General features: G+C 41.2%; 12 protein-coding genes across 33 annotated transcripts in view; 7 read left to right on the forward strand and 5 right to left on the reverse strand.

The window, feature by feature from the left end:
• Nucleotides 1–14,352, forward strand: part of ptprq (protein tyrosine phosphatase receptor type Q) — a 23,165-nt gene extending 8,813 nt beyond the window's left edge. Inside the window, exons 21-46 of the mRNA XM_077597539.1 lie at nt 1,130–1,450; nt 1,616–1,891; nt 2,717–2,868; nt 3,094–3,235; nt 3,644–3,907; nt 4,003–4,347; nt 5,468–5,577; nt 5,648–5,834; nt 6,382–6,620; nt 6,765–6,834; nt 6,906–7,064; nt 7,151–7,394; nt 7,468–7,541; nt 8,249–8,348; nt 8,830–8,958; nt 9,528–9,572; nt 10,404–10,430; nt 10,908–10,989; nt 11,063–11,153; nt 11,248–11,324; nt 11,398–11,532; nt 11,601–11,726; nt 12,217–12,362; nt 12,546–12,681; nt 13,732–13,855; nt 14,085–14,352. Coding sequence (XP_077453665.1) covers nt 1,130–1,450; nt 1,616–1,891; nt 2,717–2,868; nt 3,094–3,235; nt 3,644–3,907; nt 4,003–4,347; nt 5,468–5,577; nt 5,648–5,834; nt 6,382–6,620; nt 6,765–6,834; nt 6,906–7,064; nt 7,151–7,394; nt 7,468–7,541; nt 8,249–8,348; nt 8,830–8,958; nt 9,528–9,572; nt 10,404–10,430; nt 10,908–10,989; nt 11,063–11,153; nt 11,248–11,324; nt 11,398–11,532; nt 11,601–11,726; nt 12,217–12,362; nt 12,546–12,681; nt 13,732–13,855; nt 14,085–14,122 — 3,839 coding nt within the window. The 3' untranslated portion in view covers nt 14,123–14,352. The remainder of the gene's footprint in view (nt 1–1,129; nt 1,451–1,615; nt 1,892–2,716; nt 2,869–3,093; nt 3,236–3,643; nt 3,908–4,002; nt 4,348–5,467; nt 5,578–5,647; nt 5,835–6,381; nt 6,621–6,764; nt 6,835–6,905; nt 7,065–7,150; nt 7,395–7,467; nt 7,542–8,248; nt 8,349–8,829; nt 8,959–9,527; nt 9,573–10,403; nt 10,431–10,907; nt 10,990–11,062; nt 11,154–11,247; nt 11,325–11,397; nt 11,533–11,600; nt 11,727–12,216; nt 12,363–12,545; nt 12,682–13,731; nt 13,856–14,084) is intronic.
• Nucleotides 14,353–15,758: 1,406 nt separating this feature from the next.
• On the reverse strand, nt 15,759–52,578 carry iqsec3b (IQ motif and Sec7 domain ArfGEF 3b). Of its 2 annotated transcripts, none has more exons than XM_077597275.1 (15): nt 51,782–52,578; nt 46,141–46,215; nt 40,739–40,859; nt 38,252–38,653; nt 35,979–36,691; nt 34,832–34,993; nt 32,001–32,123; nt 26,392–26,558; nt 25,548–25,687; nt 25,323–25,454; nt 25,123–25,222; nt 24,569–24,727; nt 24,010–24,102; nt 21,879–21,925; nt 15,759–19,964 (listed from the first exon to the last, which is right to left on the reverse strand). In XM_077597275.1, exons 1-15 carry the CDS (start codon nt 52,339–52,341, stop codon nt 19,545–19,547), a joined length of 3,414 nt encoding a protein of 1,137 aa, XP_077453401.1. In that variant the 5' UTR covers nt 52,342–52,578; the 3' UTR covers nt 15,759–19,544. The 2 variants fall into 2 exon arrangements, with proteins under 2 accessions (XP_077453401.1, XP_077453400.1); XM_077597274.1 differs by having other exon boundaries at nt 15,759–19,947; nt 21,847–21,925.
• Nucleotides 52,579–53,006: 428 nt separating this feature from the next.
• On the forward strand, nt 53,007–58,608 carry wash1 (WAS protein family homolog 1). Of its 2 annotated transcripts, none has more exons than XM_077597277.1 (11): nt 53,007–53,530; nt 54,040–54,180; nt 54,281–54,392; nt 54,557–54,703; nt 55,443–55,579; nt 56,248–56,383; nt 56,499–56,688; nt 56,799–56,969; nt 57,504–57,662; nt 57,737–57,805; nt 57,865–58,608. In XM_077597277.1, exons 1-11 carry the CDS (start codon nt 53,523–53,525, stop codon nt 58,005–58,007), a joined length of 1,413 nt encoding a protein of 470 aa, XP_077453403.1. In that variant the 5' UTR covers nt 53,007–53,522; the 3' UTR covers nt 58,008–58,608. The 2 variants fall into 2 exon arrangements, with proteins under 2 accessions (XP_077453403.1, XP_077453404.1); XM_077597278.1 differs by having other exon boundaries at nt 53,388–53,436.
• Nucleotides 58,216–67,524, reverse strand: ddx11 (DEAD/H (Asp-Glu-Ala-Asp/His) box helicase 11). Its single transcript, XM_077597276.1, has 28 exons — nt 67,265–67,524; nt 66,828–66,975; nt 66,502–66,717; nt 66,326–66,412; nt 66,097–66,236; nt 65,978–66,035; nt 65,602–65,709; nt 65,340–65,427; nt 64,965–65,167; nt 64,803–64,877; nt 64,508–64,585; nt 64,377–64,423; nt 64,186–64,265; nt 64,075–64,116; nt 63,924–63,991; nt 63,419–63,457; nt 63,178–63,316; nt 62,939–63,073; nt 62,748–62,860; nt 62,016–62,088; nt 61,261–61,364; nt 60,924–61,073; nt 60,665–60,733; nt 60,039–60,142; nt 59,814–59,898; nt 59,522–59,597; nt 59,300–59,454; nt 58,216–59,136 (listed from the first exon to the last, which is right to left on the reverse strand). The coding sequence occupies exons 2-28, from the start codon at nt 66,954–66,956 to the stop codon at nt 59,080–59,082; spliced, it is 2,718 nt and encodes a 905-aa protein (XP_077453402.1). The 5' UTR covers nt 66,957–66,975; nt 67,265–67,524; the 3' UTR covers nt 58,216–59,079.
• A 1-nt stretch (nt 67,525) lies between these two features.
• fkbp4 (FKBP prolyl isomerase 4) lies at nt 67,526–72,600 on the forward strand. The gene is made up of 10 exons (XM_077597279.1): nt 67,526–68,070; nt 68,794–68,938; nt 69,026–69,168; nt 69,258–69,378; nt 69,541–69,697; nt 69,963–70,137; nt 70,212–70,397; nt 70,684–70,827; nt 71,103–71,195; nt 71,410–72,600. The coding sequence occupies exons 1-10, from the start codon at nt 67,978–67,980 to the stop codon at nt 71,506–71,508; spliced, it is 1,356 nt and encodes a 451-aa protein (XP_077453405.1). The 5' UTR covers nt 67,526–67,977; the 3' UTR covers nt 71,509–72,600.
• A 2,489-nt stretch (nt 72,601–75,089) lies between these two features.
• On the forward strand, nt 75,090–87,342 carry b4galnt3b (beta-1,4-N-acetyl-galactosaminyl transferase 3b). The gene is made up of 20 exons (XM_077595381.1): nt 75,090–75,593; nt 79,387–79,439; nt 79,579–79,638; nt 80,772–80,867; nt 81,090–81,180; nt 81,255–81,355; nt 81,431–81,498; nt 81,659–81,737; nt 81,802–81,868; nt 82,144–82,281; nt 82,349–82,458; nt 82,800–82,900; nt 83,466–83,533; nt 83,630–84,698; nt 84,852–85,114; nt 85,240–85,393; nt 85,614–85,686; nt 85,765–85,918; nt 86,004–86,130; nt 86,307–87,342. Exons 1-20 carry the CDS (start codon nt 75,458–75,460, stop codon nt 86,416–86,418), a joined length of 3,120 nt encoding a protein of 1,039 aa, XP_077451507.1. The 5' UTR covers nt 75,090–75,457; the 3' UTR covers nt 86,419–87,342.
• A 499-nt stretch (nt 87,343–87,841) lies between these two features.
• Nucleotides 87,842–109,275, forward strand: c2cd5 (C2 calcium dependent domain containing 5). 15 transcript variants are annotated; one of them, XM_077595368.1, is made up of 32 exons: nt 87,842–88,193; nt 88,763–88,871; nt 89,333–89,419; nt 89,579–89,750; nt 89,827–89,922; nt 90,063–90,218; nt 90,287–90,533; nt 91,766–91,881; nt 95,555–95,643; nt 96,259–96,294; nt 97,457–97,565; nt 98,841–98,894; nt 101,567–101,681; nt 101,786–101,884; nt 102,206–102,317; nt 102,409–102,488; nt 102,567–102,753; nt 103,247–103,411; nt 103,635–103,679; nt 104,301–104,441; nt 104,616–104,679; nt 104,754–104,815; nt 104,981–105,079; nt 105,160–105,249; nt 105,346–105,424; nt 105,553–105,645; nt 105,718–105,786; nt 105,956–105,988; nt 106,246–106,317; nt 107,413–107,609; nt 107,676–107,822; nt 108,250–109,275. In XM_077595368.1, the coding sequence occupies exons 2-32, from the start codon at nt 88,782–88,784 to the stop codon at nt 108,373–108,375; spliced, it is 3,327 nt and encodes a 1,108-aa protein (XP_077451494.1). In that variant the 5' UTR covers nt 87,842–88,193; nt 88,763–88,781; the 3' UTR covers nt 108,376–109,275. The 15 variants fall into 15 exon arrangements, with proteins under 15 accessions (XP_077451494.1, XP_077451491.1, XP_077451498.1 ...); XM_077595365.1 differs by lacking the exon at nt 91,766–91,881 and adding an exon at nt 93,328–93,485; XM_077595372.1 differs by lacking the exons at nt 91,766–91,881; nt 106,246–106,317 and adding an exon at nt 93,328–93,485.
• A 266-nt stretch (nt 109,276–109,541) lies between these two features.
• On the forward strand, nt 109,542–116,741 carry lmf2a (lipase maturation factor 2a). The gene is made up of 14 exons (XM_077595311.1): nt 109,542–109,746; nt 110,209–110,462; nt 110,529–110,557; nt 110,692–110,885; nt 110,999–111,177; nt 111,270–111,408; nt 111,496–111,624; nt 111,853–111,958; nt 112,048–112,144; nt 113,293–113,475; nt 113,597–113,765; nt 114,376–114,487; nt 114,593–114,701; nt 114,952–116,741. The coding sequence occupies exons 1-14, from the start codon at nt 109,653–109,655 to the stop codon at nt 115,312–115,314; spliced, it is 2,157 nt and encodes a 718-aa protein (XP_077451437.1). The 5' UTR covers nt 109,542–109,652; the 3' UTR covers nt 115,315–116,741.
• Nucleotides 115,461–118,790, reverse strand: miox (myo-inositol oxygenase). Its single transcript, XM_077595312.1, has 10 exons — nt 118,698–118,790; nt 118,539–118,613; nt 117,906–117,986; nt 117,634–117,796; nt 117,303–117,370; nt 116,961–117,070; nt 116,721–116,788; nt 116,389–116,438; nt 116,197–116,309; nt 115,461–115,833 (listed from the first exon to the last, which is right to left on the reverse strand). The coding sequence occupies exons 1-10, from the start codon at nt 118,713–118,715 to the stop codon at nt 115,725–115,727; spliced, it is 855 nt and encodes a 284-aa protein (XP_077451438.1). The 5' UTR covers nt 118,716–118,790; the 3' UTR covers nt 115,461–115,724.
• Nucleotides 118,791–123,029: 4,239 nt separating this feature from the next.
• On the forward strand, nt 123,030–127,651 carry LOC144070852 (uncharacterized). 5 transcript variants are annotated; one of them, XR_013299470.1, is made up of 7 exons: nt 123,030–123,226; nt 123,347–124,812; nt 126,109–126,282; nt 126,474–126,551; nt 127,115–127,180; nt 127,261–127,352; nt 127,530–127,651. XR_013299470.1 is itself a non-coding variant. In XM_077595318.1 (7 exons), the coding sequence occupies exons 1-4, from the start codon at nt 123,197–123,199 to the stop codon at nt 126,520–126,522; spliced, it is 330 nt and encodes a 109-aa protein (XP_077451444.1). In that variant the 5' UTR covers nt 123,042–123,196; the 3' UTR covers nt 126,523–126,551; nt 127,115–127,180; nt 127,261–127,408; nt 127,530–127,651. The 5 variants fall into 5 exon arrangements, 3 of the variants coding, with proteins under 3 accessions (XP_077451444.1, XP_077451445.1, XP_077451443.1); XM_077595318.1 differs by having other exon boundaries at nt 123,042–123,226; nt 124,736–124,812; nt 127,261–127,408; XM_077595319.1 differs by having other exon boundaries at nt 123,042–123,226; nt 124,736–124,812; nt 127,261–127,404.
• A 48-nt stretch (nt 127,652–127,699) lies between these two features.
• Nucleotides 127,700–130,859, reverse strand: LOC144070851 (uncharacterized). The gene is made up of 6 exons (XM_077595316.1): nt 130,714–130,859; nt 130,446–130,648; nt 129,021–129,218; nt 128,369–128,455; nt 128,189–128,268; nt 127,700–128,105 (listed from the first exon to the last, which is right to left on the reverse strand). Exons 1-3 carry the CDS (start codon nt 130,841–130,843, stop codon nt 129,162–129,164), a joined length of 390 nt encoding a protein of 129 aa, XP_077451442.1. The 5' UTR covers nt 130,844–130,859; the 3' UTR covers nt 127,700–128,105; nt 128,189–128,268; nt 128,369–128,455; nt 129,021–129,161.
• Nucleotides 130,860–131,497: 638 nt separating this feature from the next.
• Nucleotides 131,498–136,321, reverse strand: LOC144070850 (MOB kinase activator 2). 2 transcript variants are annotated; one of them, XM_077595314.1, is made up of 5 exons: nt 135,928–136,321; nt 133,588–133,727; nt 133,412–133,508; nt 132,262–132,386; nt 131,498–132,128 (listed from the first exon to the last, which is right to left on the reverse strand). In XM_077595314.1, exons 1-5 carry the CDS (start codon nt 136,002–136,004, stop codon nt 131,920–131,922), a joined length of 648 nt encoding a protein of 215 aa, XP_077451440.1. In that variant the 5' UTR covers nt 136,005–136,321; the 3' UTR covers nt 131,498–131,919. The 2 variants fall into 2 exon arrangements, with proteins under 2 accessions (XP_077451440.1, XP_077451439.1); XM_077595313.1 differs by having other exon boundaries at nt 131,498–132,189; nt 135,928–136,319.
• Between the last annotated feature and the right edge of the window lie 2,031 nt (nt 136,322–138,352).

Here is a 138,352-nt window from a genome sequence, read left to right on the forward strand (position 1 = left end):
CTCCAAGAAAAAAAAATGACATAAAAACCCTGCTACGGATGCTCGGTAAAAGGAGATAAACTCTCCGTCTGGCAAACTGGCTCTTGTTTTTTGTCCGGAGGACAACCAGTTTGTATTTCCTCTCACTGAGCATGATGAAAGTTGTGAGGGATTAGAAGGGGAAAAGAACTAAGCACGGGTGCAAAAGCACTTGATGGAAGAGAAAAAAACATAGGTTGACAGGTCTCGTGAGCGGGATTCGCATGCCGCTCTCGTGCCGCGGTTGCCTTGTTGCCATGGATACAGGCATTCTCCCTCACGCATGTAATATTCACTTGAACTTCACTTTGATGTTGTGTATTCCAACTTGACGTCACAAGGCTTTGTTTTTATGTGATTTTGTGAAAAAGGGTGCAGACAGCTTCCAGTGACTTAGCTCTAATTCAATGGTCATGTACTGGCAAAGAATAATCATGAAGTGAAGACGCCTGGTAACTGACTGTGTATCTCTGCCCGTGATTTAGCCGCTCCACTCTCAGCCGAACAGCGGACCACTACGCCACCTTGTCTCTGCCGCTCAGCCAAGCCCAGCGGGGGGTTCGCTCCCCCCTTTGGCACTGACCCCACACATACCTGGCCTGCTTGAATCCACTCATTCACCTTAAATATTACATTTACCGTTTCCGTGCTTCTCAGGTTAAACATTCAGGATGAGTATTACCTCCCCAACCTCTTTTCCCCTCAACCCTAAAGGCATATTTCCCTTCTTAATGCCACTTTTTGTTCTCTGTCTCTGTCTCTTCACATTTTCATGTTTCTCTTGAGCACAGCATTGCTGGTATTATGACAGTTTGTGACAAATGTTGACTGACTCATTCACATTAAAGGAGACATATTAGGCACCAGTGTTGTCCAGCCACCATGAAAATGATCTGGCTGGCATTTTAGCAAAAAATGGTCTCTATTTAAGTTGTGTATGTCAGAGACATTGAATCATGTTATCATGTTGTGTAAATTGTAATTGTATTGTGAGAGGGGAAAAAATCAGCATGTGCAAAAAGTAAATATCCCAAAATATGTCCCCTTTAAAACAAATAAATCTTTTATCATAAGACTGCAAAGTGACACTATTCCAACTTCTTTCGTGCAGTGCCATCTGACTCGGTCCACAACCTCACAGCACAAATCTTCAGCTCCACTGCCATCATCGTGAGCTGGGACCCTCCCCTGGAACCAAATGGCCGTCCCCACTACATCCTTACTCTACAAGAGGCTGGGATCATACCCTTTTTACCCAACCAAGTCCCTCAGTTGGTCAACAAAACCATCAAGCGCACTACCACGGACACCGTCTTCCTCTTCACCAAACTTAGAAAATATTTCCCTTACGTACTAACTGTTACCCCGGCAACTGGGGCCGGTGCAGCCCATAACCACACCAGCACCATGTACCTGAGGACAGACGACGATGGTTAGTGAACTCAATGGTAGCCATTGACGGTGATAGACACTCAAACCATTTGAACCCTCCTAGTTCAAATGGATTGGATATCTATTCATGACCAACTCATTTAAATTCACAGTCAAATGGAAGTTAAGGGACTGTGTGACGTGTCTCCATCTGTTTTGCCGTCAGTCCCCAGTTCTGCCCCAATGCTGGTCTCTGCGGTCAATCTGTCGTCTTCCTCCATCGCTGTGGCGTGGCAGCGTCCCTTAGAGTCCAACGGGGAGATTACAGAATACACCCTCATGCTGTCCGGCCCGGGGGGCTCAACCACCACTCATACACCCAACATTTCCTTCACGCTCACCAATCTGCAGCCGTACACATCTTATAACCTGAGCATCAGCGCGGCAACACGGAAAGGCTCAGGACCACCCCTGGTGGTGATGCTGCACTCTGATGAAGGGGGTACGTGTACATGTGTGGAACATATACATGATGCTGTCTGTTGGTGTAATATCAACATTATGAAGGTCTCTCGTTTTATAGATGTTTCAGCTGTGCACCACCGTAAAAAACAGCGCATCTTGATTTTCATGTAACTCATGTTTCATGAAACAACCAGCTCATAATGAAGGCCCACTTTTGATGAGAGATTTTTCTTGTCAGGCCATTCGGACGTCTGGCGCCTTCAATGGCAGCCAATGATATAAAAGGGATGACACGATTGGTATTGATTGGCGGCGAATGCAATCGGCATACTGACGCTCGAGGCAAACGGCTCTCTTTAAGCGTGCATGCCATTCTGTCTCATTGTGCAGCGCAACAGTGTGTCAGACTACATCTAGTCAGGAAAATATTGTCTTATACTGTTTGTTTCATACTAGAACTCGTGGCTCGCAACAAAGAATTTGTGCATATTTTGGAAACCCCAAAATGGAAAAGATTTTTTTTTTAAACCCTAAAATACCTTCACCAGGTTTAGGTCAAAGATACAAAATGGAAAAATAAACCACCCCAATCAACTCATTGCCAAATTTCAGGGTCACATCAATATAGTTCAGATTCAGTCTTTCTTTTCTATTTTCTGGATCTGTTTCTAAAAGTAAAGAATGAAAACAAAACAAATGTTTCATATAGTTTATGAATGTGGAGAAATTAGGACCAGGTAGTGGTCTGCATAAATTGTTAAGGGAGTAAACCATTCACACTACATAAGATTGTACATAGTATATTGACAAGAGAAATGTAACAAATAGGCGTCCTTTTAATTCAGAGATTTTTGTGTTTTAGGCCCAGTGTCTCCTCCCCGGAACCTAACCATTTTCAACCACACAGCCGTGTCCGTTTGGCTGAGCTGGGAGCCCCCCATGGAGCCCAACGGGGTGGTCCTGCAGTATGGCTTCCTCATCCAAGAGCTCATCACACACACCGTCACACACCGGGTACCGTCAATTTCACACGCCGTAATAATGAAAACATGAAAGTGCACTCGGGAGAAGTGCCCGGTAAAAAAATTACATCTGTCACACGGATAAGCAGCTCTAATTTCACACTCCAGATGTCACTCGGAGTTAACATTATATTTACCCACACGTCCGCATATAATAAGATATAATCAGCGAGTAATCCAGATTGCATTTTTAAACGTGCGAATGTGTGTGTTACAGAATTCATCTGGTGCATCCACCACTGAGTACATCTCAGGCTTCAGACCTCATAGATCCTATGAGATTAGTGTTTACAGTTACACACGGGTGGGCCATGGGAACCAGTTTAGCAGCCCTGTGACCTTCACCACCAATGAATCAGGTAAGATAACAAAATGGCAATTCAATGAATGATTGACAGACAATCATATGGAAACAAAAAATGGATCTTTTTTTTATGATAGAGCAAATCTGTCTATTTTATCACACATATCCCAGTGGAAAAATATTGTTTAATACATTAAAAAATACCAATAATTTGTATTTTATGATATTTAATAGTGAAGAAAAACAGAAATACAAGCCCACTTGAGGGCAGCCCTTTTAAAAATACAAGTAATATTTTAACCACTAAAATGTGAGTATCCCAGATTGACCACCCTTTGTCATGACATCACTAATACCCTTTGCGTGCACACCCGTGGTACACACCCGACTGTATGTACGTGGTTACGGTCCTCAGTCAGAATCATTTACATGAGCTAATATTGAAAGATTTTTGTGTTTGCAGTGTCAGAAGCTGTGGGCAACCTTTCGTGTTTCGGAGTCAGCTGGGATTCTATTTATTTATCTTGGGACCCTCCAGTCAACCCGAACGGGGAGATCCTCTTTTATGAGATTGCACTGGAGGTGGATTCGTACCGGGTGCACACAGTAGAATACACAGTGAGTCGACTGCCACCAGAGCGGTACTATCTACTCACTGTGGCCGCGGTCAATTCTGTGGGACCGGGAGAGCAAATCAACTGCACCGCTTCCACACTTTCAGAGTCAGGTACTTATACCATCAATGTAATCCTTTCACAGAATTGAAAAGCAGCAGAATAGTAGATGTTGAATGTAATCCTTAATCCTGATCTTTCTGCCTAGCTCCATCTGCGCCTCGATTCCTCACCGTGTCTCAGGTCACAGCCGTCAACGTGACACTGGAGTGGACTCCCCCCCTCTCCGTCCCGGGCCTGCTCAAAGAGTACCAGCTGGTCATGGAATTGCTCGGCACTCAATGTGAGCCCGACATTCTAAACCTTGAAGAACTGGCCTTGAACTGCGTGGATACAAGCCTCACGGTTTCGGTCAACACTACGGAAGGGGCGCCGGGTATCACGATTCATCCTCTGGCAAAGTACCGACACTACCGCTTCAGAGTGGCAGCGGTGACCAACGCAGGGGTTGGGGAATACACTCTGTGGATTTATACACACACCCTGGCTGGGAGTAAGTACAATCACAAAGATGCAATGTTATATTAACTCAATGTAAGAAGGAGAAAATGATTGAAGTGATGTTATCATCCAACTTGGTAAAAATAGTTTTTACAGTGAGTTGCAGTAAAACAACTGTGAAATCTAGTTCGTTTTTTTAAATGCTACACTTCTAATCTAGTTCGTTTTTTTTAAATGTTACACTTCTGACAAACACAGGTGTCAATTTTGTACCATATTTTTTTAGGGTGTGCGACAAAATTCCATCTTTCTATTCAGCGCTTTTCTAAATGTTGTCATGGGAATTTTGAGTGGAGTTTGTATTCCTTGCACTAGTACGTGAACTTTTTCAAAACAGCAACAGATAAGGTACATGGTCGATTGGTCGCCAATCTTTTGGTCGCCGGTCTTTTGGTCGCCCGGAAGGTAAGTGACAATTACCATTTAAATCGTTGCTCAAATTCCCTAAATACAAACTGCGAATTACTATTTAGTCATACTTAATGCCCTATTAATTATTAGGCTAAAGCTCCAAATTTCCCGGACTTTTATTGTTTTTTGTTGGAGAACTTGTTAAGACCCTGACTGACGTACCTTCTTAAAGGGACAACGCATGTACATACAAACTCTTATACAAACACACGTCGGCTCAGTGAAACTGCTCATGGCCATTGTTGGCTTTTATTGATGCGTAGACCGTGTTGTTTTACCTTGTTTTGTCGCCGGTCTTTTGGTCGTCGGTCTTTTGGTCGCCGGTCTTTTGGTCGCCCGTTGTCGCGGTCGGGGCGACCAAAAGACCGCGACCAAAAGACCGCGACCAAAAGACCGCGACCAAAAGACCGGCGACCAATCGACCGCACACGACAGATAAAGAACAGATAAATCATCGATGATGCAGCTGTATTGGTTGCGCATTCAATAATGACTTGTTTTCACATTTTCCTTTTAAGCCACGGTCTGAAACAGTGTTGCAGTGCGGTGATTAATCATTTAAAAATGCTCCCATTGATGCAACGAAACAGTAATCAGCTGTAATACTTCTCCATAATCTTTGAAATTAGCAGCTCCTGAGGGAATGGAACAAATGAGTTAAGCAGGGAAAAGGAAAAAAATAATGTGTGTCTATCTCTCAGATCCAGATGCCCCTCCACGTGACATCAGAGTGCTGCCCACTGCCAGCAGTCTTCGTATAGACTGGGACCCTCCGGACATTATTTCAGGACCAACGTCCTACCTCGTGCAGGTCATTCTTTCACTTACGCAAAGTAAATACCAATGAGGTGGCTGAGTTTTCCCAATATCTGTAACTCTAGGTGGACAGTCCCAGTTTTAATTACTCCTTCATCAGAATACCGGGAGAGTTGACCACAGTGGTCGTGACAAACTTGACGGCATTCTCGCTTTATTCCGTGACGGTCACAGCCTTCACTGGCCCTGTGGAATTTGCTGCAGAAGATGGGAAGGCTATCGGGCCCTTCATGTTTCAAACATTGGAAGAAGGTATGGAGAGAAAATGTGAAAATTGGGTTGGGCGAGAGACTTTTTCTTGAATGTTGACATTACTTCTCCTCCGCAAATAATTTGTGGTGTTGAAAACACAATTTGAAGGTCTTGTCTTAAACTAATCTATGGTTAGTCTTGATTATTGTGGTCTTGAGCAATAAACTTGTTTTTTCGAATTGAATATATTATTGAAGGTTTACTTTGAAAGATTAGGATGTTTCTAATCCCTAGTGAACTATTTTGGAATAATGAGAAAACAAACAGGATACATGTTAATACTGTGTATGCATAATGGATAATGAAAAAAAAATCTAAGTGAGTTGGTAAAAACATATCTTGTACCATTGGTTGTATTCTATAACAAAAAAACTAATAACTCAATAACTGAGTTTTTATATCATCGATTTGGAGTAATAACAAAAGAATATCTAAAAATCTGACTTTGTAAATATGTAGTAAATTTATCATGTAATAGTATAACTCCAAACTCATAATACTATAATAATGAAAACATATTTTTCTGTGATTTTCTGTGTATCCGCAGAGCCTAAAGACCCACCAAAGAATGTAGTTGTGTCCATCATCCCAGAAGAGGTGAACCGGGTCAAGGTGACCTTCACGCCGCCAGAAGAGCCAAACGGTCAAATCACGTCTTATTTTGTGTACATCTACGAGAAAGAGATCCTTGTGAGGAACATCAGCCTAAATACCACACATAAAGAAAACCACACACTGAGTGCAGTCATCGACGGCCTAAAAGGTGGTCACGACTACAGTATTCAGGTGAGGGGCTTGATTATTGCTTTTTGTATTTATTGCATAACCTTTTTGAACTTTTCAGCTCATAAGAACAAAACAAAAGTGTTCATATTTTTCTTCAATAAATGGATAAATGTGTCGTCCCCCCGACTTAATGTCTTTGTCCAGATTTTAGCAAAAAACGGCGCTGGACGAAGTCCACCAAGCCCACACGTCCAAATAACAACTGGAATCAAAGGTACAGTACTTTGTGGCTTTTTTAGCTTGCTCTCATGTGGCTCAAAGTTGATCATTTTTGTGTTTTTGCAGCTCCAGCCAAGCCCACCCAAAGACCCCAGGCAGCCCTCGGCCACAGAGGGGTTGCCATGGTTACCCACAGGAGTATCACCATCCGCACGCCAGCTTGTTTTTACAGCGACGACAACGGGCCAATCACAAAAATTCAGGTCATCGTCGCTGAATCAGGGGGTACGACTCTTTGCAAATGTCGCTTTGAGTCTGTCAGAGTTATCCAAACGCATTAAAAAATATTTTGGCTTCACGTTACATCACAGTGAAGGATGTCACAAACCTAACCACCTGGAGCAACGCCTTCTTTGATCGGCCCGGCCCGTACATAACCGATGATGGCTTCCCCAACCCGCATTGTCCGCGAGACATCCGCAAAGTATCTAGAGACCACCGACGCAATCACGCCCCGACGGAGACGTACGTGATAGGAGATCAAGACAAGTGTATGCGAAAGAACCGCACTGACACTTTGTGTAATGGACCTCTGAAGGCCAACACTGTTTATGTGTGAGTGGTGTGCATTCCGTCACGTGTTTTATTGAGTTAACACAAAAAAAACTAAACTTTGTATATTCAACAGGTTTAAGTTCCGAGCAACTAACGTCATCGGCCAATACACTGACTCGGAGTACTCTGACCATGTCAAAACTGCAGGTATATATATCTACACCATTCATTCAAGTTGAAATAGGGGTTAACAGTTAAATTATTTCAGTAGTTTGAATCAATGGTGATTCTACGTATTAATCCATGCAATTTAATCTACATCATTTTTAGCATATGCCATTGAAATATCTGGATGGATCGCAAAAGATCTTGAAATCTATTGTATCAAAAAAAAATATCCAAATACATTTCTTTGTAGTAGTACAGGGAGAAATACTCTAAAATAAAGACAATATACATGCATTTATGTATATATATATATATATATATATATATATATATATATATATATATATATATATATATATATATATATATATATATATATATATATACTGGCATCAATAAAGAGCTTTCCATGGAACAAAGGTTAGATTTACAGTTGTAAAATGTAACTCATTGCGTCAGATAGTTGTTAAGATTCCATTCATTCAGAGTGAAAGCCTGTCTTTCTTGGCTAAAGTATTTAACAGTATTGAGGATTTTAACTTACATTATTACAACGTACAATCCTCTGAACCCATCATCCTGGGAAATGATAAGAAACCTTAAAAATGATTGTTAAACTTATGAGTTAGATGGAAATTGGTCTTGTGAGACCTATTTTGCTACGCACTGATTCATTCTATTGAACATTTTAAATTAAAGTACCGAAATAAATGACATTGTCCACTATATTCCAATGTATCTCACAGTGTCCGGCCTGTTAAGCAGAGATGAGCAGATAATCCTTGGTGTACTGCTTTCTGTCTTCTTGGCAGTGCTGCTGATTGTCATTATCTGCGTTTCTGTCAAGTAAGGAGACGCGAACACTCACTGATGTTGTCACCTCAAACACACCAAACTAATCAAAGCATTCAGTTGCCAGGCAAACAAATAGAAGAGGACTCCCATTGTACGTAATATGGCGCTGAAATGCCAAACGAATAATGAGCCCGAGGAGCACATTCAAACATTCTGCGGCCCAAATGTCAAATTCATGACATCTTTTACTTTTGCCCTCGTATCCTGAAATGTCATCATTATCTCTTCTCATATCACCTGTCTAAAAGACGCTAATCCAAAAATTTCTGACCTCTATGACCTTTGACGTTTCAAATTACAAACATACTGCGAGTTTGATCAGACTCCCTTTATCCTTTCTTGAGTTATCTTGAACACAACCAAACAGGCAGATATACCGAATATATCACTGCATTTTTTGAGAGCATCTGAGGCTAGCAGTAGCACTATTACTTAAGAAAAGGTTTAATTAACGTGTGTAAAATGATGCCAGAGTTCACCAGCGGAAGAAGGAGGGCGGCACGTATTCCCCCCGGCAAGCGGAGATCATCGAAACCAAGTGTAAACTGGATCAACTGATTGCCGTGGCAGACTTGGAGATGAAGCAAGCAAAAGTCCACCGGTTGGTATAATAACAAACTCATTCCTGCCATTCATGGTGTTAGATGTCCAATCCACTTTGAGTGGGAGAAAAACGGATCAGACGTCCATGGTCATCAATGGCAGCAAATTTACTCAAATAAAATGACAGAGAACAAATATTGGCAATTTGAAGCCACTCCACAGTTTAAATGGAAATTCAACATGACCAAAGTGTCTCTGCTGCTGCTGCCAACATGGTGTACGTTTCTGTCAGGGCTAAATCATTTTGTTGTTGCTGAGCCTGAGCAAAAATAGAAGCCGTTCGGTGGAATCGTGGCTTCATGTTGACTCCTTTCTTTTTAGGAGACATTCTTTTTTGCCACTCAACAACCTTTGTCTTTATTTTTGCTTCCAACGCTCCTAGTCACAATAAACTGGACGTGCCTGCCAATCAATGAAATGGTAATTTTCTAAAAAATATAAATATCTGAAAAACACCAAACAGTACAGAAGAATTTGGCCTTTGGAAGGGTGGACGAATGTTCAAACTAGGGATATTTGTGTACACTGCTTAAAGACCGCTCTCACCCAGCTTGTTCCTTCCAGCAGATATTCATCCTTCTTCTTTAGACGGAAGGAGATATACGTCATCCAGTAAGTTTTACAACATGCTGTTTTCCACCTTTTGTTTGTCCTCTGGCTTTATCTATACTAGTTTGGCCTCACTCCAAGGTTTCTTCTTTAGTGTTATTTGTTTACTCTTCGGCGAGTGGTTAGCGCGTCGGCCTCACAGATCTGGGCTCCTGGGTTCAAATCCAGGTCATGTCCATCTGTGTGGAGTTTGCATGTTCTCTCTGGGCCTGCGTGGGTTTCCTCCGGGTACTCCGGTTTCCTCCTACATTCTAAAAACATGCATGGTAGGCTGATTGGACACTCTAAATTGCCCCTAGGTATGAGTGTGAGAGTGAATGGTTGTTCGTCTCCCTGTGCCCTGCGATTGGCTGGTCACCAGTTCAGGGTGTCCCCTGCCTTGGGCCCGGTGTCAGCTGGGATAGGCTCCAGCACCCCCTAATGAGGATAAAGCGGTTCAGAAAGTAAGATGAGATGTTTCCTAAAATTGTGCTCTAAATTTGTTTGCCAAACGGTTTGGAAATAAAGGAACTTAATGGAAACTTCATGGGGTCCGAAAGTGGAAACTATTACCAGCTTGAATCAAAGGACGTTTTTTTCTTTCTCTCTTCTCCCTGCGTAGGCTAGCCTTCCTTCAATTATCCTAATTTCGTGACATCCATCTATTCTACAATGTCATCCTTCCTTTTTCTGTTTCCGTCCTACTCTCACGTCCTTCTTTTCTTTCTCATCACTTCTTTTTTTTCATTCCAGCCTCACTTGTTTACTTCCTACCATTTCACCTTTGTTCAATAGTGAGTGAGCTTGTTTTTTTCTGCATTTTTGATTTTAACCCTGCTTCCTATTTTCATCCAGACTTCTCAGCTACCGGAAATCACTCAAGTAAGTCATCCTGCATAAATAATGTATAAATGTGTATAAATAATACGCTGACAGTAGCTGTGGCATCCCAAAACAAAGACATATTGTCTGCTCGCTGTAACGGTAGTGTTACGCACATGCTCAAACGACACTTGGCAGATAGCATCCACTGCTGTGAAAAAAAAGATTAATCAAAATGTAATAATAATAATAATAATCTTTTGCTTTAAGTACCTATTATGAGTGGGGGCAAACATGTGCATGTGCTGTGGTCTTGTCTATTGTGAAAGTACTCCCTTTACAGTCTAGTAAAATAAAACTTTTACTGAAGTAAGAGTGCAAATGTTCTATTATACCCACACACCCAATTTTGATGACTTGGCACAAAGCAAAAAAAATCTGCACACTAAACTATTTCTTTTGATATTCTGTACCCTGCATTGTATAGTATGTTCTGAAAATGTTGCTAGATATTCTGACAAGGCTCATCTTTTTAAGGCCTGTCAACAAGAAATCTTTCCTCCAGCATGTTGAGGATCTGTGCTCCAATGACAACACCAAATTCCAGGAGGAGTTTTCCGTACGGAAATATCAAATCAGACAGAACTTGATTTCTAACCTCCATAATAAACACCGTTTTTCTCCTCCTTTAGGAGCTCCCCAAACTGCTGCAGGATCTAGCCACCACAGACGCAGACCTGCCCTGGAACAAATCCAAGAACCGTTTCCCCAACATAAAACCCTGTGAGAAACATTGACACGTTATTTCTTAGTAGTCCCCCATACGTCATATCAGTTCCATATCGGTTTTAATATCAGTATCCGTTGTTTTGCTCAGACAACAACAATCGAGTGAAACTTCTGTCAGAACCAGGAACTGCAGGCTCAGACTATATCAACGCCAGCTTTGTGTCAGTGAGTATCTCTTGCTAAAATGTGAGCAAATGTATCTTTTTTATATTAAGTGTCAAATGTGTGTGTCCCAAAGGGCTACTTGTGTCCCAATGAGTTCATCGCCACCCAGGGTCCTTTGCCTAACACTGTGGCTGACTTTTGGAAACTGATCTGGGAAACAGGAACTCGCACCATCGCTATGCTCACGCAGTGTCACGAAAAAGGCCGAGTGCGTCACTACTTGCATTTTCAAGTATTTATTGCAAATCCAAAACTGTCTTGTGTGACCCATTCTAGATTCGTTGTCACAAGTACTGGCCCGAAGACAACAAGCCCATGTCGGTCTTTGGTGACATCCTTATTTCAAAAATATCCGAAGAAATCCTTCCTGATTGGACTGTCAGAACACTTAAAGTGGAAAAGGTAACATTAAAACAGCACTCAGTTCAGGGAGATTCAAGGATTTTTTAAATTTATTTGTCCTTTCCTCCCACTTATGAGTTGTTTTTTAGTGACTTATTAATTACATACTTCATTATTTTTATTTTAATGAACATGCATTGTGTTCTGTGTTCCAATTTAACTTCGAGTGTGTTCAAACAAAGAATGTGAAAGAATATAAATGCCTGCTTAAGCAAAAGATGATTTTTTTTTCAAATGAATAAGATTTTTGGTCAGTTTTGAGAAATTGTCCTTTTGCCTCCACAGATGATATTTGTAACATGAAAAAAAGCTTGTAAAAAAGTTTTTTTTTTAAATTGCAAATGTGTAAACACAATTTTCAAATGTAAACCTTAATGTGAAAGCTTATGATTTGAGAGTTTATTCAGAGAACGTATCAAAAATGGAGGATAGAATGGAAAATAAAGCAAAGTGTTGTTCAAATTAAAGGTTCTTCTCATTTTCTCCGCAGCATGGACACTACATTTTGGTCCGTCATTTCAACTACACATCGTGGCCTGAGCACGGGGTCCCGGATTGCTGCGGCACCCTCATTAAGTTTGTGCGGGTGGTCCGAGCTCACCGACACGACAACACCACCATAGCAGTCCATTGCAGGTATCTGCAGAGGGATAAATGTCAATGACAGCCATTCAATCTTTTTCAGCTGAGGTCTGAATGATCACATTTCAGTGCCATTAACGGCGATGGACATCCAATCCTAAATAGTCCACTTGTTAGGCAGGGGGAGGTTAGTCCTGCAACAAAATTAGCGTCAACTTTGCGTGTCTGTGCTCACAGCGCCGGCGTGGGCCGCACAGGCGTGTTCATCGCTCTGGACCATCTCATCCAGCACATCAGAGATCACGACTTTGTAGACATTTACGGCCTGGTGGCTGAGCTCCGCAGCGAGAGGATGTGCATGGTGCAAAATCTGGTAAGTACACACAATCGTGACAAACTAGTACCTCCAGACGAGCGGCAGGCACAAAAATAATGCTGCGTACAGAATATCCTCTTAAATTGTGTTCCATTGCTTTGGAGCATCAGAAATGTCTGTGTAGTTGTCCTACTTTACCCTTCATGTCCTCATGGGAGCTCGTTCCCTCCGAGGCATTATTAGAAAATTCCTTTTTTTTCATACTATGACGATCAGGCATTGTATTAAATGTGTATTGTGAGCAGGATTTCCCCATCCTGAAAAAGCATTGCGCTATCCTAAAATGACCCAGCTCGTTCATTACTTAGGGAGCATGTGATGACGTCTGATGTCGCTGCCGCATCACATTTTTTTTATAGTCGACGAATCATTTATTATTTTTTGTGATCAGTCGCCAGATTGGTAAAAATCACAATTTCTTCCTCTGGTTTTCCATGTATTTATTTTTTTACCTTTAATACATTTTAGTTGTAAATGTGCACTGGAACCAAAATCTAAAATCTATCCAACTCTAACAATGTCATTATTTTATAAAGTAAAAATCATCTCATTTTTATTCATTATGAAGGTGATCAAACATTCTGCTTTAATCGAGGTCTACAAAAGTCAAGGAATATTTACCGATTTCTTTTAACTTATAAAATATGGGTGAGTATTTTTTTTTATTATTAGATGATTGGCCTTTTTTATTCAGTGTTTTTAAACAGGGTTATATAATATTTGTTCTTATGAGAATACAATTTAAAAAGGTGAAAAAATTGAGAATATTAACTTTTTTGTTTTTCAATTTAACAAGAAATATTTCAAGGATACAGTAAGAATAAGGGAAAAGAACTACAGAAATATATTCTTCATATTTCTGTAGTTCATACTGCTTTTTATAAAGTGTGGAGAGCAACTAGGGTCTCATTAGGGGAAGACAGATTGAGAATGCATTACTCATTACTTTTGTTGCATTTGTTCTCCATTTTGGGCTGATCAGCAAGTTTTTCTGGTGTCACTTGCTATTTTCAGGCATCTGTGTGTGCTCGTGTGTGTGTGTGTCAGGCCCAGTACATCTTTTTGCACCAGAGCACGTTGGAACTGCTAAACAACAAAGGCAATAGTCAATCCATCTGGTTTGTCAGCTACTCGGCTCTAGAGAAGATGGACTCTTTGGATGCCATGGAAGGTAGAAAATCAATTTTTCATAAATTTGAAGAAATTTCTCAAAACTATTAGCTGACTTTGTACCCATTGAAAACATTAGGTACATATCTAACCCATATTGACTCGTAGGGGTTGGCAGCAAGTGATAACTGCTCTCAACCTCAATGGCAAATAATGATTTTTTTTAAATTAAAAATTGAAGTGTCATTTTGGGAACAATTAATAAAATCTCACTGTACACACGTGTTCAGGTGACGTTGAACTGGAATGGGAGGAGACTACGATGTAGATGACACTTTTACCAGAAGATGGGTGTGTTCATTTTTTTGGAGTATTAAAGAGAGAAAAAGAAGATGGAGGATGAGAACAAGAACAATGCTCCCTTCAAGGACCATGTTTTTTTTTTCAGTGTAATGAAAGAAATGGGAGCACTCTATCGCATTCTATCATGGTTTTGCACACACAGCGTATTGTCATGACTGTATCATATTGGAAGGTGTTGTGTTTTTGTAAGGTCATTTGTTGAGATATATATAAATGTCTTTCATTTTCTACGTCTTAGTAAATTCCGGTACTTGCTTGAATGGTTGATTGCATTCCAATTTTGTTTTTGATCCTTTTCTCAAGAGGTATTTGCACTAGTTTTTTCCAGTGCTGTTTTTTTATTCTTATTTATAGCCTTTATACATGCATTAGCAGCACCCTTGACGACTACTTGGTGGAAACCAGCCATGTTGACATTAAAAAAGTAAACAGAGCCGCTTTAATGAATCCAGGCGCTTATTGCTTAATATCTGAATGAGATATGAAGCCCCAGTAATTCGATGGCTGCATTTTGTCCAAAAATATTTTCCAAATGATTTACAAATAAACTCCTCTTTGAAATGTTCACTTGAAGATTTGAACTATAAATTATGTTTGAACATGCTGAACCGTTATAATTTCACGTTTAAAAAAAAGTGATTACTACTTTAGCGTGTGCGGCCGATTGGTCGCCGGTCTTTTGGTCGCTGTCTTTTGGTTGCCGGTCTTTTGGTCGCGGTCTTTTGGTCGCCCCGACCGCGACAACGGGCGACCAAAAGACCGGCGACAAAACAAGGTAAAACAACACGGTCTACGCATCAATAAAAGCCAACAATGGCCATGAGTAGTTTCACTGAGCCGACGTGTGAGTGTATAAGAGTTTGTATGTACATGCGTTGTCCCTTTAAGAAGCTACGTCTGTCAGGGTCTTAACAAGTTCTCCAACAAAAAACAATAAAAGTCCGGGAAATTTTGAGCTTTTCTTTAGCCTAATAATTAATAGGGCATTAAGTATGACTAAATAGTTATTCACAGTTTGTATTTAGGGAATTTGAGCAACGATTTAAATGGTAATTATCAATAACCTTCCGGGCGACCAAAAGACCGGCGACCAAAAGATCGGCGACCAAAAGATCGGCCACCAAAAAACCGGCGACCAATCGACCGTGTACCCTACTTTAGCAATTCTGATTTCCAATATCTTTCAAGTTTCGGAAATTTCATCAAGCGCAGAACAAGGACAAGTGATGCGATCGGTTATAAAAATGGATTTTCTTCCCCCCTAAAAATGGAGGTAGTCTCATTACATTTCTGCTAGTCCTCAATGATGAACTGCATGTATTTCCCTTCCTATAAACCTTTTTGGTGTGTGTTGTTTAAACCAAATCGTCTCTTAAGACCTGTGCAGGTGAGTGTGTCTCTTTCCTCACGCCCATTGGCGCAAGTGCTGTCACACTCAATATTTGACATCCCTGTAACGTAATGAATAAGTTCACAGGAAAACCATTGAGGCTGATTTTCCCATAAGCTGCCCGCCCTTCATCCAGCTGCTGCAAAATCTTTCATTAGAGCAGCTCCACACGTCGAAATCAATATTGACAATACACCAACACACCACGATGCACAGAGAATAAAAACTACTTTATTCTTTCATTCTCTCCAAACAAACGAAGAAAAAAATAGAAATACCCTTTTTTTATAATAAACATCTTGATCTTTAAGAAATCTCCTCTTATTCTCTTTTATAAATAGCGTGAGGGTGCAAATATTCATGACAGTGCTTCGACAGTGAGGAAGGATGCATGAGGCAGCCGCATCCCCATGACAACACGAAAAAAAGGAGGGAGGACAATAAAATGTATAAAATGAAATTTCCCAAGTCGTGTGTGAATGCTGAAGAGAACAGAAACACTCTAAAACTTTAGAAATTTGAGGTTATAACATTTAAAAAATGATTAGTTGATGATCAAATGGTTAAGGAAAAGTGGTGAAAATTAGCACTCACGATGCACTGACTCAGTTAAACATTTTGAAGGTTAAAAGGGAAGAATTAAATACATTTGTCAAATGTATTCCGTTGTCTGAGAAGATTATAACTGGAATTAAGGGAGTCTGGTTAAAATTGAGAATCTTTGGAATGGCCCGAAAGTTGCTGAGATGGCATGAATGGTTTTGACAATATATAAATAGAGAAATGTGGATAGTTTTATTCTTATATGTCAATGAGGATCATTCCTCACAGAAAATAGAGCAACAAAGAAAAAAAAGTTGTCCTGAATGGTAGAAACAGTTTGCCATTGGACAAGTTCATAAATGTTCAAAAATGTATCTTTGCATGGAGCGACCTGGTGGCGCGAGTGGTTAGCATGTCGACCTCACAGCTTAGGGGTCCTGGGTTCAAATCCAGGTCACGTCCCGCCTGTGTGGAGTTTGCATGTTCTCCCTGGGCCTGTGTGGGTTTCCTCCAGGTCGTCCAGTTTCCTTCCACATTCCAAAAACATGCATGGTAGGCTGATTGGACACTCTAAATTGCCCCTAAGTATGGGTGTGAGTGTGCATGGTTGTCCGTCTCTTTGTGCCCTGTGATCGGCTGGCTACCGATTCAGGGTGTCTGGCCCGGAGTCAGCTGAGATAGGCTGCAGCACCCCCCGTGACCCTAATGAGGATAAAGCGGTTCAGAAAATGAGATGAGATTAATATTAATGCAAGTTGATGCAAAGGATAAATTAATCTTGGCCATAAAGTGGGACATTTTTAGGGTAAACCCGTAGTAAATCAACTGTCCAAAAATGTAGTTCAATAAAAATATGTGTCAACCGGTTTGACAGTTTAGCCAATGACAACGACAATGTCAAATACCAATGAGCACTCTAGATAGAAGGAAAAAAACATATGAATAACAATTTATGTACTCTTTAGCATTCACACCACAAATAAATATACTAGTGTGGAAAAATATACGATTTGACACGACAACGGTGACTTGATCAAAGAGTGGAGCTGCTCAGAATTTAAAGTCCAACATGCGAAATGGTTCTCATCAAGTCCCTGGGAGATGACGCAACTAAACACAACCTCCCCCCTCACAAAAAAATGGAAAGTAGAAGTGTCTGTGTTCATATGGCTGGGGTGTTTTTGCATGTGCGTGTGTGAGTGAATGTGTATGTGAGGGTGATCACGCCAACAGCATAGCCCTTTGCACATCTCCTCTTAATAATACAATACTACTGTAATGATGATCCTAATATTTGTGTTGCCGGGGTATTTGCTCTAAAGCCTATAAAAGCTTGTCTTAATTAATAACTATAACTCTGTATCTTTCTTTTAAACTAAACTCTTCTCTGTACAAATCGAGCAGTTGTAGACACGCACGCACGCACACACACACGGACGCGAGACCACCCTTTCAGAATAGAATCTCTATATTTACAATATTTCATATATTCTGTGGTGCAAAAAGGTAAAAGACGTGCTCGGTGCGTCTCTGCCGTACAAAGCGGTTCCGACCATTCAACTTCGTAATCATTTCGCTGCTTATACGTATAGGTATTTCATAATTTTATTCTTTTTTCCTCACTGTGCCAGAAGGTAAAGTGCTAAAAGCGTTAGCGCCTTAGTCCAAAACCCCTTGTGTGTGTGGAGTCATTTTTTTTTCCTCAACTAATGCTGTAAGTGAGTTTCCTGGCTGATAAATGGCCTTCTACAACAACAATATTCACAGTGGAGAAAGCCATTAGAAGGGAATGTACAAGAGGGGAAGCATGATGAATTATCAGCGCGATCCCAGTGTGAGGAAGGAAAATTCAAGTCAGATAGGCGCACACCATTCCTGCTACTTTGTATCAGCTTAATGCATTCGGGCCAAACTGGAAGGAAAAAAAGGGGACAAAGGTCAAAGTGAGATTATGAAAATCTGTGCCAATGGAGTTTGGATTTGAGTTTCTAACACAGATTTTTTTCAGTGTTGAAATTTAGCTGCAAAAATTTCAGTTGTTGTTAGTGAGTGTGAATGGTCTGTCTCTCTGTGTGCCCTACGAATGACACACTGGCGACCAGGTGGAGTCTGCCTTTCGCCCAAAGTCATCTGGGATAGGCTCCGGCATCCCCCGCATGCGCGGTACGGAAGATGAGTGAATAAATAATGATGAAGTCATTTGAATTCACGGAAGGGTGAAAAGAGCCACGAATGGACGTCAATGATTGTCAATGGCAGGAGGTTATGCGAATAAAAAAAGGTGGATTTTATGACTGTTGCAAAATGTAGATAACTTTTTTTTCATTAGATTCCAGGTTTTATAGTGAAGAAAATTCCAGTTTGGCCCTAAAACTGCATGCTAAAACAACACTAAGACTCAATTTAGTTTTTGTGTCGTGTTTTTGTGATCGGAAAAAAACGCATACGTCACGTGCTACCTTACATGCAGGGTAGACATCTCTTTTTGTGTGTACCTTTCGTGTATTATCTTATCCTTAAAACAAGAATTGTTCCAATAAGCAGCTTTCTTCTTTTTCCACAGTAGATAAGAACAAATAATTGCAGTGCTCAGAAGCTGGACTTTAAGAGATTAACACCTTTTTTTCCACAATGTCCAGTGTTAAAATCACAACCTTGTGTTAGAGGCAGGGGTGGGCAAAGTATGGCTGGTGGGTCACATGCAGGCCACTCCGCTCTAAAATTTGGAATAATCATCATTTACTCATTATGAATAGAATAATGATTTTTTTGTTTGTTTGTTTGTATCATGACATTTTTAAGTTGTTTAAATTAATAATAAACAATTGTTATTTATATAAGCATTTAAAAATGACCATGAAATATATTCTTAAATTCAACAATTTTACAAAAATATTGGCAAATATTTGTATTCAATTAAATAGTGGGAAGAATGATTTTAGAATTTAAAGGAACAACTTGACAACAATGTCAATATAAAAGACAATGATGACTAAATATTCAAAATGAGTAAGGTATTTTTTATATAAATCATAAAGAAAGAATAAATCAAAATATTTGAATTATTTACAAATAAAAGTAATTAATCATTAATGAAAAAACTTAACTTTATTTTATTGTAAAATATTTTAACAAATAATACAACGGTAAATTAATTATACTGAGATGTGTACAATTCTACTTTTTGTGATTAAAATGAAATTTATTTATTTTTTGGTCTGCCCTCCAAATGAGTTGGCCTGTCAGGAATGTGACCCTCACGCCCAAATGTTTGCCCATCCGTGCTTGCAGGGATCTTAGCCGCTTGTGTCGGGAGGCTGTAGTACTAGAAAGCTGGGACGGACATCTTCAGCGAGCGGGTCATCTGTTGGTTGTCTTTATAAAATGGCGTCCCAACAACTTGGCCACGGGGGAGTCAGAGTGGCTGTTCTCTGGGAGGGAATTTTGGGTGGGGTCAGACGATGCTACGAGAGCCGCTGGAGTTGCGTCTGCGAATGAGCGGGATGGTGTGGTGGAGCGGCATGGGCGAGTCCGGCGGGCAGAATTGGTGCGGGTGGTTGTAAGGGGGCGGGGGCGGCGGCAGAGGCGGCTGGGGCCCATCGCCCTGCACGTGGACGGGCGTGGTCATGGCCGAGCGCAGCAGCTGGTGGGCGGCCGGCCCCTGGCTGAGGAAGGCCTCCATGCGGCCTCGCCCGCTCTGGTCCACCACGATGACCTTGACGATCTGCTGGCACTGAATGAGCGTCTCGGGGCGGAGCTCCCCGGCCGGGGCGGAGCCCAGCAAGGCGGGCGGGGCGGTCAGGGCCAGAGGGGGCGTGGACTCAACGCTGGGCGGGCTCAGTTGGTAGGTCTGCAGCCTGTTGTGAATTGACACCTAGTTTAGGAACAGCCAGAGAACGCACGGGGAGTTACCAGCCTGAACGCAGCCTTACGCAGCCCTCTGGTGTGACACGCACGGGGGCATGCAGGCATGCACGGAGGTGGCGTGCACAGGCAGCGCGTGCAACACAGACACACACTACACCTGCTTATCATTAACCACACCTGTTTAATTCATTCATCTTACGTAGGGTTGCGGGGGTTGCCGGAGCCTACCCCGGCGGACTTCGGGCCAAAGGTAGACTACACCCAAGACTGGTCGCCAGTCAGCCGTAGGGCACACAGAGAGACAGACGACCATTCACACTCACAATCTTAGCACCACAAGCGGGACTCAAACCCACGCCTGTTCGCATTGAAGTCAGGCGGGTGAACCTCTATACACCATCACGCGGCTCCACCTGTTAAATATTATTCACTAAAAGCGTTATTTATCAATACATAATGGGACAACATCAGACATTTTATTATAAGAGTCAGTTATATACTATTATAATAAATGTTTCTTTTGATTTCATTTCTTACTGTTACATTTCTTACTACCACAATTTTTTCTTATTTGATCTCTTATGATGTGTCATAGTGTTCTAACAATAGTAAGGTTGTATGCATTTTTTCTTTACATTTGATGATTATTTATTACATTGTTTCCATAATTCATTTTGATTGCAATATTTTTGGACGCTTCATTTTAAAACATTGAGAAGTATAAAATGCACATTTTTTCCAAAATAGAAAGTCAAATTTCTAAAATAAATTTATAAATGTTAAAAATATTAGTCAATTGTACAGAATCGTGTCACCAGATTGTAGTGTTTTGCCCCTTGACTCGAGAGCAGGCAGCGTGGGTTCGATTTCAACTCTGTGGTGGTGTGATTGTGAATGCAAATGGTTGTCTGTCTTTACGTGTGCTCTACGACCAGGCTAGGGTGTAGTCAGCTGGGATAATCTCCAGCACCCTGCGACCCTAACATGTACTATAAGCGGTGTCCAAAATGAACAAATGAAAAAGTAGAGAATCAGCCAGATAAAGTAGCAGTTTCTTCATCATTTGCTCAATCGGGATCAATAGTGCTGCTTGCTATGAAGTCAGTTGAATGCATTTCATTATGCCACCATCCCATTGGTTTACCAATGTGTGCGTGAAAGTATTCACATATAAAGCACTACGCTATCTATAAAAGACACAAATTCAGTTGATTCTACTTGTGCTTGCTTGCTTACAGATCTCAAATGTGCCACTGCACGTCAAACCGGCCTACCGAAACTTGTAATTTTGCCCGCAGACACCGCAGAGTCAATAATTGGCCATTTAGCACTCAGGCTCAGGACTTAAGAGCTATTGTAACCCAGGGAGACACATTTCACACAGCATTCAAACTCTCACTACTGTCCTAGGAAGAGAGCAGAGGTGGACGGGGGTTTGTTTTGCTGGCGGGTGAAGGTGAGGGTGGGCATTTGGTAGAGGTTTAGGGGGAGAAAATGACACCGAGGGCGTGGTGCCTCCCTAACACACTGAATGACAGGTCTCAAGAGGACTGGCCGAGGCGGGAGAGAGACACGATGCAAGGGAGAAAAGACAAACGGTGGACACCAACGCACGCACAGACTGGCTTATGTTGGCCTCGTCGAGGCTTAGCAACAGCTGACGGAGAAAAGATGTTTTCTCCTGAGCAAGAGTGGCAGCTGATCCACTTGCGGGCCTCTAGGCAGCTTTTGTATCCTTGGTGATGAGCCTCCGGTGGAGCTTTTCGCTTTTTTTTATTATCATTGTTGTTAAAAGCGAAGCGTGACTTTCTTCTTTGGAAGGCGCACACATACAGGCACGCACGTGCATTCACAGAGAAGCTGACGACGCTGACCAAGCACACACTTACCTGAGGCTGACAAGAGTGGTTTTGGCACTCACCTCCACTGCATTGTTGTTGCCACTTTTATCGTACACGTCCTGTTGACCTGCCGAAACACGCAAGAACATCCACGGGAAATTTTTAGAATGCAAGTGTCCAACTCGAGGCTCGGGGTCCATAACCATACCGACATTTCACTTTGTGGGCCCATGAAAGGTAAAATGGCAGATTTTCAGATTAGTGTCACTTTAAAAAATGTTGATATGGCTTATATATTTTTTTGTTGTTGTTGTTGCTTCCCTTTAAGTTATTCAGTGGCATTGACGACAATCGTGACCGGACGTTTGGTCGCAGGACGTTTGGTCGCCGGACGTTTGGTCGCCGGACGTTTGGTCGCCGGACGTTTGGTCGCCGGACGTTTGGTCGCCGGACGTTTGGTCGCCGGACGTTTGGTCGCCGGACGTTTGGTCGCCGGACGTTTGGTCGCCCGGACGTTTGGTCGCCCGGACGTTTGGTCGCCCAGACGTTTGGTCGCCCGGACGTTTGGTCGCCTGGGTGAATATAATTTTGAGAGCTGGTTTCAACAGTAGATATTTAGATATTAAACTCTCTCTCTCATGAATATAATTTTGAGAGCTGGTTTCAACAGTAAACTCTCTGTCATGTTGTCAAACGTCCGGCGACCAAACGTCCGGCGACCAAACGTCCGAGTACCGACGACAATATATGTCCAGGGAGGGATCACGTTTCACTGCCTGTGACAGCAATGCACGTCCAATTCATTTAAAAATTGTAAGTCAGCAGCAAGCAGAGGTTGCTGCATAATTTGGGATTGTGTTCCAACCTGTACTGACATTATTCATAACCTTGACAGCTAACATCTACAAATACTGTCGACATCTACTGTAATTAAATTTGAATACCATCTTTCTGGGCTTCTAATCAGCACTAAGTAGGGGAGCTGTCATTTTGAGTGATTTTTTGTGTGTGAGGCAGCCCGGCGAGCAAGTGATTAGCCCGTCGGCCTCACATTTCTGGGACCCCGGGTTCGATCCCAGGTCGGTCCTCACCAATGTTCCCTCTAATTTTTTGTTTGTCTGGGCAGAAAGACAACCTCCCTGAGCACACCGAGTACCGGTGTGAGCAACATCATCATTGCTCGCTGTGGGCACACACCAGTATCACACCTGCCATAAGCAGGTGCATGTCTACTACACATAAATAATGATTAATATCTATGAATGGGCGGCCCGGCGGATGAGTGGTTCGCGCGTCGTCCTCGCAGCTAAAAAAAGGGATTTTATTTTGTGCGCTCCATATAATTTGCTGTGCGCAGAGAAGACGAGAGTAGTGTGCAATTGCGCACGCGCGCAGCTTAGAGGGAACATTGGTCCTCACTGTGTGAAGTTTGCATGTTCTCCCCAGGGTTGCGTAGGTTTTTTCCGGGTGCTCCCGTCTCCTCCCAAAAACATGCAGCATAGGCTGGTTGAACACTCTAAATTCCCCCTAGGTATGAGTGTGAGCGTGAATGGTTGTGCGTCTCCTTGTTCCCTACGATTGGCTGGCCACCGATTCATAGTTATCTGGGATAGGCTTCAGCACCAACCGTAATCCTTGTGAGGATAAGCGGTTCAGAAAATGAATGAATGTATGTGTCTGAAAGGAAACACTTCAGCAGTCAGTCTGGAGATTTAAAAAATGCTTCTTTGCTCTTCTCTAGTGAGGAAGATAAAAGAGATTTAGCGCAATATATGTGAAAGCTTAGCTTATTTTGTAGAAAGAAAGAAATTCACTTTCAGATTGATCCTCTGTAAATACAAAGCAACTTGTAGCCAGTGGCAATCTTAGGGGTAAAACACCAAACTGTCAATTTAGAAAAACTGAACTCAGGACTGGAAACCACAGTGTGTTTTAGTTTCTTATTTTGCAAAAATAAATACATTCACCTTTGGGATTAGTTCCCTCTAAATAAAAAGGAACTTTTAGCAAGTGGTAAAATTTGAGGTAGCGCATGACTTGCCTTAAATGCAACTCGGTACAGCTTGAATAAACTGTCAGTTCATTATGAAAAACTCAAATTTAACTCGTGAAAGGAAACAAAATGAGTCGGCTACAATTGGCACTAGTTTGTTGGCCACGACATTGCGGACAAATGTTACCGAAAATGGGGGAGAGGATTTTAGTTCACACCTAAGGGGGACCCGTGTCCCGTGTGCGCATCCACTTGGCCGCCGTTTGTATGGATGCTGTGAGGCTGGATGCCCTGTTGTCGCTCCAATTCCCCTTGAAATAAAAGAAAACAAACACAGATATTAATTATGTATATAATGTGTACACTAGTGTCCAGCTGTCACACATTTACAGTGGCGGAAAGCAGTTTGGTCTTTTTTTTTTCTTCAAAATTGCAGTTACACTGAATACCACAGGTGTCAAAGTGGCGGCCCGGGGGCCAAACCTGGCCCGCCGCATCATTTTGTGTGGCCCGAGAACGTAAATAATGAGTGCCGACTTTCTGTTTTAGGATCAAATTCAAATGAAGATTACAGATGAATAGGGAATATTTCCTGTGTTTGCTCATGTTGAGTTTTAGCCGATAATTTGCTTTTTGGGTTGACCTTCAAAAATACAATTCAAACAGATCTAACTCCACAAATTATGGATTGGCTTGTTTGATGGGTCATTCTGTATAGTATATATGCTTTAGTAAGTAAGTGAAAGTGTAGGTCACTGCCACCTCCTCAAGCCTTACACTGGATGTGTATGTGCTCCATCTCGTTGACTTCGGAAATAGCTTCTCGGAGTTCCTCGGCGAATTTCCGCAGCTCCTCCCCACTTGGCGAGCAAAAGCTGACCAGCTGCTTCTTCTCAGAGGTGAACGGGCTCAGCATTGTCACACCATGGGCGTAGTCTAATAGGAAAACACACGGTGTAATTATTCATAGGTTGGGATATTGGGAGTGAATGAGTTCATTTTGGATATGTTTATTTTGCTGTTTCAAATTTTGGCTTGAAAAATTGCTAAGGCCGGACGTAAATAATTTAGCCCTGCGACAACAACAAAAAATCAATAATCAGACTCCAAGGATCAATAAATAATGGCCCATGCTTTAAATTTACCAAGTTTCAAGACAATCAGTACACGAATGACGGAGGAATAGGATTTCAAAGTTACAATCCACAAGAAGAACAGCAACAACTACTTGAGGGATGATTTGACAGGCATTCAGCTTGTAAAACTTTGTAAGTTGGGAAATTCGGCAGATAGCGTATTGCAGAGTTTGTAGATGTGTGAGTGGATCATACATTCATTGCTGAAGAGGTGGAACTGCATTCCCAGTAGACCCATAGCTTTGCAGAAGTTATAAGAAGCCGAGCTTTTCTTCTTAGGGCACAACTTCAGGATCTGGAGATACACGTAAACATGTTGAAAATGCATCCCCCCCAAAAAGTTATATGCTAAATAAAACAACTTCAAACTGATACACAGTTTGGAGCTTGCTTACCAGGAGCAGGTCATTGAACAGGAAGACCTCTCTCTGGAGCTGCGACAGCTTCTGTTTATGAGGTTTGTTGGCATCGGGAACCTCGAACAGACGACAGCAGCAGACAAGGCGCCTGTGAGGTACGGCCAAAATCTGTGCAGGGAAGGAAATGGGCCGAGATAAGTTAGGGAAAGCAAGTCAGTCCGAAAGGTTGGGAAATTTGTCATCGGTGTGACTAATTCTTACCGTCTTCAGGCCCAAGATGGACTGCTCTACGCGGCTAACATAGGTGACGTGGTCCTCGTTGGATCGCAGTTCTCTTTGTTGAATCCTTTCGTAAATGCCAGCCACCATTTCTCTGGGGATGTCTGCTCCATCGTCCACGCCTGATCGAGAAGCCATTGAGACATTGAGATCGTGAGAGCGTTAGCCACAAGTTGAAAAACACTATCATTTTAATGTGTTTTACAAGAAGGCTGTTACTTTCAAGGAGTTTAATAAATTAAGAAGTCTCTGGAAAAATAAAACACAAGCAGAAGAATTCTTATGTTGTAAGGTGAAAGATTTCATTTCTGTTGTTTCTGCAAACCGCATAACATTAAAGCTATGTTGGCAAATGTTCTAGTTTTCAGCACTGGAAATTATGCGTACCTCTGCACAGGTATGCATAATTTTTTCGTTTGACTGTAAATGCCCAAGCAGCACTTGAAATGCTGCCTAGTCACATTCACACAAAGGAGAAGTACTTCACTTAATCATGAAGGATTTTTTTTCATGGTTTCCATGACGATGAAGGGGCTGTCAGAAGCTGCTGTTGACTGAAGAAAGAGTGCGGGTGACAAAAGGTAAATAGAAGTCAAAGTGCTGCCGGGAAAAAGCAGGTGATGAGATGAATGTGGAAAATAAAAGCTGGTATCGTTAAATCGCAATGAGGCGCAATTAATTGGGAGGCTCTCTGGGCCAGAAACCGAGGAGCCGAAGATATCCGACATGGAACAGCAAGAGAGCGAGGAATGGTCACTTCAGGTCAACGGCATACAAATTTGTGCCTGTGATACACGACGCTCACCCTGTGATACACGACGCTCACCTCTGAGGTTGCGTATGAAGTCATCGAGGCCCATTTTTCGCTGCGGTTTGATGTTGGGTGAGTACATATCCGTGTTGAGGAGGACTACGGCAAACGCCAGGATGAAGATGGTGTCCGGGTTGTGGAACTGCTGCACCACGTCGGGATTGCACATGCAGTAGCGCTGGCTGTGTGGACACCCAAAAAAAAATACATGATCAGGGAAGGAGAGTAATGCTGAACTGAAATATTAACAAGCAAAAAGATGTAATATAGAAAGAAATAGGTGCTTCAAATTTAGAAAATATTTTTGTGGAATTGCTAAGATTTTTGGTAGTGATTCTGTGTTTGTATATATTTGGCCAACATCTTTTTAATCAATTTGTTTTAAATCTCTCTTAAGGATTATCTGGATTTTGACAAAGAGGAATTCGACTATAACGGAGAATGTTTGCAAAGGATAGGTTATGGATGAAGGATTAATCGGCAATTTGGAGCATGAACCAAAATATGTTATTTTAAGAACAGCTAAAAATATATGGAGCATTATTCCATTCCATACCATCGCATTGGCATCGATATCAAAGCATTAAGCACCCCCTGCAGATTGATGAGAGACTTTTGCTGTTCAATTTTGCCGTGAAACGAAACCTGCCGAACTTTTCATTCATTTGTTCAAAAATGCTTGCTTCAGTACTGTATGAAATGTTGCTGAAAGATCTGTTAATATTCAAGCCAGCTCTCTTGAGTTCCACCTGCAGGCTTCAGCTGAATATTAGAAACGCCTCTGAAAGCCTTCTTTGTGGCTCCTGAAGCGCAGGCTAACTTAATGAAGCAGACCCTCCAACTTCATGGCTCCTGGCTTTATTGTTATTATGGTGCACTATTTCTATTCTTTTTAAGATATGGATTGAGAGCTGGTTACGATAGGAGGAAAGAAACAACAGCCTCATTTCGATGAGCCTGCTTTAGGGAAGCTTGTGCAATTAATTAAAAGGTGGAAATGCACTTTTGAATAGCTTTTTTTCCAGAAAGAAGTATTTCAGAAGGGGCCTGTTCTCCCATAAAGTGTGAAATTAGACAAGTAATAGGCTTTGCCTCTTTTCCACTCTGTCTGAATATGAGAAAAATACTTTCTTGAATGTTCACATCATGTTTTCTATGTCCACAGCCTGAAAGGTTGGATCCATCTTAAAACATTTTCTGATGGTAACAGACTAGAAATCAAGTATCTTCAAATTTGAGAGTTTAGTGTACTTCCATTTTGCAAATGCGTGCGCAAATATTGTTAGTAAGTGTAGTGGGTAACCCAGTATTAGGACAAATCATTTGTCAGTATTAATCAGTTGAAATCCAAAGTACTAATATAATTGCAGTTTACAGTTATTGACAGTAGAGCATTTTTTATTACAAATATTGTAATAAAAGTAAAGTAGTTCATAGTATTGCTAGAGAAGTAGGGGATAGTTTTAGTGGATTAAGTAGTATTCAAGTCATAGTAATAAGTAGTTTAGTTTAAACTTCATTTAGATAGGACACAAAGAAAACAACAAATAAAAAACATAAAAACAACATTACTCGATAAAAAATAAACGACAACGGCAATGGATGGATGCACTAATGTGCTATATAATGCGGTGGAACTTATATCGGAAAATAAACAAATTCATTGACGGTATACATTATAATCACGTGTGCTTTATAGTGCGAAAGATTGCCTCTTTTTATCATATATAAATAAAAAAGTTAATGTTATCTAGTTTTAAATTCAGCATTCAGTTTGTATTCTTTCATTCATTTTCTGTACTGCTTATCCTCACAAGGTTCGCGGAGGGTGCTGGTTAAGAAGCGGACGCCATTAATGATGCCGAAAGGACAAGTTTGACAGCGTAAAGCGTTTTGCGCCCTTGGTGGTGAAGTAACACTAGGCTCGTCACGCTGGCTCGCACGAGCGTGATAGAATGCTGCACTTTGTGCACTCCGTCGCCGGCCGCAGGCTTCAAAATGTCGCGCTAGCACCTCCCCAGCTCCTTGACTGTCACTTGTGCTTACAAACTGCGGTATTCTGATCGTCAGAGAAGAGTTTTTATCACAGCGACTGAGACGAGACCACAACGTGGCACCGTAGGATATAAAATATGACACATTTCTTGTATTTGAATTTTACTTTGCACTTGACAGCACAAGTCTGTCTTATTGCTCATAGTGTCAATAATGAAATCAAGAATGACATTCAGTAAGTAGCTGCCAAGAAAGGCCGTTTGCGTGGGCCGAATGTAGGCGGGGTCAACTCATGATGATTTTGATTTGAACCAGAAGTAAAAAGTTGGGATAAATGGGTGATGCTGAAATGCAAAACTTTTTAGAGTTTTTTTTCCAGCATGATTATAATGATTTTTTTTATTATTATATAGATTTTTTTTTTTTTAATTGGCTGCCATTTACAGCAAACCCAGTTACACAATAACGTTCAATGCCACCTATCACATTTGAAGTCTATCTCTGTCAATGGGAGTGAATAAATTAAACCAAGGCGTACCCTTAGACATTAAAAGCTGTGTATTTTCACTTTTTTTCATCCAAATTCATCCTGAAAACATGTTTATTTTTTTGTCCCATACCATTCCTTTACTATTGACCATTGTAAGTATATATGATGTGAAAAAGGGGGTTTCCAACTTTCCCCTTCATCCATCTTTAATTATTAACACATTTTTTCATGTTTATTTGATTTTTGCTTCCTGCTGTGATACAGCAGCCTCCTAACTGGTCTACTTGATGTAATATGCAGCAAATACTGAGGCGAGGCGAGTTTTACTACTGAATGCTTCCACAGAAACAAATGCACACACACGGACTTGTTTATGCATGTTTATGCACCACTGCGTGAATAAACAGCAATAACGTGTGTGTGTGTATTTGTGAGTGTGTCACTCTTGGCTCCACATCTTATGTCAGCAGTCTGTTCCAACAGCAGCCTGGCATCTTTATATCATGAAGCTTGACACGCCAGCTGGCACAACGAAGCCCTCGACGCGATGACGCCACAACACACACGCACACACAAACGCGTGGAGAGATGACATAACAAGTGTTGCATAACGCACAGGCCACATCGCGATAAGGACCACTCACTTGTGACCTATGCTCATAGAGCGTGCTCTGTGATTGCCGGTGACAGATGTGTAATGTGCACCACCCAAAGGGTTGGGGTCCCAATGATTCGCTGAGTGGTGATGAAGTGTAATGATGGGCCTTCAAATGGGAGAACTGAGATGAAATGTGAGATTTGCTTTTCCCCCGCATCAACTCCCAGCTTCCAACACAACCTATAAAGGTTGTTTAATACACGCGTCATTCCAGAATCGGAAGGCGTTTTACGTGCCACTCTCTGAATTTGCGGTACTCGGACGTTTGGTCGCCGGACGTTTGGTCGCCGGACGTTTGGTCGCCGGACGTTTGGTCGCCGGACGTTTGGTCACCGGACGTTTGGTCGCCGGACGTTTGGTCGCCGGGCGTTTGGTCGCCGGACGTTTGGTCGCCGGACGTTTGGTCGCCGGACGTTTGGTCGCCGGACGTTTGGTCACTGGACGTTTGGTCGCCGGACGTTTGGTCGCCGGGCGTTTGGTCGCCGGACGTTTGGTCGCCGGACGTTTGACAACATGACAGAGAGTTTACTGTTGAAACCAGCTCTCAAAATTATATTCATGAGAGAGTTTAATATCTAAATATCTACTGTTGAAACCAGCTCTCAAAATTACATTCACCCGGGCGACCAAACGTCCGGGCGACCAAACGTCCGGGCGACCAAACGTCCGGGCGACCAAACGTCCGGCGACCAAACGTCCGGCGACCAAACGTCCGGTCACGGAATTTGCACCCTCAAGAGACCCAACTATTTCACATCTTCTCTAAGATGACCTAATCAAGTTTTTTCTGTCCTAATCATATCATGCTAATTAATGCAATAGCTGGAGAAAAGGACATCCTCAAGCTCCGTGAGGTGACACTCCATAAAACAACATGAATCACTGCTATTGATGTTTTGATATATGTTGATGTCATAAAAGAAAGAATACGAAAGACCTTATCTTCTTGCACAAAGGACGCACGTCGTGTATTTCATTGACTATGGCACATCCATAACATTAAATCACAGCAGCAATGTTTCTCAAATTTGTCCCTGCATGCAATCTGTGGACACAACCAGGACGCTTCAAGGGCAGCACTGCACGGAAAATGTGTTTGTTCAATCCCTTCCCTTTTTACCTTCAAACATGGGGACGAAAGGAGCATCATAAATGCATAGAGGGTCATTGTAGTTGGGGTCCTATTTGCATTCATTCATCTTGTGTACTACAATCAACAATCCACGCACACACTCATATCTACGTACAATTTGGGGTGTTCAGCAGTCTAGTGTGGATGTGTTTGCCAAGTGAGAGGAATCCCAGAGAAAATCCACCCAAATAGAACATGCAAACTCCACATGGGAAGTCCCAAGCCCGTTATTGAATACGAGATCTCAGACTGTGAGGCAGGCGTGCGAGCCACTCTTCCACTGTACAGACCTGCTATTTTCATATATTTGTGTAATTACGTGCCCAGGAGTTTAACCCCAGTTTTTGGTCATCTGGTAGAAAGGCAAAAGATGTCATGGAAAAGTGACCTTTTGAATTATTCCCTGCCAGCTTTTTGAGTAAATATGGATAACCGGCATCGACAGCCATTAATGGAATGAATACTAGATTCAGTATAAAGTATTAATAGACTATACATCCATAAAAATCTGCAATACTCAGGGAGCATATTAATTTGTGAGGATGAAACTCGCCCACAAACGCGCATTAACTCTCTAAAAACAATGTGCTCAGAAAGTGTCGCCAGGAGGTTGTTGGGAGGTAGAGAGAGTCTATTTTTGTACACTCACTGATTCCCTGCATCATTTTTGGGTTCAGTAATTGGCAAGTTCATCCACAGTTGCTGGCAATCAGTATAATTTCTTAATGATACCAAAGATTTGCTCTGATCACAACCTGTCACCATGAGCTCTCGCAAGCACTTAAAGGCTATTAAAATGACTCTCTGGATGTGAATGTCTGCTTGCCCCAAGGCTGATACATGACATCTAAGATTCTTCTACTATCCTTGTCTTTTCCTTTCCTTTTTTTCAAGATGCACTGCAGAATATGTAAGTACTGGCGGCATGAAAAAAAAGGTGCCCTTTCGTTTTGAGTTAATGATGTTGCTATGTTTTTGAGAGCAAAGCTAAACTCAAAGGTCCTGGATGTGCATCCATCCATTATCTGTAATGTTTATCCTCACAGACCCTCCGGGACCGCTGGAGCCAATCCCAGATGATTATGGGTGGAGGCAGGTTACCCCCAAAACAATTTGCCGGAAAATCTCAGAAAGAGAAGTCAAATATCAAAGGAAATCGAGCCATGCAATCGTGTGAAAACCTGCAAAGAACAGAAAAATAAACAGCGATAGATATCCAATCATTCCTTGCCAACCCTTCCCGTTCAATGGGATTGGACGACTGCCAGTGACAAACATTTAAATTAACGGCAGAAGGATGAAAGGAGGCTGGGCGTCTATCACCGACAGAGTGAAGATTTGTTGCTAACCTAAAGGCCTCGATGAGTCTCTCCACCTTCTGCGCTTCTCCTTGCACCCGCACATGAGCCTGGAATTTCCTCAGTGCCTCGTCCAGCTCCATGCCGGAGAAATCCATCTCGTCCACCACGCAGCTGTGAGAAAATACACAGAAAGAAGTATAGCAAATGAAAAGCCACTATTTAACACGGCCTTTGCGTCTGAGCCGATGCACATAAACACACACGCTGAAGGCAAAACCTTCCTCTTACACTCATACTTCCATTAATGAGCTACTGACCTGGAAGACACACACACACACACACACACACAAGCGGAAGATGAAAAGTGATTACAGTGGCAGATAAGAGGCATGAGAGTCACATATTCACAATCAAAGGAGTACATGAAAGGCTCAGAATGTGCCAATGGCCTGACCACATACAGTATGTGTGTAGAGGCATTAACTTACTTGGACAATGTGTGTGACAGCCTAAGCAAAAAGCTTTTGCCTTCCTCCATCGAGGATGGGTACGAAAACATGGGCATTTTGAATGAAAGCGTGTTGCATTTATGCATGCCAGCGTGTTATCGCGTACACTTAACTACGATGAAGGGGCCACCAAAGACAAAAATAGTAACTTGTGACCCAGTATTTGACTTGTTGTTAATCTCTCAAAAATATTGAAGGCTTAATAAGTAAAGGTACAGGAAAGAACAAGTCACTAATAGTAATAGTGTTACACTTATACCAATACTTGTACTGATATCAGTACCAATATGGGATTATAAAGACTTTGTTAGTATCAGGGAGGATTAAGAAATATAGGTACAGTTTTGAGTTTCCAACTGCCTGTCAGCACATCCAAGATAGCTGCCAGAAACGCACACAGCCGTAAAAAAAAAAAGCAACGCTTGTCATCTATCCCAAGATGCCCACCGATTATGAACGCAGCCAAGAAGATGAAAAGGAAGACAGAAAAGGAGTTGTTTTATTTTTTAAATAGAATGGGTGCAACACTAACTAGGAATAATAATGTTGAAATACGAGCGTTAAAAGTCATTTCATGGCAAATTAGTATATTTTTCTGATACATGAAAAATACCTCTTCAAAAAACAAAAAAGTCAAGCCTAAACTTTATGTAAGGTGAAACTAATTAGAATCACTTAACCGCTTAACATTGATGTGGATTCTTAGCATACCAAATATATGTTTTAACTTTATGCTCTTTATGGGTTAAATTACTATTTAAAAAAGACATTTACAAATGGGAGAAAGCATTTTGTGGTCTCATCTTCAGCTGCCCATGTGAATCCTGTGATAGGATCTATTTCCATTTCTTTTTTACTGCTTTGGTCGTAATGCAGCAGACAAGTCACAGCACATTTTCAACCTTGGAAAGCATTTGACAAAAAGCTTCTAAGATCTTAGCTTTTTTATTTTTTTCCTTTTTAATCCAATTTTATATGGCTCTCAACGTGCAATTCGCAACTTCTAAAGTTGTTGCTTTGGTAACTATTCTGCAACTTTGAAATATGACAACGAGTCCTGGAGGTGCTCGAAACGGAGGCCGACCAATTTAAATCTTAAGATAAAGTTTGGAAGCTGCCACTAACGCAACTATTAGGTGTAAAGTAGCTCACGCTATGGCAATATTTCACCATGAATGTGCTTGTGACTGTGCTTATTACTTGCAGCCAGCCATAATAGTATCACCCTAGCTGTCAATGCACAAGTCAATAAAAGTGGGAAGTACTAAACCTGCAAAGTTCTTGTATAATTCATGGCTGCGGCAGCCTAGCATCAACGTGAATGATATCACTTATAAAATGTGGAAAGCAGAATTTGCTGTTGAATGATGGGAAACGTAGGCACTGTTGCCAAAGACTGCGACAACTACAGTAAAGCACTATTCTGGATAGGACAAGAATGGGAGCAAATGATGAACATTTTATCTTCGCCTGTGGTCGGCAAATGAGTTCAATTGCGGTGCTCGGAAAAAGTAATCAAATTGTAATAATAATGTAGCCAACAAAAGGTGATGTCCACGTTTAGGGATGAAAAATAGTCACTTCCCTGAGAAATGGTCAACTGTGTTGCATTTTAGAGCCATGATGCAGAGCACAGTAATGAATGTGTTACCATGGATAATTTGACATGTAACAAGACAAAACAATGCACAATTAGATGATTAAAGACATTATGAGGAAAGATTTGTATTTTCTCAAAGAAAAAAAAAATTTAATATCTACGTGTACAAAAGCTGGAATGTTTTTAAAAATGTGGTTAGAATTTATATGTGTAGTTTTTTTCTTTCTTTTTGTTTAAAAGAAAACCAGTGAAAATATTCTTACTTAAACTTCTTTTCTTTTAAACCAAAATCCAGGAGCATAACATTATAAAGTGGTACTGCTAAAAACTAGGAATTGTTAACCGAAGGGAAATGGAGGCCATTTTAGACACAATTCAAACATTCTAAGTCTGACTTTGAACAGGCGCTCGTTTTGTTTGTCTTCCTTTCTTTTTTTCTTTTTTTATCAATCCCCACTGAAACATTTGAAAGATGGCCAAGGTTCAATTGCTCGAAAAAAAGACTAATGGCTTACAAAGCCTCTAGACAGCAACAGTGAATTATTTATATTGAACCTAAAGTCGTCTCTGTTGGGGCAACCGAACCAACTCTACGGACTAGGATACGTATTCTATTTAAAGCTTTGTGTCAATAATAGACAGCATCCCTAAGAATAAAGGGCAGAAAAGCTCTTTATCTTGTATACATGTGTTGAATGTTCCAGTTAATACAGACAAATAAAAAAATGAACAAATTAAAGTGCACGGTGTACAAAAGAACGGTGACTCACTCCAGGACGTCTCGGTTAAACTGCAACTTGCTGTTACCCAGGAACTCTCCAATCATCTGCCTGCTCAGGCCTTTCCTCTGAAGAAGGAAATGGGCCACGCCAATGGCCGTGTCGGGCACAAAGCCCCGCGTGATCAGGAAGTGGATCCCTTTCTCCGGGTTCCTGCCGACACAAGGGAACCCCAGCATTACTTTCGAGTGAGGGCCGGAAAATGTCTGCTATTGCTGCTATCAATCCCAATTCCCAATTGATACTCATTCATTAAGTAGCCTTTTAGTAGTTTAGCAAAAGAAAACACTAACCACTTTGGAAATACAAATACAAGTACAAATACGATAGAGAAAAAAGGAATGCCGGTACATCGATGCAATGAAGCATAAATATCAATAGGATTCAAAATGGATTGGACATCTGGTGCTGTCAATGGCATTTGCTGCATGTGAATGTTCATCTTTCAATGCCATTGACGGCACAAGACGTTTTATCCATTTTGACTGTGAGGGAGGGGCCAATGAACGAAGGGCTCATGAGTTAAAAGAATGTCCTATGAAGGGTTAAATATTACAGTCGATGACAAAGTAGTAAAACTAAATGTGGGAGGAATAGTCATCAAGAGGGAGCTCAATCTTTCTGTTCTTAATGAATGCTTTATGAAACATTAATAACCCATTTATAAAGCAGTTATTAACGCCTCATTAGAGGAGCCAGTCGGGGAGCTTTGTTACATGACGACTTTTTTTTTGCATCATCTCTTAACTTAACTTTTTGACTTTATTCCAAAGAGTACCGTGTGTAAGGGTGCGTGTGTGTGTGTGTGTGTGTGTGTGTGTGTGTGTGTGTGTGTGTGTGTGTGCGTCTGTGTGTTTGACTTAATCAAGTTTAATTCGCAATAACTAACAATAATGATAAGATGTAAAGGCCAGCCGTGCTCACTATTTATGGCTCCTTTCAAATTGTTAATGCACTCTGCCTCTGTCTTTTACATCTCCTCCATCTCCTTGATGCCTTTGCCTTTATTTTATTCTAGTGGAGAAGCCTATGCCACAAAAGAAGCTCTCTGGGCAAAACGTCTACTTTGAAGAGCGACTAGCGGTTGCGTGTACGGTGTGTACAGTAGTGGTGTGTTTGTGTGTGCCATGCCACTCACACATTGAAGAGGTTTAGTCCAATGCGATAAAGCCGTTTGCGGTGCGTGTCCGTGGACAGGGTGGGCGAGCGGCAGGACGCCGGATCCTGGCATCGGTCCCTGGGCAGGGAGACCACCAGAGCCTGCAGGGCGTCTGGGACGGTGCCCGGAGGAAGCTGCTGAGGGTGGGTGTAGTGGTACTGCTGGTACTGCGTGTAAATCTGGGCCGGCTGCTGGTCGGACGGGGCCGAGGTCATGACGGCGGTGGAGGTAGACGTGGAGGTGGACTCTGCCCTGTCCGAGAAGACGTCCCCTTCTAGAGGGGTGCCGAGGAAGGGCGCGGCAGAGCCTCTCCGTGACCCCGGATCCACCATTTCCAGCTCCTCGCTGGGAGGAGGGGCGGGGAATTCCGGTTCTTCGGCGGACTGTCCTCCGATGAGGCCCATCCCGCTAAGTGAGGTCTTCCTGCTGGCCGTCTCGCCTCCGGTGTTGCCCAGGGAGGTGGTGGTGGTTGTAGTAGTGGCGGAGGAGATGGTGTAAGAACTATTGCTGTCTATGTGAACGGTCACGTCGCGGAAGGCCATGAGAAGGGAGCTGGCGCTGCGGGGGAGGCAGGCGCTCTCGGCGGCAGCGCGGAGGGCCCCGGGGTCCATCAGGAGGCTCTGGCCTTCCGTACCCTCCGATACGCTCCAACCGCGGAGGGCGTCGTCTATCGACTGGGCCAGTGAGTGAAGCTGAGAAATGGGGGAAAAAAACATTTTCACATAATCAGCATATGCATGGTCAAATCTCAGTAGGAACATCCCAAAATACACATAATTGAAGAGTTTGAATAGTTGGTTATTAAATGCAGTGATCCTCAAAAGGTGCCTTGGGATTTAAAAGTGGGTCAAGGAGGCGTTATGGGTTGGTTGCGGACAGGAAATGCAATATAACGGCATCCTCTGTTACAATCATCCTTTTTTCTATACAAATAGTTACGGTGATCATTACAACTCTGAGTGTAATTTGGTGTTCTGATTTATGTATGAATTTAGGTAGGCTATGCTGCTAAATTTTATTTCAATGGGTATTTTAAACCTAATCTTAATGAGATTGAGGGCTTTGGCAATTTTTTTTCTCTAACCTTGGGACTTTAAAACTTTTAAAGAGAAGAGTAACCTTAGTGTCTAATCATAATAAAGTACATCTTTGCAGAATGAAGGACAAAAATGAATCTCTACACTGAGCAGGTTAGCTCATTATCTGCCCTTTGTAAGACCAATGGGTTGAGATGAATAGTGATAGTGTCCCAGTAATTAGATCATGCGGTAAAACTGCACAAAGAAGCATTTTATTCTGTGGTTAATGTAGGAGTTTAAGCTTATATGAGAGGAAGGAAAGGTATTACACAATTCTAGGGTTTAGTAGCATTTATTATCGGTGCTATGATAATAATCAGTATATCCAGGATTTGTAGAGAAACTGAAATTTCATTTTTCATTTTCCATCTCCGTACTAAAAAATAAGTAGAAAATAACAAATGTTGCTCGGATAGGAAGTAACACGGACATTTGGTACACTAAAATCACACATCATCAAACCTTGGTTCTCTGGGGAGACTGTCAAAATCACCAAAGAGAAACATTTTCTTTTTAATATATACTCTACTCTACACCATGGGAGATAGTTTTTTTAAGGTGCTTATTTTGCTTGGTCTACTGTTATGCACATTAAAAAATAAGTCGTCTTTAGGCTGCACTAAATCTACTTAAATGTATCGTTTCATTTAAATGATAAACTGCCCCAATCATTTCTTGATTTGTCTTAAAGGTACTGTTCATAAATTACTTGCTGAAGAGCAAGATTTTTTTAAATGTTAAAAAAAAGGCCTGGTCACAGAAGAAGTAGTAAACCGAACATTGAATTTTGCATATCGCATAGCTTTGGATTTTTTGCCTTAGTTTGAGCAAGCAAAATACATATTTGGTGACTATTAAGACATGGACACTTCTGTTATTGTTAAATTAAAATAAATGAACCCTTTATTTTCCATGGCAATTGTCCTCATTATGGCTCAGATCAATTGAGATGTAGTATTTTCAGTTTAGAAGTGACCCTGAAGGGGATCTCTAGATTGCCTTTGTACTGGAATGTGAATGTTTTTCTCTCTCTAAAAAGGTTCCGTGTAATTGACTGGCGACCAGTCTCCAGTGTGAATGGCTTGTCTTGCTCAAAGGCAGGCTCCAATTAACTCTGACACTAACCGGATTAGCACTTTTGCTGTCGAAAGAATGTTAGTCAGTCTAGCTCACTTGTTCAGAGAAGCAGTCCTCCAGCTGAGAGAGCGACGGTCCGGGGCTGGGAGGGGGTAACGGTCCCAAGCCCGCGGGGCCAGCCGGCAACGGGGCGGACGCGGGAGACGGGGGAAGAGAGGTTGAGCGGCACGGCGGCGGAGGCGGCGTCTTGGAGCGGAGTGGGATCTGTCCTCCACCCGGATGGAGAGAGTAACTGTGTCTCTGAGCGCTATTGCGGTTCCGTCCCGAGGGGCTGGGTTGGCGCAGGGAGATTCGCCGGGGTAGCTTGCTCTCTGAGAGTGAGTTGCGGATCTTTTGGAAATTTTTGCTTAGCTGGTACTGACGAAAGGCGGTCTGGATGCGGCGGGCGGCCCGTCTGGCGATGAGGTGACCTCCGTACTTCTGCTCCAGATCTTCTATCTGGTGAGGTGGGATTTCACATTAGAACCGAGGTGCTACAAGTGAACAGTTACAACAATTACTAGCCTTCATAAGCAGCCAATCTAGCTCAGTGGAACTTGAAAAGGAGGATGGCAGGGAGCATACACAAACAAGGCTTTATATTAATCTAATTCAGTGTTTTGGTGTTTATGCATCCCAAGCTTGTAACTCAAATGAATCATATCACCTCAGTTTTCCCATTCCAATGAATGGAAATGCCATTAACATGTCTCAGGTCCACAAAAAGCACCATACTTTTATTTGTCTAATAAACATAAATGGCATTGCATTAAAACATAATAAAAGAGAAGGTCAAGAAACAGACTGCATTTATGAATGAATAGATAATTACTCCACATAGTCTAGTATTTGTGTGTTGGATGTGTGTATTTAGTAATCCTTTAAGAGGCGATTATTTGACTCATTGGCTGTCATTGAAAGGGTTAGGCAGCCAATCCATTATGACTGATCATTCACCAGTCATAAAGGATTGGACGTCAAGCGCTGTCAATGACATTGACAAATGAGCATTGCAACTGACATCAAAATCTGTCATCAGTTTGATTGATAAATTAAATGGTGGCCAACAGTACCCCTTTGTTTCTATTATTAATGTACTCATTTTGTATTGACGTGATTAAATGTTTGTTTACTAATCAACATTCTTGAAATTTCTCAAGATCCAAGAAATGTTTTGAGGAGAAAACCATCTGCCCTCTAGTGTAAGAGTATTTCATCATGATGCCTAAGATTCTACGCCACTGCATGCATGCTTGAATAAAGATCCTCGCAAATTCAAGATGCTTGTCTTGGATCTCATTACCAAGTGTGTCTAATAAATCGTCCTTAAAAGTTGCGCAGCCAAACTTTCCAGCAACAAAAAACGAAATCACCGCAGTAAAGAAAAGGAGGACAACTGACTCACACCGTCAGAAAGCGCCACAAAAATGCACACACTCAAAAGCCGTTATTAGCTGTTACTATGGCAACATAGCATCGTTAATGCTCCTGTCGCTATGGATGTGGGAACATTACTATTAGCTTTTTTTGTTCGTTTTCATGTCAACAGAGGCAGAAATAGATCTGAATGGGCTTCTTTTTTGCAGCAAGCAATGTCACCCTAGCATCCCCCTGCATCCCAGGTCCCCGGTCCACTTTGACGCCAAGGCCGAAAAACACACTGATAGGGGCATTCAGAACTAACACTCATACGTAGTACTGAAATATTGTCAGCCCAGAATAGAACCTTCAATTTTAGTACTCTGAGGTAGACGTGCTAATCACTCATCCACCGTGCTGCTACATAATTCAATATACGTGGTGCAATTATAATGTGACAACATTTGATTATCGTTTTTAAAAGCATTTCATTTCATCTTGAGGTTGGAACAGTGCAGTACTTGATGGTATTTCTTTATGATTATTAAGTGTATCTTACTATATCATAAATGTGGCATCATTGCATGGTGATAAGTGGAAGTACTACATTATTTTGTATTAGGTGGTGTAATATGATGTGCTAGACCACATGTGTTAAAGTGGTGGCCCGGGGGCCAAATCTGGCCCGCCACATCATTTTGTGTGGCCCGGAAAAGTAAATCATGAGTGCCGACTTTCTGTTTTAGGATCAAATTAAAATGAAGAGTATAGAGGTATATTAAATTTCCTGATTTCCCCCTTTTAAATCAATGATTGTAATTTTTTAATCCATTTTTTCTGTGTTTTTAGTTCAAAAATCATTTTGTAAAATCTAAAAATATATTTAAAAAACTCTAAAATAAATCTTTAAAAAAATGAATATTCAGGGCTTTCAATCTAGTTATTTTAATCCATTCATTTTAAAAAATCTAAATATTATTTCTAAAATGGTCCGGCCCACGTGAAATCAAGTTGACGTTAAAGCGGCCCGCGAACCAACGCGAGTCTAGCACCCCTGTGCTAGACCATTTCAGCACAGTATTTTAAATGAGAGCCTCTGAGTCAAGTGTGATAAGGTAACCCCGAATTATAAAGCATCTGAGAAAGGCCCTATTACCCCGAGGAGACTTGCCGAGAAGGACGTACCTGTTTATTTTTGTTCTCCAGGGAGATTTCGTACTCGCTTGGCCCCTCCCGCTTGGTTGTGGTGCCCTCCACATCCGGTCCCCCCGAGGACGAGCCGTCCTCCAGGCTCAGCAACCGTCCGCTGTCGTGGGAGGAAGAGTGGATAGTGATCAGCCGTCTGTGACCTTCAAAATGTGTCGGTTTGTCCGTGTGTGTATGTGTGTGATGGGGACCAGGTGGGAAATGATTGCTGTTGCCGCGGGCCGTGGCAGGACACAATTGCTCTACAGCGGGAATTTTCTAAATCTACGCTCTCATTTTTAATGTGGCGTTCTCATCAGATAATTCCTTTAATTATGTATAATTATGTTTTATTATCCATTTTATCTACTGCATTTAGACTGGCGAGAAATAGTTATGCTCAAATCTGGACTGAGTATTCTAATCTTTCGTTGCAACCACCTTCATATTCCATCTTCTTCCAGCAGTCGATAAATGTGTATGTTAGGTTCATAAAAGGATTTTGAGGGAGTCATTGAACCGTTGTAAATATAAGCATGACCTTTTATTTATCTTATATTTACACAAGCGGTGCAATTAGCTGGAGACCACACTGTAAAATAAAATAAAACAAACATGAATTCAAACATAATTGTCAAATATACATTAAAAAATGGACAGTGTTTCTGTAACCTTACATTTGTGCAGTAGTTTTGTAGATTTTTTTTCCCTGAAAACTGTGGTAGAAAAAATACTTTTTTAAAAACGATTTAGTCCGTATGTAATCAGTCTTGATGGTGGTGACAGCTTTTCTCATTTGTCTTTTCTCATCTATGCCGGCAAATGTGCTGACTACTGAGCTACTGAAGGTGAGCTCGATGCTCGATGACATACGGTACACATAGAATTGAAGGAAATCCTTACACCGCAGTGGGTGCAGGTTTTCATTCCAACTCAACAAGAGGATACCTTTTGCAATTGTAATCAGTCAATTAAAGTTGGGTGCTACTTATTTTAGAAGACACCTGATTGGTTAAAATGTCTGCACTGGATTGGTTGGAACAAAGACCAGGACCCACTGCGGCCCTCGGCGGAATCCATACCTGTCAACCTCTGCCGATAACTGCCCTTATAAATGATTATGATTCCCCTTACAAACCCCCAAAAAACCTTACAAACACCGTACGACTCGTACGGTGTTTGTAAGGTTTTTTGGGGGTTTGTAAGGGGAATCATAATCATTTATAAGGGCAGTTATCAGCAGAGGATGACAGGTATGGGAATCGGTTTGACACATGTGGTGTAGAGGTTCAATCCCCGTGTTACGATCGCGCCGCGACGTCGTGGCGCGATCGAGAAGATTCGGACCCAGTTGCGGGGAAGCAAGGGTAGGCGAAGCGTGCAGTTCTCATGACAGTAGTTTTAATTACTCAAACGCTTAATAACAAGGGCTTGTATATCCCAAAATGTAACAGAACCGGAGTATGGGGAATAATACCTGTAGCGATGTATGCTGTGACACGTGGTTTTCACGCAGGAATTTACGCAGTGTCATGCAGGAACGATCCGACAATGACTTCCCACATCAGGAAGTAATCACGGATTGTTTGCAGCTGCTCAGACCTGACGGTAAGCCAGGAGGGACACACGGGCCGCTCCTGACACCCTGACTTTGCGGCGGGTAGGGGCAGGCTCGCCCTACAGCTGACTGTCAACCAGTCTAGGGTATAGCCACGGTATGGAAGATGGATGAATGAATAATTTTTTAACAATGGATTACTAACTAAATTCCTCCACTGTGACCCACGTTAGGACAAGCAGTAAATAATTAAGATGACATCGAGAGCTTCCAAAAATGTCACTTCATAAATAGCACAACAAAGCGATTGGTTACGCACACTCCTCTTTATTGTATATGAGATACACATAGTGAACAATGGTTTGTAATGTAAAGTCTCTGTGTACTGATCCTTAATTATTCCATGATAATAAGAATGTCTGCTTGCGAGACACAGCAAGACAATGTCCTCAAAGTCAAACATGACTTGCATAAAAAGTAGCCAGATAACTTAATCAGTCACTGCAGACATTTTAGAGACAATCATCTGTAATACAGCTGAGACCCGAATTTATAAGCAATTGAAAATATAACAGTAAACAGTATTTCAATAAAGCTTCAACATGGTTTATTGTGGTTGCTTTCAGTAATTTCCTTTTCCTTGTTTTATTTATTTTTTATTTAATTTTTAAATCCCTGCCCGCGTCCACTAAGGACAAAAACTGCCCTTTTACACGACATCGCCGATGAAAATCTGCCAAGGGGGAAATAAGGCAAGTACAGACAAAACATTGAATTGCTGAACCAATAAAACATTATGCATTATTCGCCAATTTAAGAGTCAGGGGATCTTGCATGTTTTTTTTCAACCCCCTGCCCCAAGGATCAGTGATGCAAATGAGCTTCAGATGACCCTGTCAACACTACTACGGGCCAAAGGCTTGCGTCTGCCGCAGCACAGCTGAAGTTCGTGAAATCATTTAGATTCAAGGACGCAGCCATCATCAAGCTGCCAAATTACTCTTGTCAAATTGTGTCGTTGATTGGTGCAATTAGAGAATGCGACGATGCACCAGTCCATTTCCTCCCACCCACATAATGCAATGTGTAAGAAGGCGCTGGAAGTCAGAGCTGTTGAATTGTTTTCAAATCTATATGAGGCGATCTGGCAGACTTCGTGTTGTAGTCGTTAGTAGGAGTGCAAATGTGTCAAAAATGACAACCAAATCTGTGCAGATGTCACAGGTCAATGCTATTAAATGAGAAATTTTGTTATACGTCCACACTACCTACTTAAAAGATGCGACTATTTTTATACAAGCTATTAAAAGCACCCTGCAATCTTTGATCGTCATTTGACAAATAATGTATTGCGACTGTCTACTTCCCTGTCCCCAAAACAAATCTCAGTTCACTCAGTGTAGTGTTACCCGCCGTTTTATTTTTACACACGAGAAGCGGAACAGCAGCATGCAGGTTAAACATCTTATTCCTGAGCGCACCCTTGGAGTTCTTCTTGTTATTCTTGTACCGCTATTATTATTATCAAGTCAATATCCTACTCAGGAATGAGGCCACGAGAGAAGAATTGTGTCTCTCGAATCAACTGGAGCAAGTCACGTTCAGTCGCAAATGGAACGGAAACAAGAGGAGGACGAGTAAGGAGAAAGCCAGCACCAAATCAGAATACATTAGAGTACATTAGAATACATTAGAAGGTTTAAAACATGAGAGTTGAGCAATTTATGTATCTGGACTGCAAAAAGCTTCCGTAATGCTGCGTGAGCCATCCCCCTCGCCTACTCACAGTCTGCACGTGGGACAGAAGGCACAAGTGTACATCGGTCAAAAACAATAACTCTAAATGACACATTTGCATATAGATAAAAAAACAAGTTAATTTTATACAATAATGAGTTGCTTAATTATACAGTTCATCTGGTTGTTGTCAGTATTGGATTTCAGCAGCTAGCGACAGAAAAAGGAACACCAGAACCCATGTTGGGAAAAAACATTACTCATATATACGTGCATTAGATGTAAAAATGATATCATCAAAGGGTAAAACTGACGCACATGAGCAGAATGTAACAAGATAGGCCTTAAGCTCCACAAATTGCAAAAGGATCTGACGAGATGGAATGCAAATACATTAAATAAACCTGTCAACACATTCCCTGAGATTTTGCCTGTTCAATTTAAATCACTGCCAAACATGATTCCATCAGGTGGAAAGTTTCTTTTGATCACATCGACCAGTGATTCCCAACCGCTGCATTGTGGAAATCAGAGTGGATTTATCTAAATTAACCAAATTGTGCCGATATTTAGATCTTAGTTACAAATAATGAATCTTTATTTGCTTCTTGCTTGCACTGGCTTCCATTGACACTGACAGAATTTGAATCTAATTGAACAAGGAGAGGCTGGAAGTAAATGATAGCTGCCAGTCCTTCCGTTCAAATAGATTGGACATCCATCTATGTCAATGGTAGCCAATGAGTTCATTGCCACATTTTGTTTTGGGATGGTAGTATATTGGTACCTTGTGATTAGGGAAAAAATGAGATTTGAGAATTTTAAAAATGAAAAAAAGGACTGACTTAATTGTCAATTGGGGTCTCAAACATTTTGAGATTTCCAATCAGTGCTGATTGGAGTTTGGTAGTAATTTCATTTTGGGCCATTTCCATGTCTTATACTACTTTGACTCTTACATGGGAATCCACAAATCATTTTTGCCCTTATCAGTCTTTTGAGGATTGTCTATTAAAATGTGGGATTTCTGTCTCTTCTTTTCATTAAAGTTCCAATTATGATTATTATACTTCCCTATCTTTCTTCTGATATGTTGTTATATAATCTTACTGCCGCCAATAGATCCAATTAACTGTCTGAGTATAATGAAAATAAAGCCAAAAACACACAGCAACCATCACTGTACTACCAAATATACACAACTTCCCACGCGCCAAGCGAAAGGCAAAGTAGTTTGTTTCCCATCCTGTCGTTACTATGGCAGTGACGACCATTACGTCGTGGCGGGATGCTAAGGGTGCTCACGTATTGATGGTATCGGCGCTCGTTGCTGTGACTCAGGCCCACGTCCTCAATACCGCCTAGGTCAAGACGGCTATTTGTTCTAAATCGTTTATTTTTGCCGCATCTGTGACCGCATGCACACGCACACACGCATCGTAATATGGGCAGTCAGCTGCACACACAACAAAATTTCTTTTGGTTTAATAATAAATCTTCACAATGATTCGGACCATATGAGAGGAGATCATTACAGCGATTGTGTGACTGATGACACGAAACCCTGGACTGACTCAGTGTATGCTGATATCCAAGGAAACAATGTGGCCAGAATTCCAACAAAGGAGAGGAAAAAATCTGTATATAAACAAAGGACAACAATATGGAAGCTTCATTTATTGAGTCTTCTTGTTGAAGTCACGATTCCCTTCAAGGGCTATCTTAGTTCCAGCGCTTATCTGAGTAATGCAGAAGTGAGTCAAATATACTAGATAACTCGGGACCGTGAACCCGGTTGTTCCTGATTTTCAATTCACCCAAATTACCCAAAACCAACACAATTACAGATAGCAAATGCCAACTCTGGATTCCAACCCTCAACCAAAGAACAAGTGTGTTGAGCACCAGGCAAACAATATAAATGTTAATTTCTGCAGAATTACTCCCAATAATCAGAAGCTCCCTTTGGATGAGCCAAGCAGCTGTTGTGTCTGTTTCTTTGCAATCCACTACTGCCCTGGCTTGCATATTGCAGCTTTAGGAGTCACATTTTCAGGACAGACAGAAAATATAAAGTACTAATACACGTGCAAGTCATCCGTATTACCTGGACGTGCCGCTTGCATCAGGCTCGGGATGCTCCGGGGCGGGGCAGCAGAACTGATGCAGCACCGTCTCATTTCTGCAAAGCAGAGAGGAAACAAAATGATTTGTTTGCTTGTTTGTTTTCCCAGCATCCTGCCAAACTTCTCTGGCCAAAAGATCCAGAAGAAGAGACTTTCATTAAACTCCTCGGGATTATTTGGCACTGATCCCTTTGTAAATACTCTATGTGGGTCAATTCCAGGCTGAGACTGCTTACAGTGCGTTGATAGCGGCATCCAGATGTTGAAAGCTACAATGATTTAGCGGTGTCCCTCAATCAGTATGACAGATGGTCACTTGCAGCTGCTACAACACACACCCCCACACAACTTACATGGGTTTTCATTCATTTTTCAGTTATGATATCTGCACTAGAGACACGTATCGATATATACCCTATATATGCATATTAAAAATATATATTTCCCCCGGGAAAAATAAAAAGAGGACCAGGGTGGCCTCTTGCCTAAAAATATTAAGAACCGAAATAAAGCTCCAATAGCAAAGAAGGAAAATGTTGAGTGTGTCATCCATTTAATCATATACACTAGATGCAAGTTTAAAAAAAGCCTCTGATATCTCAGAAATATGTTTGGTTAGCAGTTGGGGAGTCACCTCCCCTGCTGCGCAGTAGAATTCGAGAATTTTTCTAGCGGCTGCCTGGTGTTCTTTCTTTCACAAATATAAGCGTCGTCAAAAATATCATTAAAATGCAACGTTTTATGCAAAACAGTACTGTAGCAAAATATTCCCCTGGTCGGATGGGCCATCTGAGAACGGGTGGAAGAAGTACAAGGCAGTAAAACTAAAGAGCCATCGGTTTATGCACAGCCTCTAGGGTGGCAAAGTATTTAAGTATTTGTAGTGTGTTTCTTCCAACCATGGCTACCAGGAAGAATAAAATGACCATGAATACTTTTGCTGGGCGATTCTGCCTTTGGGATGTCATATGTCTCCAAGCATATGTAAGCTGTATAGATAAACATGGGATTTTCAGATGTTAAAATGGGATATATACATTCTTATTCAACTCCAATACAAAGACATTTCTTGTCCTGCACTCAGCATATTGGAAGTGATGCAGAGTCACAGTGACAGGCAGTCAGAGTCGACGCCAGGACTCGCAGTGACAGTCGCAGCTATAAAAAGATTCCTTTTCTCTACAACTTCCTCATCCAGGAGGAAACTACATGTCATCCATTTTCTAAATGAAGAAATTGTTCACAAGTTCTAGGGCGCGAAAAAAGATGATGACATATATTTTGTTTTCTTTTCAAACTTGATTGACCTGCAACCTCAGGTCGAGATTTCTTAATCCATTCATAGTTTAATTCATTCAATGGATGGCACTCCCAATAAAAAAAAATCGGACATCTACCGTTGTCAATGGAACTGAAACATGGCTTTAGCCTGCCAGGTCCTCTCAGTTTAAATGAATTGGACATCAATGGCCTCCATTAATAACATGCAATTTTACGCTGATTCAATAATTGATTGGACACGGGTTAATCCAACAGACGAACTCGTGTTAATTCACTTAGTTAGCACTCAGCATGTTTTTTCTTTATTATTAAATTGATATGCCTCTGGTGCAGTACCGCAAAGAGTCAGAGATTTTGGAAAATCTAATTTTCAGTGAAACAATAGTAAAACAAGAGAATAGACTACTTACTACTTTGTGTCCAATTATTAAGTTCATCCCATGATCGGACAGGAAGGCAGTGTTTGTGTTGATTCAATATCAATATATTCAACACAAATGAAGCATTTTTTCGATACAACAATTGAATTTCTTGGGATAAAAAATTAAAACGCCTTTTACACATACCGTATTTTCTCACATATTAGTCGCTTCCGCGTATATAAGCCGCACCTTTAAAATTGCGGAAATTTCCCGAATACGGGATGAATAAAGTTATCCAAAGTTATCCAATTTCACATGTTTTCTGATTCACAATTTTCACCTCCATAGTTGTGGTTTTAATAGGGAGTACAAATGTGTTACTTTAAAGGGAAAGTCTTACGAAAAGTCGTCAGACTGCTGTACATTTTTTAACCTATTACATGCCGTCGACGTCGACTGATGTCCAGGTCATTTAAACTGGGAGGATAGGCTGGGAATTCTCATTGTTTCAATGCCATTGGGGGCGCTAGATGTGCAATCAATTATAATTGGGAGAGGCTGGCATCTCGTGCCGTCAATAGCAGCTAACAATGGTAACTCTCACCCCACTGTGCTGCCCATTTCGATGATTTCCCATTGGAGAAATTGAGCTGTGTCCCTAACCAGATGAAACAAGAAGATGTCACAGTAATTTGAAAAGCAAACATTGATCTTTAGTGTGGAGATGGGAATATGCTGTAGGTTTTTCTCCACTTTATTGATGATTTAAGTGTGGTAAGGCAGCCTGGCTGACACGTACACACACTTTTCCATCCATCCATTTGTTCAAGGCCGTCGACATAATGGCCATTCGCATGCAAGGCAGTGTACAAATAGAGCAGGTGAATATTTTAAGAGTACACGCCTTCTGCTGTCGGCCCGTGTTCCCGTTCTGACTCACAAGGACTCGCTTTTTTGTACCACTTCAAGCACGTTATGTTTAGTCATCAGTCGATTGTCGGGAGCCTCGCATGCAACACGGGCTCGGGCTGATGCCAGTACATTTTCTACACCTTGCCAGACACCAAGGGATGTCCCTCACTCCCTTGGTGTGTATTTCTTGTCCGGGAAGGATAAAGCGAGTGTACAGCTTCCCCAAAATGTCGCCCAACCTTGCTTTTCTTTGCTCTCCTGGTCATTTCTCTGCCTTAGCCACTATGAGCGGGTCTGCTCCAAAGTCAGCCTCGAGCTCAATCCGCAAACCTTCTCCGAGGAGGCTTCCATCAAAGAGCGTTACTGAGCATGCATCTTTCTATTTCTCGCTCCCCCTCCTGAGAATGGCTGATTACCGTTCGCTCCACGGGCTAAGTGGGCCAGATAGGAAGGCTCAGCTGGAAAGAGCGAGAATGAAAGAGAGCGAGGGAGGGAGAGAACCCTTTCTCTGAACCTCCTTCTTCCCTGTAAAACTCTCCAGGGTGCATACACGTGCACCGGCAACACTGGCAACAATGCAAGATACACAAGCGCACAGCCAAAAAAAAAGACTACACACCAGCCCATGTGTCATTTAGATGAAGATACACAGATAAATGCGTGCACTGTAAGGTGTCTGGCCAGCAGGCCACTTCACAATAAACACTGTCCTGCATAATGAACTGCAAAAAAAGAGATGCTCAATTGTGTACAGGGTTAAGGTGATTGAGTTTTGTGATTTTTGTTTTGTTTTACTATGTTCATTTTGTTTTCACTTCGTTGATCTTTTTTTCCCCACTATTATCTGGTTGCCTTTATAGCCAGACATAACTAACCACATATCTGCATCATATGAGGGGTTACTTAAGGCAAATTTTAGGTACAAGACAGTAAATGATGGCGACACTGCAAGCCAGGTCAACAAGAGACATTTTAATTAATACCTCCTTGGCCAACCAGGAGAGTTGCCACGACCTGAGGTAATGGCGTGAATTTTTTTTCTGCAAATTTGGAAGTGCTCACTCACCACATACACAAAGAATGGGTCCATCAACGAAGTCCAGCACGTTGCTTTCACTCATGTGAAAAAAGGCCTTTACACCCATCTAGTATTTCACCCTACTCTATTGGGAGGTGGTTCTCCCAGAGAGACCAATCAGGCTCCATCTAGGATACACATTTCGTCTTAGGTGTCATTCGGACAGAATTGAGCCCATCAGCATTTGAGAGGAGAGATTTTGCAGGATTGTAAGTACCACCAATCAGGCTTTTTTTAATCTATCCCAATACTGCAATTCAGCCTGGGTTTGAGAGGTTTTATTGTCTCTCCGTTCATAGTAATTGCAACCTTCTGAAAGCTGAACTTGAATCCATAAAGCAGAAGGCCTGCTCCTATGACCATGGATCAAAATATCGCCCAGAAAGCCTTTGTAAAAAGGTCTATCTATGTTGTAATCTGCACTACACCCAGCATCAACAGAAGTTTGATTAAGCAGATGCTTTAGAGCAGTGGTGGGCAATTAATTCCACAAAGGATCCGCAGTGGGTGCAGGTTTTCGTTCCAACTCATAAGAGGAAACCTTTCCAGCCAATCTGGTATGTTAGATATACAATCAGTGGTTTGCTGTCAGGTGGTTCTTGTTTCAGCAGAAATCTAATTGGTTAAACTGTCTGTGTTGGATTGGTTGGAACAAAAACCTGCGCCCACAGTGGCCCTCAAGGACCGGATTGCCCAGGTCTGCTTTAGAGAGTGATCAAACTTTTTCACATAATGACTTCTGGTTGTTAAGAATCACAAACCTTTGCTTCGGGCACTCAACAGCATATTAAAGCATATTAGCTTTTCTTCTCAGAGGCATCATGACAGACCTAAACTACACTCCTATTTAGCTTTGGAATTGTTTCTGTGTTTTTGCATTTTTAGAAAAAAGAAAAAAAAACAATGAAACTTATTTAACACCCACAACTTTTCCCACTGTCCAGGTGACCTCGCCATCTCCCTGCCAACGTGGCCATTTCAATTGCTCAATCTAACATTTGCCAAGAATTGCTCAAATCTGGACGCTGTGGCACAAATGCACCGTCAGTTACGATTTTGACACCTATGATCTGAAAGCTAAGGAAAGGGGGTTCACTCACATGTGCCCACCAATGCACAGCCGAGCAGAGTCTGCTAAATTGGAGAGTGGAGTGGCCAACAAATTTAAAGAGACGGCCTTGGCCACACCTGCCTACCCCCTGGGGGCTCCCTTGGTAGAGGTGGTCTATGTAGTAGCAAGGGAAGCTGGTGGTGTGGTGGAGGTGTGCTTGTTCACGTGGTACATGTGTGTCTCATCTAATAGCGAAACATCAGAGACCCATTGGTTTCCCCATGAGACGTGAACAAGCCGCACATTCATTAACAGCAGAAGCAGCAATGTGGACGCACCGCTTCACATCACACGCCAGGCTGCCCCCACACATCTCCACCCCCACCCCTAACTGCACGTCACACACATACACACAAATTCACGCATGCATTATACAGTCACTCACGTACGTAAGCATGCGTCACACACATGCCTACAGTAAACACAAACCGATGCATCACACACACACAAATGACACACACACACATGCATTTCCCAAACACACTATATACATTAATGAAATAATGACACATGCATAGGACACTTACAAACACACACATGCATTTCACAAACACACACATGCATTTCACAAACACACAATATACATTAATGAACTCATACACATATACATTCATGAATGTTACATATCATACACACGCGTCTTATACATACACATGAAGCAAATGTGCCAGCCCACAGCTTTGTTACATAATGATGATCTAGTTTCTTTCTCTTTTTTTTTTAATAATCCACGACTCTCTTTCTTTCCGTTTGGGGAACTGTCAACCTGCATCTAAAGATAATAATTGTAGTCACAATAATAAAACCTTTTGGTGCAATATTTTTTTTTTATGAGTGGAAATCGGGATATGTTCATTTCTGGATTGTTTGGTACTCACTCCGATGTTTTGCTGAGGGCCAGTGACCGACACAGTGTATTTGGAGTCCTCGGAACCAAGGAGAGACAGCCGCTGCAATTCCCCCCGTTTTCCGGCTCGCTCTCCACCGGTGAATCCATGGTGGGCTCTGCCGGGACCAGCTGCATGTCCCCCGGGTCCAGGGGCTCCGGGGTAGAGGGCTGGACTGCCGCGGACCCCTCGACTGGTTGTGCCGGTGCGGTCGCTGGCTCCGGCGCGGGGCTGGCCGTCGAGCTCTTGGTCTGGGGATCCTGAGCGAGGTGCAGATGATGGAGGTAGCCCGCGTCGGCTTGAAGCTGATGATGGAGGTGATGATGATGGAGGAGGTGGTGCGGGTACGCGGCGTAGGGATGCTGATGTTGCTGCACGCGGACATCTCGCAGGTGCCTGTTCTCCCCGATGAGCTCATCCACCCGCCGGTCCAGCTCCTCGATGCGGGAGCGCTGCGTCTGGATCAGACTCTGCTGGTTCTGCACGATGGTGGTGAGCTCCCGCAGGTACAAGATTGCCTGCACCGGGTTTTCCAGCAGGCTGGAGCTCATTCTACATGCGATTATCGGACAATGGCCAGAAAGAGAGAGGCGAAAGGGACGCAGAGCAGGGGGAGAATGGATCAGGACGAGCGTGTTGATTTTTCTTCTTCTTGGAAGAATCCGGCGACTGTGCTTGCCTCCACTCGGGCTCCCTCGCTCCTGTCTCCCTCACTCACTGCGCCGAGAGGTGCTGAAGAGAGGAACTAGATCCAGCTGTGACGGGAGAGAGGAGGGACAGGAACGAGGAGGATGAGGAGATGGAGGAGGAGGAGGAGCGGGGGAAGAAGAAGCACTGATGCGCCATTACGCGCTGAGACCATCAAACTTCTGGGCAAATGCGCACCCTACAGGCTGTGTGACATCAAAGCACCACATCAAGACAGCATATAATGATCACAAAAGGTTTTTTCACGGGCTCCTGATAGGCCAACAAATGTACATTCCGTACTTTTGTCTTGAGTACAAATACAGAATCAATAAATAGCCTTAACTGAAATAAGCCGAGGTAGGTGGTAATAGTACATTTCAGTTTAACCCTTTGAAAATTGATGCACAACATCGGTCAAAAGTCATCAGGCACAGTTTCTATTTTTATTTTGAGAATTCAGTTTTCAATGTATTCTCTAATTAACTTGTTTCAACCATAATATACTCTTATTTTTTTCCTTTCTAAATTTTTTATTGTAAACTGATTTTCATTCGCTGTTTTTCCAATGTGCCCTGCAATTGGCTGACAACATATCCAGGGTGTCCATACAGCCCACAGTTGGCTGGGATATACTCCAGCACCCCCTGCGACCCTTGTGAGGATTAATGGTATGAAAAAATGAATCATGTAAAAAGAATATTTGCAGTTTCCCCCTTTTTGTTTTTGTTTTACGATTGGCTTTTAACCATTTTCTAGGTTATTGTACGCCTAAACCGATACATTAATGCGCATAATTAATGATATTTGTGTACTTTTTATTAAGAAAGTTGCCTTTCACGCGTAACCTAGAGTACGTGTTTCTAATTTTTTTTTAATACATGTAGTCTAAATATTTGTCGAGGGTACGTGAACGCGACAGAACGAACCGTGACGTCACATGACACATTGACACGGAAGTACGCCGCTTGTTTTGCTAGTGTCGTTAGCCTAGCCTTTTTCCACACATAAATGTCATGAAAGTGTAAATAAGTGCACTACATAAATGGTCAGGTAGGAATTTTATCAATTAAGTCCTGTGATTTTTGGTTCCTTTAAATGTGACTTTTACGGTGTTGATTTTAATGTATTTGTTACGATAGGCGTTAAGTGCTTAGTCTTCGATTGTAACTCATTCTTCTCGGAAATATACCTATTCTCAATTCAAAGTGCCCTTTTATTATCAGTTTATTTTTTTTACGATCCAAATGAAGGGTTGGCATATCCAAATGTGTGACATGGGATCATGTGTTGCTGCTTCCCCAGTCATGTGAGAGTCAGAAGCGGTGCAAATGCTCATGAAATGTGCTGAATTTTTAAAAGAATGTAAATTTCCATGCAAGATTGTCAAACTTGCTATTATTTTTTTGACAAACTGGACTTTTCAAACGTAACAGGATTGGAGGTCTTGTGTATGTTATTGACAATTCTGTCGAACCAATCCACAATAGTGAAATTAAAAATCCCTGCATTGATCAAGTAAAATAATTGTAATAAAGGCCATGTTTTCCATTTTGATGCAGAATGACCCAGAAGCTTTGCCTGGAGGGTCAGGTGTACTCAGTGCCTCTCATTCAGCCGGACCTGAGGAGAGAAGAGGCTGTTCTTCAGATAGCTGATGCTTTGTTCTTTTTGGAAACCATCTCCACGGATATTTTCAGGAGGTGACCTTCACCCAAATTTACCTTAAATTAAAGTATCACAATTTGCTTAACAAATGAATATTATTTTTGCATTTATTTTTGTCTTGTGTATTGCTTTTAGAGTGTCCGAGAGTGTGGAGAAAAACCGCTGCCACCTGCAAAGTGTCACCGACAGGATTCGACTGGTTCAGGCTCGTGTTGACAGGATCAAAGGCAGTAAAAAAGCCACCAAGGTATTCAAACCCTCAAAATAAAGAGTTTTTACCCACCTATACACGTCTGAATTGTTTTCCTCTCTCTAACAAATTGGCCTGATCCATAAGTATCCACAGAATTATTGTATACCACTGCAAATTGTAGCATATTTATATACTGAGTACCTCTTGTGTGTTTTCAGGTTTTCTCCAGTGCCAAATATCCAGCCCCAGACCGACTCCAGGATTATTTGTCCATCTTCAACGGAGCCGTTGACCCCTCGACACAAGCCCGTCAGCAAAAAAGGATACATAATAAGCTTCGGCCCTTTGATGAGAAAACATTACAGGTGAGCTTGGACAGATCACTGCATCTCATATCACTGCATATTAATCCGAATTCGTCAATAAGCAATTCTTGTCTTAAAGTTTCAGCACGTACAAACGTTCAATTAATGTATCAAGCCACCATTCAACAACCACGTTGACTCCTATAATTGGGCATTATAGGGATAGCAAAAGATTTTTTTTGCCTTTGACCCAGCTGGAGAGAGGGACTCTTCGGCATAACATAACCACCCGTCAAAACAATCTTATTTCAGCAAGGTGCTAAAAATAAGATTATTGTACTACCAACATAATTTGGGATTGGATAACTTTATTCATCCTGTATTCGGGAAATTTCGTCAATTTCATCAATCTGTGTTAAGGCATCTGGGAACTGCTTTGCAACTTCAGCCAAACTGCACAGTTTCCTTAAAAAAAACTGTATTTCCATTGGCATACCGGCAGAGGTTGACAGGTATGCATTGGTACCACTGCTTTGCAATAAGATTTTTCCAAGTGTCTTGTCTTGAGAGAAATGAAATCACTTCACTGCAATTGGTACACAAATACATTATTTACTTTCCCACACAGAAACAACTCATTCTGCCAGGACTTACAGGACCCCCCGCCCGCTCCCCTTTGTTTTTGCAGAGATCCGTAGGGTTCAGTGGCCAAACTTTGACGCAAATAGCAACAAAACTGTGATGGAAGTCACATTTTATAGCTTGTCACCTGACCTGCTTTTGTTTTTCTTGCTGACAGGAGAAGCTAGTCTACTTCCCCGTGTGTATAAGCAAAAAGAAGAAGTCGGAGGATGAGACGGAAGAAGGGCTGGGCAGCCTGCCCCGCAACATCTCCTCTGTCAGCTCGTTATTGCTCTTCAACACCACTGAAAACCTGTGAGTGCACACACAATCAACAGAAGAATAAAGATTACCTAAAATATTACAACATAAAGAAAATCCACATCAGAAGTTGAACGTTTGTTTTAAAAAATATTTTTGCCACTATCATAGGTCTAAGTCAAGGGTGTCAGACTCGGGTTGGTTCGCGGGCCGCTTTAACGTCAACTTGATTTCACGTGGGCCGGACCATTTTAGATATAATATTTAGATAGTTTTTTTTGTATAAATTGATTAAAAGAACTAGATTAAAAGCCCTGAATATTCAGTTTTATATAGATCTAAAACAATGTTTATTTTAGCTTTTTTTTATATTTTTAGATTTTACAAAATTATTTTTGAACTAAAAACACAGAAGAAATTGATTAAAAAATTACAATTATTGATTTAAAAGGGGGAAAATCAGGAAATTTAATATACATCTATACTCTTCATTTTAATTTGATCCTAAAACAGAAAGTCGGCACTCATGATTTACCTTCCCGGGCCACACAAAATGATGCGGCGGGCCAGATTTGGCCCCCGGGACGCCACTTTGACACACGCGGTCTAAGGAATATTACATTTGCATATTTAAACACGCTGTGAAACCATTTTTCACATAAAGGTCATTTATTTTAAACTTTTTTTATTACTTTAAATCCCCTTTCCTCCATTGTGCAAAGCTACAAGAAATACGTGTTTCTTGATCCTCTTGCGGGAGCCGTGACCAAAACGCACATGACCATCGAGATGGAAAAAGAGGATAAGCCTTTTGACGCGCCGTTGTCCATCACAAAGAGAGAGCAGCTCGAGAGACTGGTCAGTTACAAAATGCCACTTGGAGCAAAAGTCTTTTAAAAAACGTTGGCTCTTTTGGTTCAGTTATAATGTCAAAGTCTGTGTTGAAGATCATCAGGCACCAATCTTTCGACAGACTGCAGAGAACTACTTCTATGTGCCAGACTTGGGTCAGGTGCCCGAGATCGACGTGCCGTCGTACCTGCCTGACCTGCCGGGCATCGCCGACGACTTGTCCTACAGCGCCGACCTAGGGCCGGGGTTTGCCCCGTCCGTACCGACGCACAGCATTCCCGAGCTTCCGGCCTTCTCGGAGGAGAGCGGCGGTATTTAAGCATACTTGCACGCTGAAACTCAGTTTCATTTAGCAAAAAAATATTTTGTTGCAACATCAATCATGAGTGCACCCCACAAAATAAGCTGTTTTTTGTTGCAGGAGGCGAGATCCATCCTATCAATCTTCCTCCTCCCCCACCTCCTCCTCCGCCGCCTCCACCACCACCACCTCCTCCTGCACTTGGTCCTCCTGCAGGACCGCCTCCTCCTCCACCTCCTCCGCCGCCTCCCGCGGAAGTCACGACAGACAATGTCAACGCTCCTAGCTCAGGTTTGCTGATCATGAAAGATTAAACATCGGTTCTGTTTCCAAATTGATTCTCTTTTTTTTGGTCGTTCAAATTGGATCCATGTGCACTGCTTACACTAACAACATAGCTTTAAAAATGAACTTACCTCATTTACAAAAGCAGTCAATGTTTCCAGCTTAGCAATTTCATTGTTATATTTAATCACATTTCTAAATTTTCAAGACTCTAACTCATTGACAGTGATAGAGCGACAAGAATTTTACATGCATTTGGCATATGACTTATATAATTGAAACTAAGGACGCACATCGATAACCTAAGAGCTTTGTGATTTTTTAGCTTAACTCACTTCTATTGACGGCAATATATGTCCAACACGTGAACTTGATCTCAAAGATAGAGACATGGAACGGAACATAAGTCAATAATGGCTTGAAATCAGAAATTGTATTTTGCCAAAATACCTTTAGGTTTTATTTCCTAATCATGTAGCATGGGCTTGAATTAAACATTTAATGAAAAAAAAACCTCCCCCTCCTTCTCCAACCCCATAGCCCCAGTGAGTGGTGCGCCCTGTGAGGTGGTCCAGCCTTCAGACGGTCGCGCCAGCCTCCTAGAGTCCATCCGCAATGCCGGGGGCATCGGCAAAGCCAAGTTGCGCAACGTCAAGGAACGCAAGATGGAGAAAAAGAAACAGAAGGAGCAGGAACAAGGTACCAACTGAAATCGAATGCAATTTTATTATCACCAATGAGCCAAATGTTTAGTTGTCGTCGTCTCTGAACAGTTGTGGCAGCGTCCAGCGGCGGCGACTTCATGTCCGATCTCTTCAACAAGCTAGCCATGCGCAGGAAAGGTACGCTCAAGAACGCACATGTCGTGGTCAGGGGTAAACGACGCTTCCTGTTTTTGTAGGTATTTCTGGCAAAGGTCCGACCGGATCGGATTCAACCGAGCCCCTTGCCGGCACCGGAGGAGCCTTCGCAAGAATGTCCGACGTCATCCCGCCACTTCCCACCCCGCAGACGACGACAGACGATGCAGACTGGGAAGTCTGAAGGGCTGATAATTTCAATTTAAAGCACTGAAAATTGGGCTCGGAAAGTTTCCAGTAAATGTTTTAAAGTGGGAAGTTAACTACAAGGTTTTGGGAGAGTATCATTCAAGCATAAAAATCAAGTTTAGATTTATAATGAGCAGAAATACATGCAAAAATAATACAAAAAGATGACATTTTACTACCGATTTGTAAGAACCTCAGAGCTGTTCATTTTTAAAGTTTTTTATTGACAATTCAATGTGTTCTATGAACAACAAAAACAGGAATAGCAGCGATAATAAACAAACTTCAATTGAATCCGTCAGCATCATCAAATTTGCATTTTGCAAGAAAAAGTTTATTACCTTGTACAATCTCCAGAACCTTTGCATGAAAACTTTCCAAATAAATTCTAAGAAATTTGCAACTCTGCTGATATATATAGCATTTGATAGGTCTTTATAACTAGATACTACTACCAAACAAAGTATTATGTAGTATTTGAATGTAAAATGGTGTCAGTGATGTAAAAAGTTCATGAATTTCACCATGAGATAAAACGCACACATTTTTCTTGCATGTATTCTCTTCAATAAACCAATGTTTGCATTACGTAACAATTCATGTAGTAAATATTTAATATGGCAAATGAAAGCCATGCAGCTGCTTGAATAATTCAGCTGGACACGCAGCATTTAGAAACAATGTTGCACTCTGAGTGGATGCCAAAAATCTACACACACCATTCAAAAACTAGCTTGTGGTATCAGAAAATGAGCCCAAGAAAAATCTTTGAAAAATGTTTTCCTCTTCTAACGCGACATATAACCTGTACAACCCAATTGGAAAACACGTTAAAGCTTTTAGGGGGATGAAATTAAAAATACAGAGGCAGACATAACAGGATTGATTAAGTGTGTAACCATTGATGATCACAGACAATGTTTTCATTAAATTGACGGTGATGGACGTCCAACCCATTTTGACTGGAAGGACACAGCAACGAACCAATGCACTGCCGTCGATGGCGGTCAATTATAGTCACGGGCAAAAAATTGAAAATTGAAGGAGGTGCAGAAACACTTTAAAAATTACAGCACCTGAGATCCATTAGCAGTTAATGCTAGTTTTTGCTTCTCCACAAAGAACTGAAAAAGAACAGCAGTGGATAATGGCAGTGAGTTGTAATCAAATCACATCTCCCCATTCATCAAAGATAATATTGTATAAAAGCATGGTAAACATCTAAATGCAAATTTGGGGTCACAGCATAAAGGAAAACCAACCATTGCATCCATCCTAGCTACTCACCTTTCGCAATGCGGCGAACGCTGGACCGAAGCTTTGGTGCGTACAGGTGCGACTCCGGATCCATGCGGGAAGTTTGCCAAGGGTGGCGGCGCGGGAGTATCGTCGGTCGCACAGAATGATGGAGGAGTAGTCGCCACGGTGACGGATAGCTCTGCCTTTTGAGATGAGGGAAGATAAAGCACTTGCAGGTGATGACATTTCATTTCAAAACAAACAGCATACCTATTGATTGATTAACGGCCCTCATGCAGAGGTTTTCTATTAGTGCTTGACCAGGGCTCTTCCCTCCACTGTGAGTCTAAAACGCAAAAGAATTTTAAAGCAGACGTGAATTTTAGGAGCAAAAAAAAATTCCAAGGACAGATTGTTTGCACTTTTGGCAGCTACTCCAAAGAAGCCACTATTTGTATTCGAGCTACTGTCATGAAAATTGATACATTTTCCAATATGCCGTTAGGACATGAATACATTAATAATTGAAAAATGCATCCAAAAGCCAATCAATGTGTCTCACCAAGTGTTTGTCCAGATACGACATCTTTTCCTGCAGTTCTGGGGATTTGATGTTGGGATAAGGCATTCCGACCATCACCACACACCTGGTTTTATAAGTACACAACACCACATGCAGTTGTTAGTGGGAAAAGTTTTCATCATTGGGGATATTCTTTTACCCGAAGAAGCCACATTTTTAAAAAGAGTTGAGATTGATATATAGAGTCCACCTAAAGGCATATACCTGCCCAGGTCATCAGAGAAATTGATGCCCTCGCTCATCTTTCCACCGACGACGGAGAACAGCAACGCTCCCGTCAGGGTGCCGCCATCTTGCTGACTGCACCTCTGTTCAGATACAAACATATTGTAGTCTTATCTCACTCTAACCCCCCCAAAAAACACCCCAATATTTTTGTAACAAGCCTTTTAGTCATGATAAAAGCACTGTATAATAGTGTATCATTTAAAAAATATACTCAAATACAATAAAAGTTTTTTTAAATCATTTTTCTTAGAGTTAGGTTTCTTTTCCAATCTTTTTTTGTTCTCGTACCACCCAAAAAATATTGGCGTGTCAGCTCACAGTTTAACCCTAGAATGGTAACCCTCTATTTCAGAGGTTACCTTTCACGCTTCTGAAATAGAGGGTTACCATGGTTACCGGGGAAAAAATGGGTACCCTTCATTACACCGTCTTCCTTAGGACCCATTTTTTCCCCCGGTAACCATGGTAACCCTCTATTTCAGAAGCGTGAAAGGTAACCCCTGAAATAGAGGGTTACCATTCTAGGGTTTAAAAAAAAAAAAAAACATTCTACATAGAAACCAAACATGACTGCAACAAAATAGGAAGTAACCGTTCTTCACCTGGATACAACGGGAGAACTCGCCCAGAACCTGCTCCACCTGGTTGGCCTTTTTGGGCTCCTGGAAGATCTAAAAATAAAAATAAATAAAAAACAATTTGGCTTTAAAATGGAAATTTTCTAAACAGCCTCAAGCAGACTGACATTATTATAACATACAACCATTATTTTGAACTTGGAGGCAGTGGGCATGGAACAGCCTTCTTATCTATTTTCAGGTTATATATAGTATGTGTATCAAAAGAAGTGGTGTAGACTACCTTCTTCTTATTGGCTAGACGTGCCAAAATGCCAGCAGACTCCCAATGGGCCACGACGCGCCTGGAGTACTCGTACGAGGGGAAGAAGCACACTATGCCGCCTGGCACCACATTGCAGATGTTGGAGAGAATTCGTCCCGTCTCGTCCATCTTTAAGTACATGCAACGTGACAACTTTACTTTCACATGTACATCCAGGCATCCAATTCTCCAATTACTTCCAACAGCCGCCTTCAGCAATTATTTGGCATTTATGACTATGGCTGCCCCTCTAATACAAACATTTGACTCGTTTCACGTGAATGAATGTATTTGAATTTATGTTTGTGTGTATTACCATGTGAGGAGAGTCTCTATTTTGGTATGTGAATTCCAGTTCCTGACCGGATGGACCGTTGCAAAGGACAATAGGGAGGATGTTCTCTGGTGGAATGACATGGCCTGTAGAGACAAAAGAATGATACATGAAATAAAACTAAACTAAACTATATATATATATATATATATATATATATATATATATATATATATGTATATATATATATATATATATATATATATATATATATATATATATATATATATATATATATATATGTATATATATACATACATGTGTATATATATATATACATACATGTATATACATGTGTATATATATATATATATATATATATACATATATATTGCACACACCCACATGGAATTGTATTTACTACCATTTTAAATCAATTTAGGGACACTAATTAAAATACAGTCACATTTCTCTTAATCCCTTAAAAGGAAAGATTGATCTTTTTTCATATTTTTTTTATACACAAAGTATAATAGAATAATCCCCCTTATCACAATAGACTAGAATGATCAAAACGATGCCTTTCATCGGTCACCTCACAAACACCGAGTGAGTATTGAGTGACGCCGGCCTCAAGGCCATTAAAACGTATTGATTTGTAGCTTGTGAGGACACGGGCGAATTCCTCCGCACACTAATTCACGATTCCTGTCCTTTGCACTAAAAACGCAAATATCGACAAATCTATCAGGGCTATTTAGGAGAACGGCTGTGATGCCAAATGTGATGCCACTTACCGCAGGAAAACTCAGCAATGCGCTCCTCTTGCACGCCTGCGGAAAACAGCAGCTCCTGTTTGAAGTCTGATATCTGCACAGAATAGCTAAACTCATTGATTGTTGCCAGTCCCCCCCAGTTCAAATGGATCGGACGTCTATCGGCATCAATGGCAGCCAGATCTCCGTCCGGATTGCATTGAATATACCAATGCCACAATTTGTGGACTAACGGACAACTCATGGATTAGCAAGTTCATCGACAACTATTTTGATAGTCTATTAGTAGTTTGGTAGTCTTTTACAAACATTGTTGACCTTAAAATAGATGAAGTGCTCTTTTTTGAGCCTATTAATAACAAATATTCCCCTATATAGTTTTCATATTTTAATTTATATTTGCTTTTCATATTTAAAGGGGATCAAAACAGTGATTCTCTTCATTTTAATTTATCAATTCTTTATATTTATAATTTACAAATCAAAAGGGGGAAAACTACAAATATGCTTTTTTGAATTTATACTGCTAATTTAAAACTTTAATTTTTTTAATACATTTATCTTATTCGCTTTCACCCCTCGTTTTTAAAGGGTAAACATGTAAATATTCTCTGGGATGTCTTCCATATCTTATGGAGAATGACAGAAATGTTATTTTAGCGAGAAACATCAACACACGATTTCCGGGCCACATAAAATGATGCAACCGTATGTGGCCCGCGGACCACGGGTTTGACCTAGCTATAAACTCACAGGCTGCATGGTTCCTCCGGCAATGATAACAGCCCTGCTCTCCTTCAACACTTGAGCGAAATGGACGGCCGGGTTCAACAGAAGGAACTTGACACTGCTCTCTGACAGATTTCCTAAATAGTCCCATGAATCATTTTAACATTGGAATCTTAACTGAATTGTTTCATAATGCTACATGCTTAAAAGTGGACCTTGTCTGTGTATGACCACCCTGCCATCTGTATTGCTGGTAGTAAGAGCCATGAAGAAACCTTCAATTTGCATCATGGGAGAAGCAGCGAGCGTGTTTTCAGCTTCGGAGGACCCCTGTTGGTTGAGTGGGGGGGCTGCACACAAGAGGCACTTGTGATTTAGCATGCACCCATTCATTATTTATAGCACTTGTCAGTGGGAGAATTGTAGAGTTTATGACGCACGTCTGAGGTCTGACCTGGTGCTGTGCTCTGCTTGGCTTGCAAGTGCTGGAGATAGCGGTTCAAACCCTCCGTGCGCCGGTTTTCCTTGCTGGTGTTAATGGGAGTGTGCAGAGTCACGCCTGAACCCACATATTTCTCCACAAAACCACCCAGCTGCGGAAAACAAAGCGGGCACATACGTGTGAGGTTTTCCCAGTTGCACCACATTACACGGCGTTTAAATGAACTGGGAGTGTCAATTCCTCGCTGCCTTACTTTTCTGCTGATCATACTCTTCTCAAAGTATCTGTGTAGCTGGAAAAAACAAAGGAGGGCACATTTTAGGTTGTATTGGGGCAAGGATTAGTATAGCAGAATCATTTATCAATCATCCATCATCTGATGTCACCAAATTTTGGATACATAGTTTGCCTTGTGAGCCCAAAAAATATTGGATTTAAAATATTTTACATTGCTCACACTGAGGTTAGATTATCTAACACTGCTTTTTTTGTGAATTCTAAGTTTGTACACCAGGTTGATGGGTTTTTTTTCAATGGAAAGTAAGCGGAATTGTTCAGAATACATTAACATAAGTAAACCGAATTAATTATTGCTCGGCCTGTGTGTAGAAAGAAACAGTAACCCCATGGAAAATCTATCCCTAAATAGAAACATTTTGCATTGGACACTTTTTCATGGGGAAAAAAAGGAAAACTATCCCATTATTCTAAGATTATCAAAAGAAATATAGATAGATAAGACAAATGCAAACTACTACCTTAAACAAGTTGATGTTGTCAATCTGAGCTTGGAAGAGAAAGTTGTTGATGGTGTGCATCTCTGTTGCTAAAAAGAATTTTAAAAAAGGAAAATTCTGTCATTTTAAATTTCACCCACAATATTCCATGTGTGAGTGTAGTCTATCTAACCTGGTTGTGTGACCTGGCTCTGTGGATTTTGGCCCACCTTGCCTGAGGGGCCAACATTTACATCATCAAGTTTGAGTTATGGTCGTCAAAGCCAAAAATGGCTATACTCACCTCCTAGAACTCGCACGAGACCCTCAATCACAAAGAGAACTTGTTTTATGTACATCACATTCTTTGCTTTCAGTCGGGTCCTGAGGAAACAGGATGTAAGGGAGACTTATTGGGTAGTTCTCATCAATTCAAAAGACGTACCGATGTCTTAAAAAACATGTCGGTGACACACCAGCGTAAAAGTTACTCACCTGAAGCGTTCAGCATACTGGCTTAGTTGCGAGTGGGCCCGGCAAAGCTGCAAACCACAATATTAATGAATCTCATGTTAGGAAGATTACAACAACAACAAAATATTACAACTTGTATTTAGTCTGTTTACCTGCGCACCACTGAGTTCAGCACTGTGTATGCAGGACAGCGTTTCGCTAAGGTTGTGCGCTTCGTCTATGATCAACACCTGTTTAGACCAGGGCAATTCTACTGTTACCAATCCAACATTTCAGACAGGAAAATCAGAGCCAAAATGACCAAAACACAGCTCAAAATACAGCTTGATTTATTCTACTATACCATGGATTTTTGAGGATTTTTTTACATTATTTTCTTACAGCAAGGCAAAATTTGAAAAGAGCCCAAGTGAATAAATGGACATTCCTTGAAATGTTGTTGCCTACCTGGTCCTTGAGCTTAATCCCTGCCGCTCGCCTTGTGGCTTCATGCAGCACCATCTGATAAGGCAACACAACCAACTGCAAAAAGAAAAGCAATGCCAGCATTTCAGCTTTTGCACAAATAAAACAATCTGCAAGACGGGAGGATAAAGGGAAGGTACAAACTTGCACTTGCGGGACAGCGATCCGTGTAGCATAGTAAGGACAGGAATGGCTTTCCTGGCCCAGCTTTAAAAGTTGCTCGATGTCGAGGATACTGCCCAGGAGTTGGTCACTCATCTGCTGCAGTGCCGAAGCCTTGTTGTAGGGACAGACGCTCTTCGCCGGGCCTCGCTTTCTCTTTGCGCCTTCTTCGTGATGCGGCTTCTCTACAAACAACATCTCATACTTGAAATGGGAAGCTGTCTTTTAAAATGTGACGTCCCTATCACATTTGAACAATCACCGCCAGGCCTGCGAGCCAAAATGGTGGCCTTTCATTGCCCTCAATGGAAGCCAATGATTTAGCACTTAAATAAACATTAAAACAATTTTGCTCACCTTGTTTTTTTTTCTGCATTTCTATGCAGCGCTCATTGATGCGCTGAAGGCTGCCCAGGCGTCGGACCTCCTCATTGACACAAAGATTCTGCAAAGTTCTTTCACGTTATTCCATATACACACATATTTATAAATGTAAACATCTACACATATCCGTATAAATGCCGATATTTCAGGCTTCAATTTTGTCTATGGTTAGATATGTCGGTATTGTCTCATTGTAGCCAATGAGTTCATAATTGTGCGCATGTGCATAATTCACCTGACGCGATCCCAGTGTGACCACACTGATATCCTTGTTGAACGGACTTTTCTGAACCTCGTGGACAAATTGAGCAAGCTGTGAATGTGTGCGACTGCAGTAGTAAATCTGTAAAAAAACACACACCAACAACATCAAACAATATTCATGCCTGTCAACCTCTGCCGATAACTGCCCTTATAAATGATTATGATTCCCCTTAGAAACCCCAAAAAAACCTTACAAACACCGTACGACTCGTACGGTGTTTGTAGGGTTTTTTGGGGGTTTGTAAGGGGAATCATAATCATTTATAAGGGCAGTTATCGGCAGAGGTTGACAGGTATGAATATTCATAGAAGAGTGCAGTAAATTGTTTTGACGAGCATCACGTGACCTTCGTGACATGCTCTTCGACGAGGTCGTCTTCTTCTTCCTCTTCAGCTAAGCGGAATCTGAGAAACAATCTGCTGTTATTGTGCGATCGCGTCACAGAAGAAGTCCATCGGCCCACACCTGCTCTTTGGCTTTGACTCGTCATCGCTTTCATACTCGGCAATAATGATATCCTCGTCGTCTTGATTTGCCGTCCCATCAGTTTGATCTTCTTTACAGAGCTGGAGCAACTTAAATGCTTCCTCCTCTTCCTCGCAGTTCTGCAGACACACAAAGGGGGGAAAACATTTAATTTAAAATGCTATTCAACAGGTGCTTCATTCTTTATACTAAAAATAATGTTGCTTACCTTTCTTTTCATTGCATATTTAAGTTGAACGTTGTTTCGAATCAGCTCCAAGCGCTCTTCTCGCTTCTTTCGTTTATTCTCATCCTCCTAAACCCAGACCGTGATAAAATTTCAAGACAGTTAGCATATGTGTGGAAGAACATCAGCCAGATATGTTCAGGCTGGTCCAGACTCACTTTTAATTTGGACACCAAATCTCGTTCAGCCTTTTTTTGCACAAAACTAGTGATCCAGTCAGGTTCTGCAGATAAATTCTGGCCGGAAGCCTCCAGATTGGGTGAAGAACACGACACCTCGTCTTTTTGTAGCAGGGCTGCTGCCTCTTCTTTTCTTTTAGTCTCAAAGTCTGTTAACCAGGTCAGTGCTCCACATATCATACTCAGCGATTTACCCTGGATCATAAGGAATATATATATAATATATATAAATGTGGAGCTGTCATGCATGTGTCATACACAGATAGGTATATATATATAGTATATGCACATTTACACTAGCTTACCGTCCCAGTGGGGCTCTCAAAGATACCAATTTTGCCTTGGTCCAGTACATTGTACAATGATCGCATGAAATCTTCCTGGATGGTGTAAGGTTGGTAAGGAAATGGAAATTCAGATCTGCCATTTTCCATTATGATAAACCTGAGGAGCCTAAAGGGAGAAAATTAAGTCCAAATGCCAAGGATATGTCACATTTTGATTGTGCATATCTTCATCAAATGTTGTGAATTTATGAACACCATAGGCTGCTAAACCAGTCAGGGCAGGGTAATCGTTACAAGGCAGGGTTAAGATAGTATAAGAAAATAGTTCATTGTGGTGATTAGTAGAGTTAGAGTTTCAATTTAGGCTGAGGAATTCAGATCATGAGTTTATTTTAAAATCGCCAATAAGAAACGCATTATTACAGAATAAAACAGCGTCACTGAGTATTACTTACAGTCACTTTTGCAATCCAGTTAAATCAAATGGTGATAGTCTAACTAGTCCCGATTGTCATAGTCGCAAATGATCCATATTTATGCTAGATAGTATGTATATACATATACGTATAGATGGAAAGACTTGGACAGATTTGAGTAGGTTTAGCTTCCGCGCCAATAGGGGGCAAAGGGTGCCAAAACTGACCAATGGTGAACGAGCTAGGATAGTGTGTGTTCGTTATAACAATCTATGCGGCACTGGCAAGCGGGAACATTTATCAAATCCCATTTGTTCATTTATTAATGGTCTTTATAGGAAATATATTTAAATCTTGAAAATTAATTAATAATATTAAGATATAATAATATTCCAGGAGATGCATTTTTTGGGGACATAATCTTTTGTTTTGCAATGTCTTCTCCGGAGATATCGGCTCCATTTTTAAACACCCCTCGGTGCTAGCTTGGTTCTTCTCCATGGTTCTTTCTAGAATGTCTGGAAAGTTCGACGCTTGAGCTACTTAAAAAGAACTCTCGTTCTTGCGTGGACTTTGCGCATTTTGAGCAGTTTGAATCGTCAACGCTTTGCTCAGCGTCCGAATAACGCGTTCGCACGTCGGTTAAAAACAGAAATTGTCTTCATAGCTGGCCTTTGCACACCATTCAGGTGTTGTGTTTCGGGCGTTCGTTAAAGGCAGTCTTCACAGGACCTATAACCCTCAGTTTTGCAATGACCGCCGAGGAACAAACGAGTGAGGGACACCACGCCATCCCCATGGAAGGAGAGGACATCACACCCAAGAAAGATGGGGGTGTTTTGAAGGTGAATACTAATCATATTTTGTCGACAAACTGATGCTGTTAGCTGTCGTTAGCTAGCTCCCTGCGGGCGCCTAGTGTGGGATGTTCTTAACACTACCTAACCAGATGTTTATTGTCCTTAATAACTAATCACGAGGACATCCAACAGGCTTCATGAATAAGACTTCAAATGCATATTTTACCAACATGAAATTTCAACATCTACATATGTCCATGCATTTTTATTGAATAACGTTTTGCTGCCGGTTGTTGAGCACGTGTCAAGAATAGTATGTGCTTATAGGGACGTACATACTGCTGCTGTATGTACCAAGACTGGGTAAAATAACGCGTTAACTCACTCATTCAGCGACAAAACTAATTACTTTAACTACTTATAAATTCTAAAGTATTCTAATTCTCTGCTGTCTCTGATTCTAATCAGATACATATTGCAAATCACTGTCAAAACGTGCAAGACAGCTCCTATGCATCCTAACCTTAGCTATACTTTCATAGAAATGTTCGTGTTTTTTTTCTTTTCGTGATATTGTTAAGATAGCTTATTATCATCTGAAATTGTTAATTTTGTAAGTTTTAGCAACTGGTGTAAAACAGGCCGCTGTGATTTAAAAATAAATAAAGCTGGTTACTTCATAACTTTTCTATTGTAATGGTTTGCAACAACAAAAACTCGTGGGTCAAGGTACCATTCTGTATTCCTCACTGCATTGGATGTTTTCAGTTGGTGAAAAGGGAAGGCACTGGAACCGTATTGCCAATGACTGGAGACAAAGTGTTTGTGCACTATGTGGGAACCCTCCTGGATGGCACTCCTTTTGACTCCAGCAGAGACAAGGGAGAGAAGTTCTCATTTGATTTGGGCAAAGGTTAGTTTCCTATTCTTAAGAAGACTTTGTAAACCAGTCACAATGAGGACAACACTTGTATATCCTTGTTTCTGGGTGTGCGCGCAGGTCAAGTTATTAAGGCATGGGACATTGGCGTGGCCACTATGAAACAAGGTGAACTCTGCCAGCTCATTTGCAAATCTGAGTATGCGTACGGTTCTGCTGGTAGCCCACCCAAAATCCCTCGTGATGCCACACTTGTTTTTGAGGTAAGCATTACCTGCTTTCCCTACCTTTGTTCTTGTGATCACTAGCTTCTGGTTCCTTGCCATTGTTTTATGGATGACTCTTCCCACAGGTGGAACTTTTTGAATTCCGAGGGGAAGATTTAACCGAAGATGAGGACGGAGGGATTATCCGTCGCATTATCACAAAAGGACAGGGATACGCCAAGCCCAATGAAGGAGCCACTGTTGAAGGTAAATACATTTTTAGGACAAGGAAATTCAGATAGTCGAATGTCATCAAAATAGTCATTTTCTAGTTTTGCGGTTTATTCATTTAAGGTGCATTTCTGTAATTTGAGGTCCATTATAAAGTGATGTCATATCAAATCCAAACAATATTATGCTCCTCTTCAGTGAGTGTGGAAGGCACCTGCGAGGGGCGTGTTTTCGATGAAAGGGAACTCAAGTTCGAGATCGGAGACGGAGAAAGTTTCAGTTTGCCGACCGGAGTCGAGAAAGCAATCTTGGCCATGGAGGAGGGAGAGGAATCGCTCTTTTACATCAAATCCAAGTAAAGGCGCATGTTTAGTGTGCAGCCGCAGTTACAGAAATAAAAGACAGATTGTATGTCATAGTCATGCTGGGCGATTTTAAGATTGACACCCAAGATAGATTTGAAAAAATCTATTTCTCAGTGATCGGCCGTGTCCTATTTTCCCGAGCCCTATGTAAAAGTAAAGTTAGATTGTTTACTGATATTACATTGTCCTCAACCAGTAAAATATAACGACAACAACAAATCAAGCATGTGGTTGAATATATTTTGCTTCTTGCAGATATGGCTTTGGGAATACTGGAAACCCCAAATATAACATCCCCGGCGGTGCGCTTCTAAAATACAAGATCAAGCTGACGGCCTTCGAGAAGGCAAAAGAGTCATGGGAGATGAACTCGACAGAGAAGTTGCAGCAAAGCGGTGTTGTCAAAGAGAAGGGGACGCAGTACTTTAAGGTATGTATGGGTAGCCTGGTTTTTGGCTCTCGAGAAGTAAATGCAAATGTGAGACTAATTGTGTTTACTTTCAGGATGGGAAGTTTAAGCGGGCCTCTGTTCAGTACAAGCGAATCGTTTCATGGCTTGAGAATGAGTCGGGGTTGTCTGAGGAGGAGGAGAAGGTGGCCAAAGCGTTACGGCTGGCTGCACATCTCAACTTGGCCATGTGCTACCTGAAGCTCAAAGAACCCAACAATGCGCTGGAGAACTGTAACAAGGCAAGACCTCACCCCAGTGTTGCAGCCGTTTTTATTTTTGTTGCGGGCTTTTGGCCAGAAAATATTTTTTAGTCTTAGTCATCTCAAAATGTGTTAGTCTTTGAGTCTAGTTTTTGTTGATGGATACACACGATTTTAGTCAAGAAGTATTTAAATTGTTTTTGTCTGTAAAAACTCAAAGGTTTTAGTTTATCTTTTAAAACACAGATTAAGAAAAATAAAACACTTTAGAATCAATTTATTTGTGTTCAGTGTTAAATAAAGCCTGTTTACTGTGTAATCGCAGGCCCTGGAGTTGGATGAGTCCAATGAGAAGGCGCTATTCCGTAGAGGGGAGGCACTGTTCATCATGAAGGAGTTTGACAAAGCCAGGGATGACTTTCAGCGTGTTGCTCAACTTTATCCCGCCAACAAGGCTGCCAAAAGTCAGGTATGACAACCTTATGCTGGGATTTTTGTGAACAGTAAGACTCGGGAATTCTGGGGAGGTCTTAAAATACTATGTTTATAATTATTTTAAATTATGGCTTTTAGGGGTAGGTTGAACTGTGGTAACTTTTTTTTTTTTTTTTTTTAAACTATCAACATATTTTATTAAAGGAATATAGTGCGTTTCAGTTGGTCTTTGAATGCCATTGCGATGAGCTATCTGTTCCACGTCCTTCTGATTTGGTTACCCTAACTAACACCTATGTTGTCGTCCAGCTGGTACATTGTCAGAAACAAATCAAGGTGCAGCACGAGAAGGATAAGCGCACATATGCAAACATGTTCAAGTTTGCAGAGAAAGATTCCAAGGTAAAGATTCTTCGCTTTCACCTGCAATGTGAAAACATCACCAAATGATGAAGCATTTTTGACACTGTAACTAAGAGTTCTAAAATGTGAGACACCATCTTACCCTTTACGTCCACGACGGTTTTACCTTAGATGATAAAATAATTATCTGAATTATTAGTCAAAATGGTAGAATTTCCTGGTCTGACAGTGTTTTGTTTTTTTTTGTCTGTAGAATGTGCCCGAGAAAGACAAAAGCAAGGAGAGCAATGGCTCTGAAGAAATGGAGATAGGGAGTGGCGACAAGGAAGAAGTGGGAGATTCCAAAGCCTAATTGCCCTAAACTCTAACTGTTGGTGCTGTTGTTTGTGTTTTATTATTTCTTGTTTTTGACCTTTTGTTACTTCAACAATTTATGTTTAGCTGCGTGTGCGTGCGAGTGAGTCTACAAGAGCACTGACTTTGGTGACTTTGTTCGTCCAGGCCTCTTCTCGCTTTTGTTATTATGGTGGCAACCTGAGCAAGGAGTTTTAATAATTACTACCCCTAGCAAAAAGTATTAAATCACCAGTTTTGGGTGAATGCTTACTCAGACATTTTATTCTGTCAAAAAACTCAGATCACAACATGAAATAATCTCCGTAAAGGAAAAAGTAAAGGAATTTAATTCTACACAACTATGGCAACCCGTAAATATTACTTTTAAAGACGAAGCACAGGAAACAGAAAAGGAATCACTAATTTTTGAGTGAAAAATGAGAGCACGGCCCATTCCATTTCCAAGACTGGTAATCCCATACTTTTAGCTCGGGGAATATACATGTGTTCGCACGCAACCTGTTAAAACCTTTTAACTTGTACACTTTACAAGCGTGTTTCACAGCTATTTTGCGTCGGCGTGTTCAAAGATCTGTACTTAAAGAATTGTAAAGCCCTTTCCATAAAGGGCTAATCATCTTGCACTATATTTGTTCTCTACCAAGCATCCGCATTATGGGCCTAATGATCAGTACCGTAATGTTCCAAATGTATGTAGCAGGAGGTGATGTGAGTGTTTGGACTTAATAATGCGCTAATTCGCCACTAAAACCATTTTAGGTCTGGGTCAACCAACTGGTGCTCTTGGGATTAGTGACAATGTCATTTTAATGAATTTCTTTCCCTAAGTGTTATACTTATTTCTTACTTTTTGATGATTCAAAAAAAATCAACTGGAATTTTCTGATGTAAATGAGCATCAAAGCAGCTGTGAGGACCCATGTGCATGTTCGGCTGTCTTATTTCTCTGCTTGATGAAGTTTTGCAGAGTGGGCCTGTCCAAAGGAAGCTGCTGTGGAAGCACCTGTTAGTCTACTTTGCCTGTCCGAAGGGTGTTTGTGTGTCTGGCTTGGTGGAAGGAATCAATAAATGATTGTTACAGCCTGCATTGCATGTCCGTTACTGGCAACTGTGCCTCGTGTCGTTCCTCTTGTCCTGTGATGTCCTTTTCATTTGCGCATTGAAAAATCCCTTCCTTGAATTTCAAGTTTGAAATTGTTCAATGACCTGCTTGGAATGCAAAACTAGCTAAAATCATATTTACTTTTTTGAATGAAGGGAAGTTCCTGGTGTGAAAAGAAAATGCCCGTAATTCTTTGATAACCCATTGTTATAAAAATAGAATTCTACATTTTTGCACTTTCTAAGAGCATACCGTCTTGAAAAAACAGACTACTTTGATGACAAGTGGTCCAGATTTTGTCGCGTTTTCGTATTCTGAGCTGCAGATTCGAATCTTGGCCACCAGGGGGAGTAAAATTTGCTCGACATGAGGGAAACCTGCTAAACTATTAGGAATATGTAGTGTGAACTGTCATTTGCTGCTACAACTTGTTAAATTATATTAAAGTTAATAATAACAAATGTGAGTTTGTGACACGAATGAGATATACACAAGCAGTTAAAATGTAAATAGCTGAGATAAACTATTTTTTTTTAAAAATAATAGTCCATTTTTTATGTTTCTTTACTTTTAGTTAGTGGAAACAGTATCAGGAAAGTTTCTCCGATGCTTTGTCCAAATACGTTTTGTTACAGTATGTAAACAGAGCATCAGCTGAGTATACTACAGCTGTAGGAGATGTTATCCTGCAGCTACCTTGGGGACACTGGAGTCAGGTTACAGGATGGATTAGCACACTGTTGTGCCCCACAGGTAGATGTAAAAGCAAAATGAATCCTCAGGAGGTAGTGAGCGTCCTGCATATGTGTGTGTATGTGTGTGTTTGTGTGTGTGTGTGTGTATGTGTGTGTATCTGTGTGTTTGTATGTGTGTGTGTGTGTTTGTATGTGTGTTAGTATCTGTGTGTGAGTGTGTTTGAATGTGTTTGTATGTGTGTGTGTTTGAATGTGTTTGTATGTGTGTGTGTGTGTGTGTTTGTATGTGTGCGTGTATCTGTGTTTGTATGTGTGTGTTTGTATGTGTGTGTGTGTGTGTTTGTATGTGTGTGTGTATTTGTGTGTTTGTATGTGTGTGTTTGAATGTGTGTGTGTGTGTGTGTGTGTTTGGGGGATCATATACACGAGTAATTAACACGTTCTGTTATAGAGCCACCACATCACCAGTTCAGGCCAGCCAACGAGATAAACTATTGATGCAATGGAGGGTTAATTATAATAGATTGTCCTATATTAGGCCATAGCTGATGATAGACCAGTACCAACCATGATGGGGAAAACTGCCTCTAGCAGTGTGACAAAATACAAATGCAAGTTATTATGATTGTTATTGTTTTCTTGTAGTCAATTGACACTGTATTTTTCAGTTTGGAAGAAATTATAAAACTTTAATAATCATACGTAATGAATGGAGCCGTGCTTTTATTCATGAAATGGCACATCACACGGACATCAAAATTATATCCCAACTGTGAAGTATGGTGGAGGGAACATCATGGTGATGGTGTGCTTTCATACGTCAGATGCAGCTTGCTCTACTCAAAAGGAAAATCACAATTTTTCAGGGTAATTTCAAGAAAACAATTGTTATATTGTGGCCCAGTCAAAATCATGGCCTTCACCCTGTTGAGATTCAGAAGGCATGTACTGGCCTGCAGTTCACTTTAATGGGCGCCTCGATGACCAATGTCATTCTGCCAGCCACATTATACATTATAAAGTGGCCTTTGTTTAGCAAGTTTAGAGCATCTGTTTTAGGCCCCTCCTCCACATTTCTCAGATTCAGACCCTACTCTGCAGACTGAAAATGGTTAGGAGTCCTGTCCTGTTATCGCTTCAAATTAAAATAGATAAATAAATAAACATTTTGCATGTTTTTTTTCTTTGAACAGACTCTATACGTACATTCGTCATGATCTCCCCGATGATATCATATTTTAAAATAAATTGATGTTGAAATATAAGACAATTCCGAAGGGTACATATACTTCCATTCCACATTACATGACCATGCAAACAATTATTATGCTTCTCTTTCTTTTTTTCAACATAATGTGAACCGATGTGTCCCCACCTCTTACAATGTATACATTTAGGTCCAGCTGTAAAATATGTGCTCTTAAAAGTAGGAATTGTTTGTCAATGGCTCACTTTAACCTGCCACATGTATCGTAAAATGGCAAGGTAAATAAAACAAGCGTATTTTACTGTGGGTGGCATCGTCAAGCATAAAGTCGTTGTACCAACCAACAGCAATTTGGGAAAGGCTTTTACAAAACAAAAGCTGTTCAGATTTTACAATGCCACTGAAATGCATACATTAGCAAAATAATCAGAAGATATTTATAAAAATACCCTTGATCACAGTATTGTATTATTTTTGGGATGTGGGTATGTTTACGTCTATAAGTAAATCAATCAACAAAGCTCTTAATTTGTTAAGCAGCAAGTCAATTTCCCTCTTGTCTGTACCCACTTACGAAACGGCGCGCGCGAGTGCGTGTGCGTGCTCGGCGTCTGTGTTTGTTGAAGTAGGGATGGCGTGAAAGTGTTTTATTCGGTAGAAAACTATAGATTTCTAGTAACGAAGAGCCCCCCCTAAAACTGTTTTCGCAGTGCAACAACGAACCTTTTGGTCTTGTTTATGTTTCCCGTCGGAATGGGAGCGACCGAGGTATGTGCGCACCGGGGAGAACCGTGTGGCCGGTCTTAGCGCGCGCGCTCGCCGGGGACAGAAGCACCGGCGACGGGTTGAGATCCAAGGACGTCCCCCCTTTTCACTGGCCAGAACTACCGGTAGAAGAGCTGATGAACAACCCCGGGGTAGCTGTCAGCCGAGTACCGAAATGATCACCACCTTTTTTCCGGTGAAAAAACTGCGGAGGAAAGGCAAATGTGTCCTTTTCGGTGCTATTTTGCTGGTCGCAGCGGTGGCCGTCTACCACGAGATGGTTGCGGCCAAGGCTTGGAGCGAGGGCACCGGTAAGTTGGTAGTACTTGGAAAAACTTGTCTTGTCGGTATTTAGAGCATGCAAAACTGAACTTTGCACGGGTTTTCATATCAATTTAATATGAGACAGAAATACAATTTCACTAAAAACACACAAGTCTACCTTTCAATCAATAAAAGCAATATGTTGAGAATAGTTAATGAATCTTTTTGCACCTATTTGCATTTGTGGAATGCAACTGAGATAATTCAAGCAAAAAGGAAATTTAAAACAAAATGTTAAAATTATGCAGAAAGGTAGTATGATCGTGTTTAAGAGTGAATTTTTAATTGCATTAAAGTATAGTATATAGCCATGCACTCTGCATAGTATACCAGTATGACTGTTTATATTGTGGTTTATTTTTGCCTTAAGAAGAAAAATGAACTGGATTGGATTTTAGCTTTGGGCCTAAGGTGGAGCACACCGAGAATGGTGGCCAACCAATGCACATGAACAAACATGCATTCACATACGCATGCATGGAGACATTTGGAGAAAACTGAAGTGAATAAACAACATTTCAAATACATGAAGGAGATTTGAAGCAGATGTGGTAACCACATTACTTTTGCTTCAACTTTTTGCTTATTGTTATCAGCAAATTTAATCTATTGTGAACAAAATCTAAAAGGTTATTTTATGGTCATCTATAGCCTGTCGTTGTTAAGAAGAAACAAAAATGCAAAAAGAATGTAGGTCAGTATGAACAAAGATTTTTAGCCGCGCATTTAACTGAGGCATTAATCTGCTCACTAGTGCGTAATCCAAAGAAAGACATTTACCCATGAACTGTTTTGTTAAGATTTTCAGACAATCTCATTATGGTGGTTTAAACTTTTTCCATACACTGAAGTTGTAAAAGTTGTGGATGATGGAATGAATGAACCCTGAGTCGAGACAAAAACAACATGTCTTTTAGAAAGAAACACGCCAGACCGTGGGAGAGTTGTCGTGTGGGGTCTGACGTGGGGGGCAGGGGCAGGTCAAGAGTTCACGTCAGTTTTGCTCCTCACATCAGAGGGAAGTATCCTCCTACTAACCACACTTCCTACTGACTTCTTTACCTTAGTTTGCACCATGTGGGTTTTAACATCAGAGTATCAAGGATCTAGATGATAACAGTGCGCAATTGACAACGCATGACTCACTCTGCCATCAGCAAGGTCTGACATGTAAACACACGCTGAGATGTAATGCGAGGCAGGGGTCGCCTCAATACGCATTCTTTACTTTGACATTCTAGGATGCTACCTCCACTAAAAATGTAGCGATGACACTCATGGTGGCCATGATTTAGACGCAGAGGTGTCAAACCGGTCCTCAAAGGGCCGCAGTGGGTGCAGGTTTTCATTCCAACTCATCAAGAGAATACCTTTTGCAAGTGTAATCAATTAATTAAAGTCAGGTGCTACTTATTTTAGAAGACACCTTGATTGGTTAAAATGTCGGCACTGGATCGGTTGGAACAAAGGCCAGGACCCACTGCGGCCCTCGGCGGAATCGGTTTGACACATGTGATTTAGAGGAACCGGCACTAATGTGGTAGGGGAAACTTTGTACTTCACCAGCAAGTAGTCCACGTACACTTATCTGCAAATTCATACGCATAAAACATGTGCAGCGAACACGAATATGCATGAGTCAATTTTCAACATGCATTTAATGCAAATGCTCGCTGTTGCGGTTTCCTCTGATGCTGCATTTAAGACTGGAACATGTTTATGACTGAGGAGAGACCGACGCTGGCCGCTTACCACATTTTCGTGATCTTCTATCAAGGCATTTTTTCCCCATCAGTCACAGATCATATGCATGACATTTAGAAAAAGGAAATCATAGAGGTTAATAGTACTGCCTTTTTTGGTTATGTCGTTCAACTATGATTCGACTGCAAGGATACTAGAACAAAAAAACTAAATACAAGCTGTTTGGGGGGAAAATGTCAAATATTTTTACTGTATATTAAACATGATGCATTTAATTGTTCTTTTCTTTTTTTGTTTTTGGATTTTTCGTCTCCACTTGTTTGTGGTTGCAATCACTACTTTCAGATGCTAAATACTACTGTAATAAAAATAATAAACAAACATGATTTTAAAACAAGTGGATATCCCTTCATCATTAATATTCAATTAATTCTAATATGCCCTTAATTCTTTTTTGGTACAAATTTGATTGATACTTGAAATAATTTTCACCACTGTAGTGGGTATTGTGTTGAAGAAAAAAAACAAGGCAACAGATGAAAGAGATTAAAATACTATTCCAAAGAATCTTTCTAGAATTACACGTCACCAACGCTGGCGCTGTCTTTTCCAACCCCCGTGGGCGTCGGGTTCTCCACCCCGACAATAATGACAGACTTCTTTCCGCGAAGCCCTGGAAGCTCTATTCCCTGAGCCCATAAAAACAAGCAACTCAACTGTGTCATTCGAAAGATGATGGTAGTGCCATTTTTGGCCCGGTCGCGTCTCAATTGAATGAGATGCAATACAGGCATTCAATTCATTCACGGATCTTTGAAACTAGAATTAGGCGGTGTATGTATACACAAAATGTTTTTTCCGTCCTACCTGCATCGACTGCACTAGGCCCGTGTTGTTGAAATCCAGCTTGGTCTTTGCGGTGTTTGAAAAAAAACCTGTTTTTCCAACACTGAATATTTATAGAACATTCCCAAACTATCCACTGCAGACAAAAAAGTGTTTGTACTTCAGAGCCCTGAAGAGCAACTTTAAACCTTAGTTTCATGGAAATGAAAGTTTAAATCAATATTATTCCTAATGTGGTTATTGGTTATGTTAATATATTGGGTTATTAACATGCTAGCAATCAATAAAACTATTTAAAAAAACTTTAACATTGAGAAAAAGCCAATTTTGGTGGCTTTGACCAAATGTGCTGTCAACATCTGTCATTTATAATTTATTTTATTTTTGTCATTAAGTTTCTTAACAATAAATGCAATTAAAACTTAATAAACATGTTAAGAAAACAAAATAAACTTTTTTTTGGTATTTAACTTATTGACTGCCTTTGAAAACAACAGACGTCCAATTCATTTAAAGTAGTTAGGACCAACTGTGAGTTCTCAAGCTTAAGTGCCATTAACAGCACCAGACATCCAATGCATTTGGACTGGGACACCTGAAAGACTGAATTTGATGTCTAGTGCTGTGACTGTCAGCTAATGGGTTCAATAGTATGGTACTCGGTCGTTTGGTCGCCGGTCTTTTGGTCGCCTGGAAGGTTATTGATAATTACCATTTAAATCGTTGCTCAAATTCCCTAAATACAAACTGCAAATTATTATTTAGTCATACTTAATGCCCTATTAATTATTAGCCTAAAGAAAAGCTCCAAATTTCCCGTACTTTTATTGTGTTTTGTTGGGGAACTTGTTAAGACCCTGACTGACGTCCCTTCCTAAGGGGACCACTCATGTACATACAAACTCTTATACACTCACACGTCCGCTCAGTGAAACTGCTCAGGGCCATTGTTGGCTTTTATTGATGTGTAGACCATGTTGTTTTACCTTGTTTTGTCGCCGGTCTTTTGGTCGCCGCTCTTTTGGTTGACGGTCTTTTGGTCTCCAGTCTTTTGGTCGCCCGTTGTTTGGGTCCGGGTGACCAAAAGACCGCGACCAAAAGACCGGCGACCAAAAGACCGGCGACCAAAAGACCACGACCAAAAGACCGCAACCAAAAGACCGGCGACCAAACGACCGCACACGCAATAGTATTACTACTTACCATTTCTGATTGTTATCCCTTTCTCAGGCTCTAATCCACTTGATGACATCAGATGGAGGGGCAACATGTTCGACCATAGGGTAAGCCCATAAAAAGAGACGCTTAAGGAAAATGTGATGACTATTTGATGCATGCCTTTTTGTGCGCAAAATACGGTGAGGGAAAAGCAACATTTCGAAAAGTATGGAAGCAGTGAAATTATTGATGTGTATTTTCCAGGTCGGAGCGGGCCATCAGCTGGAAAATTATGCATTTGTGCCACAAGCCTGGAAACCTGAGGTGTGTAAGTGTTTGCTGTTGGGCTATCGTTTTCAAAGGGGAAGTCATGTTGTACTCATCTGAATTGTTGAAACCAAGAACTACAATGAATATGTAGGTTATCAATTTTGAAAAAAGACCTATACAGCTGCTTCAGGTTGGTCAAGATGACCATCCTTCCATAAATTCTCAAATATAAACAGTTGGAATTTAGTTTTACTTGAAGTTACAAGTGCACCTTTCGTTATCCCGAATGAAGTGGCAGGGTTTCCAGGCCTCTGAACAAAAATTTAAGGAAATGACTTTAGTTAAAGGTTAACCGGCTTTAATGATGGCCATTGAGCAGCATTGTCTAACATCCTCTTGTGTCAACCAACCGCTGTGCCTCTGAAGCTATGCCAACATTTGTGTAATGCTAATGACAAAGCTGCCTTTCTGCAGCTTTGTTCTCTGTCGTCTGTTGACATGCAAACACCTACACACCCCCGCACACTTCTCAAATAACATAGTTTTGTTGTTTTTCTTGTGTTATTTTATTAATGAGGTGGCATTATTCTTACTTAGCCTTTTATAAAGCACTCATTGAACTCATCAACGGCGCTAGGCATCCAATCTATTTCGACAGGGGAGGCTGACACGGAATGATCACTACCAACTAAATATGGATTGGAGGCTTTGTGTCGTCAATGGCACGGCGCATTGTTTGTGCACGGCTATTCCAGCGACGATGAATGGGAGCAAAGATTTACAATTTAAATATTGAATATTTGGATTGGATTAAGTTAGCAGCATATTAATGAGAATTCAAATTTTGTAGAAACACACCAAGAGGACCAACATAAGCGCTTGGGGAAAAAAACATTATGGCCACTATTATGGAAAATGGCGTCTAAAGTTTTGACATGGGTTTACTGTAAACAAACTTTCACACTTGTTTTTGTATGACAAGATAGTCTCAATTTTGCCAGGGCAGCACAGATTGTGCCGATAGACGGGAGTAGAATGTGTGTGGGAGTTTGAAAGTAGAGCTAGAGGATGTCAAAAATAGCGTAAGTGCACTGTTGTGTGTGTGTTTGTGGTTTTTTTTCTGATTTATGTCAGCTGTCTGTTTGATGCATGAGTTCATGATTTACTGTCACGGTCTCTCTTCTCAGTATAAAGGCCACGTCAATTTGCATGTGTTTGAGGACTGGTGCGGTGGTTCCACGGACAGGTTGCGCCTCAACTTGCACTACCCGCTGTACCCTCATGTAAGTGCGCGGTTGTATGCATTACATTCTTTCTCTTTGGAAATGCAATGAAGCCAAAAACTGAACAAAAATGCAGATCAGTGCTTTACTACACACTAATTGTTTGGTATTGCATCACTTCTGACAAACACATGCAAACAGTAGCATGCAGTCTTGCAGCATTCCACATCCATATACTAGATGCTCATCTCCCATGACTGTCCTCTCCCACATTTTTTCCAGTCCAGGACCACAGTGCAGAAGCTGGCCGTTTCACCACAGTGGACAAACTATGGGCTCCGGATTTTTGGTTACTTACATCCGTATACTGACGGTACAATACCTTCGTTCTAGGTTGTGGCAAAAGGAACATTGTGGTACATTTTTTTGTTATTTTGCCATCTTCAGGAGAGTTTGTGTTCGCCTTGAGTTCTGACGACAACTCGGAATTCTGGCTCAGCGAAGACGATTCTCCATCCCATCTGAAGTTACTTGCATGGGTTGGAAAGGCGTGTCTGCTGTCCGCATGACAAAAATGGAATGGTTCTGGACGTGTGGGTTTTTACTATTTCTTTTCTTTCTAGACCGGATCTGAGTGGACAGCCCCGGGAGAGTTTGAAAAGTATGCCAGTCAGATCTCCGCCGCAACTCAGTAAGTTCATTTTAGAGAGGGTGGAAGCATGGCCTTGTATGGTATAGACAGCAAATGAATAAGCAAATGCTGGAGTTGAAGAATTGCCACTTTTACGTCTGTAAAGGTTATGCTAAGTGAATTGAGCTTGAAGATTGTTGTATCTTTTTCTACTCAACAGACTTTCTGCTCAGAAGAGGTACTTTTTCGAGGTGATCCATAAGCAAAATGACCGAAGCACTGACCATGTGGAAGTGGCTGTAAGTACGTCAAATTATATTATCCTGCACACAAAAAAACCTCATTGTGTTTATTTTGGCACAGTGGAAGTTGTTGGATGAGGACTTTCGGTTCATGGTCATCGAGTCCAAGTATATCTCCCTTTATGTTAGTAAGTATCAAGACTATCAACACTACACAATGCTGAGAATTTGTTTTTGTTTTTAAATGTCACGGCCTTATCTATATTATGCGCTGGAAACAACACAAATTCAGTCATGCAAACCCAATTTGAACTAGATGATTACATCCATGTATTGGTGTGACATCTCAGGGCAATAATGTAGTATTTGTTCAAAAGTTGAAAACAATCAATTACTATATGCTGTCAGTATGCATTTTCAAACTTTATGCTTTATTTTACCATGTGGTGGCTTCTTTCTGCAGATGAATCTGCATTTTTAATGAGCGACGTTGCTCACATACCGCAGACGGCCGCAAGCCATCGACGTCCCACTCTACTCAAGCAGGGCGCTAATACTCCAGATTTAGTGCGAGAAGACCCACGAGATGTTCTACACCAAGGTGTGAGACAGTTTCACAACTTCTTACCCCCCTTCCACTCCCCCTCACGTGTGTGCCGTGTCACCAGTGCCTCTGATAGGTGGCAGTTTCCTGCAAGGTATTCTGCCCGACTGCTCCTACAAGCCCAGCTACACCATAAAAGACTTCCCGCTAACACGTTACCAAGGGCTCCAGTTTGTAAGTTTTGCTTCTTTGTTGACAAACTACACATCAAATAAAAAATGACTGTATGCATGCATGATGTTTAATACAGTTAAATTGGCGCTACAGATTTGTGTAAAATGGTGATGTGTCACCATGAACTTGCAAGTCAACTGTTTAAAAAGTTCATAGTAATCGGGATAAAAGCTGCCTTTTGTGTGTATTGTTTGAACAGACCTGGCAGGGGGAAAGTTTTGGAAACAATTTTCATATTAATAACATTATTATCGTAAATGTTGACCTTTGGTTATTATTAAAAGACTGCATGTTTAGTCACTTTGTGAGAGGTTTCTAACTGCTTCAAACTGTATTTCCAGGTCCACATGTCCTACATATATCCCAATGATTATACACGGCTGACACATATGGAGAAAGAGGACAGCTGCTTTTACCCAGAGAACCCCAACTACATGAAGATGTTAGTGAATATTCATAGTAGAATTTGCTAAGAAAGAACACTGATACATTTGTATTTTACTAAAAATGCTTCTGGTATGACATTTTAGCATTTATGTCCATCTGAATCAAATATGCAACTCACCAGATTATTACAGTACCTTAAGTGTTTGTTACTAAATCAACATTTTCATGTTATCTAAAGAATTGGAACACAGGAAAAGATTATAGATAAAGTGATATAGGATTTTTGTTACAATAACTGCAGCTAATCTATGACCCATTTATGTCAGAATTTGCTTGCAGTGGCTTTATAGTCTCTTATTTTAAGCAGCTAATATGCATGCTACATAAGGTTTATGCCTGGAGAAAAACTTAACCAGCCGGAAAGTCTGTGTAATGTATTTTACACTATTTTTACAGTTAAGAGTTAAATCGCAAATTGGAAGCTGACTAGGAAGCTAATTTCCAACCCAGTTGTTGTTAAGTTTATTGTAAAGTGTTATCAAATTTAAAAAAATAATCTTGCTTGGATATGTTGATTATATCCTGCAACATTTCATCTGAACATGTTCTTCTTGTTTCAGGTTTGGGTTTTCGCAATATATGAGACTTGATCGTCCTGATGAACTGGAACAGGATAACCCAGATAGTGGTATTTTTTTTCTTTCAGTGATTTAGCTTTTTTACCCTAAATGTTTTACTTTCATTCCTTTTTTTTGGTTTTATTTATTTTCTCTCTGTTCTCTAGACTACATCTTTCCGAGGCGAAAGTCAGTCCTTGATGAAGACAATCGCGAGTTTGGCGTGGATGTGTTTCCCGGGAAGATAAAGGCAAAAGCATCCCATCAGAGGGATAGCAATCGTTTCCGTGATTACGGGGATGATTATGACGATTACGCCATGAAACGGCGACGCAGACTCTTCTCCTTGACTTTAAGAAATTTTAATGAAACTTTGAAGAAGTCACTTAACATTCGTAGGGAAGTTAGACTTCAGCAGAAAAAAGTGGCGGACCCTTTAAATTTGGTAGCCACACAAAGCTCCAATCGGAAGAAGCGAGCAATAGGGAAAAAAGAAGTACTTAATACAAGAGCAACAAATGTAAAACCAAAGGGAAAGCAAAAAACAGCAAAGGGACCAAAGGTTAAACCAGCTGAAAAAACTCAACAGCTTAAACCACGCTTAACCAGAAAGAAGCCTGTTACACATCAAATCAAATCTCAATGGAGAGCTATTGACATAAACCAAACCCACTCCCGGATGCGTAAAGGGTCACGTCAGCCTATCAATGCTTATGCTCCAACACCTGCTCCTAATGAGCTCACAAAACCGCACTTTATGAACAGTGAAAAGTCCAACATCGCTTCCAAAATAGTGGCCAAGAGCCCTTTGGTAACTACCAAGCAGAAAGACGACGATCCTGGAAACCAGTATATTGAAAATGCCATGGAAATGTCTTTACTACAGGATGGAGACAAAAACACTCAAGTCAAAAAATGGTCAAACGTTGATCTTGCTGATAAGGAAGAAGTTCCTAACAGGGCGGAGAGTAGGAGAGATAGCAGAGAGAGCGACCCTGACACTTTTTGGGAACCCGAGCGAGACTTAGACGATGAGGAGCTCACATCGGAACCTGTGTTTGATGCCGAAGTGGACTGGAGCCAGACGTTCCAGGTCAACCACGTAGACTTGCAGGCCACCAGGTCCGATTGGATCGACCTCCACTGCAACGTCTCTGGAAATCTGCTTCTGCATTCTGGTGACGCACTGCCCATTGCCAAAACGTTTGTGGCCCAACTCAACAAGCAGCATCAAGAGTGAGTGTTCAATGTTTCACTTGTCACCCTTTACAACGATAGTGGGCGTAGTTTGGGGGCGTAAATGTGTGAGGATTTTTTTAGAGCCCTATTAAATTGTGGTAAGGGTGAGCTAACTTAATTGCCTTGTTTTATTTGTGTGCGTGGGTGTAGCTCCTTCACACTGGTCCGCGTGGTTAACGTGGAGAAGCGTGTGGACGGCATCCAGGGCAGCCGCTACCTCCTCGAACTGGAGCTCAAGGACGCCGAGGGCCAGCTCCTGCGTCTGTCGCACTACATCTACGCACTCATCCGCCGCAGCCCTCGCTCGCGCAGTCAGGACTTCGGACTTCGGCAACCCAAACCTCAGTTGGTGTTGTGCAACCCAGTGGGCTTCCGCTGGAACCCAGTGGCCGTGATCCATTTCATAGTGCCGGGTATGCTACATTTAAGTGGAATTGATTTTGTAATCTTAGCTATGATGACCTGCCCCTACTCTGCTTTATGTGTTAGACCATTCCACACATCAAGTGTCAGAGTGATGTTTATATGACTTTGACAGTGAAAAACCAGGCCCGCTGGGTGCAGCAGCTCATTGATGACATGGCAAGCTTGTTCAAGGCGACTGGGGACTCCAACTTTAACCTCATCATCACGGACTACAACAGCACCGACATGGACGTGAGGGCAGCCCTCAAGATGTCTTCTTTGCCTAGGTAATGTGTTTTAGGATCCAAATTCTATCTGGTAATGAAAAAGTAAATGAGTATCATTATTATTTTTTGTGACATGAGAAGATGCTACTGTGTGATAAGAGAGTCAACATTCCTTTAGGTTTGCACTCCCTACTTTTACTGAAGCTCATCCTCGTGTACAGTGAGTGTCATGTCTTATCTGGTGAGTGTGTCCACCAATTTGGTTTCTGGCGTTCTTCAGGTACCAGTATGTGAAGCTGAGTGGAAACTTTGAGCGCTCCGCTGGCCTCCAAGCAGGCATTGACCTTATAAATGTGAGTGGCCGTCCTAGAGCTCTTTAATCAATGAACCATCTCTGTATTGTTCTTCATTTTCTTCTGTCCTATCTTTAGGATGACCACAGCATTGTGTTTCTTTGCGACCTGCACATCCAATTCCCTCCCTCCATCATGGATAGCATCCGGAAACACTGCATAGAAGGATTCATGGCTTTTGCGCCCATTGTTATGAGGCTAGATTGTGGGGCCACACCCTTGGAAGGCAGAGGTACTAGACAGAGGAAACATCTGGTGGGGAAATGCAAACGGACTGAAAATGACGTTGTACATTAATAACTATTTATGCGTTGTAGGTTACTGGGAAGTGAATGGCTTTGGTTTACTGGGCATCTACAAATCTGACCTCGATGCAGTGGGAGGAATGAACACCAAGGAGTTCACTAATCGCTGGGGAGGAGAAGACTGGGAGCTCCTTGACCGGTTTGTTGAATTTTACTATAAATGAGCACAACATGAGACAAAGCTAGTATGGGGACATTTAGCTAAGTTTCATCCAGTTTTTGTTAAGAATTACATAAACAATGACACACTCCGGCAACCCTTGTGAGGATAAGTGTTTCAGAAAATGAATGAATGAACGATGACACACTTTACAGGATCCTGCAAGCCGGACTGGAGGTAGAGCGGATCTACTTGCGAAACTTCTTTCACCACTACCACTCCAAGCGAGGCATGTGGAACCGTCGCGTGTCGCCCAGATCTCAATGACCTGGTCAAAACCCATGAGAGGACTGCCCGGAGCACTTTATTGCTGAAGTCTGCTGCTTTCCCAATGGTCATGACTACTGAGCAGCACAACAGGGTGGCACGGCTTGAGCTGTCAAGGTCGTCGCCATGGCGATCGTACTGATAATATCTGAGTTGTTTCCACTGGTTCTACTGTTGACTACAATGAATTTACTAGCCAACTGTTGTCGGCTCCAGTCTCAAGTGTAGAAATGAAGATATAATGTACATTGCCGAGCACAGTGTGATATGCACCATAGGATACGGGACTCCAATGATGTGTACACAAAAGTGGCTTTAAGTCTTGCACATTAGTCTCAACTGGAAAACTGTTTTAGTTATAAAATTCACTGGTTTTGTCAGTGTATATTACCTTATATATTATGAAAAATCTAACTTATTGACATTTTGAACGTGTCAACCATAATGTATCTGTTATGGCCTCTTTAAAATGTTTTTTATTAGTTTTAAATGTGCCTTATTTGTTATAATAATGTCAAACTCGTGATTCTTTATCACCAAAGAGGATTTTCATGTTTAGATTGTTTACCTTTGGTTTAATAACAGCAAGGTCACAGGATTTACTTTGTATTTGAAAATGTAGCAAGGAGAAATCAGGCTTATACAGAGTTTTGATTCCTAGTTTTTTTTATGGGTTTGCATTTTATGATTGTTCTGATTCCTGAAAAAAATAATCTTATGTTCACGTTTAACTAATTTGATTAAATGCAATGGTCGGGTCAGGATTCCATTTTCTTTTAACTTGTTATTTTAAAAATACATAGTACCTCATTGCTCTCAATGCTGGGACTTATTGACTTTTTTAGGATGTAATGGTCTCTACCCACAGGGAATATTTTTTACACATTGCCTTGACATTTGACAATTAAAATCATTTAAAAAGACTTTAATATTTTCATTTCATGTCATTTACATTAACCCTGAGATATTCCATCGTAACACAACAAACCGCCAAAAAATATTCGGCATATAGTCAACTGGAATGTGAAACATGCTCCATTTATTGAATGCATGCACTGGTTGTGTTAATGATCTCAATATAGTTTAGGATAAATATATTCCTTTATTGACTGCCATTGACGTCACTAGTGGTCATTTGCTGCCATGCTATATCAGTCAAAATGCATTGGACGTCTAGCGCCGTCAGTGGCACTGAAACCTGAGTATTCATAGCATGTCCTCCAAATTCCAATTGATTGCACATTTATCATATCATATATTGTCAATTGCAGGCAATTAATTGGTGAAGTTGTTGACAAATCAGATGCTGCTTTCAATAATATAAAAAAATATTAGTGTGTTTTCTGACTGTATGTTCATTTCTCAAAAAGATGAAAAGTGCTGTTTTGTGTTTTGTAAACAAGTCAGCCATGATTGGTCACATGCACAAGTGGAAGCGCAGGTTTACGAGGGACATCGAAGTAGACAGTGTCCAAGCCTCATTCCTAGCCCCCTCGATACCTCTTCGTGTTTTAATTGGGTTATCGGGGACGTAATGACATCGCACTTCTAAAATAGCCTAATCGGGCGTCATATTATCCAGTGGACAACCAATTTGACCTCAAACGTCCTGCTTATTCCACTTGGAACTTATACAACTCCCTCGTGTTATGGCAGTGAGAAGGACACGGGGGGCTCTGGAGCGTCCACGGCGAGCTGTCAACGGCAATGTCTGGGAGAATCAAACCCGCCGTATCGGCTCCCTGACGAGCTAATCGTGGACGTCGTAGACCCGGGTAAGGACGAGATGGATTGCGCCGGTGATGTTTGATAAATACATATAGTCCGATTGTAGCAATTTGCGAAAACGTGGCCCGTTCAAGTCAAACGAGTTAAGTAGCTTAGCGTGGCTAGGCTACAGCTAGCTAGGTGGCCATTCTGGGGCTTTCGTTAACTAAAACTAGTACTTGCAGCTACATTAAAAATGAATCCGAAGCGTTTTTTAAACGAGTATGGGTATTCACATTTGGGATTTACTAGGTGAAATGTTTCCATTGTGCTGATGTCTAAACAAATGTCAGCAGGAGGAGGAGAATTGTATTGCAGGTGTATTTACAGCGGCTCTTTGGTCTATGACGAAAGATCTAACCCCTCTAGACCAATAATGTGTAAAACAATTAAAATAAATACATAGAAAAGAATGACTTTCTGAATCCTGTTGCTTTCTATAACTAATTCCAAAATTGATAAGGAAAAAAGTTCTGGGTGTGAATGTGCCATTTGTAATTTTCAAACATTCTGGACAGCTGAAAAAGGATGTACCCTGTGTTTTTTTTGTTAGTTACAAATGTAATATTTTTTTCAGATCAACCTAAATTTGAACCATGCCTGGAAAACTAAAAGCCAAAATTGTGGCAGGCCGCCACTTGCCTGTCATGGACAGAGCCAGTGAGCTCACGGATGCTTTTGTAGAGGTAAGTTGACTGACGGTTATTATACATTAAAAATGATGTGATGTGCATTTTTCTTACTTTTTTAAAACTCAGTTGTCTGTTACATTTCTATACACGATAAAGCTCAACCACTTGCACTCTACTTTTTAGCTTTTCTCAACTGCCTGTTTTGAGGGAGTGGTCCCATTTTGTAGCTTTTGTTACCATGTCAACCGGAAGCAGAAAAAGCGAGCAGTTATTACTCATGGAAGTGGCAGCGTGTAAAGAAATAATAGCGACTGCCAAAGACAATGTGGATGTTATTTTTACTCCTGGGGACAGCACTAAATCACTTGCTCCACTTTTCATTATTTGTGCATGTACATGCCTACATGTTTTTGGGAATAGGCAGATTATAATGTCCCACATAGCTGTATAAAAAATAAAAACATGCATTCTATCTAACTAAAAAAGTGTCCGATTTTCATCTCTTTAATGTGCAGGTCAAGTTTGGAAACATAACATTCAAAACAGATGTCTTCCCCAAATCCCTCAATCCACAGTGGAACTCGGAATGGTTCAAATTTGAGGTAAATGGAGTATTTGTTTCAATAGATGCTGAATCATTGTCTATTTTTCTGAAAGTTATTCCTCCTATGTATAAAATTTGCTGATGTTCTCTCCTGACACACTAACTGTGGTCATTAAATGTAAATGATGTCTTCATCACTGTTCCTTTTGTTGCGTAGGTTGACGATGAGGACTTGCAGGACGAGCCTCTGCAGATTACCGTGTTGGACCACGACACATACAGCGCAAACGACGCCATCGGGAAGGTTTACATTGACATCGACCCACTGCTGTGCAGCGAGGCTGCTTCTGTCATCTCCGGGTGGTTTCCTATTTACGACACCATCCACGGTACTCAAATTGCCAATGAGTGTCACTCCATATGGTTCCCGTCTCATATCCTTTTTTCTGTGGCATATGTTGTCAGGTATCCGTGGGGAGATTAATGTCCTGATCAAAGTGGAGCTCTTCAATGACCTAAACCGCTTCAGACAATCCTCCTGTGGAGTTAAATTTTTCTGCAGTGTGTTTTCATTCCTTTTACTTTACTTTATAGACTTCACTGAATTTATGTTTGTTTACAGTGTTACAGATTGTCAGCATTTTTAAAAAGGAGGTCAAAAAAGAGAAGTAATGTTTGTTTCTATTACGTTTGTGTGACAGCCACCTCCATACCCCGCTATTACCGGGCGGTCATGGTACATGGGTTTGTGGAGGAGCTTGTGGTGAACGAAGACCCCGAATATCAATGGATTGACCGCATTAGAACCCCTCGAGCGTCCAATGAAGCTCGTCAGAGACTCATCTCACTTATGTCTGGTAGGAAAGGGAATGTTATCCCTGTTTTTCTTTCCTACCCCATTGTTCACATGTCTCTGTTTTTATAGGGGAACTGCAGAGGAAGATCGGTCTCAAAGTACTAGAGATGAATGGGAACGCAGTGGTGGGCTACTTACAGTGTTTTGACCTGGAGGGTGAGTCGGGGCTGGTGGTGCGGGCCATAGGTACTGCTTGCACTCTGGAAAAAGCCACTGCTGGAGGTGCGCCCGCCACTGCCACCGCCGTCACACACACCCATCCGAATACAGCCCCCACTTCCAATGCCTGCAATTCCCCTTCTAAAGACGGAAAGGAGTGAGTACCTGCCGAGCATGATGCGGAAGTGTGTCAAAATTGGGGGAGAAATGGCGAGCATGGGATTGAGTGTGTGTGTGTGGACAAAATATCTGTCTTCCAGTTTGTTTGTCCCAGTATTTGTCTCCTTTATATTGCATTGTGAAACACATACAGCCTCTGGAGACATGTACAGTATACCAAAATAACACAGATATACACACCAACAATTTTGCTCTGACCCATCTATATTTGCAAATGGCTTGCTTGCTTGCTCACACCTCTGCATGTGTTTAGTGGCACATCTTATGCTTTTTACTAAAAGTTAGGAATGCTTGGCTTACCTGGGAAAGTTTAAGGTCAATTTAAAATGATCATGCAACCGTACAAGTTCACTTAGCGGATTTCGTTGATGGTGATGAACTGGCATTGAATAAAAGCTGCACATGTTGTAAATTTTGCCATTAATCGCCTTGTTACAAAACAGCTCTTGTAAAAAGTAGTGGAACATTGAAGAGTTCCAAACATTACAAATGGTCAGATTATAAATATACCTGCAATGGATATCTGTATTTTAGGTTTATCTTGAAATTTTCCTTAAAAGCCAAATGTCCCTCACTTAGGCCTTAGTAAGTACAGTAAATATTGCACGTGTTACGATTCGCCCTCTGTGGTTCCTGCTGCCCAGTAAAATGTGTCAGGGATGGAGACACCCCTGCATCATGCAAAGGGATCGGGAATTCAATAAGACTGCATTAGTATTTGCCTATTTTCTACTCTTGTCATCAATTTCATCCTATCATATTTCATTATAGTGGCTTGGGATGAATTCTAGCACCAGTATTCAATTGCCAAACTTCACCACTATTACACAAAATCATTTGAAAATCGGAGTTATTTTTGCTCTGCAACCACTGCGAGATAGTTTCCTGCTTTGGGCAATGACCTCTTTTTAGACCCGGTAGTGTTTGCATCCCTGTCTGCATGTGACTCACGTTGCTATGAGAGAGTGTATTACCAACTTGCCTGTCCTTTTCCACCCTCTCTTACACTTGTTTTTTGTGATGACGTGCTGTAGGTTGTGTTGTACCTCTCTTTCTTTCCTTTCTCCTCTGGCTGCACAAGGACTGACACAATTTTTACTGTGTCCAACATGACTGGTCGTCCCCTTTTCTCTTCGTCATCCCACTTTTTCTCTCTTTCTCGCTCTCTCTCTTTCCTCTCCCCGTGTGTCCATACACTTCGGTATCCAGGTCTCCCTTAGCCCACGGATGCCGCTCCACTCACAACAGCCCAGTGCATTCAGCGTGCAGTGTGCAGAGACTGTCCCAGAACTTCTCTGTGTCTGTGCCCACACTCATCTTTTCTGGTATGCAGAAGCAGGGAAGGAAGTCAGCTAAGCGGAGTATAAGCATACCAATTTTTTAAATAAATATCTTAACCGTTTTAGAATGTGTAGCGAGGATAATATCACGAAATGTGGAAATCTAGGTGAATTGTAAGTATTGAATGCGTTGCGGTCACAAACCCTTCTCCTTTTTTTCATTTTGGTGATTGAGTTTTGGGACGCAACGAGTTATAAAACACTCAAAACAACCAGTTGTGTCCAGTTAAAGCATAAGCTTCCTTGTGAGCAATTGTTCTATTTCTTGTCACAATCACAGTTTGGGCCAACTCTGCGTTGACTACACAATATTGACCATCATATACTTGTATATCTTCATCTGGTTTGGCACTTACGTTTGCTAACCTCATTGTTCTGTGAATTGTGAAGAATTATTCTTAAAATGCCAGATTATGTAACCACTCAGGACACCCTTTTAAGATATCCAATAACAAGGGGATATTTGATTTTATGTCACAACCATAATCTATGTTGAAGGAGGAAGACAGGGAATTAAATATTCTATGGACCAGGTACCAGCTTCATATCTGGCCCCTCCAAAATCCTTTATCAAGTTTATTTACTTTAGTTATGGTACTACACTGAAACATACTGAGGGCTATTTTACATTGTCGTGGCACAGTTGGCATTGGTTGCTAGGACTGATTCATTGAAATTTCAAAGATCACCGTGGTAGTGAATTGTGAAGTTAAAATTGTTTTTAGGCTAGACTCAGAATGATGTCGTTGCAAATTAGTCTTTACAGTGTGCAACTTGTTATATTATTCAAAAACAGCCTTTCAACGGATAACCAAGATTTGTCGTGACTTTAAGACAGGAAAAGAATAGAGTGCCCATGTAGGTGTCTAAATCAAAATGTGCCAATTCCTGAAACATAGAACTCAGGCAAAAGAATGGTTACACCACAGTTTTAAAGCGTTAACGTTTAGAAAACAGACTTACTTACATAGTTCGAAACCATCTATGTTCATTAATTTCCAAAAGCAGTGCTTTAATACGCTTTTCTAGGGATACCACTAGATTTTGGGTTGTTAACCAAAATTAACGCATGACGTATGCCATTTTATGAAGCAGAAGTGTAAATTACGTAATGAAAAAATATGATTCAAAATGAATAATATGATCGATCCAAAGCTTAAGCATTGTGGTTCAGTCACTGGGACATGTGCTTCAGTTGTGTTTTGAGTGCTTTTTTATCATGTGTTTCTGCTTCTTTGTGTTTTTCTAATTTTTGCTTTTCCCCGCTTGCTTTTGTTCTGTTTCTATTTGTTCTCCAGCCATGTGTAGCACCTCAACCACACCACTTGCACAAACAAACACAGCACATTGGAAACATTTGTCCACTCATTAACAATCACACAAACCGGGTGGGGCTGTGACTGATGAGTGTGTGTCGTATTTTCCCACCAGGCCGGTTTTTGGTGAGGATCTTCCCTCGTCTTCCGGCCCGCCCACCCCTTTCAGAGCTCTCCCCACCTCCCCCTTTTCTCCTTCCCCGTTCTGTCCTCCCCAAGCCAGTCGCCAGTCCTCATCATCAGACACAGACCTCAGTTTGACGCCCAAGATGGGTAAGCACATGAGGGAGCACTCCCATATCCCAGCATACTCTCTCCACTCACATGCAAACACACAGTTCACTGTACACTGACCCGCCCCATCATTATGATTTATTTATTTTATTTTTCATCATTTTTTCACATTAAATTGTTTTGTGTCCATCCCTTGTGGTGATTACACACAAGGATGTATTTGTATTAGTTTTTCTTGTTGTGTTCAGTTCATAGAAGCACAGTGTCTCTTTGGTACAGTGTGACCCTATTGGTTATAAGAATACAGCTAGTTAGCTGTTGCCCGTTTTCCGCTGCGCCCTTACACAATTCGATGCTCCCCTATGACCAACCATCTTGCACCTAAAGGTTTTTCATGCTAGGTGTCACCGGTTCCTTCAAGTAGAGGTCGAGATAGTTGAATAGGTACTCGGACGTTTCGTCGAAAGACATTTGGTCCCCGGACGTTTGGTCGAACGGACGTTTGGTAGAACGGACGTTTGGTCACCGGGTTGTTACTGTTGAAACCAGCTCTCAAAATTATAATCATGAGAGAGAGAGAGTGAGTTTAATGTGTAATATCAAAATATCAACAGTAAACTCTCTGTCATAATTTGACAGCGAGCGAACCCGGCGACCAAACGTCCGTTCTACCAAACGTCCGTTCTACCAAACGTCCGTTCTGCCAAACGTCTGGTCGACCAAACGTCCGGGGACCAAACGTCTTTTGACGAAACGTCCGGTCACGAGTTGAATAAACCAAACAAAGTAGAAATTCTTACATGAACTCCTATGGTAAAATATATGTTTTATTGGAACAACTTGGTTGCAACAAGTTTTTCACTTTCGTTGTAATTCACGCATCGCCTTAGCTGTTTCGCTACAGGCCATCGAATAGACTAGATAACTAATCTTACCCAACTGTGCCATGTTATCATGCATTTTTGGGATGCACAAACTAGCTAATTACTGACCTTTCCAAACCTTATGTTGATTCCATCTTAAATCAATTACTGCTTTAACCCTATCAGGCCAAATGTATCATATAAATAGATTTTATTTTCCCTGGTAAAAATGGTTTATTATATTAATATAATACAAATTTATATCAAATTCTACTTGAAATGTTGTGGGGACCATTCAGGGTTCAGAGTTTAAAGGATTGTAATTTGCTGTAATTTTTTTGTGATTTGGACTTAATTACCAAGTCCGGCTGAGCCAAAATGAAGTGAGCAGTGGAAAAGTGACATTGTACACCCCTAAAATATCCACGTCCTTACCTCCTAAACGTCTTTCCTTCTCATTGCTCCTGACTTCCAACTTGTTAGAGGAGCCCCTTCCCATGAGACGCAGGCCAGGCATTTTCCTCTGCCCCAGCTCCCCTGTCCTCTCCACGTCTTTCTCTAGCTCAGCAAGCGGAGTTGCTTCAGCGTCCTCCCCGAGAAACACCACCCTGCCCCCTCCCTCCTCCACCCACTCTGACTCTGCCTTGCTGAGAAAGAGTGTTTCCTTCACGGAGGATTTTCTGCTGGTGGCTTCTGGTACAGCTTGGCTGCCGTGTGTCATTTTTGTCACAGAATCACAATAACAGCACAGTGCAAGCAAGAGTCAACTGTCCACTCACCATTAACTTAGCCAGTCTTGTCTCACAGGATGATTTGCACCTGCATTAGTGTGCCACAGGAAATAATCCAATTTTGTTTAACTGAACCAAAGATTCCAATTTAGGACCCCCAAAAAATAATTAAACGTAATCTAGCAACCCGGTGAACGGAAAAATGACTAACGAAGCGAAAGAATGTACCTTGGCTTACTAAAGGATGGGAAACACTGATCTAACATCTCACTTGCTTATTGAAAAAAAAAACTAGTTTTCCAGTATGCAGCATGGTGATTTTCTCCCACACTTCCCCTTCAATGCTATTTAGTAAAATCTTGCACATGGGCAGACACGGAGCTGGTATCCTCAGTCATGTGTTTAATAGTTGCTTTGAATTTAAATTACCCGAACATTTACTGTACGGCGTTGTTAATAACATCAGCTTGGAATTGTTTCTCCACTGATTTGAGACTCTCTTTTCTGTGATCAGGAATGGGCAGCGGGGGCAGTGCCGGCAAAGAGGCGGGGCCCTTAAAGACTCTGCTTAGACAGCAGACGCAGACGGCTCTGGAACAGAGGGTAATGCGATGAGTCACAATTTTTCAAATGCAGCGAACATTTGTGGATTGATATTTGGCTAGGTGATTCATTTGACTTTATGACTCCAGACAGTTTTGTTTTTCAAATGAAATGTTTGCGCAGTGGTTTTAAATGCTTCTACTGAACTCCTAATGCAACTAAACTAAGCTATTTTTTTAAACATTGTTTTTCTGAATGACCACGGAGAATGGTAATTTTTGAAAGAAAGCTGCTGTCGTAAAATTCAAAATGAAAGATTATTTGCTAAAAATATCTTATTGAACTTGAGATATCATATATTCATGTTTTCAATGAAATATAGGATGAACACGATTTGCAAATCCCAGTATTCCTTTTTTATTTAGATTTAACTCAATGTCCCAATTTCATTGATTTTTCATAGATTTTGAAGAAACAAAATTACAAATAAAATACGTATTTACGGTTATAAAGCACTGGGGTACTGCTCGGGTTATAAAAGGTCAAAAAATAGTATTAAGAATACACAGGTTAAGGTCTGGTTTCCTTTTTCTTTTTTTTTTAAATGGGGCATGGGTGTTTGCAAGAACAAACATTCTTTCCTTCTCTGTCCTCTCGACCAACTGTGCTACTCAGGGAGCATCCTGCTCTAGGTTGTATTTAAACGCCAGGGTATGTCGCATCTTTGTCACTCTTTCTATCCATTTACCTCTGTAACACTCTGACCACCTGATGGCCAAAGTGACAGATTCCTTGCCTGCCAATCACTCTCCTTTGCCACTGGGGTGGACGGTCAGAAAGAAATTGCGTGGCCTTAAAGTTTGAACGGGTGTGTGACTGTGTGTTTTTGACTCCCGTCCTTCCCACTGTCCAACTTTTCCCGTGCCTTCTGGACTTTTCCCCTCCTGAAAGGAATGAGCACGCTCACTTTCATCATTTCATTTTTCCCTATTTTAAAAACTGAAGACCAGTGAGTCATGTTTACTGTCCCATTTTCCATCAGGATTACAGGATGCTAAAATATTGTTCTCTTAATAATATTTGCTGATCATGTGCACTTTAATCATTTGTCTGTGTGACAAATTGTAATTATCACTGCAACGTAAAGTAAATACCATTTGGCTAAATGGATTCAGCTCCGCTATTTCAAAACGCGTGGTCTTGTTTATCTGACATCAGACAAGATAAAATGTTAGCTGTACTTTGGTGGTTGTACAGTCTTCCGGGTCTAGTTGAAACGTGGGTAGCGTTTGGCGGCAGTATCGATTTTGCATGTGAGTTCAAACCACACTTGTTGCATGTTGGCACGTTCCTAACCTAAACTCACTCATCCACGTTTTCAGAGTTGACACATTTAGAATCTGTTAAATTGAAGGGGAAGCATCCTTTTGATGGCAAATGAAACATTTCCATCGAAAAATTAAAGCTTATTTCGAACAGCCCCTTCCCGCCACACACACACACACACGCAACTTGCCAAAATCCATTTACATGAGCTGTATCAAAAAAAAAATACTATCTGGATGCAAACAGTAATTTTGTAGTTTTATTTTTTCATTGCTTCATTTGTTCAGTCAATGGAAACGCAATCATTCCAGATATTTAAAATTTGAAATCAATGTGTTACTTAACCTACATGGGACTACTAGACAGTCAAAAATTTGAAATAAGGCATCAAATCCGAACGGTCCATTTCAGACTGCCACACTAATGAGCATCATTTTAAACTTTGATACAGTTTCTGTATTGTATCTCATTAAATACACAAATAGATTAAATGCATAAAGTAATACTGGTTGTTATTTACACCACTGTTTTTTTTTGTTATTTCCAGGAGTTCCCATTCTTCACATTGACATCTTTCCCACCGGCCTTTCTGATCCACGTTGGTGGAGTCGTTAGCGCTCGCTCGGTCAAATTGCTGGATCGTATACACAACCCCGGTAAGATAATGAACATTTTTCTTCCTTTGTTGCAAAAAAATAAACAATAAATAAAAAAAATGACCGTCATTTAGTCAATGTCTAATCTTGTCACTGTTAAACGGTTTTTTTCCCCCATGTGTATCTTTCCACTTCTTTGCTGATTCAAAAGTCACAGGATGATAGTTATGAATGACATAGTGAAAGTTGCCCTTGGCTACAGATAGAGGGCTACTGTCAGTATCAAAATAGACAGCTAACATCACTGCACAGGTTCAAATAATAAAGCAACGGTCACCTTGTTGACTGTTTAAATGGCTGTTTATGTGCAATGAGATAGCTGTGTGTTTCCTTGCCGGCTGTGATATTATATGCGTCATGATCCATGGAGGTCAGGCATTATAACGTATAGCGGCGCATGGCTCCAGTATTTTGCGTGCTGCTGTTACTGCTGCTTCTTTGTGGTGTTTTTGGCTTCAGCCGAGCTTCCAGATTGTCCTCATTGTGATTTGGTACTTTATCTAGTATATCTGCACTGTCTGATCATATCTAATATGAGCGCCATTTCAATAACTTTTCTCTTTCCGAAGATAAGTATGACTAAAATAGGAGTGTTTCCCTGATATATCAAAATGTGTTTTCCAATTAATCTACTCTTAGGTCAACACTGTAAATCCAACAGCATAAATTTAATTTTTCTTAAGTCTTTAATGCTTTTTTGGGGTTATGGAGGTGATTTAGGACAAATACTTGGTACAGTTTTTGCAATTTGCATTTTGTTTTCGTGTGAATTAACCTTTGCAAGTTCTGACTATTTAAATTCGATTCCCTTGTTTCCAAACCCCAAACTCAAATTCATCATTTGACTAATTTTTCGTTGGCCTTTGCAAGTAGTTGTCATAAAATAATTTTTGGTTAACCTGTCCAGTGATGCAGTGTGGAAGGCAGTTTTATGTCCTTTTAACTCTTTGGACGTTGGATAATTTTTTTTGTCGGTTTCTTCAGAAGAACACAATGCAGACAACCTTTGATAGTTGTCATTCATAGATCTCCTTATTTTGAAACTGTGTTCCGTTTGTACCTGGAGGGTAGTATATCGTTTTCCCACATCTCTAATTTCCCCTTTGGCTTGTCATTCTTTTGTGTTTTGTCTGCACTGAATGCACAGAGAGTGTGATGTAGCTCTATTTTCTTACATATCTATTTGTGTAAATGGTTGCTGTTGTGTTGTTGGACTGTCTCTTCTCTGTTTCTCTCTTCCTCTCTTTCCTGTACTAATGGTGTGTTCTGGCTCAGCCTTGGGTAACACGCGCTCATACAAACTGCTAGACTGGAGTAGTGTCACGGCAGGTATTTCCCCCCCTTTTAATGCTCTCTCTCTCACGAGAGTTTTGACAGCTCATTGATTTAGAGGCTGGTTTTGTTGTTGATTGAAATCTAATTGGTGTCCTACACATTTGGGTTATTTATTTTGCGTAAATATCAGTGAGCTGTCATTTTCTCTCAATCTGTGTGAATGTGTGTGTGTGTGTGGAGCTGAGTCAAGCATGCGCAGTGCTCTCACCCCCACCCAGCCCTGGTCTGGTAAATCCTTCCGCACCCCCATCTAAACTTTTGACCAAGATCATCCCGCTCCAGCGCTCCCTCAACGTTGTCCCGACTTTGTTGTATTGCTTACTCAAGCTGCATTCTAACCGCCCCCCCCCCCCCCCCCCCCCCACCCCCGCCCCGCTCCTTTCAGGTTTAGGCGCTTGACAAGTAAACAAACACTGAACAGGCATGTGCACTCCTTACTCACTGGGCTGTATTCATACGGAGACGAGGAAGGAGCAGGTGGAAGAAAGGTCGTCAGCAATGTTCCCTCTAAGCTGCGCGCGTGCGCAATTGCGCACTACTTCTTCTCTGCGCACAGCAAATCATATGGAGCGCACAAGATAATATCCCTTTTTTTTTAAGCTGTGAGGCCGACGTGCGAACCACTCACCCGCTGGGCCGCCCATTCATAGATATTAATCATTACGTTTTATTATTACTAAATCATTTATGTGTAGTAGACACTGCTTATGGCAGGTGTGATACTGGTGTGTGCCCATAGCGAGCAATGATGATGTTGCTCACCCCGGTACTCAGTGTGCTCAGGGAGGTTGTCTATGTGCCCAGACAAACAAAAAATTAGAGGGAACATTGGTCGTCAGTTTAGGAAAATTGGAAAAACAAGGAGTGATTGGGATGGAATTTATAGATGTGTGCTTTTCTGGGCATTCACGATGATTACGATGGACTCTGGTGGATGAATATGGCCCTACTATGCCCATAAACGTGCACATGGGCATGAGTGTGCACGTTGGTGCCTGTGTGACAGTATGCTTCTGGTTCGCAGGAAGCTGCTTGTGGGCTTGGTGCCTGACATTTTGTACTCCATTTCATACTTAATTTCACCCCCCCCCCCGCTCCCTCATGGAATCATTCCAATATTCCCACATTGTATGACAACCGGCATGTGGACCCACATGATGTGACTCAATACAGTACTCGATTGTAGCCCCTCTTTTTGTGTTTGAAACAGGATTTGCAACTATTTCAAACATTGTCAGGTTAAGATCTTTGGAATGACGAAAGAATGCGTGCTATTATAACCAAGCCTCTATGTCATTGCAACATCCCCCATTCATGATGAAGGCTTAATTGTAGTTATTGTTGTAGTATTTAAATAAGCATTCATAGAATTTCCTTTGTTCTCAAAGTGGTTCATTAAATGGAAGGAGCCAATATAGTACAACATATTGTTACACACGCTTCATGGGTTCCTCAGTTTAAGAAATAAATCTTGAGTCAGAATATACCCTAATCAATCACTGCCATATACTATTCATATCTGCTATATTTGTGTGAAATACTATATATCCTATATTATAAAAGTTTAAATCTAAATTACTGTGGTAACTGTATGTAACATCTTGCGCACTGAACCCTCAAAATTTCACGTGTAAGATGAACCATAAAGTGCCAATATTAAAATATTAACTTTTAGAAATTTATACAAAAAATAAATGGTTTGCAGATAATTTGAGTTAAATGCACCAGAATTCTGCATGTACACATGCTCACGAACAACCCAGGCTAAATTGAACTCTTCCTTGTTGTACAAAGATGGGAATATTATAAATTGAGCAAAAAGGAAAATACAACTTTTTGGGGGCTATGCGCCCTCTTGTGGTATCCCATTCAAATAGACAGTATTTTACAGTACTTATTTGTTTTTACAGTTGTTGTTTTTTGGTGTAGTGGACATTAATTTTACTCATTTGTCATTCTTTAGGCCAACTGTCTTAAAACTTGGTAGCCATGTAACTCGGACTATCAATCCTCAGAGCCCGATTATGATTTTTTTTTTTGTATTGGGGCCGATTAATTCATTACAGACTCATTTTTCCTGTGTTGCCTTATGGTTACGAGTTAGCCAATAGAGGGAATGTACCCACAGACATCAGGCTTAACTTTGCTGGGGCACACTTGTGCCGTTAAAATTCTTCTAGACACTAAATTAATAGCAAAAAGTAGAATAAAAAGTATGTGCTCAGCCTGCCTTCTTGCGTCACCCAAGCACTTATTCTACCCTTTCCTATTCCGAACCTGCAAATTTCATTAACTGAGGCCCCCCTCTACATGTAAGTATACAAGTATTAGTATTTAGATAATCATTTCCATTGAACTTGTCTTCATCTTTGCCATTGTCACTTTGTTTTACAAAAAATGATCGACATTCATTTCCTCCTGCTTTGAAAACACAGTGGTCCCCCACAAGTGACCAGAAAATACAAGTTGCCTGTTTATTTTCTGGTGCTCCAAGTAAAAATTGAGACCACACCAGAGAGATGTGTGTCAAATATCATGTCGGCATGTTTGCTATCTGACAGGCAGGATTAGTGTGTCTCACACACAATAAAGTTCAATTGATTAATGACCAGTTCATCCACTGTGTAGTAATGCTTTGTTGAGTGACATATCATGCGCTTTTTCAGATGAGCCAGAGACCCGCGATGCCTGGTGGGAAGAGATTCGACAGGAAATAAAGTCTCATGCCAAAGCTCTTGGTTGCCATGCCGTGGTGGGATACAGTGAGAGCACCAGTATTTGGTATGGACTGAATATTTTTCCCTAATAGAATATCTATTTTTTTGTATCGATTTTATTTTAAATTATTTATTTTTCTCCCAATTCCCACACTCTACCATATTCAGCGAGGAGGTGTGCATTCTGTCTGCCTCTGGTACGGCAGCCATCTTAAATCCTCGCTACATGCGCGAAGGTTGTTTAGATGCTTCAAGCACGGAGCACAGGTGATGTCTTACTCTGAATACTCTAATGAGGGCTAATAAGAAAGTGTTGATGGAACACCAAGCACCGTAAAATAACCGGAAAGGTTGTGATTTGTTTTTATATAAATCCCAATTACATTAAAAAAAAGTCAAATTTCTTTGTAATGTCAGGGTTACATTTTAATTTGGTTTTTATTATTGAATTTAATTGAATGCTCTTATTTTCATTATACAAGTATAATGAGATTTAAAGCCTCAGATTGTATAGGTATATACCTAATATAAATTGGGCACTGCACATAAATTTAATGTAGTCTGACAGCAAACTGTCTCTTTTGCCAGGTTTGATGAGCTGTCTCCCTCGAGTTGCAGCTTCTGCCACATACCATACGATGAGTTCAACATGCCCTTTCCAGCCCAGCTCACCTATTGCTACATCTGCAGACGACAAAAGGCAATTGCATCTCCATTGTTTACAGTGCAAAACCGTGTGTGCCAACCTTTTTATCGCTGCACGTGGCTTTAATTTTTATACTTTTTGGTAGGTTCCTGATGTTCTATTTACAACAATAGACCTGCCACCAGAAGCAGCTATTACGGGGAAAGGCTGTCTCATTCAGGCTAGGTGTGATACCACAAAGGACGGGCATACGGACATCGCGTGAATGAATACAGGTTAATGCTTTTATTTTTCACCTAACAGACTATGCCGGTTGAAGAAGCGAGCGCAAGGGGAGGTGAACGCCACAGCCATCTCCAACCTGCTTCCTTTTATGGAATATGAACTCCACACACAGCTGATGAACAAGCTGAAGCTCCGCAGCATGAACGCTCTGTTTGGCCTCCACATACAGATCAGCGTTGGCGAGAACATGTTGCTGGGTCTGGCTGTAAGTGCACTTTTTATTACAGTAACCTCCTTCATGTTGACAAATTGAACTCATTCACAAATGCATTACACTTGGGGTGGTTGGTATTGAATGTTCATGGGTCAGTACCGTTAATGGCGGTAGACGTCCAGTCCATTTGGACTAGGAGGGATGGCAGTGACCATTCAATAGCAGCTAATTATTTCATTTACGTAATAAAATTAAAGCCATTAGTACAGTAGGTCGTTTTTTTTATTGGTTTCCTTAGTTTACCTGTTGTGAATGGGGATATGGCATCGTTAAGAAAGGGTCAAGTTTATTTTTATTTTATTCATTTTTTATGGTCAGTGGGAGTCAAAAAATATTCAAGGTGGAACTCACAACTTAAATGAATGGATTGATTGTAAAAGTGCTATAAAATAAGATGTTCTAGAGCTAAATGTAAATTCACCTGTTAAGACATTTTAATTGATCGCAAAATATCTAGGTAGTATATAAAAGTATTTTTTTTCAGTCTGCCACAGGAGTATATCTCTCCGCCCTCCCAGCACCCGGAGGCATACAGATCGCAGGGAAGACGCCGATTGACCTGAGCAACGAGCAACACATGTTGACCATACAAAAGAGAATTAACGACACAATCGCCAAGAACAAAGAGCTCTATCAAATCATCCCACCGGTGAGAAAAACCAACATCAGCCTGGAAAAAAATGCCTATTAGATCATAAACAATTTAACTGGCTACCTCTTCATAAATTAGGATTTTGGGCGACAGCAAAATAGGTCTGAAATAATTGTCTTTGGCGCAAACATTGTTGAAGGGCAGGGTTAAAGAAACTTCCTATCTCCATGATCAGTTGTCGATAATCTTATTCCCTTTTATCTCTCTCTGGTCATCTAAGAAATTATTTACCCTGGACCCCGAGGTGCTCGGCGACATAAACATGGTACTGATTGTTGTGTGACATGGCAACGCATGACAAATGCTTCACTCTTGTTAATCACAACCTCTACCAACACTTTACTTCTGCGTGACAGCCCCTTCAATAGGGGAAGGAGTGTTTGGGAGCAGGCCAATATCTAACATGTTTCCTCTTGAGGCAGGGGGCGGGAGCCATTGGGACTCATTGTTTTGTTTTTGTTTTTTGAACTTTTGACCATCTCCTATGCCCATTCACCCTGCGTATGAATGTGTATACATGACACTCTTTCCCCAGTTCTATTTTCAAATTAATGTGTGTGTATGACACTATTCCCCCAATTCTGTTTTCAAATTAACACCAGCAGTGCTGTGTGTGACTGACAGTGGTACGCAAGCGAGCATGTGACCTGTTATTAAGGCATTAACTGCCATTGACGCTGATATAATAGATGTTTAATCCATGTGAACTGAAAGGGCAGGGGCGATCATTCGCTGCCAGCCTCTACCAATTCAATGGATTGGATGTCTTTTGCCGTCAATGGCAGCCAATGGATTAACAGTCCCTTTACAGATGGGGTCATGCAGTCTTTTTCAAATATTTAATGAACCTGCACAATCTCAGTCCTTTTTTGTGCTCATTTTTTAGGATCTCACAGAAGAAATAGTGGGATCTCCCATCCCAGAGCCCAGACAAAGAAGCAGGCTGTTCCGGTCCCACTCAGAAAGTTCAGATGAGCTATCAGAATTGGACCTCTCTCATGGCAAAAAGGATGCTTTTGTTCTGGAGGTGTGTTGCATTATTGTAATAGTGAAACCGTTGATGTTAGGTTTAAGTTTTAGCTGTAGGTCAAGGTTGAGCAAAATACATTTTTGAAACCTCTAAATTATGTGGCCCATTCGCTTTGTGTTTAAAAAAATAATTCGCTCCTTATTCACTTCAATTTGCCCACCTTTGCTATAGATTGACGACACTGATGCAGTGGAAGATATTCATTCCCTACTTACAGATGGCTCACCTCCAACGGGTATGTAAACCACATAATTGTCATAAAAACATACTTTTTTGATCGTTAATCCCCATATCCTTATGTTTTTTTAGGGTTCCACAGCTGCAACACTGAGATCATGCCTGGAATTTACAACTGGACATCGGGAATACAGGTCTCTCTTCACACCATGTGTGCTTCATGAGCTTCAATTAGTCTTTCCGTTGGTTAAGTTGTGCTAAGTTAGGAAAATGAACCTACGTCATTTACTACTACAACACATGAAAGTCAACATTTAAGACACTTTAAATAAAAAATACATTTTGCCTATTTTTTTCAGATGTTTTCATCTGTAAGAGTGTTAAGATTGAGTAATGCCAATCTCACCAATCAAGGCTTGAACAAGATCTTCACCGACCTGTGTGAGAACCTGCTGAAGGTATATATGACAAATATCTTGAAAGCTTTGTTCGCATTATAAATGATTTTTTTAATGGTCATTTGTCGTCTTTCTTTCAGAGTTTATACTTTAAGTTGCGCTCTATGATCCCCTGCTGTATTTGTCATCTCAACTTCACCGTAGCCGTACCAGAAGAAGAACTCATACAGGTGAGCAGTCATCACAGGAATTTGCCTGCCTGCAGAGCCATTGTTTTCACTTCTCCTTTTACAATAAGATCTGCTTATTCAATGTCTGATTGACAGGTTGCTGTGACAGCGGTTGCCATGACCTTTGACAAAGACCAAGCCCAGGAAAAGCCAGTCGACAAGCATGTCCCCAAAGGTAAGTTCAAGATTGCGTTATGTACACTCCATCGGTATCCAAATGGTCAAGTGGATGCAAGAATCAACCTTTTTGCATGGGAAATTTGTAATATTTCGGGGGCGTTTATTGGTGTGTTTCTTTTGTAGGGTGCAATGAGACTGAAGAACAGCTGCAGTTCCCCTTGGAGCTCTGTGCCGACTCGCTATCCACCAACACTCAGCCGCTATCCAAAACCTCAGGTACTTTCGAGCTGTTTTCCCAAGATTACTTTCACACACCCCTTCTTTCAATAACCCATCTCGTCCATTAAGGTACACTCTCTTTATGCACTCCGGCTGCAAAACTCTGCCAAAATCAGCTGGTTATTGTGCACCCGGAAGGTAAATCTTCAGTGGTGTCAAGTCGCAGAGTGTGGTCTTGTCACTCTTGAAACTAGCGGATAGTGGTGCCATTTTGTCTGACACAGAGCTGTTTTAGGTTGAGCGTTCGGACTGTATTTACACTGCACAGATAAAGAATTGCATTTTTTTTGTTTTTGTTTCTCCACAGGTGTCCCAGCAAGTACCACTGTTTCTTCCAGAGGTAAGCCCACAATGCACTTCCAGCTCCCACCCAATCTTCTACCAAAACTACAACACAGCCCCACTTTTTGACTTACCATCCTTATGTCTCGGGCAGAAATATCCTACACCGCACGAGACGTCATCCACTTGTGTTCTTTTTCTGTTCTTTTGTTTGTTTCTGTTATTTTTTCCTTGTTGTCTTTTGTGTGGTTGTGGGTTTTGTGTATGTGTGTGTGTTCTCTCCAGCTGCCTCCGTTGATTACGGTTCCTTTGCAGACAGATGCAGCACCTGGCTAGAGCTGCTTAGGCTGAAAGCTCACACCATAAGACGAGGATCAGTTAAGACAAGTAGGGGACACAGTCTTGAGCACATTCTGCTGGCCAAATGCAAAGATACAGAACACTCACAAGCACCCACGTCATACATCCGTACGTGAATGCCACTGTGGAGCGCCACAGTGGGGATCAAAATACTGCTTTTTATAGGCGAGTGGAAAGGTTTTCGAGGTCCTACCGGTCAAAGGGATTCGTCCACTCAGCAGTTTGCCCTATAATAATAATGTCAATTGGACCGTAGTTGTGATTTTTCTACGTTTGTTCCCCTAGAGTTGCTTGCCGCAATGTTGGATAGACTTGTATACTCTTGAATAAGATAAAAATCACAACCCAGGAATTTGGACAGGCACCGCCGACTTGTTCTGTAAATTGTAGCATCTAGCAAAGATGCTTTTTTAATGTGCAAGCATAACAATAACATAAGTAACTTTCAGTTTTCAGTTAACAGTTGATGTGAAGGGATTTGATCACATGTGGTAAGGCCAATTTACAACAACATCAATAATAGTCATTGGATTTCATTACAATGTGCATGTATTCCTAAAGCCACGATGGACTCTTGGTATAATGGTCATTGATCCACAGTGGCTTTTTAAGCAGTTTTGTCAAACTTGACTGATACAATCCAGCTCAGCTAAATTTTCTTTCACTCTAGCTTTTGCATTATTATTGCGCCCACCTCAGCTCATACTGTAGCTGTCTCTGTCTCTTCCCCATCGCCCCACTCCAAAAGACTAACAGCGGATACATTGTCTTCTCCCCGTCACATGTAAATGTGAACATACACCACAGCTGTTCCCAGGTCTGTGTGTCTGTCTGCAGACACTGTTTAAAGCGTCTTGTCCGCCTGTCAAGCATGACAAGTGATTGTCTGGCCACCCACATGACTGCATGTCTTTTACCACCACATCTATAAGCACAGTTATTTTTTTGTTACATCGCATTTTCCATGAATGTAAATAAGATATAAATAATTGCCAGTCAATTTTATTATTGTTTTATGCACGAGTGGAATGTTTTCATAATGCATTAAGCTACTTTTTGTAATAAAAAAAAAAGCCATTAGCAACACTCACTTGCAAATAAGAATTTTGTGTATACACCCAGTCTCCTCTTTGGACCGCTCCAGCCCCTTGACTGAAAGCCGCTTCCGCTCACAACGCTCAAACCGCTGCTCATTCGGAGGAAGTTCGGTCACTGTAGTGAAGATGACTCCTCTTTCCTTCCTGCCTGGCACCCGTGTGGTAAAATACTTGGGCATCATCAACATGTTTTTCATACGAGAGACCACTTCTTTACGAGAGGTAAGGCCTAAATAACGCAAAGACATTCTGTGGCGACTATAAAGTATGTCTTTTTGTCGTTTTCAGGAAGGCGGCGTCAGTGGCTTTCTTCATTCGTTCATAGCTGAGGTCTTTGCCATGGTCCGTGCCCACGTCGCAGCACTTGGGGGGAATGCTGTCGTGTCCTACAGTATGAAGGAGTGTGTGTTAATGGAAAATCCCAATAAGAACCAGGTACACACTGAAAGACGTGATGGAAATCTGACTGTTTCATTTGATTTGATAATGTACAAATGCATTGGAGCTTTGGCTTAGTGTCCTCATTTGTTGAGCAGGACAAATAGTCTTGCGCACGGACAAAATGAGAATGTTGGTAACTGTTGGAATTTCTTTGTAAATTCTTCGATTTCTGTATCATTTTTGTGGATAATCAAAATTCATCATTGGCTTTGAAAAAAAACATCAAGATTTTTAACCATTTCCAGCGTATTTGGTTGAAACCAGTTACTGCTTTTGGAAAAAATGTTGACTCAATTCAAATTAAATGTCAAAGAGAAATCGATTATTAAAGTAATCATCTGTTGCATTTTACCTTAATCAAAGTACTGCTCTAGATTCAGCCCCTTTTCAGATGTTTAATCCCTTTTGTGTTTGTGCACAGGCTCAGTGCCTCATCAACGTAAGTGGCGATGCCGTTATCTGCGTGAGGGAATCCGATCAGGAGCCCGCGACCTCTGCTGCAAACCTCGTGCAAGCGGGCACAGGTGGAATGGAAGGGGCCACATGACACCGGCCCCCACTCAAAAACACAGTCTAGCCGTCCAAATGGGAGCAAACGTCGCCTGCCTTAACGTTGTCAAATATCCCAAAGTTCGGGCGTAGGTCATAATAAGCAACGCATGCGCACAATATGGAAATGTTGAAAAAATTGCTGATATTCATTTTTATCATGTGACTTCTTCCATAACAATTGCTTGAAGCAATAGCCAAAGAAGCGCCTGATGTTGACCTATTTGGTGTCCGTGTATCGTGCTTCCCTCCACTGGCCCGAATGACTACAATATTCTACTTCAGTGTTTTGGTTGCCAACATTTCAAATGGGATATTGCAAAGTGGCAGTCGCCGGCGTAAACAAATTTGCCAAGTCCATTTTTATTGTCTTCATTATTGCTGTACTAGAAATATTTTACCTACTATGTCCCGACTGTCAAAAGAATCAGATCACAGCCCGTCCCCTCCTGGTTGCTGGTGTCTATATTCTTGACAATTATGGCTTCACCACAAATGAAGAAAGATAAAGGCTTCTTTAAGGTATATTCTTTACTCATCTTATGTCGCTGTTTAGTCAGAGGTCTAATCCTGCTACAGATTTTCCTTTATTTGTTATTGATTCATGATGCCTGAGACTGGAAATAATTTGGGTTGTTTATATCTATATATTTTTTTAAATATGGGCTGTAAATATGCTTTGTGATCATTTATTTGTTTCCCTTGTCAGTGCAATAATTGCTTGTCTGAAATTGGTGGTACTATAAATAATTTCTCTGTGACAAGCAAATGGTGATCTATTTCTTGGGTTTGTGTCCAAACTTATATATTCTAGAAGCATGCAAACCAATTTTTTTACACCATGAACTTGCTTGCTTGCCTGGTTAAGAATTGCACAATAAAGTCAGTACAACCGAAACCTGCCTTTGCTGTCTTCCATAATAATAATACTGGGGAAAAATGTTTAAATCCATGCACTTTTTATTTGATTGAAGTATGAAAATGCAGTTCAAGTCTGGACAGATGATGTTATCAATTACAAATAAGTCTTAATGCAATTTTGTATACATATTTCAACAGGCGGTAACTGTTACTGTTTGGCCATGGCCAATGAACACTCCACGGCGTTAGATGTCGCTAGAGAGCCACTCAGCATAACGCAAGTAGCGGAGAACGTGGCTCTGAGTGGTCAAGTAGCGGAAGGCCTCGCTTAAAGTTGCCTGGCTTTCTCACGTTACCCCCGGGTGTCCGATATTCGAACGTCCCGCCCATCGTCAAGTTAGTTCACTCCCAAACATGGGGGAAGTCGTTTTGCCACGGCGTATGTTCCTCTGGTGCATGGCAGTCATCTATTTGAATGCATTTGTGTCACTGTACGTGCAAATTCCAGGTAAGACAACGTTCTGCTTTCATCGGGGAGGATAGGTTTGACATGTTGCCTACTAGAACCACTTTGCTATTGTGAGCCCACAACTGCACAGAAGCGTACGTGGCGTACGAGATTCCGGAAATTTTCTTTCTTCTTTTAAAATTTGACTAAGAGAATCAATGACAATCAAGCTTTCCGTTCAGTTAGCCTGATCACATCGGTTTATATGATCAAAAACGTACACGTCAGATTAGAACTACATTACCCACAATGCCCAGAGCACAGTAACTTGTAAAGTACAGAACTTGTACTTTTGTGGTGTTATGCGGTGAATTAGACAAAGCAATCAAAGTGACATTCACATGTATACGCAATTTATGCACTATTGAAAGCGAGATTAAGTTTCAGCGTCTACAGATAGAGATCAAGATGAGTAAAAATTGTTTATTTATTTATTTACTAATTTGGGGGATGTATTTATAGGTCTCTATGGAAACGAGGGTCTGCTCCCCGCCCGTCAGATGCTGCGCTACAGCGGCAAGCCTCTGGGTGAGCAGCTGCTGTCATCACCCACCCTGCTGTGGCTGGGACCCCACCTGGGCTTGGACACCCACACGGCCATGGAGCTTCTGTGCCTGCTGGGGGCCGCACTCAGCCTGGGTGCAGTGCTTGTGGGGGCACTAAGGGATAGCGTGGTTTTCTTCTGCCTCTGGTTCATGTACTTGTCCATGTACCAGGTAAAATTGACGTAGTGCTGCAGACGATAATGCCTACGTCTTTCTTACTTGATGTTTCTGTTGCAGGTTGGGCAGGTGTTCCTTTATTTCCAATGGTGAGTACTCAGCAATGGATGAACAATCAGTTTACAGACCACTTTTGTGTAACTGGACCATTTCCTGCAGCTATTCACTCTATCAATCTTTGTTCTAAGCCATGAAACAAGATCTTAAAGTCATAATTCAACAGGGACAACTTGCTTCTGGAAACTGGCTTCCTCTGCATCCTCGTGGCTCCAATGACTTTCATCAGGGGTTCTCGAGGAGTCCGCGAACACGACCGCATCACGTTTTGGCTCGTCCGATGGCTGCTGTTCCGACTCATGTTTGCCTCTGGAATTGTGAAGCTCACCTCACGCTGTCCTACTTGGTGGGGCCTAACCGGTATGAGACTTTTTTGTCACTCACATTGTACCGAAAGGATTTTGAGGGGAAAAAATGGAAATCACTGTACATGCAGTATGATAAACTCTTTTTTTTGCCACCTTGTTGAACAGCAATGACATATCACTACGAAACCCAGTGCATCCCTACGCCTTTAGCCTGGTTTACCCACCAGTTGCCCGTATGGTGGCAGAAGCTGAGCGTGGCGGGCGCCTTTGCCATTGAGATCGCCGTGCCACCGCTTTTCTTCAGTCCTCTACGTAGGCTCCGACTCTTTGCATTCTACTCGCAGGTGAGCAACGCCACATGTCTGGTCTTGAGTGCACACAATGCCCGCAGTCAATTTTCCAAGTCTTTGGAATGATTGTCATCCTTTCCATGCAGGTGCTGCTGCAACTGTTGATCATTTTGTCGGGCAATTATAACTTCTTTAACCTGCTGACCATGACTCTTTGTTTGTCCTTGCTGGATGACCGGCACGTACGCTTCTGGCTGCGCTCGGGCGAACACACAGAACGCAAAGGTTTTATGCCCTCTCTGCTAATGATTATTATTTTTGACCTGTTTTTCTTTGATGATCTTGTTGGGAATGTCTTTTATCGTCCTTTAGAGTCCAAGCTGTGGTCCCGGTTGCGTTATATATCGGAGCTTATCATTTTGTCTCTGCTCATTTTTGGCACAATCAAGTGTTTCAACCTGAATGTGGATACGACAATGAGAGCTATTTCCTCCAAAATAGGTAGGTCATTACTGCCTATATTGGCTAAATACTTTTGATCTTCATTCTGTTTATCCGAATTTGTACCCATGGAATTATGCACTAGATGAATGGATTGGATGGATTATTTTTTATGTTCATATTATCATACCGTATTCGCCAGAACTCTTGTTTGTTGTTAATAAAAGCTAATGTGTATTTTAACGGACACATGCTGCACAAAATAACTTTGTTTAAACACCATTTCAGCATTCACCTACCACCACTTTGAGCAGTTTCTAAAGGGTGTCACTTTCCCATGTATATGGCTTGGCGTTCTTTCCCTTATTTGGGAAATGCTTTCAGCCATGTTTAGGTACTGTAGCACCCTCTACTGCTTGCATTTTCTTTTAGCGTCTTCTTTTAATAGAATTTCAATGAATGTAATCATTCATGTATTCCCAGGTGTGCGTGTGTCTCAGGTTTCCTGAAGAGATTTTGGTCCACGCTACAGTGGACGATGTTTGCTGCTGCTGCAGCTGCAATGTTTGCCATCAGTCTGGTGAGTTGAACATCAGAATTACATATAACATATATACCTGGGTTGTTAATAATACAAAATAAATACAGTGGTACCGGGGGACTTTTCCACGACAACGCACGCTTAACCGAAGAAACAAATTTAAATTAACTTTGATTAATATATACGGACACACTCAAACATACGTTTAATGTAACTTTACACAAAACTGAATTCTAATTTTGTTTTAATCTTTTTTTTACCTTCGTTCTTGCCGGGTTAGTTGTTTGCCACGCCTCCACCCTCACGTTCGCTATCGATGGGCTGTTTGCTGTACTATTGCCTTCAAAATATTCCGAAAATAATGCACACAAATGTTCTCACAATAGGATAACGCACGACCACTTGCCAACGAGAAGCAGTCTTGTATCAGCGATCGCTCCGCTGCGCATAAGAACATCAGGGGCACTGGCTCGCAACTCCCTTTTTGTAACATCTCTGGTCGCAACCGCTTTGAACGGCGCCTATGAGAGAGTTGCGACCAGAGATACTATTACAAAGAGGGAGTTGCGAGCCAGTGCCCCTGATGTTCTTATGAGTAGCGAACGAGAATTAATATAATACTCCTCGTATTAGATAATAATAACAGGAAATGCAACAGCTGAGCTTACCCACGTATTGATTGTGGGTGATGAAGTTTTATTCTGAGAAAGAGTGCCATTGTCTATCGGCGTTGTGTGCACGAGTATACTTCATTACCCAGAAAGCCCTCTTTTTGGCCGCGCATGCGCATTGTGCGTTTCCTGGTCGAAACTAGTCTGAATAAATCGTTCAGTCCTCGTAGATATAGTAGTTATACACGAAAGAGATGCGGCAAAAAAAAGACAGTGCGCTACAATGATAAACAGCCTCTCATGTCATGGCCACCTGGCTTCGTCGCATCTCGAAATTTTGATAGTATCGCGAGCGAATTATTCGATCGAAATTTTCGTCGTAACACGAGCATGTTGTATCCCGAGATACCACTGTACAACGATGGCTTATGAAATTAAAGAGTTCGCACAAGTCAGAAGTATTTAGTTAATACTTGCTTGAGAAACACTGTTCTAACAAGCTAACCTATAAAAGTTGCTCCCAATACTTTTGTCCATTTCACAATATTCGTATATTCTGTGTTTTTCTTCTTGCAGGTGCCGTTTACATACATTCAATATGATGCCAATGCCAAGCTGTGGCCCGGCGTACGTCAGGCCTACGGTCTTGTGGATCGTTACCAGCTGGTTAACTCATATGGGTTGTTCCGAAGGATGACTGGCGTGGGCGGTCGCCCTGAAGTCGTTATAGAGGGAAGTAATGACGGCGTCACTTGGACGGTGAGAGGAGAAAACTAAGTGTGTTCAGAACCACTTCCTCCGGAGTAGTGCACTGTGCAATCATCTGTAGCCTCTCTGACAGGATTTTTTTGGTATGTTTTTTTTCCCTCTTACCATGCAGGAAATTGATTTTATGTACAAACCTGGGAACATGAGTACTCCACCCCCAGTGGTGACGCCCCACCAGCCCCGCTTAGACTGGCAGATGTGGTTCGCTGCTCTCGGGAGCCACACGCAGGCGCCGTGGTTCACAAGCCTTGTGTACCGACTGCTGCAGGGCAAGACAGATGGTATGGCTGGTTCTAAAAAAAAAATCACTTTTCCTTTTTCTCATTATGATCAGAATGTCCCTACTCAGGCCTGCGGTCCAACCTTTTGGCATGTGAATTTTGGTTAGTCTATGTCATGGTAGGGGGGAAAAGACCAAGTCATTTTAGTGTGCAGTTTACCAGTCCTGGCACAGTATTTATTTATGAATACCAATTGGTATATCCTACATGTACAGTAATAGCTCGTTTATAGTGGTTAGTAGGTTCCAAACCTGCTGCAATAGGTGAATAACTGCCAGTATTTTTGTGGTGACTGTTACATATTATTTGGACTTTTTAAACTTTGGCCATTGAAATAATATTCAATTGTGTCTTGCCTTTTTTCCCCCAAAATGTCAAGGACTATTATTTAACTCCCTAAGGTAGACTTTTTCCTCAAGAGCCAATGAATTGTGGCTTGCCTTTTTTCCTTTCATTTCATATTTGTATTATTGTTCGTACTCTATAAACTTCATACGTATATATTTGGTGTAGCCAAGCCGCAAAGTGGCAAGGTATTACTGTAGTATATATTTTACAAAATACGCCAGTATTGGGCTCCTTTCATTGCCGACATGTTTGTGTTGAACAGTCATCAGGCTGGTCCAGACGGACATCACACGTTACCCTTTTCATCAGCAGCCTCCGGCATACCTGCGAGCCCACCGCTACAAATATTGGTTCACACAACCCAAAGAGGATGGGTCAGTAGTACTTATACTTGAGCAGTCAGCATTTTTTTTGTTCACGAGCAAGTAAAATAAAGCCACGAAAACAGAATAACATGGCACGCTTGCATCTGTGTACAGTTCCTATCCACAACGCTGGTGGAGGAGGATCTACATTGAAGAATTCTATCCCACAGTGCATCTGGGCCACCCATTCCTTGAGAGCATGCTGGAACAACATGGACTCAAGGTACTTCATAAAAACAGTTTTTCAATTTTCTTTAAGTTTTTTTTTTTTTTTTACACACAATACAGTGCTAATTATGCAAGTATCAGTTCCATTACCGGCGCTAGACGGACGTCCAATCCATTTTAAATAGAAGGGGCAAATGAACGAATGTCTAGCGCCAATGGCAGGAGAATTGTTAAGTTAAGGTAAAGTGTTCAAATTGTAGTTGAATCCAAAATTGAGCATTTTCATGTGACTAATACCTACCCAGGACAAGACAAATCCACGGCAGAAGCCTAAATCCGCCGTGGCCCGGGCAGTGAGGTGGGTGCGCGCCCAAGTCACGGGGGTCCCTGCCCCCGTGCTCATCTGGACCCTTATCGGGTGCAGCGCCACTTTGTGCCTGCTGCTGGCATTGCCCAGGAGACAAAAACGCTCTGAGGACATTTCTGATCAAAAAGATCCTCTACCAACAAGGACAGAGGAGGAAGATGTTGATGAAGATGAGAAAGAAGAGGATTATGAAGGTGAAGATGTTAGGGAAGGGGAAAATACTGATGAGAAAAATGAGAAGGATGTCACCAATGATAAAATAGACGAGGGCGTGGAAGAGGCCGAAAAGAAAGAAAAGTGAAAAAACTGTTGACAAAATGTTACCAAATTGAGCAAAGAGGTATGTGTTTATATTTGTACTTTGGGCTTTTGGGCTCGCGTCTTGAAGATGTTCATACGCAGTGGATCATTTAGTCATATTTGGAAAAACACTCATTTTTCACTACGTTAACATGATGAGTTTATTTTCTGTTTTTCGTTTAATTTTGTTTCGACACTTCATTTTACATACACGTGCTTTTTCCACAAAAACATTTTAAATAACATTGAAACACACTGATTGTTGTAAAAGTAATTTTTCTCCAATACGTTCGTACATGGGGTAAAAAAAGTAAAATACATATACAGCTACTGAATATTGGAAAATAGTATGGTATTTGGAAATAATCATGCGCTGTTTGGTGGTGAATGAATAATGTTGGCTTTACTATTTCACCATTTTAATATTCCTGGACAGTATTTGTCAATTACCGACTGGTAGTACACACGTAGCGTCTCCACGTCAGGCAGATCATCCACTTTAGTGTAGAGATCGAATTTGCTGCAGGGAACACAAATAATGGCGTTTCTCTAAAAGTGGTCAACATTAAAACCGTTTGTATAGTAAATTATTGAACAATATTTTAGGGCCCATTTTTCATTCGATTTGGAATGCTGAGTAAAACATGATGAAAAAATTCAAAGTAAAAATTAATTTGCCGCATGTATTTTGGGACACTGCAAACAAGTGAAGTATTGAACTGTCATTTTTCAAAATTAAACATTTGTGTATATGAAATCAACCTTCAAACTATGTTCCTCCGCAGCTTTTTTTCTGCAAACCCTTGATAGCATTAAACACAATATGATGGTGATAAATACATACCCATTATTGTTTTTGTGTTTGGGATTGTATGCCACTTACTTGAACGCCTGCACCCAAGGGAGCATTTGCAGGTCATTGTCGTCACACAGGTACATGTAGTCGCCTTGGGAGTGCCAGGGGTAGAAGGAATGGTAGCGGATCATGCTGAGGCCCTGCGATGACGGCACAGAAACATAACGTCGCATTGATTCAGGCAGTGGGAAAGGTAAAACAAGTGCACAGATGACTCACCTCCTTTGGGATGGAACACTTATTGAACTGGAGAACATGGTAAAGGTACTCTGATGGACACAACACCGACACATTGACTATTGCAATGTATATCTACTTTACCAACAATTAAATCAGTCAATATGATATAATGTATCGTATTCCTTTTCTATCTGGGGACCATTTTGTGTTTGGACAAAGAAAAATACATTCCAAATTCTGTTTTAGGATAGTTGGGGTAAATAGTAGTTGGTCTAAGAACTAAATGTCCCAAATATGTATTGTGGAATTACAGCCCAAGCTTGCAAATTTAGACAAATGTATGATTAAAAAATTCTAATAAATATTCTCACCGTCATGACCCCATGACATCAGGACGTTGTCGAGACCACAGTTTTTTGTGTAGATTCCATATTTACAGCTGAAGAAAACAATCTCATTATAATTCAAATTTAGGGAATTGGTGAGCCTCATTTAAAAGTGTGAATTAGTCAAATACCATTATAATAGATTATTAAGTACTTATTTTTGTGATCAGTTTTCTTTTGAGACAGACCCTTGACAACAAATTCAATATATAGTAGTATAGCTACTTGTAGCTGGGATTTGAATCATCCAGGTTCTCAAGGAAAGTGCTGTCTCGAAACACGATGGAGCTTTGAAACGCGCAGCCCACGGGGAATGTGTCACCCACCACGGCCCACTGAAGACAGATGTGTAAAACAATGGCGAATGAGTACGTATGAAGAATCCATATTAAGCACAATCCTACTGCTTTTATATTTTCCATGTACGCCTAAGCACTTTTTCTGGGTCATTTTGACGTGACCTTTGTCATTGTCTATATCAAATGATAAAAAAATCTTTGTTTGAGAGAAAATGGGGTGGACATTTGCAAACAGGTCCACTTGACAAAGATGAAATTGAAATTTTACCTGAGGTTCACCCCACAGTGCCATGACCTTCCCAACATCGTGAATGAGACCCACTAGCTGGAACCAGTCTGGCAAAAGACATTCAAGACATATCCCTGCTAAGAAACCTAGAAGGTGCATAATCCTCGCAAGACGAGTACCAAAACACAAGAAATCTAGCAGAATCTTGGGTTTTATGCTAGATTTCATGGCAAAGGTGCTCCATGACGTGTTCTTACATTCATATACTAGGCATAGTATTGTCACGGTGGGGCTCGTCTCAGGTTTTTTGAATAGTTTTTATACTATGGATAATCTTTCACACAGGGAACAGGAAGCTAGCGCTTCACACCTTTGTCCGGGTGCTCTTTGCGAATTCCCTCGGCCGTCTGGAAGGCGTGGAAGGAGTTGGGGAAGTCCACGTCTGGATCCGACTCGTCCACCAGATTGTCCAGAGACATGATGGCGTCCATCATGGTCATCTCGGCGTGGTTGCAGCCTCTCCATTCCAAGTGCTGCAGCAAATGGTAATAATAATAATCATGTTTTTTGTACTATTCATACTGGTTGTCTTCTTGTAGATTCAGAGATTGTGCGTTAGTGCGTGTTGTTTCAAGTTTCCACCTTTTGCTTGACAAAGTCCACATTCTGGTTGGTGTGCATCAGCTTGTATGTGTTGTACACGTGCTGAGCGACACTCCCCTTCTGAAACAATAAATGCCTCATTGAATATTAGTTAATAACAATGTTTCAGTGCCACTAAGGTATGAAAAATTAGGAAAATTGGTGTTGAAAACATTGATAGAAATAGGACAATCCATTTCGACTGGTAGGGACTAGAAGAGGTCTTATTCATTTTTTAGTTGATTACATTTTTTTTTATCTTTTGCAGTTTAACTTAACTTCTTTAGAATTCTTGTTGATTTCTGTTAGCTGTTTTTTATTTGTAACATTTACTTTTTTTTTCTTGAAAGGGATCCTCCATTAGTTTGATTTCCTATTAAAAAAAACGTGCCGGCACCACTTAGTAAACTAAGATTGGGTGTCAAGTAGGAGCCGGAATTGGTTTGTGACCCATGTCATAGTATATGAATATAATACAAATATTTCTCAAAAAAAATATGTATGAAAGAAGCTTTCCGACTGACTATTTAATGTAATAATGCGTATTATCATTTTAGGTTTTGTATGCATATATAAAGAATGCACAATATTTTTATCTACTTGCTCATGCACCATCTAGTTTGTTTTACTTGCCTGAAAGTTTCTGTAGTGTTCCTTTTTAGTTTCAGGTGCCAAATTTAGACGATAAGCCAGAGATGGGTCTGGACCCTTCAGTTGGCGGAAAAGAAAAAAAGAAAAAAATCAATGACGTTTATATTTACACAAAATCTCATACTAAAGAAGCGCTCTTACCAAGTTGATGACCCTCATGGTTGTAAATGCTAAGTTGTTGTTGCCGTGTCGCTTATTTATACGAAACGTCCTCTTGTGTCTTGTCACACTTTAACCAGAATTCAGTGAAGTTCTCCTACCTATCCTGTTCAACCTTGGCCTTTGCATGTTTATGCAATCCTCCCAATGTTTCCCGATAACCTGCTTTCACCACTACATTTTTTATAATGTCAATGAAAACTTCAATTTCTAACCCCCGTAAGACCAAAAAAATGATAGTATGAATTTTGAGCCATGGGATTTTTTTTCCCCGGATCAGAACTGCTTTCATATGAATGTGATACAAATTATATTTGATTTTTTTTTCTTTCTTTGTTTGTTTTGTTGCTCTGAGGGGCCATTAAGGCTCATAGCTTAAAGAATTGTAATTTGCTGGCAATTGTTTGGTGCTTTGGGCTTTAAAAGTAATGTTTCCAAATAAGATAATTAGTCACTTTCACAATTAGCACACTTTTTTAATACAAGGTGTTTTCTGTCCCTATCAGGTATGTTTAATGAAATGGATGTCTTTTCGTCATACGCAGTTTCTGGGTATGATGACAATTAGGCTTTTGTCGAGTCAATGATGATGACAAAGCCTATGTCCGATTATTATCATATTATTATTATTAGCACTGTCAATGGCACTCAAAGAGTTCGCAAAAATTACTTGTTTAAATTTTAATTTAAGAGACCGTTTTCTATGCTTCTGCATATATGGACACAAATTTTACTTGATGTCGTGTATATAGAGTAGGTCATTTTCAGTGTCATGGCGATTGGGCATGTCAGCTATCACTCATCGGGGTCTTGAATTTTGTCTCTGTACAAAGGTCAACAACACAGATGACATTCGGCTAAAGTCGTCACATTTTACGTAGGACGAGGAGCTAATGTATGACTTTGTGTGCTTAGGTCAGTGTGTGAATGTCTGGTGTGTGTGTTTATGGTTGTTATCGGTAGTTTTATAGTATTTTTCGATCTGATGTTTCTTGTACATATAATGAGCAGAGTACCTTAAAAAAGATGTAGAAACAATGGTACGTTATGGTGAAGTTTTATTACACAATGTTTACATTTAAAGCAATACATTTTCTCGAGTAAACATTTCAGGAATTTAAATTGAAGTTTCTGTTATGTACCATATTTACATTTCAATGTTAAATAACTGTTAGGTTTGATGGTGGTACTTTTCCCCTCAAATAAGACAAATAGTTGTTCGCTCTTGGATTAAACAAGTCAAAGGCACACAATTTTAAGGCATAGAGAATAATTGTGTCAAATTCAGCTGTTGTGAATGACTTAGTTGAATAAGTATTTTACTCCTTTTAAGAGCTACTTTCCTGATTGGCTGGAAGTGCATGGGTGGATCTTTTGGCTGGTTTTCTTAGGTTTTGCTTTATTTGCGGACAGTTTGTTAGAAAGCTTCTCGTTCCCTGGAATTGTCTGGAGTCACGGCATTTGGTACATGAGCACAATCCAAGGGCAATGTTTGAACTCGGCAAATCATTCATAAAAAAAATAAAAGGGTTGTCAAATGGGTTGAGGTTTAAACCAGAGAGAGAAATCGGATGCAAATGAGGCAAATATAGGGAAAAATGTTTTTGATGTAATTAACACGTCAAGGGAACAGGGTTTGTTGTTGTCATTGTTGTTTTCTTAATTCTAAAGATTTAGAAAGACATGATCAGGACATAGACCTTGTCTTCAATTATATAGGTGTACTTTATAAAAATTATTAAAATAAGTAGTCATTTCATTTTTGTGTTTCCTGGGATAATTAAATTCCAATAAAATGGGACAAATTTCGATTTAAAATTGTTTTAAAAATAATGGCAGCATGTATTCAACAATGTAAATAAATACAACTAAATATTATACATTTTCACATAATTTTCCAAAAAAAAGTGACTATATTAATCCAATAAATAATATTCAACTAAATAATAAAATGAGTACATAATATTAATGAATTATTCGGGAGGATTAAAGAACAGAACAAAGTGTATGTCCACCGTTGTTAAGGTCTTATCACAAGTCAATTTTGAAGATGACCGCAAAAGCCACGGAAACGTTGATCAAACTGTTCAAAAGTTTAGTTAGAAATGCTGAAATAAAAGGAGTAGTGTTCTGCAATGACTAATACAAATCCTAAACGGTCATCCAAATCTCATCCGTAACTGTGAGGACTGCGAGGATTGATAGGGGAGGAGTCTTCCCTGCCATTGCGTCCTATCAGCTGGTAGAGGCGGTGACTTAGGTTCTGCACCTGACAGGTACCCAGAACGCAGCCCCCCCTCCCTAGCTGCGCGTGGGCCTTTCGGCCGTGGGTGTGGCGACGTCCTCTGGACTGACCCCGCCCGTCCGTTCGTGCTTTCCGCTCCATTTCAGACCACCTCGATGGGAGCTCTTTCTTTAGGATGATCCGCCAAATCAAATGGCTCTCGGCCAGTGTGATGGCGACCGAGTACTCCGATGTCATTGTTGTGACAAAGGAAGGAATCGTGCGTTTGGATAACCTGCAAAGCACACAAATATATATTTTAAGCGTCCAGAATACGACCAATTGGCCTCAAATGAATTCAACATCAATTAGTGACAAATTCATTTGAATTCAAAAAGGAAGGATGAGATGCGCCACATATTTTTGTCAATGAAATGGAATCAGAGGGTTGTGCAAGAGGGGGCTTTAAAAAAAAACACCTGAAAGTAGACAGTGTTAACAGCAACTTTTCCACTTAAGTTTAAGAAGGAATTTGAAGTACTTTTTTTCTTCTCACCTCCTGCTGTCTTGCCATAACAAGACCCTTTAAAAAAAAATGTACCTTCCCATTCATGGCCTTTCTAGGTTTTACAGTAATGACTAGGATTAACACAGTGATTACCAAATTAATAGCTGGCTGCCGTTGATGGCGATAGACGTCCAATCTCTTTGAACTGGTAGGGCCTGCAGTCATTTGGGTCCTGTTCTCCTGTCCGTCCTTAATTACGGGAGGATACACTGTGTCCAGGTTGAGACTTTCTTTTTTGCCTTTAACGGCACTTGTTATTATGTTAAATCCGTCACGCTCTCTTCAATTTGGTTCTTTCCCACCAGTAGCGGATTTTCAGCGCCCCCCAGCTGTGCAAACTTCTGTGAAGCCCCTTCTTTTTCCTCCTTATATAATATTAAGAGAACAAGATCTCACTGGTAACAGATTTTTTTCCAGTCATAAATATGCTTCTTTTCAATGACATTACATGATTGCTTATTAAAGACATTCTAATGAAAACAAGTCATGGTCTACCTTGTCTTGGCAGGTGGGCTTTTTGACCAAAAGACAGCCCCCCACAACGCGCATGTGTTATAGGACCAATTCTTCCTAAATCACCCTCACCTCTATCTCACCTCGAGGCCCCTGAAAGGAATGACCTTATTCCTCAATCTCACGACTTGTTGTGCGCTGCGACTAATGCCTGAGAACCTCGTTTGGCATGAAACCTGTTGATTAGATCCCAAACCTGCCATTTATGTCGATGCTGTCGACTGTCCCGGGGAAAAAAATATATGGTAAAATGAAAAAAATGTATATATTGCAAATAACTGCAAAATTCAGACCACCACACAAGTGCATATATTTACACATATATACACATATATATACATATATATATATATATATATATATATATATATATATATATATATATATACACATATATATATATATATATAATACATATATATACATATATACATATATACACATATATACACATATATACATATACATAATATATACATATATATGTATACATATATACATATATATACACATATACATACATATATATACACATATACATACATGATAAGACATATATTATGTTTTCTAAAATATATATCTTCCAATTGAGGCTTGATGAGTCCTTGAATTCATGATCATAAATCTTTAATAATTTTGTCACCATCAGTATAAAAATTAAATTCTAAATCAGGTGAGTGCCTGATTATAAATGCCTATAAAAACATCCAGTATGCGTAACAATCCTTCACTAAGTACTTTAATCTTTTATAGGATTGACGCAAATTACTTTTGTAACATAACCATCATATTGGTCTATATACGTGAAACTGAAAAAAAAATCTAACAACAAATAAATAAGGTACGTGTCATTGTTGAAAGAGGCTCAATGAGGTGAATAACCTTGGGGGTCTTAACTTGACATACCTGCGTTTGTAAACATTCCAGGTAAGGTTTACGTCATTTACTCGAAATATCATCAAGGCCACATGAATTTTTTTGTCACGTCACACGTTCACCATTTACCAACTCATTTATTTATACCAGTCTAGTTTGGCAACAGTCGCGTGAGCTGCGGTGTCTTACCTGTGTTTGGTACCCTGGAGGTTGTGAATAGTCAACACCGGCCCGCCGTGACTTTCCAGGGGCACAAAGCCGAGCAACAGGCACATCCACACCGGCAGAAGCAGCGTGCACATGGCGATGCTCCGGAGTCACGGGAACAAGGTGCGTTAAGACACTGAAACCTTATTGAAGTATTTCCCGTATTTCAAAGATTTGGCTTCTTAGATTGCTCGTGTTTTAATAAGATGAAGCAGCAGGAATCACTTGGGCTTTCTTGTTTAGAAAGTCTGATTAAGGAGAGAGCAGATGAGGAGGAGGAGGAGGAGGAGGAGGAGGAGGAGGGAGGCTTCCCAGTAGTACATCCTTCAACAACACTGGCGTCATAGTAGAGTACACATTTGAATTGCATGGAAAGGTTCATAACTCAGTGGCTGCCATTGACAGGGATAGGCGTCCAACCTATTTGACCTTGGAGGGTTGGCAGCAAATGCTTGCCATTCCTGCTTCCTATGGCTTGGAAGTCTACTGGTGGAAAAGTAAATTAGCAGCGGTATGATCATTATCAGCCTTTCCAGTAAAAATGGATTGGATGGTTATCGGCAGCAAAGGCATTTTATGTTCCTGATTGTGTTTAAGGCCTCGGTGTGACTAATGTGTCACCAATGGTTTGTCTTTGGGCCTTTAAATGTTAGGCCGCCAAGGTGAAAATGGAGCTATAAAAAATGGTCATAAAAAGCAGCCAACTGCAGTTGATTTACAAGGATGGCTAAAAGCGTTCACGTGTTAAGTCGATTTTCTGCACTAAATTTCCCAAGGAGGACGAGGACGAAGCCAGGTGACAAGCTCAGCGAGTCAAGCAGATTGAAAAGAATGTGCTGAACTCGGAGATATTTCCGGCTTTTAATTAAACCGCTGAGCGGTGGGTGTGTCTGGGACTCAGCACTTTCTAGTATATTACTCTACTAAGCTCACGTTTCAATTCAGGCTGAACATGCACCCCAAAAGCCATTGGACACACAATGAATGACTCAATCGTTCATTTTGCATGTTTGTAGGAGGCTGGATAACAAACAGCTGGTCAGTCTGGAGTGTTTGTTGTAGTTTTCATTTCAACGTGCACCAACGTGAAAATGCCGCTTTGTATAGACTGTTTTGCTCGGTCCAAATGCGTGGAGTTTGGATGTTCTCCCGAGGCCTGCGTGGGTTTTCTCCGGGTGCTCCCACATTCCAAAGACATGTATGGTAGAATGATTGGACACTCTAAATTGCTCCTAGGTATGAGTGTGACCATGAACGAATTCCTGCTGTTATTTGTGCACTATGTGGTGAAAGCTTTCAATTTCATTATACTTGTATAATGACAATAAAAGCATTCAATTTAACTCAAAATTGTCTCCTTGTGCTGTGCGATCGGATGGCCACCAAATCAGGGTGTCCCCCGCCACTGGCCCAAAATCAGCTGGGATAGGCGCCAGCACCCCCCACAACTCTAGTGAGGATAAAGCGGTTCAGAAAATGAGAGGAGACAATGATGTATTCTTTGTTTTTCAAATGTTAAACTTTTAATTGACTAAGATGGCCTGGAATAACGGTGAGTTGATGTAAAATACTAAGTAAAAATGTTACTCAATATTTGGTAAAATTGGTGTACTGACACATACTGTTTTATAGCATAAAGACCGCAAAATCACGTCATCTTCAAAACATAAGACATTGAGTTGGGAGGACAAACCCCCTCGTGGAGCGCGGTAAGCAAGCCAACATCTTTTCCACATTCAATATTTCAATATGGGCGTGGTTACGACCCAGTTGTGTAAATTATGCACATGCGCAGTCGCTCGTTCTTTTCGAGTTGCCTTTCTATGCTGACGGACGACGACCATGCCGACAAGGTAAGTCGTTGAGCAATTTACAGGCCTAATGGCATTTTTATCACGCTACTGGGAGATTTTTTAGGAATCAATTGAGCCAAAAACGCCAACAAATTTATTAGTCTAATGCAGGGGTGTCACACTCATTTGGCATCGTGGGCCACATACGGCCTAGGGAGATGTCAAGTGGGCCGGACCATTAAAATTATACCATGCTCTGCTATAAATAACCCAAATATCATGACTTTCCTTTGTTTTGGTGTAAAGAAGCACAAGAACATTAGGAAAATATTGAAATTGAATGAACTAAACTTTTTTTAAAACATTTCATGAAACACGTCATATTTCCTTAGACAAATGTGCAATTGACTTATCATTCACAAATATGCATTGCAACTGATCCCACTGATTGTACAAAGGCACAAAACTTTAATTGGTACTGAAAAATATAGTAATGCACTTTAAGATTAAATGAGACTTTTAAAGAAAGGAATTTTTAAACCACTTACACATACGCATATAAAATCTAAATGTAATCCCTGCGTGCACCTTACAAACTAAGGAGAGTGATTTTAAATGTGTAATGAAGAAAGTGTTCGCCTGTCCTGTAAATCTGTAAACTTCATACATGAAACATACATACACATACAATACATACTGAAAATTTATGGAGTTGCTGCTGTTTTCAGTCTGTCTCAGTGATGCGGCTTGTCTTCTACTCTGATGGAAAGAGTGCGCCCCTTAGCGGATAATCCATGAATTGCAGCGAATTAAAAATATTAATTCCATGTCTTTTATGCATTTTTTCCACTTTCAAATTATCCTGCGGGCCTGATCGAACCTCCTTGGGGGCCGGTCCCGGCCCGCGGGCCGTATGTTTGGCACCGCTGCTTTAGCCAAATGAATCCCAATGAAAAAGCATATCCAAGTATGTAACCTTAGAAGTAAAAAACAAACACTGAAGTGCATGTCACCGCAATGTTCATAATGTGCAATATTATATCTTAAAGTATTAAAGCCCAACCAAAAAGTATTTACAGTACGTTATTATGAAAACCATGTATTTGTTTTGAAGTATTAATGCCCAACCTAAAAGTATTTGCAGCCCCAGCCCCCTGACTAATGCACTCTATGATGAAAACGATGTCTTTTTTTTGTGTCTATGTGTAATAGGCGTGGCCGAGGCGTGGCTGTGTCAGAGTTCAAAAGACCCGCCGCCACGCCACCATTTTTCAAAATGGCGGATGAGCCGGAGACTGGGAGCGTTGGACTGCTGAGCTGCTCAGAATTGACGATTTCCCGAAGAAAGACCCGACAAACTTCTTCCAGGACAATGCAGCGCGTTCGGTACTTTGTCTTTTGGGGATTTCGTAGCCCCAGTTCTCATTTCAAGAGTGCTTTTTGACGGGAGCGTGCTTCATTGGCGTGATGTAGCCCCGACGTGGATGCAGACACAAATGTTTGCTAGCAAGTTGGCTACATTGCGTCACCTATTGCTCTTAATGTTTAAAAAGAAACCCTTCCATTGTGTGTTTCAGTCCCCCAACGAGGAGAGACTGCTGGGAAACATCAAGATTGTGGCCATAACGGCCAAAAAGGAGCAGTTTGTCGGCAAAGTGAGTCTTTTTTTAATAGCTTCTAATTCCTCTACCCGTGTAATTGGATTGGATAACTTTATTCATGCCGTATTCGGGAAATTTTGTTGTCACAGTAATGTTTAGATATCAGCGACCAGTGTTCACGGCTTTCCTAAATTAGCTTGTTTAGCATCATGATACACTCCAATTTTGAACGAAGACACTTTAACTGGGTTGGCGTTGATTTTTTTAATAGCAAGATCCTGTGTGGGTAGCTCATACTCACACTAGTGCCATCAAGTGGAGGTGTAAGGAATAAACAGTACACTTCTAGTATACGTATATCCCTTTGCCCTTCCCTTTCCTAAAGGAAGACTTCAGGGCTTGGACCTTTTGGGTTTTAATTGTGGTTTTGACAAAACCTAAGCGAGACATTCATTCAACTGTAGCGCAGGGGTCATTTTTGACTCGTTTAAACAACCATTTTTCCTCCGTCCAAGAGCTTTGTGAGACGTATTTTATTTTTTTGATTGAATGGGAGTCATTTGTGCATCAAAATGGTTAAATAAGCAATGACATAATCATGCTGTGGTGTTTTGCAGAGGTTTAAAGCCATGGGGATGGTGGAAGCTGTCCAAATCTACAAGATCAAATAAGTCGTGTATGACGTAAGACCTGTTTTTCAGGTTATTTGATTTATTATTTTCATGTCGTGTACTAAAAATACTCTATTTTGCTTCTCTTCAAGGTCCACCCAAGCTTACCAAATCAATGCTAAAGAAAGGTGACTTTGGAGCGTGGCACAGCCTTTGACACCAACATCTTGAGGGCCCCTATCCAGTATGTTTTCCATATCTCCCACCACATCTGAAAAGAGATGGGTCTTTCTGATGTTGGTAAAACCTAACTTAGTGTTATTGTTTTTTGGTCAAATCTTTTGACCTAACTGGCCCCCAGTCTATTTTTTTTAATGTTGGACTTAGTCTATTGTGCTTTGACCCTCTTTTTTCTCCCCAGAATTCCATCCAGTGCCAAGAAGAGATTCATCAATGGCAACACCACCTCATCTTTAAATGCTGGAAGACCTGTGAACTTCTCAATTACCCCATCTTGTGGGAAAATAAAACCTCTGAAATATACTCATGTATTTTTCTTCATAGAACTAGCAAAGAAATGCAAGCAACATGTCACTTTAGAATTTTTATTCAAAGAAATACATTTGCACACTTAGGATCACATTGCTTGACGTACTCCACCTGTAGACAAAAGCAACATTTAAAATAAACACAAAAAAAAGACCATTGAGGGTCTTGGGTCTTTTTTCTCCAAGTGTTTTAACAAAGACAAATGACACTCAAATCTCTTTTATTGAAACTTCTGATTGAAAAAAAAAAAAGAAATCCTCCTCACCTTAGGGATCAGGACATCACCTATAAAATAAGAGGGTTAGTAAATTGCAACTTTAGTCAATAAAATAATGTGAGATTGGAATGTTTTGACTTGGATACATTACAATATAACCCGGAAATAAGCTGCTTCCGGTAGCCAGCGCTATCGCATTTCGATCTTAATCCATGTGCGTGCTTTGTGTGTCTAAAATACAGAAATAGCACTCGTTACTGACACTGCGGCGTAAGAAACGATGCGCCAAATAGGCGTGAAAATACGGTATTAACCTCAGAGACGATGCATCATCTTCAAGTGGGCAACCTGGGAAGATCACCTGGTCCTCCAGGGTCTGGACATCACCATGGACCTGGTGCATGCAAAATAATAGAGCAAAAGTTATCATATACAGAGACTGGAGATTCAACAGCTAGGTTTAGGTGGGTTTTTGGGGGGGTAATTAGTATTACCTTGATACCTTGGCCCAGTCTCTTCTCCCCTCAAGGGTGTGCATGGTTCTGGACACACGGGAACAGCTTCATCTTGATTTAACCAAGCTATTTGGGAAGTGCAAACAATTATTACAGGAAAGAGAAATCTTAAAGTAAATGATCAAGATAAAGAATGAAAATAAGTTAGTGAGTGCTCGGTGCTAATTTCCCCTTTCCAGACAAAGCGATTCAATATACAGACTGATGTTAAAAACTAGGAAAAAGTCGGCTTAACCATTTTGGTATCAATGATTTTTGTTTAAAACAGAATTACAAATTGGAAAAGGGCGTTTAGCAATCGCAGTGAAAACTATTACATTCAACACACCTTCACCTGGCAAACTGACCGTTGATATCTCGGCTTTGTTTGATAAAATGAAGTCTTCCCCCACGACTCAATAATGGAGAGAATACGGACAAAATACTTTTGAAGTCAAATGTCGTGAGGCTAATGCTAAGCTAGCTAGTGACATGCCAATGAGCCCATACTTCAAATGTCGACGGTGTGTTCGACCTGGCAATAAACTAACAGATTTGTTGGCGTTTTGGCTCAATTGATTCCTAAAAAAATCTCCCGGTAGGGTGTTAAAAATGCACATAGGCCAGTAAATTGCTCTAGTCTAGGGCTTACCTCGTTTGGGTGCTAGTCGTTCGACCGACGGCATGTAAATGGCTGCGCCAAAGGGCGAGATGCTGCGCAGGTGCATAATTTAAGCACCTGCGTCACCAATGGGCGTAACCACGCCCATAGGAGGTGATTTGTCCTCCCGACTCAATGACCATGTTTGGAAGATGACGTACTATAGTCGCCATTTTTGTAGTCTTGATGCTGTAAAAGAGTGTGTTCGTTTTTTTTTTTTTTATATAAAAAGCCTTACTTTGCATGGTCATTTTAAAAAAATAAAAAGCCTTACTATACATGGTCATTTTTTAAAGAAAAAAAGCCTTACTATACATGGTCATTTTTTTACAAATTAAAAAGCCTTACTATATACTATGTCGTATTTTAAGAAAAAAAGCCTTACTATACTATGTCGTTTTTTTTAAAGAAAAAAAAGCCTTACCATATACACTCTGTCGTTTTTTAGGGGAAAAAAAACCTTACTATACTATGTCGTTTTTTAGGAAAAAAACCTTACTATACTATGTCGTTTTTTAGGGAAAAAGCCTTACTATACTATGTCGTTTTTTAAGAAAAAAAGCCTTAATATACTATGTCGTTTTTTAAAGAAAAAAAAGCCTCTCAACAGCATCCCCGGTAGCAACTCTATCACAGGCGCCGTTGGAGGGGATGCGAACACAGATGCTACAAGCTAAAAGGAGCCGCTAGCCAGCGCCCCCGAAGCTCCCATGAGCAGCGGTGGGATCGCTGATAAGACTGCTGCTCGTTGGCAAGTGGTCGTGCGTTCTCCGATTGTGAGGACATTTGTATGCATCATTTTCGGAATATTTTCAAGGGAATAGTACGACAGCAAACAGCCCATCGATAGCGAACGTGAGGGTGGAGTGTTTGTTCTGTTTACGAGTGCGTTGTGTGGAGAAAAAAAAAAACAAGCCCCCCGCCCCTTTTGTGCCCCTCTCCCCTTGGCGAAATCCGCCCAATTTTAGTTAGATTAAACACTTTATTTCTATTAAACCACTAGTTATGTGTTACTTTGTTAATAGATGGGGAATTAGAAGAAATAAAACATTTTTCCAATCCAATATCCTGTTGTGGTGTTTTTTCAGAGGGCTGGAACGAATTTAATTTTTTTCCATTCATTTCAATGGGAAACGTCCGCTCGAGTTACGAGAACCTCGTCATACGATCTCAGTCTCGGAACGGATTACGCTCGTATGTCGAGGTACCACTGTACAGTAATACCTTGACTTACTCATAGCGAGGGGCAATTTAGAGTGTCTAATCAGCCTAGCGTGCATGTTTTTGGAACGTGGGAGGAAACTGGAGTACCCGGTGGAAAACATGCAAACTCCACACAGGTGGACAGACCGGGATTTGAACCCAGGAGTCCAGGGGCTCGGAGGATGAACGAATGAATTTATTTAAAGTGGTTACCTCGTAGACCAGCCACAGTTTCCCGCCCTGATCCAGCAAGGAGAAGAGGTTGTATTGTGGGGGTGGTAAGTTGTGCAGACCACAGTACAACTCCAGCAGGCTGACTGCAGAGGTGATCTGACCACGCTGGAGTTGCGGCAGGCCGGTGGTGTAGGACGAAATCATGCCCGGACGGAGCGGGGTCACAAGCTGGTTGCCGTATGCTGTACAGAAATAGAACTATGCTGAAAGCAAAAGTACTGAAGAGATAGTTTGTCGGATCGTTCACCTGTGCCTGAAATAGGACGAAAACTCGAGTGGGAAGAAGGTGGATCGGTGGAATCCAGACCTTCTACGATGTGCCCGCCAATGGTAGTGCCATAGTTGCCCCCCACCGCACCTGCTCCGACGGGCTCCATCTCCGTCTCCGCTGTTGAGCTTGGTGACGGGTTGTGAAGGAAAAGGAAAAATAGCACGAAGCACTAATACTTATTTTCATTCTTTATCTTGATCGTTTATTGAATTGTAAGATTTATCTTTCCTAAAATTGTTTGGCGACTCCCAAATAGCTTGGTTAAATCAAGTTTTCCTTGTTTAGCATTTAGATGCAGCTCTTCCTGCGTACCCAAAACACTCACACCCTTGAGGTTACAGGAGAGGAGACTGGGCCAGATAAAGGTAAAACTAGTTTTTTAAAAATTACCTAAGCCTATCTATTGAATCTCCAGTCTGTATATAACATTTGTTTTTTTGGTACCCATCAGGCCTGCAACTAGACTCTGGAGCATCTTCAAGCGATCTTCCTCGCAGGTTGCCTCTAAATTCTGCACTTGGGAGAATGCATTTATTTATTGTAGAATATCCAAGTATTCATCCAAATTAAACAACATCTCAACACATATCTTGTGTTACTTAGTGATATCTGATCTATATCTCATACCTGTCAACCTCTGCCGATAACTGGCCTTATAAATGATTATGATTCCCCTTACAAATCCCAAAAAACCTTACAAACACCGTACGACTCGTACAGAAAGCGCAAACGAACCGCGACTGGACGTTTCAGTTGGACCATCTACATACAGATTTATTTTGCAGAAAGGTTTTTCTGACAGGAGAAAAACATCCAAACAAACACAAGTTAAATAATTCATGGGTTCAATAGTGGAGGATATACTGTGTGTGTATCATGCAGTCTTAACAATATACTTCATGGCAGGTGCACGTTTAACTGGATTGTCAGTTAAGTCATTGGAGTCTGTATGGAGTTTTTATCCATCTAAATGTATTTGTTTTTAACTCATTCACTGCGATTGACGATGTAACTGACAGTCCTCCTATTTCAAATGGATTGGACGTCTATTTCCGTCAATGGCAGGCAAGCAGCAGGATTTGATTCACAATTTAAAAAATATTTATATATACATACATATACATACACACACAAACGGGAGCCTGATCATGCTCCCGAGTCGTGGCTTTTGGAGGCCAACCTTCAGATCGTTCGTTCCCTGTTCTCTTTAGGTTCCTCCTTGCAGTCCAAGAGCTGAGATGAGGTCCTGCAACGGTGCCGTGTCCTCGGCATCCAGCAGCCCGTGCTGCCGGCAGAAGAGCGTGAGGTGCGTGAAGAGCGTGTTGAGGTGCGGGTGCAGGCCCAGCGCTTGCGTCTGCCGGAAGTGGCACCAGTAGATGTGGGCCAGAGTCCTGAATAGCAACAAAAACACTTTCTGCACCAGGAAAATGAAGCCCGTGGGGAACACTGATCCTGGAATGAAAAGGTAAGTCATGTCTCCGTTCCATGGAATTCCAAGTACATTTCAAATCAAGGATTTTTTACCTGCTTTAGTTGGGAATACATCTTCATCTGTGAGTAGGTCCTGAATATAAGACATGGCATAATCAAAGTAGAGAGGAGCGGAGCACTTCAGCTTCCTGCCATGGTCATCAGTCCAAACATAAACTCTAAATAGCAAAGGTAGAAGAATGTGATAACTTATTGTAAATATTGTCAACAGGTGTCTATATAAAACCATGAAGAAGTGCATTGAAATTAGTTAAAAGTGGACCCAACACCCCCAACCTTTTGTCATTTGATCAGATTTGCTTTGAAATTTTATTGAAATTTCCCAATTCCCATTTTTAGGACCCCCGCGAAAATTAGATGGTTAATCTCAAGGGGCTATCCTTAGTAAAATTCAAATACACACATTTTCAAACTATTTCAGTTGGTCATTTTTGCTTGCCTAAGTAAAGGGTCAAATTATGTTTAGTTTGTGGCAAAACCTATGAAGAAGTGCATTGAAATTAGTTAAAAGTGGACCCGACACCCCCCTTTTGTCATTTGATCAGATTTGCTTTGATATTTTATTGAAATTTCCCAATTCCCTTTTTTAGGACCCCCGCGAAAATTAGATGGTTAATCTCAAGGGGCTATCCTTAATAAAATTCAAATTCAAATACATACATTTTCAAACTATTTCAGTTGGTCATTTTTGCCTAAGTAAAGGGTCAAATTATGTTTATTTTGTGGCTGACTAGATTGAATCAGGAAAGAGGTCATTACAGTGGACAGCTATTTTAACTTTAAGCCTTTATAGAGCAAGTGACTATTTTTGGTCATTAAAAAAAGACATACAATGGTAACTCAACTGATGAAATTCATTCGTTTCAGAAGTGGTTTTGTAAGTAGAAGCACGTAAATGACACACAAAAGTGATTGCAATCAAATCCCATCAATGACAATTGTCAACCTGATCACACCCAGAAGGTCATCACAAAACAGTGGGAAGAAAATGTAAATTTGACAAAAGGTCATCTTCAAAACCTGCCTGACGACTTCACCGTCTTTCCTTTTGTGTGGCAGCGGCATGGCACATCAAACACACACACGCACACTTTCAAAGGTTCATTTCACAAAATAACGACATCATCCATAACCCTATTATCTGACGGCTCCAATTTCACGGCGCGGTGTGCCATTAACTCACGTGTCGCCCGGTCCACAGGCGGTCGGGCAGGTGCTGGGGGTGCAGAACTCGGACAGCGCGCTGGAGAACAGGTTTATGTGCTTGAAAAACCACACGGCTGCGGGGTGAGGGCACAATGAAGCGGCACATCCTCTTTAGCCGGCATGTCGGCAAAAGTGAAGAGTTAGTATACTCACTGTTGGTGGCCAACCATTCGGTTCTGTCCACGCCGGGTGGGAGCGACGTGAGTGCGCACATGTCCATGTTGTTAATGTGCTGGCAGGTGTACTCCTGCTGGAGGTACGGACGCGCGTGCAAGATGTTGTTGTTGATTCCCCTTTTAAAGAAATGCAGAGACCACCATATGTAATTGCAGAATTCAAATGATTGTTTGTGTCTTCAATATTTCTGTTACATTCATCGTGGATAGGGGTGTCAAACATGGCGGTCCGGTGGGAGAGTGATTAGCACGGTTCGGAGATGGAGGGTTCAATCCCTTGTGTGTGGAGTTTGCATGTTCTCCCCATATATATTTGCATGGGTTTTGTCCGGGTGCTCCGGTTTCATCCTAAAAACATGCATGGTATGTGGTTCAACACTTTAAATCTTTAAATTGTGGCCTGTGATTGGCTGGCAATCAATTCAGGGTGTCCCCCGCTTACTCCCCATAATTGGGTGAGATGGGCTCCAGCACCCCTGTGACCTTTGTGAGGATAAGCAGAATGGAAAATGAATTCATTGAAGGATCCACTGAGGGGATTTTCTTTTTTCAAAATGTATGACTAGTCACTGATAATGTTGTGGTACACTCGTCTTCTGACATCATGGGTTCAGTTCCCACTCAGTAACGCCCTTTAACTGCACTAAGTGTGAATGCTAGTCTTTCATTCCAGGATTTTGCGTTTGATAAAGAAGTCACTTGAATTTTCAGCATGAAAAAAATGAAACTTGGAATTGGAAACGCACAGCTGCCATCTGCTTTTAGACAACAGCTGGGTGTTTGCTCGCAGTGACCTCGCCTGCTTGCTATCAGTTGTGTTAGGGGCCCTCAGAAGAAGCTGAATCATCCAAGCCCAATGAACAGTTCATTGAGGTTGTCGAAGGTTTGACAAATGTACATTTCCACCAGGCAAGGCAATTCTCATGGCCCTCCATTAAAAACAATAGATGTCCAAATCAGTTTTACTAAGATGACTGTGAATGCTCATGTATCAGCGCAATTAACGACGCGAGACGTCCAATCCATTTTGACTATTTATCTGAGTTAACTTTTATGCTATCTGGAAAAAAAATAGAAATACTGCAATGTAAACAAAGGACACAGCAGGAAACAGCACGTCAAACTAAAAGACAATGCGCTGTTTGATTTGGATCTAGCAGACGTAACAATGCCGATTGACGGAATTGTTGGGATTCTTTGCCTTAGTTATGTCACATTTTTGCGCTTAGGCAGTGTTTGCTCCAGGTTCAATCTTGAATTCTTACATTTCCAATTTTGTGAATGGCAGTTATTTCGTTTTGGATGGGAAAACTGCTTTTTTTTTAGAAAAGAGTTAGGCACCCCTATGACATTGCATTGATTGCCTGTTGTGGGTTTTTGTTTTACCACACTGTGACCAAGTGAGTGGGTTATCCGATTTGTAAAGGAGTTCATAAATCGAATGCAGTCTGCAATGGAGTTGGACAATTGTTCCAACTTTGCAATGCACATTCAAATCCCTTTGGCTGAGAATCGTTAAGCACATGGTCATCCACTTTAGCCAGGAATCCATCGTGTATACTGCTGCAAACCTTTTTATCAGGACAGGTGGGACCTGTATTGCGATTGTCAGTGCAGCCCGGACTGGTCGCAGGTCAATTACCAGGCCCAATTTGACAAACTACTCCCGCTCCCATTCATATTTATGAGCACTTTAGAGTCTTGAGTGAACCATGCGTGCATTAGGAATAGGGGAGGAAATCGGAGTACCCGCAGAAGACAAGAATGGGGAGAACAAACTTTGCGGAAGAGAATGGAAACCAGAACTGCAATGCAGATGTGCTCACCACAAGTTGCCGTACTGGTCTATTTTGGTACCCCTCAGTGGAAATACACCCCCCTTAAAAAAAAAAACCAAAAAAACGTGCTGCTCTATGGAAGGAAATGGAGTGAACATCCTGTCCTGCCTCAACTTCTTCACTCGGAACCCCTTAAAGGCCTCAATACTTATCATGGTGCTCCACTTTGGAGCACACAATGGACCCGCAGCTAGTGTGTTTGTGCATAAACACACTACAGGTGACGTGTGTTTACCTTTGCCTGCTGTCCTGTCGCCCGGGTGGAATCAACACCCGTGTATTCAAAGAGCAAACATTTGCACAGTAACTTCAGCTCCCTGTTTTCGCTTTGCCCGACTCCTCTGCCGTAGGAATCCACTGATGCCATCGCACAAATATGCGACGTACACTAGCTCTGAGCCGAAGAACATTCTTCCCGTTTTTTTTTTCTTGAAAAGGATTAGAAACACAAAAGGAGAAAATGTAAAAGTGCTACTTACAGTTTGTCATTGCAGACGTCGGGAGGAGCCTTGCCATCTGACTTGGTGGCAGTGGGGTAACTATGGCAACCCCCCATGGCGGAGAGCTAAGAGCAGAGCCAGCCCCTCTTTGCCATCCCAAGCACGCTAATAATACACGTGTATTTTTACACACGACATATGGCAACACAACTTATGGATCCACACATCTGGAAAAGGCACCGCTCTCCCTTTTTGACAGGTTTGTTGGCCCGGGGAGGTAAAAAAAAAAAAGAATGGAAAAAGTAGTCCCAGGAGTTGAAGATCGTTTCCAGCTGTCCCACTCCACTCGTGTGTTTGTGTGAGAGTTGTGCGTGTCTTCTTTGTCTGGAGTCCCACGCCCCACAAGCGCCGCCTCCACAATCCCGAGCGGACAGGCAGGTTTCTCCAACACTAGTTGAAATACTCAGTGCAACTCCACCCCTTTCTCTAACGTACTTTCATCTGTGTGTACGTGTTTGTGTGTGTGTGTGTGTGTGTGTGTGTGTGTGTGTGTGTGTGTGTGTGAGTGTGTCTTTGTGTGTGTGTGAGTGTGTCTTTGTGTGTGTGTTAGTGTGTCTTTGTGTGTGTGTTTGTGAGCGTGAGTGTGTTTGTGTGTGTGTGTGTGTGTGTGTGTGTGTGTGTTTGTGTGTCTGTTTGTGCGTGTTGGTTTGTGTGTGTGTGTGTGAGCGTGTTTGTATGTGTTTGTGCATGTTGGTTTGTGTGTGTGTGTCTGTGTGTGTGTGAATGTGTGTGAGCGTGTTTGTATGTGTTTGTGCATGTTGGTTTGTGTGTGTGTGTCTGTGTGTGTGTGAATGTGTGTGAGTGTGTTTGTGTGTTTGTGTGTGTGTGTCTGTGTGTCTGTGTGAGTGTTTGTGTGTGTGAGTGTGTTTGTGTGTGTGAGTGTTTGTGTGTGTGAGTGTTTGTGTGTGAGTGTTTGTGTGTGAGTGTTTGTGTGTGTGTGAATGTGTGTTTGTGTGTGTGCGTGTGTGTTTGTGAGCGTGTGTGTTTGTGAGCGTGTGAGTGTGTTTGTGCTGTTGGTTTGTGTGTTTGTGTGTGTGTTTGTGTGTGTGTTTGTGTGTGTGTTTGTGTGTGTTTGTGAGCGTGTGAGTGTGTTTGTGTGTGTGTGTTTGTGCGTGTTGGTTTGTGTTTGTGTATGTGTTTGTTTGTGTGTTTGTGTGTGTGTGTGAGGAGCAGATGCACATGACAAAGTAAAGGCGACTGAAAAGAGGAAACGATTGCCTAGAGCGCAGTGTTTTTGTAACTTAACTTAACAGGGATGACTCCCATTCAAAATGGGTTGGATATAGTACATAGAAGTGCCATCAATTTGTCTGTCTGCCCTATCTAGGACTAAAAATAACCACCTGTCCATCTAAATAGTAGTTGGCAGTGTGCAACAATAAGCCCCACTCATCAGGTAACTGCTCTCAATATAATAAATGTAGTATTTGAGCCTGTCATATTAGATTTCACAAACGGACTCATTTCTTTTAACATATTTATTCCGTTTATTAATGAATGTACGAGCTAAAGTGACACGTAACAGACAACATTGCTTCCAAAAAAATATCAGTTTGCGTGACAAAAACCCCCAACGCATTTTACAACAAAGCTGTACTTTCTAACACACATATATATTACACTAACACGCATTTACATCTACGCAGCAATGTCTTTGTCCCCAAACCCTGACTTTTCCTGTAGACTTCACAAAATGTAAACAAAGCCATAACGTCACATTCATTATGAAAAACAACACGGCACTGCTTTGGATTTTAATGGCCACCAAAACTTGAGCCTAGAACTATTCAAGGGGAAGACTTCAGGAGAAAGCAAAACATTGTCAAATTATATTTACCTTACATCATGTTCACCATTCCACATTCCAGACTTAATCTCCAGAACTATAAGGCAGACACTCGTACACTAGCCCAATGTGCTGCTTGCAAATGAGTCTACAGATAGGCAAATATGTAACCAAAGTCACCAACAGCACTGAGTGGAAAGATAAAAATGCCACTGAGAGTAAAAGAACCCCCCCCCCCATCACTGGATGACCAAATATGCAAGTTAGTAACTCTACCATTGGCGGTGATAGACGTCAAATCGAATTAAAACTGGGAGGACTAGCAGTAAATTATATTATTTACCACTTTACACGTGGAACATTTTTTTTAATATCTTCAGTTGAATAAACAGTTGGGGATTTTACACTTCTATCCTAATTAAATGCTTGACACTAGCTCTTTGTTAAGTGGCAACAATAGAATGATTGGCCAATGTGCTAAAAAAAAAAAATTACGTCAACGATATGGAAGACTAATATTAATCATACACCTGGAACTTCTGGTGGCATACCAAACATTATTATTGCCTCATTTCACCCACATACTGCACACCCGTTCTACTTTCCTGTCTTTTGTTC

Source organism: Stigmatopora argus, chromosome 3 (genome assembly GCF_051989625.1).
Source record: "Stigmatopora argus isolate UIUO_Sarg chromosome 3, RoL_Sarg_1.0, whole genome shotgun sequence".
In the NCBI taxonomy this organism is placed as follows: Eukaryota; Metazoa; Chordata; class Actinopteri; order Syngnathiformes; family Syngnathidae; genus Stigmatopora; species Stigmatopora argus.

Bases quoted from the DNA above. Each gene is read 5' to 3' on its own strand.
- iqsec3b (XM_077597274.1), bottom strand. From the start codon at position 52,341: ATGAGCTCCAGCCTGCTGGAAAACCCGGTGCAGGCAATCTTGTACCTG. The intron at 38,654-40,738 runs GTACGTCCTTCT...CCACCTCACCAG, and splicing joins TGGAGAACAAAAATAAACAG to ATAGAAGATCTGGAGCAGAA. The intron at 36,692-38,251 runs GTGAGCTAGACT...CCCATTTCTCAG, and splicing joins AGGACTGCTTCTCTGAACAA to CTTCACTCACTGGCCCAGTC.
- wash1 (XM_077597277.1), top strand. The intron at 54,393-54,556 runs GTATTCAAACCC...GTGTGTTTTCAG, and splicing joins GCAGTAAAAAAGCCACCAAG to GTTTTCTCCAGTGCCAAATA. The intron at 54,704-55,442 runs GTGAGCTTGGAC...TCTTGCTGACAG, and splicing joins TTGATGAGAAAACATTACAG to GAGAAGCTAGTCTACTTCCC.
- ddx11 (XM_077597276.1), bottom strand. From the start codon at position 66,956: ATGGAAAATGGCAGATCTGAATTTCCATTTCCTTACCAACCTTACACC. The intron at 66,413-66,501 runs GTGAGTCTGGAC...GTCTGGGTTTAG, and splicing joins ATTTGGTGTCCAAATTAAAA to GAGGATGAGAATAAACGAAA. The intron at 64,878-64,964 runs GTTTGTACCTTC...TTCTTTTTGCAG, and splicing joins TCGCTGTCCCGCAAGTGCAA to TTGGTTGTGTTGCCTTATCA.
- fkbp4 (XM_077597279.1), top strand. From the start codon at position 67,978: ATGACCGCCGAGGAACAAACGAGTGAGGGACACCACGCCATCCCCATG. The intron at 69,698-69,962 runs GTAAAGGCGCAT...TGCTTCTTGCAG, and splicing joins CTCTTTTACATCAAATCCAA to ATATGGCTTTGGGAATACTG. The intron at 70,828-71,102 runs GTATGACAACCT...GTTGTCGTCCAG, and splicing joins ACAAGGCTGCCAAAAGTCAG to CTGGTACATTGTCAGAAACA.
- b4galnt3b (XM_077595381.1), top strand. From the start codon at position 75,458: ATGATCACCACCTTTTTTCCGGTGAAAAAACTGCGGAGGAAAGGCAAA. The intron at 80,868-81,089 runs GTAAGTGCGCGG...CATTTTTTCCAG, and splicing joins ACTACCCGCTGTACCCTCAT to TCCAGGACCACAGTGCAGAA. The intron at 81,499-81,658 runs GTAAGTTCATTT...TCTACTCAACAG, and splicing joins CAGATCTCCGCCGCAACTCA to ACTTTCTGCTCAGAAGAGGT.
- c2cd5 (XM_077595365.1), top strand. From the start codon at position 88,782: ATGCCTGGAAAACTAAAAGCCAAAATTGTGGCAGGCCGCCACTTGCCT. The intron at 88,872-89,332 runs GTAAGTTGACTG...TTTAATGTGCAG, and splicing joins TCACGGATGCTTTTGTAGAG to GTCAAGTTTGGAAACATAAC. The intron at 98,895-101,566 runs GTATTTCCCCCC...GCGCTTTTTCAG, and splicing joins CTGGAGTAGTGTCACGGCAG to ATGAGCCAGAGACCCGCGAT.
- lmf2a (XM_077595311.1), top strand. From the start codon at position 109,653: ATGGGGGAAGTCGTTTTGCCACGGCGTATGTTCCTCTGGTGCATGGCA. The intron at 111,409-111,495 runs GTTTTATGCCCT...ATCGTCCTTTAG, and splicing joins CGAACACACAGAACGCAAAG to AGTCCAAGCTGTGGTCCCGG. The intron at 114,488-114,592 runs GTCAGTAGTACT...ATCTGTGTACAG, and splicing joins ACACAACCCAAAGAGGATGG to TTCCTATCCACAACGCTGGT.
- miox (XM_077595312.1), bottom strand. The intron at 116,789-116,960 runs GTAGCTATACTA...TGTTTTCTTCAG, and splicing joins GATTCAAATCCCAGCTACAA to CTGTAAATATGGAATCTACA. The intron at 115,834-116,196 runs GTAAGTGGCATA...TGTTCCCTGCAG, and splicing joins CCTTGGGTGCAGGCGTTCAA to CAAATTCGATCTCTACACTA.
- LOC144070852 (XM_077595318.1), top strand. From the start codon at position 123,197: ATGGCGATGCTCCGGAGTCACGGGAACAAG. The intron at 124,813-126,108 runs GTAAGCAAGCCA...TATGTGTAATAG, and splicing joins AAACCCCCTCGTGGAGCGCG to GCGTGGCCGAGGCGTGGCTG. The intron at 126,283-126,473 runs GTACTTTGTCTT...TGTGTGTTTCAG, and splicing joins AGGACAATGCAGCGCGTTCG to TCCCCCAACGAGGAGAGACT.
- LOC144070851 (XM_077595316.1), bottom strand. From the start codon at position 130,843: ATGGAGCCCGTCGGAGCAGGTGCGGTGGGGGGCAACTATGGCACTACC. The intron at 130,649-130,713 runs GTGAACGATCCG...ATTTCTGTACAG, and splicing joins TCGTCCTATTTCAGGCACAG to CATACGGCAACCAGCTTGTG. The intron at 129,219-130,445 runs GTAACCACTTTA...ACTCTTTTACAG, and splicing joins AACTGTGGCTGGTCTACGAG to CATCAAGACTACAAAAATGG.
- LOC144070850 (XM_077595313.1), bottom strand. From the start codon at position 136,004: ATGGGGGGTTGCCATAGTTACCCCACTGCCACCAAGTCAGATGGCAAG. The intron at 133,728-135,927 runs GTAAGTAGCACT...TTTCTTTAAAAG, and splicing joins GACGTCTGCAATGACAAACT to GGGAATCAACAACAACATCT. The intron at 132,387-133,411 runs GTGAGTTAATGG...TTTGCTATTTAG, and splicing joins GCCTGTGGACCGGGCGACAC to AGTTTATGTTTGGACTGATG.